Below are 144,179 nucleotides of genomic sequence, written 5' to 3'. Positions count from 1 at the left end.
TTCTACTTCCAATTGTATCTTATATAATTCCTCAGTCACTGACTCTTCATCCTTCTTTGATCATTATTGACATCTTTCTTTCAACCATCTTTTATCTCTTAGTATCCCACTTGAATCCCCCAATCTTCACCCTACAAATCACTCTGCTTCCTCCCCTCATAGACCTGCAAGCCCTGCGAGGGAAATAGCCACGGCCATGTGATTAGGCTCTAGCAAGTGCCTGACAAATGGCTGATTCTTAGTAAATCCTTGTGGAATAAAGGGATGAAAGAAAAAACCAAACAAACAAACTCTAGAAAATACACTTCCCTCCCTACCTTGTCTCCTACCTATCCCTACTTATCTTACCCTTATCTCTATCTATCTTATTTTATTTATAAGTTTAAATTATGCCTTGTTAATTTTTTTATTGCATCTAGGCTAGGTTAAGGCCACAAATTGCTTTATTTAAACCTGGATACTGTAGTGTCTAGCACAGCCATACATAAAATTGTTTGTTTTTCTTATTATAATACTAATTTAGGAATGGCAAATAATTCAAGATGATGCATGTGAGAAGTTGAGAGGAGTGCTTATAACGGTAGAGCAAAGCAGAGAGGTAATGAAAGAAAGAAAAGAAAAGAAAAGAAAGACATTCCAGGCTGAGGAACAATCAGTGAAAAGTTCAGGAGCAAAGAGTGACATGGTGTGTGTGAGATGCTACAAATATTATTATATTGCTGGTACATAAAGCACTCAGTGGGGGTGGTGAGAAATGAGACTATAAGTAGACAAAGGCCATATTGTAGAGGGCCTCATATTCCCAGGTAAGGAGTTTAGACTTACCCAGGAAATAAAAGTAATTCATTCATAGTTCCATACAAGCAAGGCATCCCAAGAACATGTCTAATAACAAGGACATATTATTATTTTAGATAGATTATTTTGGTAACAATGTGGATGATGGATTTAGAAAGATACTTGCGGTAGTAGAAAACTTGAACTAATGCAGAGATGGGCATGAAGTTGGGGAATATATAGCATAAAACCAGTAAGATCTGGTAACTATCTAGAAGTCCAACTTGAGAAAGAGGGAGGAGCAAGGGACAGATTTCTAGATGAGGTGTAGAGGTGTTACCTTAGAGCTAGTGAAAATAGGAATGGTGCAGATTTGATGGAGAAAAAGACGAAACCATTTTTGGTCAAGACTGAGATGTTGTGGCTGTCCAACATGCAGCTGTCTATAACTACCTGAAAAGGAAGGGACCTGGCCCCAGATGTCCCTAATGGGGCCATCTGTGGTCATCAGCTGTCTGCATCCTGTTGTCTTTCCAAGGTGTTCAGTAGTGGGCAAGTATAGCCCTCAGTGGATAAGAATAAAGTGAAGGAGAGGCCAGTTCCCTGCAAGCCATTTTAATGGGATTCAATTCTTGCTCTTTATTCAATTCTTACAAAATGGTAGATCTGTTGGCTAGTTGAGAAAGATTTATTTTTCTTTCATTGATGATCCTGCTGACTTTGTTCCTAGGAAGAGCATGGACTAATAATTTAAAGATCTCTTCACATAACAAACCTATTTCTGATGCTTTTTGTCTCTGGACAACTTGTTTATGTTAATTTATCCAGCCTGTCTGAAGGATGGGTGGAGCGGATTGAAATGAAGGGGATTTTTCCCTTTGATGAGAGAAAGTTGGGGCAGAAGAGGAAGTAGAAAGGGAAATCCAAAGCTAAAACAGTGGAAACTAAAACAGTTGAGCCCATAAATGTAGAGAATAGAGCAGAGGAGCTTCAGGCAAGCCGAAGGTTCTCAATTTGTTTAACTTGATCTTCATTTGGAGGTCATAATTTTTCTTTGGTCTTTTCCTCATTTTTCCCGAGTCATATAAAAATTAAAAAGTGCTGTCATTATAATTTCATTAAACATTCAACTTCACTGGGACTGTACTATATGCCCAGTACTGTTGTATGTGCTTGGAATATAAATGTTACCAAGACATTGCTCTTGTCCTTAAGAAGTTTAGCCAGAATGGTAGTTCTCAATGCTGGCTGCTCTCAAGAAGGCCTGAAACCTTAAAGACATCCCAGTGCCCAGTCCTATTGAATCAAAATTCCTGGGATAGAATTTTGGAATAGAACAAATTGATCATTATTTTAATACCATAAGGAATTAAGATTTTCAGCAGCAGGAAAAAAAGCCATAAACATCAAATCAAAATAGGTGAATAAAGACTTTTTAACCCTAGATATGAATGGAAAATGTCAGAATGAAATATTGATATAGTTCTGTTTTAAAAAGTACTTGCTTCCTGTGCTGAAGAGTTATCTATGCTCCTATGTTTATTGCAGAACTATTCAAAATAGCTATGCTATATAATAACTGAGGTATCCATGTCTATCAATGGATGAATGAATAAAAAATGTGGTACATATACACAAAGGAATACTATATAGCATAAAATGGTATCCTAACATTTATAGTGATATGAATGGAACCAGAGCCTAGTTTGTTAAGTGAAAAAAGGCACAGAAAGACACTGCCCGTTCTTACTTATATGTGGAAGCTAAAACAGTTGAGCCCATAAATGTAGAAAATAGAGCAGTATAGAGATTTCTCAGAAAACTTGGAATGGAACCCCCAATTTGATCCAGTTATCCCATTCCTCAGTTTATATCTAAAGGACTTAAAATCAGCATACTATAGTGACACAGCCACATGGATGTTTATGTGACACAGCCACATCAATGTTTATAGCAGTTCAGTTTACAATAACTAAAATATGGAACCAAATTAAGAGCCCTTCAACGGATGAATGGATAAAGAAAATGTGATGTATATACAAAATAGAATATTACTCAGCCTCAAGGAAGAATAAAATTATGGCATTTGCAGGTAAATGTACAGAGCTAGAGAATATCATGCTAAGTGAAATAAGCCAATCCCAAAGAACCAAAGGCTAAATGTTTTCTCTGATATGCAGATACTAATTCCCAATAAGGAGAGGCTAGGGAAGAATAAAGGTACCTTGGATTAGACAGAAAGGAGTGAAAGGGGGGGAGGGGGTATAGGGGCAGGAAGGACAGTATAATGATTTGAACATTATTACCCTTTGTGCATATATGATTACATGACTAATGTAACTTTACATCATGTACAACCAGAAGAATCAGAAGTTATACTCCATTTATGTGTGATGTGTCAAAATACATTCTACTATTATGTGTAACTAATTTGCACACACACACACACACACACACAAAGTAGAGGATAATATAGTGATTACCAGAGGCTGGGGAGGGAGTAGGGGAAGGAAGATGTAGAGAGGATGGTCAATGGATGCAGGAGTACAGTTAGATAAGAGGAACAACTTCTAATGTTATCTTATCCTAGAGTAGGATAAGATAATGATCCTGTCAGATCATTAATAACAAAAGGATCCTATTCCAGGAGATCTTACCCCTGTCACTGAGCACTCTCTGGGATTACTAGGAGCAATTAGTAATTAGCTACCTTACAACTGGCAGTGCTACCCACAGAGAATTTGTCCCATTCCGTAGTAGGACTTTGATCCTTGTTCTGTTGATTACCTTCCAGGAAGATATGGCAACTGGCCAAATGCCCAGCTCACTCCACCAGTTGAGTGCAAAAGTGGGCAAATGGCCAAATAGCGGGCACATCAGGCTTGTTGGCACAGAATTCACTAGGAGAAACTCATAGACACAGGGTTGATCTTCCATTGTCCCTCCTAGGGAATGAAACAGCAGACTCCCTCTGCTGCACACAGTGAGGCATTTAAGCTGAACACTGAAAAATGGCCCCTCCCCGTGATCAGAATTGGGTGTCCTGGTGATATGGTGTAGTACCTCCTTGTCTCTGGTCCTATGCCGTCAGATTAATTTCCAGCCCCTCTCAGAGTGTGATCAGTCGGTTGGGACCCAAGCCTTGCCGTCCACAGGTATATAAGAAGGCTTCTTGGAGGCAGGATTCTCCACAGAGAATGTTCAGGATACAGCAAGCTCACCTCAGCCTTGGTGTCATAAGGGTGAGGGGACTTCTGGTAAGCATTAGCAGTAATGATTGTCCAGGGAGCTTCAGAGATGGCTCGCTTCTTTTCCGGGGGACTAGCACACAGGGGATCAATCTTGGGCAAATTTTGGTTTCTAGATATTTGGGCTGATGCCAGGCTTTTGCAGGAATGAGTAGCCATGTGTTCACCTCCTTTGGGGAGTTTATGATCACATCTTTGAGACTGAGTCCTGGAAGTAGGATTGCTAAGTCAAAAGCCATGTGTCACTTTTCTGGGTATTGTCCATTCTCTTCTTTGTGGGTTGTATTCTTTTATCAAAACGTTTTTTAAAAGTTCTCTAGTAATTCTAACATGCATCCAGCATTGAGAGAAATGCTGGACTAAAATAGAATTCTGAAAATGTCTTATATCTCTTGAAAATTATTTGGGGGACTGGGGTTGTGGCTCAGTGGTAGAGTGCTTGCCTAGAATGTGTGAGGCACTGGTTAGATTATCAGCACCACATGTAAATAAACATAAAGGTCCATCAACAACTAAAATAATTAAAATTTAAAAAAAGAAAGAAAAGAAAATTATTTGGACTCTTCTGTTTCTTGGTAAATCTCTGACTAGGACTTCATTTAAAAAAAAATCACGATTATGAATCAGCCTCCTTATATTAGAGAAAACATTTGGCATACTCTTTTTAACATCTACCTTATCAAGTGACCTTGTTTGGATATTCAAATGGAGATATAATTTCTTAATATCCTTTTTAAAATTTTTATTTAGGAGATCCAACATGGCGGTGGGTGCGGAGAGATCAAGTCTCTGACCTCTTCAGCTGCGCAGGCATAGGGAGTCCTAAACCATCTAAATGCTGTTTGCTCAGGATCACTAGGCAATGCTGAGCTGACGTGGATCTGGGGCTAACAGTTTGTGCCTCTCAGAACACACACCGAGCTGAATTCAAGCTCCTGTTCACCTGCATCTCGCAGACAAACCGCTGTGACTCAGCCCTAAACGATCCTGCGGAAACAACTGGTCGGCCCTTCTGAACCTGCGGAGGTTAATACCAACCGAGTCTTCATAGGCAGTGGCCACATGATTGAGATGGGGCTTGGGAGAGCCAGTCAGGACCCACCCGTTGCATTGGTCACCCAGCAAAGGGAACGAACTGTCGCCATTTGCATGGGATACCACCATGGCAGAGAACTGTCACCAGAATGCGGCGGAGGAGATAACTTCATTGAAACTGGCGGCGGCAGGTGTGTAACCCCCTAGCCCTCCCTCTCCACACAGCGAGGAAACCTTAAGGGCCCCTCCCAGCTCTCCCATGAGCGCGATAGTCAGACCGAGGGAATCAGGAGTGGCGCGGGACCCCCGGCTACCACTCCTGCCGCAGTCTGGCTGGGCACAATCAGGAGCCACTTGTCAAAAGAAACTAACTTTATTTTTAGAACCACACACGCCAAACAAAACAGCCTCTCAGGAAAAACCCTCAGAGCCTCAACTGCCACCACCAGCTTTCCACAAGCCTCTCTCTCCCACACAAACTTCTCTCCACCTCCCACAATCCTCCTGCTCTTGAGGCCAATTGGCTGGGTCACGTGGGCGGAGCCAAAAAAGTCCCCCAATGAGCAGCTCCGTGGTCTGAAAGGGCAGGGAAACAGCCCAATGAGCATCACCGCAGAGGAGCCAATCAGCTAGATGTTGCTGGGGCCGCTGTGAGCCAATCATCAGCCGGCAGCTGGAAGTTTGCTGGCAGCTGGAAGTTTGCTGGGGCCCCTTCGGCTGTGGCTCTCAACATCTCCCCCTCTGTGTTTAAACAACAAGCATGTGGCTTAGGGACCGTGCCTGCCTTAGGTTGTCCAATAGTACATATGGTCCTTAGGTTGGTACCATTGCAATTGGATCTTACCCGTCACTGACTACTGGTCCAGTATACAGCCACACCTGTGGAGAGGTCTTTGTACCAGCGGGGGGGTGAGGTTCTTTGCCTCACCTCTGTTGGCCCCCAAATTTTAGCTGGACGATCATGACAAGCAGAAGGGAGGAAGATACACCAAGCCAATTGACAGCTCCTTTTGGAAAAATTGTACCACCAATGACATCATCAGCAAAAATACCCCAACACTACCACAAGTCGCTGCACCAACAGATAGTTCACAATGCATACAGGTGAGCTCACAATGTGTCCAGGCAAGTTCTGCAAGCAGTTCAGTGATGGCTATTGCAGAAGCTGTAGATTGGTTTTATCTTTGATTTCACCAGCACTGGGATGAAGATAGGAATTCTGGCAATAATGGCTAAAGAAAAAATTATGTAACATTACAGAAGGCACTAAAAAAAACAATTTTCTTAACAATTTACATTGTCTTCACTGGCACTGGGATGAAGATAGGAATTCTGGCAATAATGGCTAAAGAAAAAATTATGTAACATTACAGAAGGCACTAAAAGAAAACAATTTTTAATATCTATAACTAAAACATACCAGGTTTTTGGCAAAGCAGACAACTGAGGAATCCCTGATTGAGCAGGTCCCATAATAACCATCTCATTATTAATGGCTCTTAAATCTTGCAATAATCTCCATTTACCAGATTTCTTTTTGATGACAAAAATGGGAGTATTATGGGGAGATACAGAAGGTTGTATATGTCCTTCTGCTAATTGTTGTTTGACCAGGTCATGGGCTGCTTGTATCTTTTCTTTAGTCAGGGGCCACTGAGGAACCCATACTGGTCTTTCTGATTTCCAAGTAATTTTTATTGTCTCAGTGGCCCTTTCTGAAAATCCAACCCATGTCTGTCTGTTCCTTGATCTATTTGTATTGGTGCTGCTATACCTTGTTCTTGTTTTTCTAATCTTTTTCCTTTCCTAAAACCTTGTCTAGTCATAATAGTGGGTGCATTTTGGTTGATGTTATTTGTTAATGTCAAACCTAATTGATCTAGGACATCTCGTCCCCATAAATTTATAGGAAGATGATCCAATACATATGGCTGTATAGTTCCTTCACATCCTTCAGGATCCTTCCAATCTAATACCATTGCACTTCTATGGGGATTAGTTGCCACTCCTAGGCCTCGAAGCGTTTGAGTGGCTTGTTGTAATGGCCAATGTTTTGGCCATTCTTGACGAGAGATGATGCTAAGGTCTGCACCTGTATCCAGTAGTCCATTAAATTCATGTCCTTGAATATTTAGTTTTAGCATGGGGCGAGAATCTAAATTTAAAGAAAGCATAGCCCAATCTACACCTGTGGAGCCTAATCCCTTGGAACCTCTTTCTACAGTACGACTGGAAAATTTATCATGTAGGCTGGGTATTATTAGTAACTGTGCTATTCTATCTCCTGGTGAAATTACTGACATACCCTTTGGAGAACTGGCTATAATTTTTATTTCACCTTCATAATCTGGATCAATTACCCCAGGACTTATCATAAGTCCTTTTAGAGTAGAAGAGCTGCATCCCAATAATAAGCCTACTGTTCCTTTGGGAAGAGGTCCTTTCACCCCTGTGGGAATGATTTGAACTCCCATCTCTGGAGTTAGTACTGCTCTGGCGGAGGCGCAGATGTCCAACCCTGTGCTCCCTCTGGTTTGTCTGACACCAGTGCTGACAACTGAGGTCTCTTGCACCAGCTGCCAGGGGCGTGGCTACCGGAGGGCAAGCAAAATACGCTGAGGATTCTCAGCCCCAAGCTCCACAAACTTAGGGTCTGAGGGAATGGCAAACAGGGAGAGTGTGCCCAGTCGTTCAAGAAAATAGGACTCCTGGGAGCAGCAGACCTGGCGTGTAGCCAGTGTTGTGGTGAGGCTTGAGGAAAAGTGGGGAAGTAACTAGACACAAGAAAAGGCCCTAGGCACTCAGGACTGGAGACCCGCCCCGTCTGGGAGGAGGAGCTGCTGCACAGTGATTGGTTCCCGCGTATTGAGAGGAGAAGCTTGGCCCGGTGGGCACAGCTCCACCTACTGGAAGAGAAGTTAATCAAACTCTAAGACTGCATTTATTAATTTTTTTTTAAATTTGGGTTTTCTTTTTCATTTTCATTTTTTTATTGTTTTATTATTTTTTAATTTTTTTGATTATTTTTAAATTTTTTTTCTTTTCCATTTTTTCTTTCTTTTGTCTTTTCATTTCTTTTCAATTTCCTTATTCCCCCTTCCTTGAATTCTACCTGTATACTCTCATTCTCTTTAGTGACTTCTTCCCTTCCCTTCTAATACCTTTCCTCCCAAGCATCAAATAAATTTATAGGAGTAAACAGTAACTCAGCAGTCAGACAGAACAAGAAGTAACATGAGCAGCATGAAAAAGCAAGGAAAAAAAGGAGTACAAACAATGCAGGACAGCCTAAATATTCAAGAGGACCTAGAGGCATCAGAAAAATGGTCAAATAAAGAACTCAAGGAATACCTTAGACAGATGGAATGGAATCTTAAAGAGGATATGAGACAGCAAATTCAAACAATGAAAGAACACGTTGAAAATGAATTACATAAACAGATAAAAGAAGAAAATAAGCATCTTTATCAGGAGATAGAGATTATAAAAAAATCAAACAATAATTCTAGAAATGAAGGAAACTATAAACCAAATTAAAAACTCAAATGAGAGTATCACTAACAGAGTGGAGCAAATAGAAGCCAGAACGTCAGATAATGAAGACAAAATATATCATCTTGAAAAGAGTCTAGCCAACTCAGAAAGGCTGGTAAAAAATCACGAGAAAAACATCCAAGAGATATGGGATAACATAAAAAAACAAACTTAAGAGTCATCGGGATAGAGGAAGGTATAGAGGTTCAAACCAAGGGAATGAGCAACCTGCTGCATGAAATAATTATAGAAAACTTTCTAGAAATAAAAAAGGAAACGGATGTACAAATTGTAGATGCATACAGGACACCGAGCATACAAAATCACAGTAGACCAACGCCAAGACACATTTTTATGAAGATATCCAATATACAGAACAAAGAGAAAATATTAAAAGCTACAAGAGAAAGGAGGCAGATTACATTCAGGGGTAAACCAATAAGGTTAACAACGGATTTTTCATCACAGACGCTGAAAGTGAGAAGATCCTGGAACGTATTTCAAACACTGAAAGACAATGGATGCCAACCAAGAATTTTGTATCCAGCAAAATTAAGCTTCAGGTACGACAACGAAATAAAAATCTTTCATGATAAACAAAAGTTAAAATAATTTGCAGCCAGAAAACCAGCATTACAAAGCATCTTGAGCAAAATACTACACGAGGAAGAAATGAAAAACAATAACCAAAACCAACAGTGGGAAGTACCTCAGTAAAGCCAGAGGGCGGGGGGAAAGCTAATCATGGAGAAACAAACCAAATTAAAAAAAAAAAAGATAAATAATCAAACATGGCTGGAAGTACAAACCATATATCAATAGTAACTCTAAACATTAATGGCTTAAACTCTCCAATAAAGCGACATAGGCTGGTAACATGGATTAAAAAAACAAATCCAACAATATGCTGCCTCCAGGAGACACATCTGATTGGAAAAGACATACACAGGCTGAAGGTGAAAGGTTGGGAAAAAATATACCACGCACACGGTCCTCGTAAGCAAGCAGGGGTGGCCATCCTCATATAGAATAAAATCGACTTCAAGACTAAGTTAATCTAAAGGGATAAGGAAGGACATTATATACTGTTAAAAGGAACCATTCATCAACAAGACATAACAATTATCAATATTTATGCACCAAATAAAGGTGCTGCGACGTTCATAAAACAAACTCTCCTCAAGTTCAAGAATCAAATAGACCACAACACAATAATTATGGGTGACTTCAACACACCTCTCTCACCACTGGACAGATCCTCCAAACAAAAGTTGAATAAAGAAACTATAGAACTCAATATCACAATCAATAACCTAGACTTAACTGACATATATAGAATATATCAACCATCATCAAGTGGATATACTTTTTTCTCAGTAGCACATGGATCCTTCTAAAAAATAGACCATATATTATGCTATAGGGCAACCCTCAGTAAATATAAAGGGGTGGAGATAATACCATGCATTTTATCTGATCATAATGGAATGAAACTGGAAATCAATGATAAAAGAAGGAAGGAAAAATCCTACATCACATAGAAAATGAACAATATGTTACTGAATGATCAATGGATTACAGAAGACATAAAGGAGGAAATCAAAAAATTCTTAGAGATAAATGAAAATACAGACACAACATATCGGAATCTATGGGACACAATGAAAGCAGTTTTAAGAGGGAAATTTATTGCCTGGAGGTCATTCCTCAAAAAAAGAAAAAACCAACAAATAAATGAGCTCACACTTCATCTCAAAGCCCTAGAAAAGGAAGAGCAAAACAACAGCAAATGTAGCAGAAGGCAAGAAATAATTAAAATCAGCAGAAATCAATGAAATTGAAACAAAAGAAACTATTGAAAAAATTGACAAAACTAAAAGTTGGTTCTTCAAAAAAATAAATAAGATCGACAGACCCTTAGCCATACTAACAAAGAGAAGAAGAGAGAGAACTCAAATTACTAACATACGGGATGAAAAAGGCAATATCACAACAGATGCTACAGAAATACAGAAGACAATTAGAAATTATTTTGAAACCCTATATTCCAATAATATAGAAGATAGTGAAGACATCGATAAATTTCTTAAGTCATATGATTTGCCCAGACTGAGTCAGGAGGATACACACAATTTGAACAGACCAATATCAATGGATTAAATAGAAGAAGCCATCAAAAGACTACCAACCAAGAAAATCCCAGGACTGGGTGGGTATACAGCGGAGTTTTACAAAACCTTTAAAGAAGAATTAATACCAATACTTTTCAAGTTATTTCAGGAAATAGAAAAAGAGGGAGCTCTTCCAAATTCATTCTATGAGGCCAACATCACCCTGATTCTGAAACCAGACAAAGACACCTCAAAGAAAGAAAACTACAGACCAATATCTCTAATGAACCTAGATGCAAAAATCCTCAATAAAATTCTGGCAAATCGGATACAAAAATACATCAAAAAAATTGTGCACCATGATCAAGTAGGATTCATCCCTGGGATGCAAGGATAGTTCAATATACAGAAATCAATAAATGTTATTCATCACATCAATAGACTTAAAGATAAGAACCATATGATCATCTCGATAGATGCAGAAAAAGCATTTGACAAAGTACAGCATCCCTTTATGTTCAAAACATTAGAAAAACTAGGGATAACAGGAACTTACTTCAACATTGTAAAAGCTATCTATGCTAAACCTCAGGCTAGCATCATTCTGAATGGAGAAAAATTGAAGGCATTCCCTCTAAAATCTGGAATAAGACAGGGATGCCCTCTATCACCACTTCTATTCAATATAGTTCTCAAAACACTGGCCAGAGCAATTAGACAGATGAAAGAAATTAAAGGCACAAAAATAGGAAAAGAAGAACTTAAATTATCACTATTTCCAGATGACATGATTCTATACCTAGAAGACCCAAAAGGGTCTACAAAGAAACTACTAGAACTAATAAATGAATTCAGCAAAGTGGCAGGATATAAAATCAACATGCATAAATCAAAGGCATTTCTATATATCAGTGACAAAACTTCTGAAATGGAAATGAGGAAAAACACCCCATTCACAATATCCTCAAAAAAAAAATAAAATAAAATACTTGGGAATCAACCTAACAAAAGAGGTGAAAGATTTATACAATGAAAACTACAGAACCCTAAAGAGAGAAATAGAAGAAGATCTTAGAAGATGGAAAAATATACCCTGTTCATGGATAGGCAGAACTAACATCATCAAAATGGCGATATTACCAAAAGTTCTCTATAGGTTTAATGCAATGCCAATCAAAATCCCAACGGCATTTCTTGTAGAAATAGATAAAGCAATCGTGAAATTCATATGGAAAAATAAAAGACCCAGAATAGCAAAAGCAACTCTAAGCAGGAAGTGTGAATCAGGCGGCATAGCAATACCAGATTTCAAACTGTACTACAGAGCAATAGTAACAAAAACAGCATGGTACTGGTACCAAAACAGGCAGGTGGACCAATGGTACAAAATAGAGGACACAGAGACTAATCCACAAAGTTACAACTATCTTATATTTGATAAAGGGGCTAAAAGCATGCAATGGAGGAAGGATAGCATCTTCAACAAATGGTGTTGGGAAAACTGGAAATCCATATGCAACAAAATGAAACTGAATCCCCTTCTCTCGCCATGCACAAAAGTTAACTCAAAATGGATCAAGGAGCTTGATATGAAATCAGAGACTCTGCATCTGATAGAAGAAAAAGTTGGCTCCGATCTACATATTGTGGGGTCGGGCTCCAAATTCCTTAATAGGACACCCATAGCACAAGAGTTAATAACAAGAATCAACAAATGGGACTTACTTAAACTAAAAAGTTTTTTCTCAGCAAGAGAAACAATAAGAGAGGTAAATAGGGAGCCTACATCATGGGAACAAATTTTTACTCCTCACACTTCAGATAGAGCCCTAATAACCAGAGTATACAAAGAACTCAAAAAATTAAACAATAAGATAACAAATAACCCAATCAACAAATGGGCCAAGGACCTGAATAGACACTTCTCAGAGGAGGACATACAATCAATCAACAAGTACATGAAAAAATGCTCACCATCTCTAGCAGTCAGAGAAATGCAAATCAAAACCACCCTAAGATACATCTCACTCCAGTAAGATTGGCAGCCATTAGGAAGTCAAACAACAAGTGCTGGCGAGGCTGTGGGGAAAAGGGTACACTTGTACATTGCTGGTGGGACTGCAAATTGGTGCAGCCAATTTGGAAAGCAGTATGGAGATTCCTGGGAAAGCTGAGAATGGAACCACCATTTGACCCAGCTATTGCCCTTCTCGGACTATTTCCTGAAGACCTTAAAAGAGCGTACTATAGGGATACTGCTACATTGATGTTCATAGCAGCACAATTCACAATAGCTAGACTGTGGAACCAACCTAGATGCCCTTCAATAGATGAATGGATAAAAAAATGTGGCATTTATACACAATGGATTATTGCTCTGCACTAAAAACTGACAAAATCATGTAATTTGCAGGGAAATGGATGGCACTAGAGCAGATTATGCTAAGTGAAGCTAGCCAATCCCTAAAAAACAAATGCCAAATGTCATCTTTGATATAAGGAGAGCAAGCAAGAACAGAATAGGGAGGAAAAGCATGAGAAGAAGATCACCATTAAACAGGGTCGAGAGCGGGGAGGGAAAGAGAGAGAGAAGGGAAATTGCATGGTAAAGGAAGGAGACCCTCATTGTTATACAAAATTACATATAAGAGGAAGTGAGGAAAAAGGGGAAAAAAAAACAAGAGAGAGAAATGAATTACAGTAGATGGGGTAGAGAGAGAAGATGGGAGGAGAGGGGAGGGGAGGGGAGAGGGGATAGTAGAGGATAGGAAGGGCAGCAGAATACAACAGACACAAGTATGGCAGTATGTAAAAAAGTGGATATGGAACCATATGAATCTGCAATATGTATACGGGGTAAAAATGGGAGTTCATAATCTGCTTGAATCAAATATATGAAATATGATATGTCAAGAGCTTTGTAATGTTTTGAACAACTAATAATAATAATAAAAAATCTCCAAAACATCAGCACTGCCATAACAGGCCCTTGAAACCTGGCTGGAGGTAACAGTAGTAGCCTACATCTGTACAGCAATTTCACCAACACCATTGCCTTTGATCCTCACAGTATTTCAACAACATAGAGAAAACTGATGTTTTCATCTGCATGTTACATAGAAGGGAGGAGGGAGCCAATAACCATCTTGAAGACCTCGTTTATCTGGGGTCCATGGACAGACTTTGGAGTGGGACATTCGAGCCCCCTGAAATTATATGCAGTATCCATGTTTGTATATGATAGCGAAACAGCAAAGAATTTGGTCAGTGTTTCCATCAGGTTCTTGAAAGGGTATTGTCCCAAACAGGCTACAGGAAAAAAAAAACATGGGATTTGGATTCAAAGGAAAAATTATCTAAGTATTTTCTGGCTGTGTGATTGGATGTGAGGAAAATTTGGCAGGGATGGCTGTCCCCCAGCTGCTCAGCTGAGTCAATGGGGCTGATCAGGCTTTCCCAGGTCCAGGATTTCTCATGCCTTATGAATGTTGGAGATGGTGTGACCTAAGAACAGGCTGATAGACTCCTGCCCATGGTCAAAAACAACTCAGGTCATCACTGTGTTTAAATATTTTGAATTTGAATGATTTTAGTGGGACACTCTCTAGTTTGCTACAGGCTCCGCAGTCCCCTACTCTTTCACAAGCACAAGATTCATTACTTATATTGGACCAATTTCCCCTATGAACCCTTCTTCCTGGAGACCCCTTCTATCATCTCCTAGATCTTCACACAGTTAAGAGCCTTCTTATCATTCAGGTTTCAGCTCAACTTTCCTTCCTCATTCACCCTAGATCAGTGCCATCCAAAACACATGTGACCTGATTTACAAAGGTGAGCCAAGATGTCAATTTAAACATTCTGGTAGCTACATTTAAAAAAGTAAAAGGAAACAATCTGAAATTGATTTTGCTAATATATTTTACTTAAATCTGTTCAAAATCTCATTTCACTATGTAATCAATATAGAACTTATAATGGGGATTGTCAACATTTGTTTTTGGCACTAAGTTTTTAAAGTCCAATATGTTTTTTATACTTAACATCTTGCCACATTTTATACTTACATCTGGACACAGGTAAGTGAGTGGCCACCTTACAGGACAAAACAGTTCCCCTCTATAATCAAAGGGCCTGTTTGATTGCTTTCATAGCACTTATCACAATCTAAACTCACCTATTTGTTCTTTATGTGCTGTTTGTCTTTCTCCTAAAAGGTAAATTTTTTTAAAAAAATTTTTATTTTATTATTATTATTTTTTTAGTTGTAGATAGACACAGTATCTTTATTTTTATGTGGTGCTGAGGATCGAACCCAGTGCCTCACATGTGGAAGGCAAGTGCTGTACCACTGAGCCACAGTCCCAGGCCCCTAAAATGTAAATTTGATGAGGGCCAGGATTTCTGCATCCTCAGCCATCCATATGCCTTACGTCCTTTTTGAATGGATGGATGAACGAATGCTTAATTGTTAAATAGACTAATGAAGTAGTTGCTGATTGAAAAAAAAATGGATGAAACTGACTGATAGAGATTTGAACATGTTACTGACTTCTGCCATGGGCAAATCACTTGACTTTTCTGAGACCATATGAAATGGAGATAATTTGATCAAATTCATACAGTTGTAATGATTTTAAAAATTGCACAAAGGACTGGGGATATAGCTCAGTTGGCAGAGTGCTTGCCTCATATGTACTAGGCCCTAGGTTCAATCCCCAGAACCACATACACACACACAAAATAAAATTGTGTTAAGTTGTTTCATAAACTATAAAACCATCGGTAAACAGCAGTTCTCATTTTTCAAGTGTATAAATCTAGGCAGCAGTGTAAGATTAGGGTTTGGAATCCCATGAACCTGGCTCTGCACTTACTAGTTATATGACTCAAGCACATTGCTTACCCTCTGTGACCTACTAAAACAGAATCTACAGGAAGGCGCCCAGAAAACTGGATTTTATCAAACACAAGTGATTCTTATTATCAAGCAAGTTTGAGAAATATGAGGCATAAAATTGCTGCCCTATCAGGTTTATTTGTGATTACAGTTAAGACATGGTTACCCTATCAAGCCCTTGCATCTTGATTAACACCCTTTGTGATTGCACAGCTTTGGGTAGGATAATACCTTGTCAGCCAGGTCAGCAATATCAACACTGGTGATCAATGATGTGTCAGAAGCTGCTGCCAAATCGCTTTCCTCTCACCTGAAGGCTAATATCACTACCTGGGTCACCATGTTTTTTTCAGGCCAGAAACCAAAATCAAGATGAAGGTCCTTAGGAAGAGAGGGGCAAGCCTGGTGTGGTGGCACATGCCTGGAATCCCAGTGGCGTGGGAGGCTGAGACAGGAGGATCAAGAGTTCAAAGCTAGCCTCAGCAACTGAGACCCTCAGCAACTTAGCAAGACCTTGTTTCAAAATAAAAAATTAAAAGCGCTGGGGACATGGCTCAGTGGTAAAGTACCCCTTTGTTTAATCCTTATACCAAAACAAACAAACAAAACAAAAAAAGAAAGAGAAGAATGTTGGGGTTTAAGTGTGCAGAGTTTAGCTCCCTCAGGCCTGACATTTTGCAAGAGCTGTGGCTGTGATTTAGGTCAGCTGAGGCAAACCTCAGCTAGGAGGAGGAAAAGTTCTCTTCCCCTTATCGCAAGTCACAAGTTCTGCATGGTTTGGCCAAGAGGAAGAAGCTTCCTGCATACTTATCCTGGGAACAGTACATTCTGAAGAAACAAATGCATCCTCAGAGGACTAGATAATGTCTACAAAGAACTTTAGGAGGGTACTTATCAAACAAACAGGAACAATTTGAATCTAGCTCTGTGTATCTGCTGAGGCATGATATTTGGACAATGTGGGTAAAGTGTTATTGAAGAATTGCTTGCTTTGTTAGAAGAAGTGTATAAAAGGAACTTGCAAATAAACTTCAGCATGCAGTTGCGATTGCTGCCTTGGCTCTGCATCCCCTGTGTCCCGGTTATTTCGTGACCCTTACCCAGGGACCCAAACGCTCTAGACATTCACAATTGGCACCGGAACAGGGACCCTGTTGGATTGTTAGGAAGGGTAAGTTATTTTTCTTTATATTACAGGGTGATAGGACAATCTTCATCTTCTCCTTTTTTACGTATTCTTAGGCATTCACTTGCTGTCTATTGTATTAACATTTCCCATTCTGATATAGAGATGTGTCTTAAGGTGGTCAGGGAATGGAATCCCTGGTTCCCGGAGGAAGGATCTATGGATGTAGATAATTGGAAACGGGTCCGTCACAATGTTGAAAAGGCCATGAGGCAAGGTGAAAAAATTCCAATTCGGTTTTGGTCTATCTGGTCTATTTTATATACAATGTTTAAAGCTATGGAGGAAGAAAGATTAATTGGCAACTTACAAAAGGAGTTAGCTCCCTCTATTTTAGATCTCCCTCTGGATGTTAGTGAAAAAGAAAAGGTAGTAAAAGATACGCAACAATTGACTCATAATTCTTCACAAAATTCTGCTGATTTAATTGGTACTGCTACGGAAAAGAAAACGAAAGTAAAAACAATGATTGATGATCGCTCTGTTTCGGAGCAATTCAAACTTGTTATGGAGGAGGTTTTAGGACGTCTTAATAAATTAGAAGCTAAAATGGACCCTAAGCCTTTATCGGGAACCAGGCCCTCTGCCCCTCCGGCCACCAATCCTTTTTTGGCAGCTTCTTTAAAGGCTGTCCAGGAAATGGACTCAGAACCTTCTGACGATGAGGACGAAACTCCTTTCTTTGCTTTTCCTATAATCAGGCCTGATCCAGTTAATGGAATGGCACATCCACCTCGGTATGAGGGGATTGATATTGATCATATTAGCAGATTAAAAAAGGCAGTAACAATGTACGGACCTCAATCCCATTATGTAAAAGCATTGCTTAATGCTTTTGCTACTCATTATAATAATTTTGCTCCAATACATAGGAATTATATAAAGTGTTAAAGCAACTGTATATATTTAAATTGTGTGTGATAAAGATTAAGAAAAAAGATAATGGTTATTTTTCCTAAATGAAATAACATTCTTCTCTCCACCAAATTTTTTTCTGAAGTTAATGGCATTTGGATCAAAGTTTTATTAAAAGCTACATTTTATAACACTGGCACAAAAAAAGTAGTTTTAAACTTGTTTGCACAGTTCTTTTTTTCCATTGGAAATGGAATTCATTGCCTTAAGTCTTTTTAAATAGTGTATTATCTTTGGGGCTAGCTCTATGCTTGAAAACCAGTTTATTTATAACCTGTTGTAAGTGCTATATTCTGTTTACAGTTAGGAAATGCAAAATTTTAAGTGATCTCCTAGCTTGTAAGCAAACTGAGATGCACTATCCCTTTTCTATATAAAAATGAGTTAATGTGTCAATAAATCAACTCAGCAAGGTGGGTTTAATATTACCCTTTCCTATGTGTTTTATCTAATTCTTTTGGTTGTTAATATGGTGATAAATGAAGTCAAGGTAAATTTTAAATATTAAGATTTCCGATTTATTGAGCTTGAATTATGCCACCATGCTTATGTAAAAATGAAGGTGACACCATGGTAAAACTTAATGAGAAGTAATTTCTCAGTTGTAATAATTTTGATTTCTCTTTCTTGTGATCTCTCCTTCCCTGTTGTCTTGAACCATAGCAAAAGGATACTACATCTCTCATTACTATAGTGATGAGGTTATTGAAGTTATATAAACACATCTCAATCTCTGTTTCTTTGAAAGGTATCTGTTAAGTCCTGCTAGGTGATTGACAAGACTAAGTAGAGAGAATAAAGGTAAATGTGATTCATGTTTTGCACACAAATGCAGAATTTTATAACCACATGACTTCATAGTTGTGATCTCAAAAAAAATTTCTCCTTTAATTTTTCTTGCAGTTAATGTAAAAATACTCTAAATCTCTAAGCTTCTGAAGTATTAAAAGTAAAGATGATCTAATAAAGATGTAGTTTATCCATTTAGCATGTGTTTATTTTTCCTTATGTACTCAAGGTGATTTATTTGTTCAGCTCAAGGATATTACAGCTAAAAAACATTCATTAGCAAAAGGAGAAACAATCTACATCTAACAGAAAAATCAAAAATGTTTCTTATTTTTGTTGAATTGAATGTTTGACTCTAACACTTTTCTTTATACAAAACATAGATTCTCCAAAAATATTATGCCATATGCTGACCAGATCGCATTATTAATTGAACAAGGAAGACAGAGAAGTATAACTTTGACGGGCAATGACATTTCTCACATAATTACCCCATTACCTAAAGACCAATGGACTTACTTGGTACAAATGACTGAAATGCTACAAATAGCGTTGGCTGAATATACCGGAAGTATTTCCTATCATTTCCCCAAGGGCAAATTATGGGACATGTTAAAACGTCAACAATTTGTAATCAATAATATTATTAGTAAATATCCTTTAGACAATGTTGTTACTGTGTTTACTGATGGATCAAAAACTAAAAGTGCTTATTGGACAGAGAATCAATATTGGGTTCAAATAACAAACTATCAATCTGTTCAACAAAATGAATTATTTGCAGTCATTCAAGTTTTAAATGATTTTGATAATCAAGACATTAACATTCTTACTGACTCTGCATACACGATGGGAGTAGTTAAAAATATATTTACTGCAGTAGCTTATTCTAATAAACCTACTCTACAAAATCTTTTTCTTACTTTACAAAAACTTTTACAAGCTCGTAATGCTCGCATATTTATAGATCATATTAGATCATACTCTAAATTACCAGGATTTTTGACATATGGTAATGCTCAGGTAGACAAATTAGTGATGTTCAAAACTCCTCAAGAAGAACATAGTCTGTTTCATTCTAATGCCAGACATTTACACATTAAATATAAGATTCCATATAAACAAACAAAACAAATTATTAAAAATTGCCCAGTTTGTCGACCTTTACATCTTAGGATTGTACCTTCTGGAATAAATCCTAGAGGGATTCAACTTAATAAATTATGGCAAATGGATGTTACACATGTTCCCTTGTTTGGACGTTATTCTTGTGTTCATGTTACTATTGACACATACTCTAAATTTTTGTGGGCTACCGCTCAAATTGGAGAAACCACCCGTCATGTTATTCAACACTTAGTGGAAACATTTGCTATTATGGAAATTCCCGCTATGATTAAAACTGATAATGGTCCAGCTTATACTAGTAAAAATTTTAAAGATTTTTGCAAATTATATGATATTGTTCATCTAACTGGAATAGAATATAATCCACAAGGACAAGCTTTAGTAGAACGTGTACATGCTACGCTTAAAACACAAATTAAAAAAATTAAAAAGGAGGAAAGGGCTATGCTTATGTTTCAACAGAAAATGGACACCGGCAGTGGCTCCCAGGGAGGTGGATCAAGACCCATCACAATCAGAACGGCACCAAGGGGGGCACCCTATCCACTACCCCAGACGAGGAATCAAGCTCCTGAGCTTGATGTTTCGGTGGCAGCAATGGCGCGTCTTCATCTTGGGGCCTGACGTTGTCGACGTCTTAATTTCTCTCCCTTACCTATGTGGGGTCAAATTAAAAAGCTGAGTGGGGAAAGACAAAAGGTGCTACAATGAACAGGGAAGAATTGCACCCCAGAAAATTTATTTCTGGCCATGTGTGCATTATTGACAGTGTCTTCCGCTTCTGAGGTACAAAATAATAATACTCACTATTGGGCCTATATTCCCAATCCACCTTTGCTGGAACCTGTTACTTGGGGTGACATGGATATTACCTTATATACTTCTCCTGCTCTTTTATCTCCCCCTTGGAACAATTTAACATATATGAATATTAATGATGGAACACCATTTAATTTTACTTATAAGAATAATAACAGTAAACCTATATGCTTGGGTGTTCCTCCTTGTTCGCAATTAGATTGGCAACATTGGATACTAGTTGGAAATTGGAGTAATAGTTCTCGAACACGTTTACAACGGTTGTCTGCATGGTCCGTCAATATGACCTGGGATAATATAACTGAACAAAAATACCCTATGTTCCCTGAGTGCCCCGATTTTACTTATCAGGACTTAAGATACTCCCCTTTCATATGGCAGGAATGTTTAGGCAAATTTGGAAAGACATTTCAGAATATTATCATGTGGGGTCCTTATGGGATGTTCTTAAAAAATTGTTCAGAATGGAATATTACTGCTTGTGATTTATCTTCTACATACAGAATCCCGCCGAAAGAGAGATGGAATGAAACCATTCGGAACGACAAATTGATGGCCTGGGGTGATGGCGGAATTGCTGATCCACGCTTGGCTTCAGTGCAGTACCCTCATCATTTACAAACACATTTATGGAAAATTGCTGCTGCAACTAAACCTGTAACTTTGTCTAATGGCTCTTTCTCTGGGACTAGTCAATCAGCTGCTTCTTATAATTTTACTGTATTTAAAGAATATAATATAACCACATGTGTGCCCATGCCATACCTGTTCTTAATTGGAAATGTTACTTTTGATGAGGGAATTTTATGCTTTAATTGTAAATTGTATACCTGTATTAATACATCTGTTTCTATTCCTCCTGGTTATTCCATTATGCTGTTACAACAGCGCTCTCACATTTGGCTTCCTGTAAATTTACAAAGACCATGGTCCCAAGATCCTGTAAATACTTTGGTTTTGGAATTTTTTAGACAATTGTTAAAACGTACTAAACGGTTTGTGGGAGTTGTTGTTGCTGTAATTCTAAGTCTTATTGCAGTGACTACAGTTGCTACAGTTTCAGGGATAGCTTTACATACTTCTTTACAAATAAAACATTTTGTTGAGGAATGGCATAAAGATTCGCATGAGTTATGGCTATTCCAGACTCAAATTGATTCTAGACTTCAAACTCAAATAGATATTTTAAGACAGACAGTTAATTGGTTAGAAAAAAAGATACTCACTTTAGAACAAGAAATTAGATTAAAATGTGACTGGAATTCAACTTCTTTCTGTATAACTAATGTACATTATAATCAAAGCTTACACGAATGGAGTATCATACAAAATTATCTCGATGGTAATGATACAGCTCAATTAATGATTGATTCTTTACAAAAGGATGTATTTGAAATTTTTGGAAAAGGGTTTCAACAGGATGATGCTGCACAAATAACTGAATTGTTTTTAAAACAGTTAGAGGGATTAGATCCCAAAGGAATTGCTGAAAGTCTTACCCATATGGCTGGAGGAGTGGGAATAGTGTTATGCTTAGTTATTATCCTGTTTATAATTACATATTGTATGTGCATAAGACCATCTCAAAACGCTATATTAACTTTGTGGAAAGCTGTTTTAGAAAAGCAAAAGAAAAAAGAAGGAATTGTTGGGGTTTAAGTGTGCAGAGTTTAGCTCCCTCAGGCCTGACATTTTGCAAGAGCTGTGGCTGTGATTTAGGTCAGCTGAGGCAAACCTCAGCTAGGAGGAGGAAAAGTTCTCTTCCCCTTATCGCAAGTCACAAGTTCTGCATGGTTTGGCCAAGAGGAAGAAGCTTCCTGCATACTTATCCTGGGAACAGTACATTCTGAAGAAACAAATGCATCCTCAGAGGACTAGATAATGTCTACAAAGAACTTTAGGAGGGTACTTATCAAACAAACAGGAACAATTTGAATCTAGCTCTGTGTATCTGCTGAGGCATGATATTTGGACAATGTGGGTAAAGTGTTATTGAAGAATTGCTTGCTTTGTTAGAAGAAGTGTATAAAAGGAACTTGCAAATAAACTTCAGCATGCAGTTGCGATTGCTGCCTTGGCTCTGCATCCCCTGTGTCCCGGTTATTTCGTGACCCTTACCCAGGGACCCGAACGCTCTAGACGTTCACAGAAGAGGAGAAGAAACTTTCTCCTTTAGAGGAGGTTGATAGTATAAAAGAGGGATCCTGGTGGTGCCCACAAAAAGCACTGACCTACAGGTCAGATGTCCAAGTAAGAAGTAAGAACCCAAGTGATGGCTTTGTGTTTTGTGCCAGTATTTTTGGGATGGAGTACAGAAATATCAAGACAACCTGCAGAATGAGTGCCAGATGTTTATGGGAAATTAAAAATCTTTATTCTCTAATGATGAATTTGAAAACTATTTTTGAACCTTTTTTATTTAGAATATTTTTAATATTCTATAATATTTAGTATTTGAAAGTTCTCTTCCCCTCTATTTTAAACAGAATCTTAAATCTTAGTCATAGTAAGAGACCTGTGATACAATTTTTTCACCTATCAGATTGTCAAATATCCAAAAGTCAACAGATTGTATTGGCAAGGATGTAGAAGTTAGATATTCTGATACATTGTTGATGTGAGTGTAATTTGGTACAAATCCTTCAGTGGGATGAAGAGTAGACATAAAAATTGCAAATGTATAAAACCCTGAATCCAGTAATCTCATGTTTATTGCACAGTATGTTCATACACATGCAAAATATCCTAAGTACATAACACAATGGAATATCGTTCAGTTTTTAAAAGGAATGAAATTCTGACACATGCTACAATATAGATGAATTTTGGCTGAGTGAGATAAGTGAAATAAGCCATAAATGACTTACAAATAAGTGACTAAGTATATTAAGCCAACAAAATACAGGACAAATGTTATGTTTTTTCACTTATATTAAGTGAAAATAAGTTTTTTCACTTATATTAAGTGAAAATAAGTTTTTTCACTTATATTACCCACAGTAGTAAAATTCAAAGAGACAGAAAGTAGAATTGCCATTACTAGGAGTCAAGAGAGGGGAATGGGGAGATTTTGTTTAATGGGTAAAGAATTTCTTTCTGAGGTGATGGTCACAGGACAATACTGATACCACCCTACTTAAGCATAGTTAAAATGGAAAATTTAATTCCCACCTCACCTCTTCATGGTTATTCATTACAGTATCCATCACAGTATTACTTATCATAACAAGATTAGAAACAATCTTAAGATCCTCCAGCAGAGATCTTGTTACATGTAAATCACAGTATGTTCCTACATGAAAAAGGAAATTCTTTACACATTGACATGTGTGTTAGGTATTATTTTCTTCTCCAAGATCACCATTCATTCTCTGTCTCGCTTTGTTCCCTGGAACACTGCCATGATGGAATATATCAGCTGTGCCCATTGCTCCTAGCTTCTGTTGTGAGGCCAGTGGGATGACTGGCAGGAGCAAATTCCCTGCTTCCTCTCCTAGGCCTCAGATGTTCAGTGGCTACATCTCCCTTCCTAAGACCAAAGCTTCCATTGAGCAGGGTTGTGACAATATCTGCATTCCCACCTCAACTCTTCATTGAGGAGTGAAAGAAGTTCTCCATTATTGCTAGCTCTGGAGCATTTTTCCCTTCTTGTTGGAGTGCTGTGATGATTTATTGTAGTTTGGACTCAATAGTGACATGCAATCACTGAGTAGATATATATATTGGAACTTCCCTGGAATACTGTACAAACAGAAGTTAGAAGGTTTTGGGAAAGAGAAACATTGCAATGGATTGCTTATGTGCAAGTTGCCAAGCCACCAGCTAACCTTATATCCAAAAGGTCTGAAAAAGACTCATTCAGATTTTTCACTGAAAACTGTAGAGGAGAAAAAGTTTATTTGTGGGCTCATGGTTACAGATGTCTCAATCCACAGACAGTAGGTTCCATTCCTCAGGGATTGAGGCAAGGCAGAACATCACGGTAGAAGAGTGGTGGAGGGAAATGGCTCACATGAATGATCAGAGAGTAGAGAGAGAGAGAGACTCCACTCACCAGCTACAAATATATACTCCAAAGTCATGCCCCCAAATATCCACCTCCTCCAGCCACACCCTACTTGCCTTCAGTTACCACTCAGTTAATTTCCATCAGGGGATTAAATCACTGATTGGGTTAAGGCTTTCCTAATCCAATCATTTCTCTTTTAAACCTTCTTGCATTGTCTCACACACAAACTTTTGGGGGACACTTCACATCCAAACCATAACAACTCTTTTCCTAACACATTAGGAAAGATATCAGTGAAAGGAAAGGCGCACCAACATCCTTACAAGGTTATGTGATAGCTGTTTTCTCTTGGCCAGTAGAAATGAGGGTAGGAGATGCTGCAGTAGAGTTAGCTTCCTGATTTCAGTGAAAATAATAGAACCCTGCAGTGATAAAGGTCAAGAGAAAAGAAGGGTACATTATTTTGATAAGTCACGAGGGCTCCTGAATGGAAATTTGAGGATTTGATCTGCAGGGAACTGTGAGGTGGCTAAATGAACAAAAGGTCTGTCTTAGGGTTTTATTTTTGTGTGTGTGTGTGTGTGTGTGTGTGTGTTGCTATAGCAACATACATGAGATTGGATATTATTTAAGAAAAAGAATTTTATTTTGGCTCTCCTCCTGCCTTTATTTTATTTTTTGCAGTGCTAGGGATTTAACCCAGGGTCTTGCACAATCTAGGCAAGAGCTTTACCACTTAACCCCTAACCCTTAGCTCTTGGTTTTGGGGACCAAAACGTTCAAGCTCAAGTGATAGAAGAGTATGTGAAAGTAGTGACCAGTGCTTGCAAAAGATATTAAATACATGGGGTGACTCTGTTTTATAACAACTTGCTATTGTAGTTTCTAGTTCAGCACAAACCTAATGTACTCCCATGGGATGGCCATAAATCTTTTTTGGAGGGTGATACCCCATGACTAATTACTTTGCCCTAGGCTCCACCTCCACATGAACCTTTGGGAGACAGCCCACATCCAAATCATTGCAAGGTCCTTAGGAATCAAGGTTATGGGTAGACATTCAAGATTTTACTTGGCATGATAAGAAAAAAAAAATTTAAAAAGGAAAAAGATTCTAGGAAAGGTAGCAAAAATCCAACAACCTACTCTCTTGACCAATTTAAAAAATCTAAGATGGTACATAGTTTTTTATCCCCTGATTGATGAGGAGGCAGGACTCTGCAGTGTGGCCATAAACCTTTGCACTCAAACCTTGCTGGAGCTTCCAGATACTGGCTCTAAAGAGATACTAATTTTTGGAGATCCAAAATGCCATTGTGGCCTACCTGTTGAGAAGGACCATAAAAGCAGTTTAAATGATAGATGAAGTCTTTTTCCATAGGCCTGGAAAAAATGGTCCAGTAAGATCTTGAATCTATACCTGTGCTTATTTCCCTTTTCTAAGGTTATAGAATGGTAGCGGGTATACTGAGTAAACTGATGAACCCCATGTTGAATCCTGAACCAATAAATAAATGCTGTAGTATAAAAAGGGTCCAAGAGAAGCCCCTGGAACTGCCTACATCCTGATTTCCAACCCAAGAGAGAAAACCAAAAGCAGCACCTTCACCTCAGGAGAGTTCCACAGATTAATGACTCAATCATAGGCTTAAAAAACACAGAATGGTCCATTTCTACCACATACCCACTTAATTCACCCATTTGGATAGTGTAAAAGCTAGAGGGTTTTGGAGAACGATTGCCAATTATTGCAAACTGAATCAGTAGGTGGTGCCACTTCAGCTGAGCTTTTGGACATATCATGTTTACTGGCACAATTTAGCACAGCTGCTCATTATTCACATCTGGCATCCTATTGCTGATTTATCATAGACTCCTTTTGTCATTGCTAATTAGAAGCAGTTTGCCTGTGTGAAGCAGGAAGAGAATAGTACCATTACTGTTCGACCTCAGGGCTATGTTGACTCTACTTTTGTTACAACATAATCCAGAGAGAACTTGACCATCTTGATGTCCCACAGGGCATCACATTGGTCTCCTGTGTTAGTAGGATCATTAACCAGATTGGTGAGTGGAAGGTAGCCAGTATCTGGATGCCACAATAAAACATGTACTTACCAGAGAATGAGAAAAAAGAAAAAAAAAAAAAACCTGCTGCAGTGGGGAAGTTTCTATGGACATCTAGTGGACTGTGGGCATGTTCAGATAGGCTCCCGAAAATGAGAGATGAGCTGCTTAACTTTATACCTTGTACCCTGACAAAAAGAGGTCCAAGGCTTGATGGACCTCTTGATTTTGGAGGCAACATGATCCACATTTGAGTGTGCTACTCTGACCCATGTATTGTGTCAGTTATGAGTAGTGCCTAGTGACAAAACTTTATAGCAAGTCAAGGATGTGATTCAAAATGCCCTGCAACTTGGTGCCTTATAGGCCAGCAGACTTGGAGACTTTGCCAGTGTCTATGTCAGACAGAGATGCTGCATAGAGCCTATGTTAGCAAGTGTTTGGTCACTGTGACAAAATACCTGAGTTAAACAACTTAAAAGAAGGAAAGGTTTATTTTGTATCATGGTTTCAGAGGTTTTAGTCCATGGTTGCTTGGCCTCATCACTTTGGGTTTGTGGTGAGGGAAAACATCAGAGTCAGGAGAATGTAGCAGAATAAAAGTGCTTACCTCATGGTGATTAGACGGCAAAGAGAGAGAGAGAGAGAGAGAGAGAGAGAGAGAGAGAGAGAGAGAGAGAGAGAGAGAGAAAAAAGAAGAAGAAGAAGAAGAAGAAGAAGAAGAAGAGGAGGAGGAGGAGGAGGAGGAGGAGGAGGAGGAGGAGGAGGAGGAGGAGGAGGAGGAAGTAGTAGTAGTAGTAGTAGTAGTGGTCTGGGTTCCAAAATATTCTTCAAGGGCTCACCTCCAATGATGTACTTCTGCCAGCTAGGCACCACTTTCTAATGTTTCAACCACCTCCCAATAGCACTGCCAGCTGCTGCTCAAGTTTTCAACACAGGAGCCCTTGGGGGACTTTCCATGTTCAAACTATAACAAAGCCTCTGCTAAGGTCCAGTAGGAAAATAAAGCCCAGTCCCCAAAGTTCTCAGAGTAAGGCCAGGCTCTTTTAATTGTTTTTTCCTCTTTGGAATGTTTCCTGGCTTACTACTGTCCTTTGGTAAAGACTGAAGGAGTATCTGCTCATGGGATACTAATCAATTCTGTGTCCCAAATTACCTTTCATGAACCAGCTATTATTTGACCCTCAGATTCATAAAATGGATATGTGCAACAGCATTCCAATGTTAAATGAAAATAGAATACCAAGACCAGGCTGAAGGCACAAATAACTGCATGCTCAGGTAACTCAGGATCCCGTGGTGCCTGGCATAAGGAGATGTTATCTCTCCTTCAACTTTTACTTAAGGCCACTTGTGGATTCCCCACGAGCAGTCAACAGGGAGGAAAAGATGCATGCTGGGCCCTCATAGTATACTGGTACCAGCAGATGCAGATGGCCACCATACTTTAGCTTCTCTTGGAGATGGCTTGTGAACTATGGTAAAGGGAAAATTTCCCAGTGGACAGAACTTCGGGTGGCACATTTGGTTGTCTACCTTGCAGGATAAATGCCCCAAATGTATGGATCAATATGAATTTATGGGTAGTGACTAATGCACTGGTCTGCTTATCAGGGAAAGAACAAAACTGAAAGATCAGGGACAAAGAAATCTGGGGGAGAGCTGTTCAGATCAATTGGATATGAAAATAATTTTGACCCATGTGAATGCTCACCAAAGGTCATACGGAAGAATTTCTCAAGAATGAGATGGGTAAGATAATCCACAATGTAATGTCAGTCAGCCTCTCTTCCAAGTTGTTCCGGTGCTTGCTTAATGTCAGAGCATACAACCATGGCACCAGGGGTGTAGGCTGTGGACTCAACCCTTTCCCCCCAAGGCAATCTGGCTGCCACCGCAGCTTGAGCCCTGAACCCATCAATGGCAAAGGCCAAAAGTAAATCTCTCAAGGTGGCATCATTCCATGGAGAGATCATCCCAGCACCTTATGACACCTTGATTATATAAGAGCCCTTTCATTATGAAGGGGGAAGCAATTTTTTCTTAATGAATAAATGCATGTTCAGGTTGTGGAATCACTTTTCCTTCTTACAATGCTTACTCCAGCATTTGTTGACTTTAAAGTTTTTATCCTTTCTCATGATATCCCACTCAACATTTGCCCCAACCAGAGGCACATTTAGTAGAAGAAAAGGACAACAATGGGCTCATGCTATCAGAATTTGTCGGTTTTACCACGTGCCTCATCTCTCAGAAGCAGCTTGAAAGAATGGTAGAAAACTGAGGTGCTATACTAGAGAATGCAGTATGTGCCTTAATCCAGTGACGACTCTATAGAGGTGTCTTCCTTGGAGTCAGAATCCAAGAACAAAAGCAAGATAGAGGCAGGTTTGGGCGGAAATGGCTCTTCTCACTATTATTATTCCTCACCACTCCCAGAATTTTTCCTTTCTATCCCCATGTCATGGATTCATTGGATTCAGGAGCCCAAGGGACAGACGAACACTTTTCCATGCTATATAATCTGACATTTCTGTTAAGTGGAAAATTGGAACTTCTTCTCTGATCATTTTTTAAGCTGATGCTATTAAATCTAGAGATAAATTGGTGGCTGCAGGCCAGAGCAATCACTATCAATTAAATTGAAAAAAATGGGTTCTGTATGCAATTGAACCAAGGTGTTTGAACAGGGGATTTGTTGTAGGAATCAATCAAGATAAACTTTCACAAACTGAGATCTGAGAGTGAAAGATGTTTAGATCACCCTATCAGTTGGAGAATGCCACTCAGCTAAGGCACTAGCAGAGTTAAGGTGGTATGCAGTGGATAATGGAAGAGAGAAGTCATGGTTCTCAAAACAGAGAATTGGGGAATGTAGCAGTTTGTTTGTGTTGTCTACTCCATCCCCTACCCTGCTCACATTTTTCAGCATTTTAATAAAACATAGCACAATAAAACTAAATTATCATTTTCCAGGTTTATTTTTTTAATATTTAGATATTATGCACCCATCATCCCTAATGACAGAACATTTCCATCATCTCAGAAAGATACTTCTGGTAGCAATTCCTTCCAGTTCTATCCTGCCCCTTTCCACTGGCAATCAATCACTAATGTTTCCTTCTAAGAATTTTATAGTTTTTGTTTTTAATTAAGATTTTTGATTCATTTTGAGTTATTTTTGCATATAGTATGAGGTAATGATAAATATTAATTCTTTTCACTTAGATATCAGTTGTTCCTGCATCACAGTTTCGAAAGACTGCTCTTTCCCCAATAAATAAACTTGGCACTGTTGTTGAAAATTAGTTGAATATAAATGTAGGAGTTTAATTCTAGACTTTCAATTCTATTCTTTTAGCCTGCATATCTATTCTATTTTTTTTTTTTTTTTTTGGTACTGAGGATTGAACCCAGGGGCACTTAACCACTGAGATATATCCCCAGCCCTTTATTGTATTTTATTTAAAGCCAGGGTCTCATTGAGTTTCTTAGGGTATTGTTAAGTTCCTGAGGCTGGCTTTGAACTCACAATCCCCCTGCTTCAGCCTCCTGAGCTGGAATTACAGGTGTGCACTACCATGCCTAGCTGTTTATCTATTCTTATGCTGGTATCATGCAGTCCTGATAACTTTTGCTTTGCAGTAAGCTTTAAAAGTCAGGAAATGTGAGTACTCTGACTTTGCTTTTCTTTCTCAGGATTTTTTGGAGGATTATTTGGGGTTCTTTTTATTTTTATATGAATTTTAGGATTAACTTGTCCATTTTTGCAAAAATGGAAACATGTGAAACTTTGATAGGGATTGCATAAATCAGTAGATCCTCCTGCTATTTTAAATAAAAAAATGTACTGGCTAAAATTTAATTCAGTTTTGAAGTGACTGAATGACATAACCCTATGAAGATGTGTTAGCTGATAGGACTTTGTGTGTTCTCTGTGTTAAGAGTACCAATTTCTCATCTAGACCAAGGACGAAAATAGATGCTGAGAAATAATCAGGATGGTGGACATTTCTGCTGGACTTTCTGGATAGTGCTAGATATTTTCTGTTTTTCACTCTATTCATTCTAAAACTTTCTGCTCTGGTCCCCAATGAATCATCCCTAAAGCAAAGGGAAACATTAAATATCATGTCTCTGAATCCCCTCTTTCTGTTCCCCCAAATCTAGCCAACTTAAGGGAACAATGAGGCCAAGCCTTGGCCAGAAAGTCCAGATACATATTATGTTGAAGGTCACTGACTTTCTTTTATGTACACTGTGAACGAGGGCAAGTCAGTGTTATCTGTAGAAAGCTACTTTCTTGCATGTACACCAGGATAGTTGCTCTTTGGTATGCTGCTCAGATAAGCAAGCTAATGCTCATGATGTCACTGCTTCTGCAGCTTAATATATGAAACCCTTCTCTGAGTGAGAATGGGCATGGAACTGAGGGCATTGTGGAAAGTGTATGTGTCACTTATCCAGCCAGTGACACTGGAGTAAACACAGTGAGAGCAAGGAGATACTGCTTGGCAAAGCACCATGAGTTCAGTCAGCCTGTTGCCACTGAACTCTTCTTGGAGAAGTTCTCTTGTAAGCTTTTCCCCATAAACCATGCATTTCCCATGCTGTCTCTAGGCACTTGCTTTGTACTGTCTGCAAACTACCTCACCCTCCTGGCACAACTGGGCTCTGGAGGAGACATTTGGGATGCTGAAGTCTGTGGGTCACATCAATTTACTTTGCCCTCCATGTTTTGGTTGGGTTCAGCCAATAGGAGGCACTGGCAGGAGGCTGGAGAATGGGAAGAGAAGGGTTAAGATATTCCCTGGGCTCCCTTCCTGCTGAGATAACAGTTGGCTGTGGTTGTGTTTTTCCGTCAACTGACCTACTCTTAATGGGTCATCATGTCCTGTAGCAACAGATCCTACCAGGGTTCTGGTAAGCAGTCCTTCTATTTACATCTTCAAGTCCTAGTGCGCTAGTGGCTTTCCATGGTTGCTGGCAGTGGAGTATATCGTGATCTCTCATCAGTTTCTCCTAACCCTGCCTGGATCTTTGTAAATAGTCCTATTGTTAAACTCTCTTTAGCCACTGGCTTGTAGTGTGCCTCTTGCTTCCTTTTCTCCCTAAGAGTACAAAATGGAAGGATCTACAAGCTCTATTAAGTCAAAGATGCAAACGCAGAGCAGTGTAATATTAAAGTACAGAATGTTGTACTATTTGTAAAAGAATGAGTGGGGAGGACATATCTTCTTTTCTTAAATATTTTATTAGTTTGGAATTAGACTTAACTTCAAGTGGTAACATCTGAAAAGAAATTTAAAGTAACGGTGGCTTCAAAAAGACAGATGTTTATTTTTCACTATAAATGTCTGAGGCAGGCAATCCAGGACTGAGATTGTGAAAAGAATTTATTTATTTCACTGTAATTGTTACCTGTTGTTCAGAGAATACTCTCAACTCATAAGAGGGTACTAGTCCCATGGTCCTTTCCCTCTCAGTGATATGTCTTTGTTAAATCTTGCTCATGCTTTGCTTCTCTCTCATTTCTCTTCTGTAGGTAGCCAGAGAAAACTCATGGCTCTCAAAAAATTCAGGTGATCAGGTTAGATATACCTGGATAATCTTGCTTTCTTAAAGTAAACTGTGTCCATATAGACCAATGAAATAGAAAGGAATCCCAGAACTAAGCCTTCATGTGTATGGCCAATGATCTTCAGCAAGTGTCCCAAGACCACTCAATGTAGAAAGGTCAATCTCTTCAACAAATGGTGCTAGGAAAAAGGGATAACCACATGCAAAAAAAAAAAAAAAAAAAAAAAAGAAAGAAAGAAAAAAGAAAAAGAGAAAGAAAAGAAAAAACACAGTTGGATCCTTACTTTATTTCATATGAAAAAATCAAATTGTATCAAAGGCTTAAATATAAGACCTGAGATTACAAAACTCCTAGAAGAAAGTATAGGGGGAAAGTTACATAACATTGAATTTTGCAAGGAGTTTTTGGATATGACAACAAAAGCACAAGCAACAGAAGCAAAATTAGACAAATAAGAATATATCAAGCTGAAAAACTTCTGTGCATCAAAGGATACAATCATTAGAGTGAAAAGGCAACCCATGGAAATGGAAGAAAGTATTTGCAAATCACTTCTTATAAGATATTAATATCCAGAGTATAGAGAATTCCTAAACCAGAATAACAGGAAAAACAAAATAAATACAACAATGAAAACATGGAATAGAACTTGGGACAGATACTTTTTCAAAGATTATATACGAATATCCAATAGCATATGAAAAGATGGTCAACATCACTAATCATTAAAAATATGCAAATAAAAACTAGGAGATACCATCTCACGTCCATTTGTATGGCTACTGTAAAAAATTACTGGTGAAGATGTGGTGAGATTAGAACCCTTATGTGCTGTTTTGTGGGAATGTAGAATGGTACAATCACTGTGACAAACAGCATGGTGGTTCCTCCAAAAATTACAAATAAAACTTCTGTATGGGGCTGGGGATGTGGCTCAAGCGGTAGCACATTTGCCTGGCATGCACGTGGCTCTGGGTTCGATCCTCAGCACCACATACAAATAAAGATGTTGTGTCCGCCGAAAACTAAAAATATATTAAAAATTCTCTCTCTCTCCCTCTTTCTCTCTCTCTCTCTTAAAAAAAAAAAACTTCTGTATGTTCCAGCAAACTAATTTCCAGGTATGTACCCACGTAATTTAAATCAGGGCCTCAAAGATATATTTGCATACCCTTACTCATGGTAGCAATATTCACAGAAGTTAAAAGGAGGAAGCAACCCAAATTTCTATCAATAGATAGATGAACAAAATGTGTTATATATATTCAATGGAATATTATTCAAACTTAAAAAGAAAGGAAATCCTGTCACATGGATGGCAGGGCTCAACACGAAGTTATTGTGCCAAGTGTAATAAGCCAGTCACAAAAAGACAATCACTTTATGATTCCACTTATATGAGGTATCTCGGAGGTCAGATTCATATGACAGAAAGTAGAAAGATGGTTACCAGGGGCTGTGGAGGGGACTCTGGGGGAATTGTTCTTAAATTAGGTATAGATGTTCAGTTTTAAGAGATAAAAAATGTTCTGGAAATCTTTGCACAACATTTTTTACATACTAACATTACTGAACTGGACACTGTAAGATGGTTAAGATGGTACATTTCATGTTATTAAATCACAATTAAAAAACAAATTTCACTGCATCGTATAACATAACCTAATCACAGGACTAATAGTTCATTATGTTCTCAGGTTCCACCCATACTCCAGGGGGAAAGGATTGCACATGAGTGATTGTCATTTGGTGTCATTTTAACATTTTTGCCTCCAATACAGTAGAACTAAAACAAGCCAAAATTTCAGGGACATTTCCTTTCCAGATTTTTCACTTCCCTGCATAAGCTATGGAAGTTCTGGGTACTGCTTTATTTATGAGAGACAGGATTTCCTCCTTTTATAATACCCAGTGATGCCTGAGTGCAACTTCTGTTGGTAGAAACTTGTTTTCCAGAATGGAATGACGTCTTATTCATGGTATGTTCTTCATGTTCAATTGAGTTGTTTGTGGAAACTCTCTGCCTGAGGTGGTCACCAAGGCCTATCTGGGAAAGCCTTATTTTCAGTTCAGAAATATTTTTTTTTAACAGTTAATGATTTGAACGCACACAGGGAATAGAAAGAGGTAAGAGCTTGGAAGTACTGTTTCTAGCTATTTTAACTTTGGCCCAGATATCAAGGATTAAACAATACCCATGGGAAATCTGAAGTGGAATAATATTGTGCTGAAAAAAAATATTCTTAAGGAGTTAGAAGCTTGACAGGTTTGTGAACATAGTTTTTTTTTTTTAAGGATCAAAGACACAAAGGAAGGAAAAGACACATTAGGAGATGGTTTACAGAGAGAACTTAATTCAATCATATTTATCTGAAGCATAATTTAGCTATAAGAGATGTAGACCATAAACCTAGCATTTAAAACTCAATTTGTTTTTAAAATTAATTTATCTTTTACTAGTTTAGCATCTAGCATTCTAAAAGCCAAGGAAAGCAAACTTGTATCACATATATGCACATATGTATGTGCAAGTATTTGTATATATAGCTTGTAGCCAGAGAAAGAAGATTCCTCTATACCTCCTTCCTCTTAAATAGCCAGAACATGAATTTTAGTTTAAGGAACATGCCAGCTTCCCACTGTCTCTCCCATCTCAACTTTTCTTTCCTAGTGTCCTCATTTTTACAAGTCAAATGACTGACATGGTTCTTATGGGAAGGAAGATTAGTGTAGCCCATTTAATGATTTGGATCATTAACCTGTTAGATGACCCTGAATTTCACTCAGCTTACTGTTCCCAAAATATCACAAGAAGTCTGAAGAGCCATTTTTCTCTGCAAATGAAAGTCTGAAGAGACTCTGTCTTGGCTATTTTCCTGCCCAGCTTGTAAACGCCAGAGGAGAGTACCTGAGCTACAAAGCAGAGGTAATGCTTCTTTCCCAGACAAGATCCTTTTGATTTTTCAGGAACTCTCAGTGATCCGTTGCTGACTGCATAACACAATTTCAAAGCTCTTCTTGCCAAATAACCCCCTCAAGTTGTGCATTGATCCATATCTGGGGTGGTTGGCAATGATCTATCCCATTTTACTTCAGTCCTTTTACCTTGAGAAATGGAAATATGCTAATGAAGTGTATTAATTGGTGATAGTTGTGGGGGCTGTTGATGTGTGCTTCTCCTGGAAGAATTGTCTGTCCATGTAATAAGAAACCAGACTATTTGGTCTGTGGTCCTGGACATTACAAAATCAATTCTCATCTGCACTGGATCTATCTCGAATAACACCATTCTCCTTCGGCTTAACCTGAGGACTCTTTGAGCCATCTTCAGACTCTAGGAACTTTGAGTCCATCAGCACCTTAAATGGTTTCTTCTCTGCTTGTCTCCTGTAAGAAAGCAATGTGTCATCCATTTCAGCCTCAGAAGTTCTTTTAAATGGTTGTCTCTTGAGCACCACTTTGAATGCGTAATCTGATTTCTGTCCTGTGGATTTTCTATTTAGATTTTTTTTCTCTTGTCTACTTGGTCTTTTCTGGCTGTCAGTTGATAGTCCAACCAGGTTTTGTGATTTAACTTCACCCTAAGGTGGTGTTAGGATACAAGAAATCAGACTGGAATGCAGCATATCCAGGTGTGGGCTTGTCTAGGAGGGAGGCCTGAGATTTCTGGTTTTTGTTTATGGTAAATTTTTTCCAGAGGCACTTTCTTTATGTTCCTAGTGTTGACTGATAGAAGACAATTTTCCATGGCATTCTTGTTCTTTTTGGATTTTCTGTTCAAGGATGTTTGGAGAACAACTGGCCTTGGAAGCTAGAGATAATAAGTTTAGCGATGTCGCCCTCCTCAGAGATATTAGGGCAATAGAGTCCTCCTTCTCTCTAGAGAGAGTTTATATTCCACATGAAGATAAGTCCTTCCTCTTTCTTGGGAGGAAAGGCAGGTCCCAGTAGCCCTACATAAACCAGGGACTCGAGGGTTCTTTTCCTCTGGTGAACCCTACTGTCTGCCCAGCTAGCATCCAGTTCTCACTGCATCATCCTCTGTGTAGGGACTTTGAGAACTGACACAGGATATTGTTCTGGTTGCTGATTTTGTCATAAATAACAGTCTGTCTCTGATCCCAAGCTCTTCTGTTCTATTGGTATATGTATATAAAACTGTGCAGCAGGTCTCACTTGTTAGCTTTCAAGTACATAAAATATACAACCCTCGAGTTTCTGAGTTAATGGTCTCCTTCAGTATTCCAATGAGATCACAAACTCTGGCATAGGAAAGTACAATAAATGAGATCCCAAATTTTGGAAAAGAGTAAACACTCATGACTCATTCCACATTCTTGTAACATGGATCCTGGCATGTGAGATGATCTAGCTATAATCCAGGCATGTACACTAGAACATTCTTATCATTCACAAGGCCCACACCATTATGTTTCTCATTGTCTATAATAAAAAAGAGTTTAAAAATTTTTTATTTTGAGAAATAACACCTCAAAAATAAATACAATGGATGGAAGAGAACAATATAAAAATATTTCCATTTAAAATATTGACACAACAGCTTATTTTGTCATGGAAATGGGTTAAATGTAACCCTATAATTTAGGGACTGTTGCTCAGAAGATTATGTGTAGCAGAATTCAGTAAGCAAATTAGTGGGAAACAAAACAAACCCAAGCAATACCTAATGCAAAAACATGTCCAATTAATTAAAATACAGCACACAAGCTATGGAAATATTTTGTTTTCTTTGAAATAAAAGATTGTCCATCTCTGAAGGGAGTAAGAAATATTTTCTCTTCAAAGAAATGCCTTGAACACCACTAGGTAAGGTTTGAGAATTGAATTAGGAATAACAAAAAGAAGAAGGAGAAGAAAAAGAAGAAGGAGGAGGAGGAGGAGGAGGAGGAGGAGGAGGAGGAGGAGGAGAAGACGGCTCCTTTCAGATTCTTAAGAAGTCATACGTCTTTTGTAACTTATCTCCTTTCAAAATAAGATTCCTATTTTCCTTGAGGCTTTGCACTTCTTCAGTCCAAAGTAAGCAGCAGGGTATTAAGCAATAGTTGATGACACATACTTTTTAAAGCAATCTACCTACTTGCATTTGTTGCCATATCTGAGTAGAACAAAGGCATATTTAGTAGGTCACAGGATCAGTAACTCAGAATTACAAAAAGACGCTTCACATCAACACAACCCACCATCGTGTTTGGATGTTTTTGGTGTAGTCACCCTAAGTAAGTCCTCTGCATACAGAACAAATACTGAATATAAATTTTAGAGGTGAAAATGACCTTAAAGATATCAAAGAGGAACCAGTCTCAGTGGCTTTGCAAGAGTGCCAGCAGCCTGGCCAAGACTGGAAGGGCATGGGCCTTCTACCCAATGCAGCATCCCTGCCTTTGATTCACTCACACTGAGCAGAGTGTGCAGGAGAGTTTAAAGAAGAATCTCATTACGACTTTTTCTTTGGTCCTCATGGCAACATGTCCAAGCTGATTGATTTCTGTACCTTATATGATAGTGTCAGGGATAGTGTTATAGTTAAAGCTTTGTTCCAAGGTTTCATAAACTGACTTCCAGACCACTCACGTATAATTGAATCAAGCCTTTATTGAAGCACACCAGTGGCAGCTGACCAGAACATAAAGCTGTTCCCCTGATCAGCCCCGAACAATTGCAAGGGCACTCCTTATAAGCTTGAAAAACACAAAAGGGATGTTCAGGGGGTCTAGCCAATGCAAGCAAGCCAGGTTACAGAAGCGGGAGATTGCAGTCTAGCGGAAGGAAGCCTAACCAATCACAGATAGCCCAGTCACCCCAGTTACAGAAACTGAGCCCGGTTACCCTAGTTACAGAAACAATACCCTATTAGGTAGTTTTGTGTTCTTAAAGATTTCTATAGCAAGAGGAAAAGAATATCTTGCCCCAGTCATGACTCTTCTACTTGGCATGGTTGTTTTACAGGATGAAGTCATAAAACAAAACGGAGTCACATTTGCTCCTACTATCACAATAGGAGCTTGGATGCCTTTGCTGAGATGCAGATATATATGAGTTGTTGCTTATGTATATATATTGCTGTATAAAAAAAATCAACTCAAAATTTAGCAGCTTAAGGTGACAACAGCAACATTTATCATCTCACAGTTTCTGAAGGTCGGAAATCTGGCATGGCTGAGGGTGCCTCTGGTTTAGGCTTTCTCATGAGGTTGCCATCAAGGGGTCAGCCAGGCTGCAGTCACCCCAGGTTCAGTTGGAAATGGATCCATTTCCAAGTTCAAGTTCACATACATGGTGGTTGACAGGAGGCTTCCCACAGTGCCTTGCCTTGTGGGCCTCTCCATTCGACAGCTCATAGCATGCACAGGTGTTAACAGAGCAAGCAAGTGAGGAGAGGAGAAAGGAGAGTGGAAAGCCAGCAGAACAGAAGTCACGGAGGTTTATAGTATGGCAATTCCAGAAGCCATAGTCCCATCACTTTTTATGTATTCTGTTTTTTAGGAGTGACTCCATAGATCCAACCCACACTCAAGGGGAAGGACTGTTCAAGCTTATGGATTACGGGTGGCCATTTTAGAAGGGAACACAACAGGAGACAAAGAAAAAGAATTACTTATTTTAATCTGAATTTTTACACTTCAAATTGCATGTCATATCTCTATGCAAAGTAGAGACTGGAAGCTCCTAATTCATGTTTTATCTATTTTTAACCCCTGAGAAAATCCTTGTGGAGGACACTTGTTAGTTGTTCAGAAGGACTTTAAAATTATAGGTTAAATTAAGAAGTGCTAGGGAAAAGAGGATTATAAAAGGAAGGAAGCCTGAATAAACATCCTCTCGCTTATTTGTTTTTTTTTCTTGAATTGGGTTGAACTCAGAGCCTCATGTGTGTTAAGCAATTGCTCTATCATCAGCTATTTTTCTTACTATGAAAATTTTTTGACATAAAAAAATAGAGAAAAGGTATACTCAACTGCCAAGTACCCCTTACCCTAAAGGAACAATTTTAGCATTTATTCAACACCTGGGCACATTATTGTACAAAATATTTTGGAAACACTGTTTTTACTTAATCCTCTCAACAACCTTTTAAAATTAGTGTCATCTTCCTAAAAGATAAGATAAATATTATAATTATGTCATGAGAACATTAAGACTCAAGGTGCGCCAAAAAAAAAAAATTGCTCAAAGTTATACAACTGACAGAGCCAGGATTTATTCTAATTTTATTTACTTATTTTCTCTTTTTCCTTCCTACTCCTTTTTTGCTATTATTGTTCTACAGTTATGTCTTTCTATATTATAAGAACATCAATAGTTTTATGATTTTTGCTTTATGAAGTTATATTTTAAATCAGAAGAAACAAAAATGCATTTTATATTGTCTTTTATATTCACCTATGTATTTACCTATACTGGTGCTCTTGGATTTTTTTGTGAGGATTTGAGTTACTGTCTTGTGCTCTTCATATCACTTGAAGGTTCCCCCTAGGATTTTTTTGTTAGGGTAGTCTGCTAGGTTCAAACCAAGGTCTTCGTATTTGTTAGCTTTCTGTTGCTATGACAAATGTCTGAAACAATCAACTTAAAAAGGAGTAAAGATTCATTTTGGCTCATAGTTGCAGAGTTTTTTCTCCATGGTTTCTTAGCTCCCTGGCTTTTGGACCAGTGGGGAGGCAGAATATCAGATTGCAAGTGATTACAGGTATGGTTTGGGAGAGGGAAATTGACCAGAAGGTACACCCATCATGAATTTCACACTCAGAAAGAACAAAAACTTAGATTTTGAATGTTCTCTTCAAATGAAGGCAAACATACTATAATTGAAGCACATTAACAGGATCAAACACTTAAGATAATTTTCTTTTTAAAATTATACCTGGAGTTTCAAGACATCCATGCTTCTTTCACAACCTAAGAATTCCTTCATACATTATTCAAAATTAAGAAATAATAATTTAACACATGGCCCAGAGGAGGGATCCAGAAGGCTTTCTTCCTCTGCTGAAGTCTTGAACCCCTTAGAGTAACCCATGAGGATTGGAATCAACTTCCAAACTCTTGTTTTTGTCAATATCTTGACTTCCTCCCATAAATTATAAATGTTCTTAATGGCTTCTAGAACAATGACTCCTTTCCCAGAGAGTTTCAATTTACTTTGCCCAGATCCATCAGAGGAATCGCTATCAATGGCAGCTAGAACCTTATAAAATACAAGGTTCTTCTTACCTTGCCTACACAACTCTGTTAAATCTATTGTTATTTTTACATCATCAAGATTCATACATCGGCTCTGTTCTGTATCCATAATTCTCACTGTTCTGCTTTTTCTTTAAACCACAGAATGGATCTAAAGACCAATCTCTGATTTTCAAATTCTTTAATTTCACTTAATTTTTGGCTTGTTGGATTTTGTTATTGGATGACTTTTTTAAAAAAGATCTCTCATAGGCTCTAAATTTTATGAATTGTTGCTCATTTTAAAGTCTGTTTCTTGTCTTTATGCTTAAGATACAATTAGTTGGGTGGGAAAATTACCCTTTCCTTTTCTTAGAACTTTATAACAGAGCTCCATTGTCTCTGGTATTGGAACACTGCTGCAGGGGAATTGGAGACTAGTCTGACTCTGCGTCTCCCTCCCAGCCCCTACATTTGTGGGAGATTTTCTTCTGCATGGATGCCTTAGTTTATTAGTTTATTTTGGCTGGGTGAGATGGGGCATTCCTATAATCCCAGCTACTCGGTAGGTTGAGGCAGGAGGATCATAAGTTTGAGGCCAGCCTCAGCAACTCAATGAGACTCTGTCTCAAGATAAAAAGTAAAAATGACTGGAGGGGTAGCTCAGTGATAAAGCACCCCTGGATTTATGTCATAGTACTGGGGAGAGGTGAGGCTTTTAGTTTATTTTAGGGTTTGTCAAGGCATTAAATGTAGTCTATCAGGTTTCCTGGGAAATTTTTTCTAGTGTTTTAAGCTTTTCTCTCTTTGTTATTAAAAGGAAATTCATTGCCTTTTCTTTTACTATTTGTACCTTTTCTTTAAAAATAGCAAATTGTTAGTAATAGTGAACTGTTATCTTATATTAGACCTCCTTTGTATTTCCTGTTAGTCATTATCTCTCCAACAATTTTCATCATTTTTCCATTTTATATTGTAATGTTTCTTCAAATTTGTCTTATATATATTTAATTAATTTCCATAATATACACTTCACTTTTGATTCCTTCTATGTGGTCTTTATCTATGATAAGATTTGATGATGCCCCCGAATTTGCCTCTTAGGTCCTTAAACATCAGCAGCAGGCACTTGGAGTTGACCTTGTTCATTTTGATTCTTCCTTAGATCAAAGACTCCCTATTCCATTTCTTGAATGGCTCAGCCCATCTCTTACCTCTTTAACAGTAGGAGGAAGTTTGGATAATTGTTTGTAACCTACTATTCATTTCTCAGAAACTTAAAGAAGACAATTGAGAAAAGTTGCAAGACAGCAGATGAGGTAGGGGAGACATTCCAAGAAAAAAAAATGTGAAAGATACTTGGAAAGAAAGAATTTGGAGCTTTTGAAGAAATGAGAGAAGAAGCATGTGGGTCAAGAAATATAAGCACGAGAAATGGTGGTGCTAGAAAAAGTTAGAGAGGTCAGATTGTGTAGGCTTTCTAGGCTCTAGAGTCTGAATATTATTCTTAGTGTATTAGGCGAGGCATGGCGAATGGGAGTGGTAATTACTGAAGGGCTTTAAACAAGGAAGAGCCACAATAGGTTGTTAAATAATGATGCAAATGTATTGACATGCAGATATGTTAAGAGAAAAAGCAGATTATAGAACAGTATGCATTTAGATCTGACTTTCATAAGAACTCATTCTGTGAAAGACCAGTATTAATCCCCTCAATGACCTATTACCTCCTACTAAGTGCAGCTGCCTCTCATGTCACCACACTGGAGACCAAACTTCTAGCACATGAGCCCTTTGAGGACACACAAGCTGAATGAAAACCATAGCTGCACATTTAAGCTTTCATTATTTACACTGAAATTTTTGATCCAGTTGGAGTGCTTGTTGGTGTAGATTGGAAGGTGTTGATACACCTAGTTTTATTTTTAAATGGCTACCTGATCTCCCAAAGTCATTTACCAAATACATCTGTCTTCTTGCCTTTGGCTCTAAGATTCCATCTTTACCTTTCCTGAGTGAAAGAGAAGTATGAACGTTCTAGAATATATTGGGATGCTGACCAGAATCATCCAGCAGAGAGGAAGAGAGTTGAAAATTCAGGAGTGAAATCCCTGAGATCGTGAGATCCCTGAAATCCCTGAGAGAGCCCAGCTCTAGAAAATTTTATTTATAAGCAATAATAGCTAACATTTACAGAGGGCTTATTATTTGTCAGGCAGTGTTCTACATGTTTTATATGGATTAAGTAATTTAATCCTCTGAATAAAGGTACTTTCCAACCTAGTGCTTGGTTAGAAAATTCAGAAAATGAATGCTATGTTTTGCCACAACAGCTCCTAACCATCTGAAGGTGAAAACTGATCATTTTGAGTGCGTCAATGGGGTTTGACCCTCAGTGAATCTACCTGAAGTTTCTTTTCCATTCAGTGAGAAATGACACTGGAGAAATGAAAAACGAGATTTTTAGACCCATGCTTCCCTATTAGAGTGTAAACTTTTAACTAGCATAACCACCATAAACCCCACCAGCTTCTTTATTTATCTGTATAACATCCCTAGCCTCTTCACTCAATGAACTTTTTTACTGGTACTTGTTTCCTTGTCTTATAAGTAAGTAAACTCAGAATTTGCTTTATCCATCATTGCAATGAACATTGACTTTCTTTTATTAGTTTACAACAACCCAATGAGGTAAGTTCAAAATTTTAGTCACATTTTTTACTCTTGAAGCTGAGACCCATGGATGCTAAAAGACTTGCTCAAGACCACATCACTAGGAAGCAGTAGAGCTGGACTTTGAACTTTGGTAATTCATGCTCTTAACTCCAACTCTATGTTGAAATGGTACAAAAGGAGATGATGCATGTTATGGTCTGAATATTTCCCCCTAAAACTCATGTGTTAGAAACATAATTCCAAATGCAACAGTGCTGGGAGGCAAGGTCTTTGGGAGGTATTTAGGTCATGAGGGATGGTACTCATAAACATATTATGCCACATGAAAGGTCCTAGAGAGAGGGTCTTCTTGCCCTTCCATCTTCTACCATGTAAGGACACAACATTCCTCCTGGCAGGAGAACACAGTAGAGCATCACTTTGGAGGCAGAAAGCAGTCCGCCAGATACTGGCACCTTGATCTTGGACTTCCCAGGCTCCAGACTGTGGGAAATATCTGTCTATTGTTTGTATCCTACCCCAGACATGTCATTCTGTAATAACAGCACAAGTGGAGAAGACAATGGAAATGTGTGCAGGTGGGGATAGATTTCAAGGTGTAAAGAGAAATGATAAATTTTTCTGTTGGAGTGCAAGGTTATGATGAATAACAGGAAACTGTCTTCACCCATTTGGGCTGCAGTGACACAAATATCATAGACTGGGTAGCTTAAACAACTATTTCTTACAGTTTGGGAGACTGGAAATCCAAGATCAAGGTGCAAAGGTGTCTGGTAAAGCCTGCACTCTGGTTCATAGATTAAACATCTTCTTACTGTGTCCTCACAGTAAGGAGTTAAGGAATTCTCTGGAGTCTCCTTTATAAAGGCACTAATTCCATTCACAAGGGTTCTGTCCTCAGGATCTAATTACTTTTGAAGGCCCTTACCCCTTAATGCCATCCTCTTGGATATTCGGCTGTCAATATATGAATTGTGAGGGCTGAAGGGACACAAACATTCAGTCTATAGCAGAAAGCAGACTTCCCCGATGCGTGATTTTCTGTAGCAATGATCAGCTTCCTCTGTGTGGGTAAAGTGTCCACCCATAATGGGGAAAGCACATGGCTTGTCTAAAGAAACAGATAATTTGACAGAGCGAGAGCCACTAAAGGAGAAACAAAAATGAGATTAAGTGGATCCTGAAGATAAGAGCCCACTACACAATGTTCTCTGGAGCTGGCCTTACATTTAGAATAGATGTGAAACTGAAGCTCTTCAGGGTTTGGGGCACGGAGGGGAGTACTATTCTCTTTGCCTACACTTAGCTTTCAGCTGCCACAGGCTAGCAGGTCACTGTCCTTGTTTCCTCCAAGAAGTTAGTGTGCCGGTTGCCAGATGACAGTGGTGCTTGGCTGTTTCAAACCATGATCACCCTTTAACCTGCCCTGGCGTGGGGGGTTGCCTGCAGTTCATTTCCTCAACCCACACATCTTGGCTGGGATTTTGGTAGCTGCTCCTTGGTGAACTGCTATTGCTGCTGATGTCTCTGGGTTGTGGGAGCCACTGAGGGAGAAGAATCTCATGAAAGATATAAAAATGTGATGAACTGACAAGAGATAGAGATGAGATTAGCAGATAATATCACTTTTTCTTTGAAGCCAAAGTATCTATTATTTTGTATTTTTATTACTGGTGCAGTCATGGTCTAGAGGCTTATGCCAGCATTATGTGACTGTTCAAGGACACCATCTCATTATCTATCTGTATTTAAGATTGAACTGCCAAGCTTGAGGTTGAAAGAGTACTTGCTCAGTCGTAAAATAATTTATTATTCACATGGAAACTCTGTTGTGGACTAAGTTATCTTTAATATCTTTCTCTGGTCTGAGATTCAAAGTCAACTTATTTTCATAGAACTATAACCCTTCTTGAACATCTTCACCCATTGAAGTCTTACTCTATTCAAATATGACATCATTCATGATTTCTACAACTAGAAGTGATTATTTATTCCTCAGAGAGCTTGTGATTTTTTTTAAATAGAACTTACCACTTTCTTCCTGGAGTTTGAGTTATAGGTATAGGTAACATCTTCCCCAATGAATCAAAAAGCTTTTTAAGAGCAAGGGCAGTGCTTGGTCACATTTGCTCTAACCACAGCACAAAGCATGGTGCTTTGCCAAACATTTGTTAAGTGCTCACCAAGTACTTACTGAACACGTATAAGTCCCTGAAGTATTTCCATGTTGAAATATACACTTGTTCACTGATAATTCATTCATGGAATAGGTGACACTTGGGGGATAGTAGAAGAGTACTAGTTGACAGTAGGGTAGAGACATTTCAGTAGGTAAGACCAAAACATCCTAACTTCTTTTCTTGCCTCCAGGCTTGGGGTCTATAATCCACTGTCTACAACAGCCTGAATAGTATATTTAGAACCTAAATCGGAAAATGCCACTCTCCTCTTGGTAAGATCCAAAGGATTCTCATCATTGTATTAAGGAGTCTTTGTCTTGTCTTACAAAGCCCTACAGGATCTGGCCTCTGCTGACTCTGTCCTCATAATCTACTGAGGACAGAAAGCTTCACTTTCCCACTAATTGTCTAGCCCTTTCCTCTGCCTGCAGTACTCTTCCTCATGAGTTTCTCTTGGCCAGTTTGATATTGAAACAGCAAGTATAAAGGTTTATAGATGACAGTTTGCTTAACCTGCTTAAGAAAAAAGCAGAGTGGCCAGTGTGGCTGGAGTAGAGTGAGCAATGGGGAGAAAGAAGAAAAAAATTCCTTAGCAGTGGTCAAAGGCAAGTGCAGTAGGGTTGTCAGAAATGGCAAGGACTTCAGATTTTAATCTAGATGAGAAGAGAAACCTTTAAAGGATTTGAGTAGAAGAATGACACAATCACTTACATATATAATGACTACTCTGTTGCATGGAGAATGCAATACAGAGACATAGGATAGAGACCTAAAGAAGACCAGGTAAGTAGTCCAAATGAGAGATGAGGGTTTCTGGGACTATGGGGACAGCTTTCTAGTCTTAGTGGGGCTGGAGACTGTCCATAAAAATTCATTCTCCACCTTTTCCATAGTAATGGAATTATAGTCAGGCACATGGCTGCCTACTCCATTTTCTAGAATCCCTTGTAATTAAGTGTGGTTACGCATGGACATATGGGATCAGAGCAGAAGACATGCATGCCCCTTCTGTAGCTGTGCTTCCTCCAGATTCTTCCTCTTCCTCACAGGTCCGTTTTGTACATGCTGATGAGGGCAGTGCACTATGAGATGGTGAAGGAACTGGATTTCTGAATGAACACATGGAGCAGAATTTCCTGCTACCCTGCTGTGCTGATCCCAGACTGTATGTGAGAAATAAGCCACTGAATTATTATTGGGTCTCTGTAACAGCAGCCTTGCTTTATACCTGTTAACACATTTGTCAAGCTATTTAACCTATTTGAGGTTCTTTTTCCTCATCGGTAAGGTGGAAATAGTATTAGTGTATCCCTTGGAAGGCTGTGGTTATAAATACATCAGATAAGGAAAATGCTTGTGCAAATGATCTTCTCAGGGCAATCTTTTAGTAAAAGTTTTCTAATAATATTAATAAAGATAATTTGATTTTTGGTTTGAACAGTAGATATCTGGCTTCTAAGCAGATGGGGTTGATAAACTAATAAAAATACTTGCCATGAAATGCTAGTAGTCATGGCTTTTTAGAGGTCTCTAAATAGGTCTGGTGATTAGCTTGGTTTGGGCAATACATATTTTATATTCACAATGTATGCTTTGTAGTGTTCTGTTAATTAAGTGACTTACTGCCTTCTTTGGGAGGAAAACCAATTTAAAATTCCTGTTATTCCTGTAAGTGCTAGGAAGGGAGGAATAATGGTCAACTCAGCCATATTCAATGACACGTATGTCCTATGAACATTAATGTTAAAAATAAAACCTGTATGAGAGGCTTCCATTTAGGGCAGAATAAAACAATTAGATTCTGCCTAAGACATCTTTTACTGCAATTCTTGACTCCTAAAGTAAGGGAAATCTCCAAAGCCTAATGTATGGTTTGAATCCAAACATGTGTCTCAAAAATTTCATGAGTTAATGTAGGAATGTTCAGAGGTGAAATGATTAGATTATGAGAGCTGTAACCCAAGCCTTAGGCAACAACTAGTTTACTTTCTCTATATATATATTTTCCTATTCTGAACTTTCTTATGAATGGAACCAAACAGTATGTGGTCTTCTGTTATTGGCTTTTTTCATCAGAATAATATTTTCTGTATTAATCCAGGTCATAGCATATATTGTTATTTCATTCCTTTATATACCTGAATAATGTTGCATTATATGAATACACTGTGTTTTGTTTCTTCATTTGTCCGTTGACGAATATTTGAGTGGTTTCCATCTTTTGACTGTCATGGATAATGTTGTTATAAATATTCATGGGAAAGTTTCTGTGTGTACATATGTTTACCTTTTTCTTGAATGTATTCTGGGGTAGAATTGCTGGGTCATATGGTAACTCTATGTTTCATTATTTGAGAAAATGTGAAACCCTTTTCCAAAGTGACTGCACTATTGTACATTTCTACTAGTATAATTTCTCCACATCCTTGTTAACACTTACTATCTTTTAAAAAAAAATTTTATATCTTATAAAGGCATCTCATTGTGGTTTTGATTTATATATCCATCATTAAGTCAATCATTCCTTTGTGAGCTTATTTTCCATCTGAATATCTTCTTTGAAGACATGTCTATTTTGATCCTTTGTCTATTTTTAATTGGGATATTTATCTTTTTTATTATTTAGTTGTGAGAGTTCCTTTATATTATAGACACAAGTCCCTTATCAGATATATGATTTTAAAATACTTTTCCCATTCTGTGGGTTTTCTTTATTTTCTTGATGGTAGCTTATGGAGCAAACTTTTTTTATTTTTATTTTTTGGTATTTTTTAATTGTCAATGGATCTTTTATTTTATTTATTTATTTATATACAGTGCTGAGGACCTCATATGTGCCAGGCAAGTACTCTGTCACTAAGCCACAACTCCAGCCCCTGTTTTTAATTTTTATCCAGTCCAATTTATTTCTTTCCTTTGTTTGCTTGAGTATTTGGTGTCAAATCTAAGAATCTTTTGCCAAGACAAAAGTCATGAAGATTTACTCTTGAGTTTCTTTCTAAGAGTTTTATATTTTTGCTCTTAATTAGATTTTTGATTTGAGTTCATTTTTTGTATATGGTGTGAGTTAAGAGTCCATCTTCATTGCTTTGCATGTGAATCTCCAGTTTTCCCAGCTTCTATTAAAAGGATTTCCTTTCCTAATTAAATGATCTTAGTATCCTCATTGAAAATAAATCAATAATAGAAGTGAGCGTTTAGTTCTAGATTCTCAATTCTATTCATTGAATTATGTATCTGTCTTTTTACCAGTACCACACTGTCTTGATTGCTTTGTAGTAAGTTTTGAAATTAAGATATATGAGTCCTCCTATTTTGTTCTTCCTTTTCAGGAAAGAAAAGGTGGTTTTTATGCATCCACTGTAATTCCATATGAATTTTAGAGTCAGCTTGTCAATATTTACAAACAAGTTAACTGAGATTCTGATAGACCAGTTTGGGGATATTGCTATCTTAATATGAAGTTTTTTGATCCATAAGCATAGAAAGTCTTCCATTTATTTAGAACTTTAATTTCTTTCAACAATGTTTTATAGTTTTCAGTATATAAGACTTTTGCTTCTCTTGTTAAATTAATTTTATTTTTTTTTAAATTGGTTCTTTTAAAATTATACATGACATGTAGGATTCATTTTGATACAATTGTACAAGCACAGGATATTTCAATTTCTGCACCCAGAGCCCATCCCATTTATTGATTATTGATTTTATTTGTAATTTTATTCTTTTTGATGGTTTGGAAATGTAATTGTTAACTTTATTTTTGGATTGTTCCTTTCAAATCAGAAAGCCTTTTATTTCTTTTTCTTGTCTAACTTTTCATGATTAGAACCCACAGACCAATGCTGAAAAGAAGTGCTGTACCTTCTCTTATTGCTGATCTTAAGGAGAAAGTATCCAATTCAGCCTCTCAACATTAAATGTGATGTTAGCTGTGGGTTTCTTGTAGATGCCTTTTATCAAGTTGAGAAAGTTCCTATTATACTACTAGTTTGTTAAATATTTTTATCATGAAAAGGTGATAGATTTTGTTAAATTTTTTTCTGCTTCTATTGATATGACCATATGACTTAAAATTGTTTTATTCTATTGATAGTATGTACTACATAAATTGAATTTGGAATATTAAACCAACCTTGCATCCCTGGGGTAAACCCCACTTAGTCATAGTGGATAATTTCTTCTATATGTTGATGTTTTAGGTTTGATAGTACTTTTTAAAAATCTTTGAAACTATATTCATAAGACATTTGTCTAAAGCTTTCTTTTCTTGCTATGTCATTGTTTGGTCTTGGTATCAATGCAACTCTACTTTTGGCTCTTAGCATGATTTTAAGAGAATTTAAATAGTTAATTAAATTTTTTTTTCACCAGTGTCACTGACAAGGTCATCTGGGGTCTTTACAGTGTTATGCCAGAGTGTATACAGCTTTTAATGCAGAAAAAAAGGTGCAATTACAAAAATTAGAAAGTAGCAAAAGACATAAAAAATGACAAGGAGAACTGCAAAGTAACCAGTTTAGAATGTTTAGAAAAATCTATTTAAATACAGAAAACTCAGTGTATGGACTAAATAGGAGGTTTAATACAGCTGAAGAAAGAACTTGTGAACTACAAGCAGAGAAAAAGTGCAAAATATGAACAAGAAGTTACATTTATGGAGGACAGACTGAAGTAGTCAGTATAAATCCAATTGATGATTCACTATTTGAAGGGATAATAGCTAAGAAAATTTTCCAGAAGTAGTGTAAGACCCTAAATGCAAGGCTATAAAAAGCTCATTCCTAGTCTCTAGGGTATGTTCAGATCACTAAATTTGAAAGGAAAATGTTAAAAGTGGACAAAGAGGAAAGACATATGACCATTGAAGGAAAAATGATTATACTAACAGAGGAATTGTCAGCATTAATAACACAAGCCAGGAGTAAATGAAATATTATCAATGTATTAAGAATTCATGAGAAATTATACCCCATCTGATTCAAATGTATGATATGTCAAGATCAGTGTACTAAAACAAATTAAAACAAATAAAAAAGAAAAAATTGCTAAGAATTCACAATTGTCCAATTAAATATTCTTCTAAGAAAAAGAACAAAATTAAAATTACCAGACAAATAGTTTGCCACCAACAGATATTATCTTAAGGAACTTCAAGAATCTACTTCAGCATGAAGAAAATAGTTTTAAGTACTTAAGACATAAGAATTGTGGAAGAATAAATGGACAAACAACCCAAACAATAAATGGGCTAAGGAGCTGAACAGACACTTCTCAGAAGAAGAAATACAACAAATATATGAACAAATGTTCAACATCTCTAGTAATTAAAGAAATGCAAATCAAAACTACTCTAGGATTTCATCTCACTCCATTCAGAATGGCAGTTATAAGAAAATACAAGCAACAATAAGTGTTAGTGAGAATGTGGGAAAAAAGGTACACTTATACATTGCTGGTGGGACTGCAAATTGGTACAACCAATCTGGGAAGCAGTATGGAGATTCCTTAGAAAACTTGGAATGGAACCACCATTTGACCCAGTTATCCTACTCCTTGACCTATACCCTAAAGACTTAAAAACAGTATACTATAGTAACACAGCCACTTCAATGTTTATAGCAGCACAATTCACAGTTGCTAAACTGTGAAACCAACCTAGATTTCCATCAACAGATAAATGGATAAAGAAACTGTGGTACATATACACAATGGACTATTACTCAGCGATAAAAGAAAATAAAATTATGAAAATTGTGGTATATATGTGTATTAAGAATTGCAATGCAAAAAAATCAAAGTACATGTATAATGGCATAAATTGGCATGAACATACTTTATATACAGAGATACAAAAACTTGTGCTCTATATGTGTAATAAGAATTGTAATGCATTCCACTATTGTCGTGTATTTAAAAAAATAATAATAAAAAATAAAGTACCAAAATATTTCCTTTTTCAAATAAAATAAAATTATGGCATTTGCAGGTAAATGGATAGAGTTGGACAATATCATGCTAAGTGAAGTAAGCCAATCCCAAAAAACCAAAGGTCGAATGTTCTCTCTGATAAGTGGATGGTGACCCATAAAGGGGTGCAGGGGGTACGGGGGAAGAATGGAGGAACTTTGATTGGGCAAAAGGGAAGGAAGAAAGGGGAGGGGACAGGGGAGTAGAAAAGATGGTGGAATGAAACAAACATCATTACCCTAGGTACATGTATGGCTGCACATGTGTTGTGACTCTACATTGTGTACAACCACAGAAATGAAAAGTTGTGCTCCATCTGTGTACAATGAATCAAAATGCATTCTGCTATCATGTATAACTAATTAGAACAAATTAAAAATTTAAAAAATAATTTAAAGGGTTTGTTAGTAGGAAATATTTAGAGCAAGACCAGGCAACCTTGACTGGCTTTGTGGAAACAGACCTGATTTTGGTAGTTTTCACAGCAAAGCTGGAACACTTATATCGTTTCCTCAGAGTTGCTGTGAGAATTATGGGGAATACCCTTTCAATTATTGAGGGTAAACTAATATTATTATGACCTAGTTGTTTGTGGGTATCCATGGGCTTCTCCAGTTTGCACTCCTGGTTTTTATTTTTCTCTTACAGTCACTGTTTAGTTTGTTCTCTTATTAAATAATATATTACCTTCAAAAAAGAAATAAATACTTTTAAAAGAAAAAGCCTTATCACATTGTTTTTATATAATTATAATAATTCTATCTTGAGGGGTCAAAGGACATCTCTAGGCTTTCACTTATATTAAGATGTACAACCTGAGTAGAGAAGAGAGAAGAGTCAAGTGCTCTTAGATTCTGGTGACTGGTATCCTGGTTTTCCTAGGATATATTCAGGCCTGTTCTCAGCACAGTTGTTGATACTATCCCCTCACTCTCAAGACCATCTTGATGTGAATAATAAATTATTTGGAAAACCTTCATAATAGGACTTAGTGACGTGGAGTGCCTGGGGACTAACAGTAGGACAGAAGCAAAGATAAACGCTAAGGTCTCACTTCAGGTTGCCTTGGAATGTGGTGGGGCCACCAACATAAATACTGGGTTTATCTATGAATATTTGTCTTAGATCAGAACTTCTAGGAGGATCTTTCATAAGATTGTGAGGATGGTTGGACCCACCCTCCAATTATTTTTAGGACTTAATTGTTCTGAGGCATTTCAGTTTATTAAATCTGGTATGCAATTCCCTGTTATTCTTTAAGTACTTGAATACATCTAGTAGTCTCCTAGATTGACATCCTAGCTGAACGTTTTCCATTGAGAAACTCAAAAAAGCCCCCTGCTGTCATCCATGATAGGATCTACAAGCTAAGTGGAGGGTATAGACTCCTGTTTACGTTAGTTTACAGAGAAGAGAAGCAACACTTTACTGTTCCATGAATATACTTTTCATTTTTTCTTATTTCTGGTACCAGGGATTGAACTCAGGGGTACTGGATCCCTGAGCCACATCCCCAGTCCTGTTTTGTATTTTATTTAGAGACAGGGTCTCACTGAGTTGTTTAGTGCTTTGCCTTTGCTAAGGCTGGCTTTGAACTTGTGATCCTCCTGTCTCAACCTCCTGAGCCACTGGGATTATAAGTGTGTGCCACCACACCAGGCCTATGAATATACTCTTCTAAAGTATGAATATCCTAGAAGTTGAAAAACAAAGATGGGATTCAAAATGTGCTTACCAAATTAGTTGACCTTAGTAATTATTATTATTTTTATTCTGGAGAAGGGAGTGGAAGAAAGAGTCTATGGGAGAGAGAACAGTGATAAGACAAGAACCAGAAGGCCTAGATTCTGGCTTTGATTGCACCCCATCTGGCTGTGGGACCTTGAGTGTGTCACTTATTTTCTCTAGACTTCAATTTCTTCTGTCAAATGAGAACATTAAGAACATTTATAAGCACTAGCCATTGCCAAGCATTATCCCAAGTATTTTATGAATACTGGAAACAAACCAATGTATTGTTGACATCATTCTCCTTTAAAGAATAAACAAATCAAGTCAAAGAGAGATTAACTTTCCTAATATCACATACCTTCTAAGTGGCATCTCTTCTGTTCAAAACTAGACACAGTAATTGTCCCACTAGGTCACTGGATGTGGTCATCAAGCATTCTCCATCCTGCTCTGTGTCTTGGGAGAATGACCCACATGGGTATCCTTGTCCTCTCACTTCTAGTTGGGTTCAGCAATGATGAGAGTTCAGAGGGTAGAGGGGGAGAGAGGTTGGGTTCTTTGTTCTCCTGGTTACCTCCCCGAAGGGACAATCTCCATGCACTAGATTGATTTCAGTTCTGGAAACTGCTTTTTCCCCTGGTTCCTTTTTTGCTTAGGAGTGGTAAGAGCTCCTCACTCCTGCCAGCCTGGGATACTGCCCCATCCCTTGCTGCAAGGACCTTTATTGATTGCAGATTGCAGTCTATACAGCTGCACAAGAGGTACTGTACCAGAGTGAGGTTCATTGTGTGGTCACACACTGTCTGGCTAGGGTATGGGGTTCTGCTTAGTGATGACTTCTGTGCCTCTTGGAAGAGACAGCTGGACCATGTGGCAGCTGATAACTCCAGGTCTGGGACACCTGAGAAAACAAGGAAATGATAAACAGTTTTGTCCCTGAACTTCCTGGTCAGAAAGCTGTGGACTTCCGGCTCCTCCCAACCTTTCTAAACCTATTTAGTTCCAGTATACTATCTTTTTTTTTTTTTTCATTTGCTTAATGTGTCATGAAATTGACATATATTTTCCCTTATTCTCAGGACATTCCTTCTTCTTTTAGCCTAAAAATCTCCTTTAGATATCAGCATGACTATAACTTGCTTAGAGAATGATGTCAACAATACATTGTTTCCCTGGAACACACCTCCTTCCAGCTGGGATAAATGAGTATCTTTGTTATATACTCTGTTTTGAGGGTTTCCTTCACAACACTTACCATAGTTTATGATTATACATTTGGTGATTGTTTGATTCACATCTTTACACTTGTTAGAAATGAAGTCCCGGAAGGCCTTCATGATTGTTTCTACCTTTGTTTAACATTAAATTTCAGGTACTAGGGATAGTGATAGACTCTAGTAGGCGATGAAAAATGCTTTTGATCCACCCAATGATAGATATGTGACTGAGCATAATATAAAAGGATAAAGAAGGTAGACTGGAAAGGAAAAATATTCAAGAGAACACCTTCTAGTGGTTCTAGGTGCAAATAAGCAAAATGAGACCAGGTTTGACTGGGGATTTTACAGAAGTATTGAAAGGATTGTGGGTAATTTTTTTTTTCCTTCAGGAAGAAAGTAGAATATTCTTAGGAGTGACTAGACTGGCATCAGTAATGACAAGAGGGAGAATATATCACAAAGTTAACATGAAATTAGACTCTCATCATGAGAAGTGAGGACTGGGAAGGACCAAGAAGGTACAGAGAATGTTTCCTTAGTACTGTCACTACTGGGCAGTGGACAGAGTCTGGGAGACAGAGCAGGAGAGAAAAGACCACATGGAGCATGTGTCAAGTGCTCTGGGCTTCAGAGAACTTTAGGTAGTGTAAGAAGAATGTGTGAGAAACTTCAGAATCCACTTAAAGGGAGGATGAGAGAGCACCAATGACTAGTATGGGCTTAAAATAATGACTATTTTCTTTTTTCATAATTTTGTTGTTGCATTATAATCATATGTAATAGTGAAATTCATTGTTACATATTCATACATGCATACAATATAAAAATAAAATTTGACCAATACCATTCCCCAATATTTCCTCTTTCCCTCCTCTCCTCTCCCCCACCCCCGCCCCCATCCCTTTATTCTGCTCTTATAATTTCCCTTTGATTTTCATGAGATCCATCCATCCCCACCTTTCTTTTCCTTTTTCCTTTGCCTATGAGAGAAGACACCTGAGTTTGGCTTATTTCACTTAACATCATGTTCAAGCTCCATTCATTTTCCTGCAAATGAAATAATTTTATTCTTCTTTATGGCTGAATAAAACTCCATTGTGTATACATACCACAATAATGACTATTTTCTTTGCTCTGTGTTTCATATTATTATCCACATGCCCCTTTGATTACATACTTCACTAGGGTTGGGTAAAGTATGTTAAAATATGCTGTCTTTTAACTTATGATTTTAGTAATCATTCATACTCTCCTCTCCACTAAGTGATCTTTCATAGTCGATATGGCATGGTAATTTTCATGCTATTTCTATAGATTTGTACCATATCTGTCATGAATCACTGAGTAATCTATTTCCTAATTCACTTGGATTTAGAATTTGGTAGCAACTTTTTTTTTTAGTGTGTTTTTATTTGGATCTGCATTTTTCCCTTTAGATTGCACACTTGAGCAAAAAATCTTTACTCAAATATAAGAGGTTTAAATTAGCTGATGTACCTTAAATGGAAGAAACCTCTACATTTGAATAATAAAATAGCATTTCTAAGTTTAGCTGCAGGTTTATTATTAAATTCTGCAGGGAACTGATTACATTAACCCCAAATAACATCCTTTTAAGACCGATTTGTATGGACAGTTATAAATAGTGCACTGAACTCTGCCTACAAGGCAACAAGCCAAAAATCTTTGAGTATATGAAAGGACTGTTGTTCTTTGTGAATAGGCAATTATTAAATGGTGTTTCTGAAACTCGAAGCTGAGAAAAGCAGTTTGTCAATAAGAGTCAAATAAAAAATAAATTTATTTGATAAAAATTCCACTCAAAAAATGCTTTATGTACTTTATACATCATGTATGTATTTATTTACACGTATAAGGCTTACTTCCACATTGACATCAATAAGATAGTTATTCATTAGCCTATTGATTAGAATAAATTACATGATGTTGAAAAATTTGGCAACATTTCAGTGTAAAAATTGTGCTCTTCAAAAACTATCTTGTTCGGAAATATAACATATTTGGAAGAGAAAGGGTAAAAAATAAATGTATAATGGTTAAAAGAAGAAAGAAAAATACTCCAAATCTTACCATCTAGAAATAAGCAGAGCTAACTTTCATCTGAAAATACGACTCAGAGCTTTTTCCAACTTATAATAAAAGTGAATACAGATATGTGTCACCATTTTTAATTACTGCAGTTGTCATCATCAGTTCTGACAACCAATTTCAGAACTAGCCTATGACCAGGTTCCTATGAAATATGAAATAATTACTTATGTTTTATTTGAAAGGAGCAATGCTAGGACAGCAAGAGTACAGGGTAAGGTGCATGAACATGTCAAGGACAGGAAGCCAAGCCATGTGATGCATTCTGCTTCCTGATGAAACTCTCGGAGCAAAGCTTGTTGTTTAGCAGGTACAGTCGCTTGGTCAGACAATGCGAGCCCAGAAAGACTGTACAGAGAAGTCGTATCTCAGAGGAGAGAAGGGAAGGAATTTATCTGCTGACTCCTTTTCTTTTCCTTTCTTCTACTTCTTAAATTTTGCCTCAAAGGAAGTTTTTGCTTGCTTACATTAGCCAGCATCTTTGGCAGTCTCTTGCCAGGCTAGATTCCATGTCCTGCAATGAGATTCTGCATTTGAGTTGGAAGGAAAAGACTATGAATGTGTAGCTTACTGCCTCAAGAGATTGACTCCTGTGGGCTATCTATGACCGACACCCCTCTCTGCTTCCCCATTCCCATATTGGAGCTACTTCCCTCTACCATGCCCTTCTACCATGATGACCTCGGACCCAAAACAATGGAGGTGGTCAACCATGGTTCTTTGAAACCGTGAACCTCAATTTTTCCTCCTTAAGTTGTTTTTCTCAAGTATTTGTTGCAGAAAACGAAAAGCTGACCAACAGACTCACTGAGAAAATCTGAGCTTCAGTTTTTTCATCGACAAACTATGAATACTAGTGTCTACTTTATGGGGTCACCACAAGAAATGTCATTAGGAAAACGGGTATCCAAGTGTACAGAAGTAAATGTGTATTATGATTTGAGTTCAGGAAAATTTATTTATTGCAAACAAGCACTCACATACTTGCTCTGTATTTTTTAAGAGATGCGGGGAGTAGAAAGACTATTTTTTAAAAAAATATTTTTATCCTAGTTTATTTTTACCTTAGTTTAAAAATAGGATCTATTTTTACCCTAGTTTAAAAAATAGGATATATTTTTACTGGAATTTATTGTATGCAATAGAGTCACTGCCAAATTAAAAGGGGCCTGATTCAACATTTGGGTTCAGGTTGAAGACTTGATTATGGATGGGTGGGTATTGGAAGGAGAGAGAAAAGATTATACCAGTGACTGCTCCATGCTTTTATGTCATAGGAACATCTAGATGAGATTCTGAACCTTCAGTGATTTGCTGGTGGAGGGGGAACATCTGATGGAGAACCGTTAGCTCTAAGGTTATGTGCCATCTCCAGCAGATGGGAGTAGTCACACTGTGCACTCCCAACTCTGCCAGGAAGCTTGACAGACTTCAAGTTAAGTGACTCTCAGGGTGGTCAGAAGTGTCAGGAGATCTTCTTCCCGTCCTCAGTTCTTGGAACTGATATGACTCAAATTCAGCTTGAGGCTGAGAAGGAAGATGTGTTGCAGACCAACATTCCCAGAAACATATTCATGGAAATACAGGTCCCGAGGGGCTGTATTTCAATGAAAAAAGGTCTAAGGAGAAACTACATTAAAATAGAGTTGACTACACATGATTCTGCACTCAGGTTCCACCTATGAAAGTATAGGGGGTAACAATGTCCATCTCTGTTTCTATCTCTATCTCTCACTCATCTATAGATACCTCCACAGAGTGTCAGAAATCAAAAATGCACCAGCAACAGACTCACAATTCTAGAGTATTATCAGATGTGTTAACCACATGAAAGTGACTTCCATTTAGGTGGTAGGTTAAGCACATTTATCTACATTTATATACTTTAAGGAGGCCCCATTAAAATAAAAAGTTTTGAAAAAGTACAAACCCACAACAATGCAGGGGGTATCAATAAGACAAATATTCGATAATAAATCAGACTCAAGCAAATTAAACACTAATGATCTACCCAGCAGTTCATACAGAACTTTCAGATTGAAAATCTGGAGAGACGTGTGGGGTGGATATCAATGGGTGGAAATCAAGATTCAGATTATATGGCTCCACAAGCCCACTGCTTCTCCCTCATCAACTTCAAAGGCAGCTACGTATTCCCTTCCTGATCAAGAATTGGCTGGAGGGTATTTTCCCCTTTAAGAAATATAACAAACGGACAAGGATGAGCTAAGGTAGCTAATGTGGATTTGGTGTCCCCATGTAAAATCCTCATACCCAAGTTCTTGTTCACCTACTCTAAAGTAAAGCCAATGGGAATAGCTTGTTTTACTCCTGCCTACTCCATAGGTTAATGGAACCTGGAACAGTCACTCACATCTCAGAAGAGAAAGTGGAGCCCAGATATTCTAACAAATGAACAAAGCTGGCAGTTGTCCTTCCTTACCCCAGCCACCATTGCTTAGATGGAAAGTGTGATAATTAGCTGTCACTATATAGATTCATGGATGCAAAACACTTAAATACAGTGAAAAGCAAATTTTACTTCCCTGTGGGTCTTGGTGGAGACAGAAGTGCAGGGATTATGAGCTAACATGGCTAGGAGAGAGAGGGAGAGGGAGGGAGGGGGGGGGAGAGAGAGAGAGAGAGAGAGAGAGAGAGAGAGAGAGAGAGAGAGAATGTATGTGCTGGGCAGAAGGCAGTGTGCACTTCTGAGTTCCTGTGGGTTTCTAAGTGGACACAGTGAATTGAGGTCCATAGAGCCTCTATAAGCAGAGTGAGGTGACCCTGAACCAGACCCTAAGTGCTGATCACCTGTGCCAGAGGTCAGCATAAAATATGTGGCAGATGTTTGGGGAGTTTGAATCTCAGCAAGAATTAGAGGCAGCCAAGGAAGTGGGATTGTGGAGGCTGCCAAGGCTCTTACCAAGGTAAGAAAAAAAAATACACCTTGGCATCAGAGCTGCAGTTGGCAGTGGGAGATGCTTACAGAGCACATGGGACTGCCACCCAGCCATTCTGCAGATGGCATTGGTGAGGGTCTAGAGCACTCTGCCCATTCCTTGAGGATCCTTTCACTCCATCTCCTGTGAATTAGTCCTCCTTCTCAGAAATGGGGACAGGAGTGACAGTGGAGCTGTTCTGTGGTGGGTGTGTGTGTGTGTGTGTGTGTGTGTGTGTGTGTGCTAACAATGGGACTAACTAGGCAGTTATCTCTGAAAAGTGCGCATTACCTAAGGGGACTGTTTAAATGGTAAGAACAGACCAAGGGGTAAATTAATTTGACATTTAGCTCATTTCTACTCCTTTTATTAATAGGTGGGGCTCATGAAGATGATAGACATTAGTCAAAATAAAGAAACTACATTCTTTCTGGGCATCAAAGATTTTAACCCATTTATAATAGTAATAGACTAGGAAGAAATGGGCTTTCCAGAAATATACAATGAACTAATGTTATTTCTTTTTTAAATATTTTTTTTGGTTGTAGATGGACACAATATCTTTATTTATTTATTTTTATGTGGTGCTGAGGATCGAGCCCAGGGCCTCACACCTGCAAGGCCAACAGCTCTACCACTGAGCTAGTCCCAGCCCTGAACTAATGTTCTTAATAAGAAAAAGACATCAGTGGAAAAACAGCCAAAGATTGGAATAGGCAACTCACAGAACATAATAAAATGGTTCATAACTGAAGAAGAAGATGCTTAATGTCAAAGTAAAACAACAATAATTTTTTCCCCAGTTTATTGGCAATCAAACAAAAGGCTGGTAATCCTTCAGCATGTTCTAATATATGTGTTTGCTGAGGTTTTTAAAAATCTGGTTTACCGGATGTGTCTTGGTTGAAAATCCAGATGAATTCTTTTAGTTAAGATCATCTGTAAAACCTAACAGAGAGACCCCCCTACCCCCAGCTGGGGAAGAGATCTCAGAGGCACAGAATCTAGTGGCAGCTGTGAAGTAGATTTTTTCAGTGGCCTTGAGTGTAAACTTTCAGTGTCTTGTCTTCCATCTAGAACTTAAGAAGGACGAGACCTACTTTTTCCATGTCTTACTGAAATATGAACAAGATTAATGGCCTAACACAGCAAATGCTTTCAGCACCCTGGAAGACCAGGCTCATTATTCAATGCCTGAATCAATAAATCTGGTAAAAATCAGTCTCATTCTCTTAATTCAGAAAAAGTGCTCACTTAAAACCATAGTTTTAGAAATAAGTGTATAAAAGTTATCTTAAAATGATATAACTCGGTGTTTTTAAAAAATGTCCCTCAGACTGATGGTGATAACTCAGACTTAGGGAGCTGGTTTGATCTTAGGGTATGAAGATCTAGAAGCTACAATAATAACTAGATCACACAGCTGTGGAATTTGTCTCACAGGAATACGTGCTTTCTCCCTCTCTCCAAGTCTACACTGTAATTATGGAATTTGTTAAGTTGGCATTAAAACATTACAAAAAATGCTTCCTTGCTCCAATTTGTAAGCTTTTATAGTACAACACATGTTATTTTTCTAACATAAACTAAGGGCAAAATTTTGAGGACTCTTATTGCCTGCTTTAGTAGCATTTAAGGGAGGATTTTTTATATATTTATAATAAATGCAAAATAATCTAGATTCTAAATCTTTTTCTCTTTTCCTCCTTAAAATTTAAACCACATACAACTTTTTGCTTTAAATTGTGTTGGATAAGTTAAATTAAATTCCACTATACTAACCAATATGAGAATAATTCTTTAAATATAGTTATGTTGAAATAAATGTGTGTGTGTGTGTGTGTGTGTGAGAGAGAGAGAGAGAGAGAGAGAGAGAGAGAGAAGGAACGTGTGAGAGCAGACCTAGAATTCATCCTGGAGATTGAAGCTTCTGGTCTATGCTTTCCCTAAATACTACTAAACATTAAAAAAAACATCTTACAGGTAACAGGTGCTTACCATGTGAAAATTGTTACACTTTGTTTGGCTTATTGCACCCTCACAGTCTATTTCTACTTTATAAATGAAATAAATGAGTCTTGGAATTCACCCAAACCTCACACATGCTGAGCCCACTCATATCTGTCACTTCCTTCTTCAAACAGAAGCACTACACTTTTATCTATTTTAGAAATTGAGTTTTGCTCCTGATATTGTTGAATGCCTTCCACATAGTCTTTAGATAACATACTAAAATGCAGTTCAAGCAGTGTTATTCCTCTGCTTGAACCTCCTGAATAGGTTCTCATCACCTGAAACACTGGTTCTCAAAGTGTGATCCTCAGACCAGCGGCATCAGCATCACTTGGGGTTGTTAGAAGTGCAAAGTCTTAGGTCCCAATTCAGGTTTACTGAATCCAAAACTTAGGGTGGGACTCAGCAATGGGGGGTAGTGAACAAACCTCTGGGTGCATGCTGCATGCTCACACTTGATCTTTATGTGACAGTTGAGACCCCATGATCTGTCTCCTACTTTCCTCTCTAGCTTTACTTTGCACTGCACTGTTTGAGTCATCAAACTGCAGGTGTGTCCTCTCCACGTCCTACAGTTGTTTCGGCCCAAGGGCAGTGTTACTGCCTACTTTTGTGGTGAAGGAAATGTCTCCTTTGTTTATTGTTGTAAGCATGAGTTAATATTCATGGAGCACTTAAAATAGAGTCTGGGGTGCAGTAGGTATTATAGGAATACATTATTGCTTGTGTGTGTGTGTGTGTTTGTGTGTGTGTGTGTGTGTGTGTGTGGTGCTGGGGACTGAACCCATGGCCTTGTGCATGTGACTACCAACTGAGCTATATCCCCAGCCCCATTATTGCTTTTTGTATTGGTTTCCTGTGACTGTCATAACAAATTGCCAAAAAATGGGTATCTTATAAATAATAGGCATCTGTGTTCGTGAAGCCAGAAGTTCAATATCAGTTTCATTAGGCTGAAATGCAGGTGTGAACAGACTTCTGGTGGAAGCCAGTGTTTCCAAACCGATCTGGATCTGCCTCCAGTTTCACATTGCCTTGTTCCCTGCTTGTGTGCCATGGTTTAATATGGTTTGTCCTTTTAAATGCATGCAAGAATTTAATCCTCATGGTCATATGTTCATGGTATTAATAGGGTGGAAACTTAATCCAACTATGGTGTTTGGAAGAGGGGCCTTGGGGAAATGATTAGGATTATATAAAGTCATTGAGGTAGAGCCCCATGATTGAATCCTGGTGGATTTATAAGGAGAGGGCAGGGACCAGGAACACAGATTCCTACATGTGATGTTCTGAGTCACCTCAGGACTCTGCCAGTCAAAAGGCCATCATCAGATTTGGTCCCTTCATTTTGTACCTTTGGAACGGTGAGCCCAAATAAACTTCTTGTCTTTATAAAGTTAGCCTTTATCAGGTATTTTGTTATAGTAATGAAACACACACAAAAACAGTATGTCTAATATTCTGCTTCTCTCTTAGGAGAACACTTGTAATTGGATTTAAGGCACACCTGGACACTCCAGGATTATCTCTTTATCTCAAAATCCTTAGCTTAATCACATTTTCAAAGATCATTTTCCTTATGTAATAACATTGGCAGGTTCTAGAAGTTAAGAGGTGGTATCTTTGGGAAGCTGTTATTCAGCCTACTCTACCTATATTATTCTGTCTGCCTGTTTTCCTTTCTCTCTCTGTTTCCTCCTCCTCTTCCAGACCCAGGGCAATTTGCCTGCTCTAGGATGTCTTTCTAGATTGTTCATCTCCTCTGTGCTCATATAATGTCCTGAATATAACCCAGTCACACTCTTTTTCGTAATCAACTTGATTTTTAGAACAGTTTTAGGTTTACAGAAAAATTGTCTAGAAAAGTACAGAGTTTCATATACTTCTTCTCTCCTGTCCTTTATAATTAATCCTATTATTAACTTCTTGCAAAAGTGTGGTGCATTTGTTATAACCAATGGAATGATACCAATTTATTGTTATTAATGAAAAGTCCACAGTTTGCATTAGGGTTCATTCTATTGTACAGTTCCATCGGTTCTAACAATTGCATAACGTCCCATACCCACCATTACCTTATCACACAGTTTCACTGTTTAAAAAAAAATCCTGTTTTCTGTCTAGTCATCCCTTCCATCCCCCTGAGCCCTTGGCAACCACTAATCTTAATGTCTTCACCATTTTGCCTTTTCCAGAAAGGCTGATAATTGTAATAATACAGCATGTAGCCTGTCAGATTGACTTCTATTACTTAGCAATACACTTTAACTTTGTTACACCTATTTTTATGGATTGATAGCTCATCTCTTTTTAATGCTAAGTAATATTCTATTATCTGGATAGACTACAGTTCATCTCTTTATCATTGGAAGGACATCTTGATTGCTCAGTTTGGGCAGTAATGAATAAAGCTTCTGTAAACAACAGTGTTTAAATTTTGGAGTGGTTGCAAGTTTTCAGTTCATTTGGTTAAAGATCAAGGGATGTGATTGCTGTATCCTATGGTAAGACTGTGTTTAGCTTGGTAAGAAACTACCAAAATATATTCCAAAAGTGCCTGCTCCATTTTGCATTCCCATCAACAATGAATGAGAGCTCTTTTTGCTCCATATCCTCCTCTGCACTTGGTGTGGTCAGTGTTTTGGGGTTTACCTTTAAATAGGTGCCCAGTGCCATCTCATTATTATTCTAATTTGCAGTGCCTTAATGACATGGAACATTGGGCACTTTTTTTAATGTGCTCACTTGCCATCTGCACATCTTTTTGGTGAGGAGTCTGTTCAGATCTTTGGCCCACTTTCTCATTGAATTCTTTTCTCATAGTTGAGTTTTAATAGTTCGTGGATATTTTAAATACAAGTCCTTCATCAGATATAGATTTTACAAATATTTTCCCCTGGTCTATGGCTTGTCATTTCAACCTTTTAACAGTATCTTTTCCAGAGACGTTTTTAATTTTAATAAAGCCCAACTTATCAACTTTTTCTTCTGTGGATCACGTTTTTGGTGCTGTAAGAAATCATTGAAAAACCAAATGTAACCCAGATTTGTCTAAACTTATTTAGATAAGTAAAGAAACATTTATTTAGATAAAATAGATTTATCCAGGTTTTCTACCTATGTTATGCTTTGGAGTTTTGTGTTTCACATTTAGGCCTGTGATCCATTCTGAATTATGTCACCATCTTTTTGTTTTCCTGTTTCCTGCACAACTGGGTCTGTCTGAGTTTTCCTGGAGATTTTGGATTACATCTTACCTGAACTATTACTCTACGAAGAACTCAAAAATTTCCAGACACACGCACACCTGTTTTCCCAGCAGCTGAGGAGCCTGAGGCAGGAGGATTGAGAATTCAAAGCCAGCCTCAGCAACTCAGCAAGGCCCTAAGCAACTCGGAGAGACCTTGTCTCTAAATAAAATGTGAAAAGGAGCTGGGGATATTTCTCACTGGTGGAGCACCCCTGGGTTCAATATCTGGTACCAAAAACAAAACCCCCAAACTCAACTCAACAACTGAAGGAGTAACCTTGATCCTGCTCAGGGACTAGGCCACCCTCATAGCATCAGAGCTGCTTGAGGCTTACCAGCCTGAAGAAAAGATGTCATTCTTTGGTTTGGACCTCTGCTTGCATGCTCTCGTAAACGTGGAGCAGCTGTTTCCTCAGCCCTCTTAGGACTTGCACAGTGGTGCAGGAAGGTCTCTGAGTGTCAACAATGCTGTCCTCTTAACAGGCTAAGAATAAGTAAAGTTTTATTTTCCTTGGAACTGGATTTACTTCCAGTAGCATCCTACAAACGAATGCCCCCATGGCAAGGGATCGAGGTGGGGTGGAGAGTCAAAAGTTAAAGGATTATGTGGCCTTTCTTCCATAAATTTAATGACTCATACTTTCCAGGTTGTTCCTTTTTTCCCTATATATATGCTTGTGGATTTAGAAATCAAAGCAAGCTGCTTAGGGGGATAATTCAGAATTTTTTTTCTATGTCTAAAGCAGAGAAATATGTATATTAACGCTACCTGCCATTTTTATGAAGAAATACATATAAGGACAAAATGTTCAGATTTCATTGGTATGGTGATCTACAAGTATTGTTTTTCTGTGACAACTTTAAGTTCAAATAAGTGATTTAACTTACATCTTTCAGATGTTTTTCATATAAATAAATTCATAAATCAGGAAAACTTTTTGTTTGTCTGTCTTAGAAGGTGTCTCTGGGAATTCTCCTTTTGGAACCTGAGGCAATGCAAATGACATTTTGGTTAGAGACCTCTCTCTAGAATATTAGAGCTTAGATCTTCATTGTAACTTGGCCACTACAACTTTTTTTCCCCTTTTTCCTTTGTTCTTTTGAGTTATACATGACTGTAGGATGTATTTTGACATATTATACATACGTGGAGTTTTACTTCCCATTCTTGTGGTTGTACATGAGGTGGAGTTACGCTAGTCATATATTCATATATGAACATAAGAAAATTAATTAATCTGATTAATTCCACTGTCTTTCCCTTCTCACCTCCCTTCCCTTCATTCCCCTTTGTCTAATCCAATGAACTTCTATTTTTCCCTCCTGTCCCTTACTGTGTGTTATCATCCGCATATCAGAAAGAACATTCGGCCTTTGGTTTTGGGGGATTGGCTTACTTCACAGTAGCATGATAGGGCCACTACAACTTAATTATAGGATAGCAGTTTTTGTTTAGTAACAATGTGATATTTGCAATGAACACATGTGGTTGTTTTTTAGATACACGGTTTTAAAATATTGGGGATTATTTGTGGTTGGTGAGTCCATCGCCATCTTGTAAAAGTCAAAACTACCCCAGTAGGCTCTGAATAGGGAAGGCCCAGTGGTCAGCTCCTTCCACAGTCCTGCTTGGGACCAGGAATGCGAAGCAGGTCAAAGCAGCTCTGATGAACACAGCTGCCCGGCCTTCAGGATGCCTAGAACTCAACACCATTTTGTTTGTTTATTGTTTTTTTATAGCTTTGGGCCTGAGGTGAGGAGGACTTCAGGGTAGAGGGCATGGCAGCAGCAAGCACAAAGCCAGTTCTCTAATACAACTGACACTTTCTTAACCAGCTCCTCCCTCCATCCCTTCCTTTCTCTTTCTCTTCCCCCTTCTTCTTCTTCTAAAGCAGAGAAATTTTTATATCGTTATTTTTTGTCTTAAAGATGATTTTATTTGAATTCAAATATTAATGGTAATTATCATCTCTGAATATTGAACACTCAGCTCAAAAGCAACACGAAGTAGGTTTCCTCATTTTACAAATGGGAACAATGAGACAAAGTGATTAAATGATTCACCCAAGATCACAATAAAGTGTAGCAAAGTAAAATTTGAATCCAGGTTTTGCTGCGTCTAAAGTACTTATTCTTTTCATTAGACCATGCTACCAAGAGACTGAAAAGAATAAGCATAATCAAGGTGAGAAGGAATTGAAGATGGATGGTAAATTCCTTCCTCCATTCAACCATGTGATAGGTGCTAGATAGATCCACCTTCCCAGGGGATCCTGTTTAGTTTGGATTGAATGGATTTATCTTTGGTACCTAAACCTGATGACTCCTGCCTCCTTTCTTATGTGTGTTGGCATCTTCTTTTTAACTATTCTTTTTAAAAAATATTTATTTATTTTTTAGTTGTAGTTGGACACAATACCTTTATTTATTTTTATGTGATGTGGAGGATCAAACCCAGTGCCTCACATGTGGTAGGTGAGCACTCTACCCCTAAGCCACAACACCAGCCCCTCTTTTTAACGATCCTTGACCTCATGATTTTTCCTGGCTGCTTGACTCTTTGATATTGCCATTTAAGTTTTTTTTTTTTTGGCTTGATTTTTGGTTGTTGTTCTTTTCCTCTGATTTTTACTTCTACCCTATTATTAAAATTGTGGTACCTAAACAACAATTCATGATGCAAATAGAGTCTAAGGAGCGAAATAAGGCAGTTACCTTTTCCTCTATCTGCTCTGATCAAGCAGGATTCTTTTGATTTTTTTTTCATCATTCCTCTTTTTTTTCCCCCTCTAACACATCCAATATTCTCTTCCTGGGCAGGAATTTTTCTTCATTATATTGAAATTTTGAGACTTGTTCAGCCTCCTTACTAGACTGATGAATTCCAGCTCTGGTGACAACATTCAGAAACTTCTGCCCCTCCCCTCCCCCTTTTGAAATATTAGGAAGCTAAGCAAACACCTGTGACTTATTAATTAGCTTTCCTGTAACTCTTAGTGAGTCTTTGTAGTCCAAATCATGGCAACTTGCTAGGTAAGTCAAGAAGCTTTGACAACATTGCTTGATTGACTTAACTGACCCTATATCTGTGTTCTTTTCTTTTCTTGTAAGGGCATATATTAGGATGGGTCTTAAGGCAAGCACTAATAATTTCTAGTAGCTTAGATTAGAATGAGGTAGTATTACTTATCTTTGGATATAGGAGGAAGTGGAATTAAAAGCACAGTACTCACCAGGTCCTCAAGCAAAGAACTTAAATTTTAAAAAAGTCACCCACTATGTACTATAAACAAAGTGACTATTATTTCTATCAATAGAAGATTTTATGGAGGAGGAGATAGGACAAAAATACCAGTAGATGTAGAATTCTCTTTGTCATAGATGATTTTACATATTCTCACATTATCCACCTTGCCCTATCCCCAACACACACACACACACACACACACACACACACAAACACACACACACACACACACACACACCCCTTCCTGTGCAGGTTGATGATTTATTTAGGAACATTAATTCTGGCCTGAAGTGGATGGCAGCTTCATTGTCTGGGGTAATGTGATAAAACGTCCTTGTGGATTTTCCATTCTCAAGGTCTTTGTGAATAAGCTTGAGCACCATGATTAGTTCTCCCTGTTTACCAAATCCAGCAACTGTTCAATGACTTTGGGACACATTTGATTATGGGTTAAGGTCTTAAGACTTCTGTAAGCCTAACCCCAGAGTCAGGGTTATCACAAGTGAAATGACATAGTCGGCAGTTAAGCATGGAGATCACAGGGTTAACAACCATTGCTATTTCTCTCCCCAGAGCATTGGACCAAACCCAGAATGCTCTGGGAGCCAAGTTCAACACTGGACTTACTGAAGGTGGAGGAGAGTGTGAGGTGAGGTGGAATAAACAGAAACAGCTTCCCCATTGCTCGATTGTTTTTGGACTTCACAGATCTGTCTTGGTGAAAATCATCTGCGCTGCTTTCCCTCAAGGGTCGGGGTGGTGAAAGGTGTGGGGTTGGGATTCCCTAAGAGTTGGTAGCACAAAGGGAGATGATTCAGACAGAGAGTTTGACCATGGTGTTTCTGTTCAATCTTAGTTTTTTAAGAATGGTGTAAAAAAAAATCACCTGAAAGGATATCTTTAGATCACTTATGGATCTCAACTTTTACAAATTCTAGTCATGTTTCTTATTACTCGGAATAATCAAGAACCAGCTAGCCTCCAGAGTACTGAGGCAATGTCAGTAATCTAATGATTGAAGGTAATTTGTAACAAAAAGCAAGGTGAACAATTATCCAAGAAGCACTTATGTGCTCTGAAGCTCCCCCAAATGCTAGATTCTTCAGACAAATAATTTTATCAAATGGAAAATGATGTTGAAACATATTGCTTTGTCAAAATGGCAAAAAAGGCATAGGCTTTCAAACATTTTTGTTCGAAATGCACAATGAGAAGTACATTTTATACAGTGACCAGTGTATACACCTGCTGTCCAACTCCACAAAAAAAAAAATGTAAGGGTAACAAGAGTTTTAGGTACAATATCTCTTAGGAATAATATACTGAGATATTTTTCTTTTCCCTGCTGCTCTATTTCATTAAAAATGAAAAGCTGATTGCAATCCACTGAATTGCTTGACTAATGAATCATAATTTGCAATTTGGAATTTAGAAATGGTGAAAGGTTGGAGATAATGACAATAACTTTGCAGAGGGGCAGGTAACCCCAAGATTGGCTGCAGCTACAGTTTTTTTCTGTCTGAAGAGTTAGGGAAAACTGTGTAGTTGGGTCATGTTGGTAAAATATATGTGAATAAATGGATCAAGGCATCTTAGTTTGTCCAACCTGTGGGAGATGTATTCTGTTTTGGATTAATATCCTACCTACCTGTTTTTGGGACTCAAATAGGTGCAAGATTTTCTACAGTGGTTTTCAAATTCATATAATTGTATTTAAAAAAATAAATATCAGGGCTATGGTTGTAGCTCAGTGGTAGAGCACTTGCCTAGCATGTGCGAGGCACTAAGTTCAATCCTTAGCAGTATTTATTAAAAAAATAAATAAATAACATAAAGATATTGTAAACAAATAAATATTAATTTATAAATATAAAGAGGCTGTCAAGGTCTGGGTAGATTCTAAATGTGATGTAATGGATGATAAGGTTCAAGTTCTAGTAAGGAATTGTAGTGCAATATAGATCCCATAACGAGATCCTGTAATTTGAACTGGACCATCAAGGTAGGGCCTAAGACTGTTGGAATACAGACACCTTTGGGAATCTAATGCTGTGGTGTACAGAGAGTGGTCTCTGACCAGTAGCATTAGCATTACCCAGGAACTTGTCAGAAAATGCTGGACTCTATCCAGGCCTACTGAGTCAGAAATTCTGGAGTTGGACCCAGCATTCTAGACTTCAAATCCCTTGCTAGTTGTGATACAAGCTAAATTTAGGAACCATTGACTTAATGAAAATGAGTGGACCCTTTTCCAGAAAAACATCTAATTTCAAATCTTTATAAAGTTAGTGGGGATTTAGATCCTAAATTGATGCTGAATAGGGAAGTCTAGACAGTTCAGTGAATTCAACAGGTGTATACTTGGACAGTACCTGAAAGATTGGCACTCACAGGTAGGCAAAACAGATTCCAGGTATCCTACAAATGGTGTATATGGCTTCTACTATGCTGGCTGGTTGGTAAAGAACTGGGTCCAGAGTCACTGGGGAATAAGTTGGCAGGTGTTGGACCTCGGTTATTTGTGCCAGTCTAGAGGGATGGGGAGAGCACAATGAAGCTTTAGGGATGGGCATAATGAGGCTGAGCACAGACCTTTGGAAGAGTGAAGATTATGAACACCTTCTTAAGGACACACTACACAAATGCATGTTCCAGGATTTCCAGAATGATCTGACTTCACCTACTTTCTTCATTTTCAATAAAAATCAATCTTTTAATGTGTATGTAAAGATGATTTCATTTTTATACCTCATAGCAATAAATTTGCAAATCAGGAAAAAAAAGTCCTTTATTGGGTCATGTGCCTTGGTATCTGTTTCAGAATAAGTGGTCACTCAATTTATATGGCCAACTAGCTGCAGTTTAAAGGGGTATTGGCCCTACCATCATGGGTTTAGAAGTAGAGAAGAAGGTAAGGGAAGTAGAGTCACTTGGCATTAATGTCTACTGTAATTTTCCTGGCAAATAACTTCTTTTTATTGGGTGCAATTATAAAATTAATTGGCTCTTTGGTGATGTTCCAAGTTTCCTGACATTCAATCTTCTTCTCACAACTAGAGTTATGTCAACCCGCTGTAGCTTTCTGCCTCTTGACCCACTCCATATAAAATCATGAGTCAATCTTTCATTCATGAATAATTGGGTGGTATCAGTTTATTCATAGTTTTTGTACAACCACCACATCTGTCTAGCTTCAAAACATTTTCACAACTCCAAAATAGACCCCATATCCCAAATGCTGTACTTTTATTTCTAATTGTCTCCTCCCCTAGTCCCTGAAGACTATCAGTCTGCTTTCTCTTCACCTCTTTTGGATATTTCATATGAGCAGAATCACTTGATAGGTGACCTTTTGCCTTTTGCATAATTTTTAAAGTTTCATTTATGTTATATATAGCATTATCAGTATTTGATTCACTTTTATGGCTGAATATTATTCCATAATATAGGTGTACCACATTTTTTTTTCTCCATCCATCCACTGATAGTTGTTTCTCCAAGAAAGTCATCAAGGCAGGATCTTGCACTACAGTTATCTTTGTACCTCTGTCTAGATTCTGAGTTGCGTTCCCTGAGGTCAGAGATTGTATTATCCCATCTTCAAATAACCCTCTGCAACCCTAATGAACTTTCTCAACAGGAGCTAAAATGTCTATTGAACTTATTTCCCATTATTTTTAGAGGAAGCTTAAAGAAGGAACGGTATTCACACTATTGTCACATAAAACACAAGATACCCATTCAATATGAATTTCAGATAAACAGTGAGTCACTTTTAGTATAAATATATTCCAAATATTGCATGGGATATACTTGTGCTAAACATTTATTTTTATTCTTCTAATTAAAAATTATTTTAGCTGATAGGTTAAAAACACAAAAATCTTGGACATTAGTAGGGTACCATGTAAGCTACTGCATAAAGATTACATAACATATTAAGCAATAAAATAAAAATTAAAAGTCACTGCAATGCTTTTGTGATTTCTCTGATCTCCGCCTTCTTACTGGAGCCTGCTTGCCTTCTAAACTGTCTGGCAGCAGGAGGAGGGCAGTCAACACTCCCACAGCTAGGTCAGTCGGATTCTATACAAACATTTAACAAAGTAGCCAGCAGGGTAGCAGGAAGACACACTGCACTTATTCTCAGGCAATTATAAGGGCAGATGGTTTCTTTGCTTTTTACACACTTCCAATCAGCAGACAGATGAGCCGTGGAGGACAGGACTCTGCCTCTACCTTTTCATCTTTCTCCTTAACTGATTGAGGTTTGGCTTTTGCTTCCAACCATTCAACTGAAACTATTTCTTTCAAAGGTCACCAGTAAGTCCCTACTTATTGTCATCAATAACCAGGACACTTCTGAGAGTGAAAAGGGATGATGCTAGGACAATAGGCATCAACAGAGATTGTTTGGTCAAGAACCTCCCATCTGATAGATCCAGACCCGACTCCCAGCATCTTTCTAGACCCCCCATTGACATGACTCCAGTCTCTTCTCTCTGGAACCTTTGCTTCTACTGATCCCCTTTAAAATCACAATTTTCTTTTTCTCAAAGGCCATCTTCTTGGCTGTCCCCCCCACCCAATTGATTGGAAAAGTTCCCAGACTGATTGTTTGACTTCCATGTGTTTCTAGACCCATCTCAGAGACCTCCCTCATCCCATGACTTCAGCTCTGCCTATGTCATGAGTCTGTTCCTGACAAGTCATTTGAAGTCTGGTCTTCATCAAATTCCTACTGGATGTTGCATTTGAATATTCGGAGTCTCCCCAATTCTAGAAGTCACCATTCACAGTGTATTCTACATGAACGAATCTCCCTGGGTTTGTGCAATGAGGTGCTACTAACCTACGGGGCAATTCTAAAATAGGTATCACCACCCAAAGATGATCCTCCTACCTGCCCACTCCTTCTTTCCCTTGCCACAAACCAGTTTATTCTAATGTTTCCAAGAGCCTCAGTGGCTCATCATTCATCCTGCTACTCAGACTTGAGATTCAGTATGCTCTTCATGTTTTTTTCCTTTTCAGTTATCTCCCATGTCTGATTTTATCAATTATTTCTTCATAATATCCTTGAATCTCTCCGTTCTCTTTAATTCCTATGGCCTCCCTCATAACTTAGATTTAGAGGTGAAAGAATTTCAAAGCTAAGTATGTGGGTTTCAACAATGCCTCTGCTAGAGAGAGGGATATGAAGACCTGGAATGTCCATGGTCATTGGCGTTCATTGGCAATCTCCTGATGTGCTACCTCAATAGTGAGATAGATGTTGATGTACACCACAGGTCTGTGACAGTGTCCTCAAACACTGAGATTCCCAACAGTTCCCTGTTGCTATCTCCTGTTCTTTAAGATGTACAGCTCAAATTCCTCAGGCCTGGCCGTACTGCAATATCTCTTGTCTAAGCTCTTAACTAGCTATCACCTGCCATTGGCTCTTTTATTTGAGTGTATTTGGTCTCCCCCAAAATCACATAGTGAGTTCCTCTTTGGGAATGGTGGTAGGATTTATCTCCTCCAGTCACATTCTACCTGCCTTCAGTTATCACCCAGTTAATCCCTATCAGTGGATTAACCCATTGATTGGGTTTGACTCTCATAATCTAATTATTTCACCTCTGAACTTTATTGCATTGTCACATGTGAGCTTTTGGGGGACATCTCCTATCTAAACCATTACAGGCTCCTTGTACAAAACTTGGGATAATTTTTTTTCTCTTTCTTCCAAAGTCTTTCTTGATCTGTCATGGTGGGTTTTTTATTGTTGTTTTTGTTTTTTGAAAAGAAGTTTTAATTTAAATCATGCTCCTTTGAGCAGAGGGATGTTCATTGGGTGAGTGCAGACTCGCACAGTTGCTGGAATCCTGCCCTGAGATATGGTCAGAAGGAAAAGTGTGTCTGACCCCCAAGACCCCCAGATTTAGACCCCAGAGCTCTTCTGAGGGTGGATGGGGAAGAAGTCACTGAGTGGTAGAAGGGAGGATTCTTAGCAAGGTGTGGGCTCCCTGGTGGGAGTAGGCAGCTGGTAACTCGTGGGGAGGCAGGGAGACAGCAGACGTGGAGCATGTGAGCCAAGGCTCCAAGCATATGGTGTCCACCAGGAAAATCCAAAGATAAAATTATTAAGAATTTTATGGGGGTATCAGTCTTATCTCCAAGCCTGGGGCCTTCTGACCACAGAGCCTCATGTGACTGACTGCACTGGCCATAGGCCCAGGTAGCCAGCTCTGCTGTAAAATGAGTCAAAGAGTGTGGTGAAGGATAGATTGGCTATTCTTTCAAAAATCTGTAAAAGGGAAAATGGAATGGGGATGGGGGGAGAAAGAAGAAGGAGGAGGTAGAAGAGGAGGAGCAACAGCAGAAGTAATGGTGGTGAATGAAGCAAAGGGGTTTCAGAGTCTGCGATTATAGAGGGAGAGATCTTGGGAGGAAGGAAAGTTGAATAGGCTGGTCATGGAGGTAGTATGCTGGCCTGCAGCAAGCACACAGTGTTTAGTGTTGGAGAGGATGAGCTCCATTTCTTCCTAAGGCTGACGATGGGAGAGAATGAGTCTAGAAGCAAAATGATCAGAGCTATGAAACTTAATCATGGATACTGGAGAAAAATCAGCAAAAGTAAGACTCAATGAGATGGTACTTTGTCTCTTTATTTATAGATTAGCAACTACTATGAATTAGCAACTACGACTTTATCATGAATTAGCAATTATGTTATAGCAAGACACTGAATTAGTTACTGTGGTGCACAATGAATCAGACCCTTTCAATGTCTCCAAAGAGCTTATAGTTACTGAGAAGACAAGACATACGTATGTAATTTAGAACAGAATGTGATGGATGATTTGGGAAACTCCTTCTAGTTAAACCAAGCTTCCTAGAAATATATTCTGACTAAAGATTTGTTAGCAAAGCTTGATAGAGAAGGAAAACATGAAAGAGAATCAACAGCACAGCAAAGTCAAGAAAGATGGCTTCAACAACAAACACCTGAGAAAATGCTCAGCATTGTTAGCCATCAGGGAAATGCAAATCAAAACTACAAAGAGCTATCATCTCACCCCAGTTAGAATGACTTTTACCAAAATACCAAAAAATAGCAAATGCTGGTAAGGTTGTAGAAAAGAAGGGACTCATACATTTTTGGTGGGAATGTGAATTGGTATAGTCACTATGGAAAACAGTAGAAGATTCCTCAAAAACTAAAAATAGATCTTCCATAGGATCCAGCTTTCCAACTTCTAGGTATAGATTCAAAGGAAATGAAATCAGCATACTGAAGAAATACCTTCATGTCCAGGTTTTTTACTGTGTGTTACTATTCACAATAGCTAAGGTATGGGAATCAACCTGCACACCCTCAACAGATGAATGGATAAAGAAAATGTGGCATTTGTAGGCAACAGAGGATTATTCAGTCATTAAGAAGAATCCTGTCATTTTCAGAAAAATTGGTGGAACTAGAGAATGTTAGGTTAAGTGAAATTATCCAGACACAGAAAGACAAGTTCTGCATGATCTCTCTCATATGTGGAAGTAAAGCAAATGGACCTGAATGTATGATCATGATTGCTAGAGTTTGGGAAGAGTGGTGTGGGGCAGGGAAGGTGATTAAAAGGAGGCTGGATTTGATCAGTGCATGGTGTTTGCATGTGTTGAAATATCACACTGAACCCCTTTAATAGGTACAATTTAATAGATACATTAATATATGTTAATCAACAATAAAAATAAAACAATAATAAAAAGGTAAGATGGTCTCAGGCTACTCCTTTATTGTCCTTTCAGATAAATCCATATATTCTTTCAATGGCTATTTGTTGAGAGCTTCCTATGTGCCAGGCACTGTGCCCTATTATAATAGTCAGCTGGAATTCATAAATAATGAATGATAGGGAAGTGGTTTATGAGATTCCAGGTTGCCATGGGAGAATCTTCAACTTTAGATTTCCACAAAAAGAAAAGGTTTCCTGACTCCCAAAGTCCTGTTATCCAGAAATTTAGCAGGCAAGACAGAGCAATGTCCTTCCTCCTCTAGGCAATTAACTGGCTGATGCCAGGGCTGATTGTAAAGCAGCCTCAAAACTCAAATCTCTGCAGAACAGCCCAAGGGACAGACTCAGAAAGTATCTTCAAAGTTGCTCCTTGATGTGATCCTGAGTCCTTAAAGAGAGAGAAATACAGGGCATCCCACAAGGAGAGAGCTGGGACCTGTACATGGTGATACTTAGCAATGGTTGGGAAAGAGGGTGAGAGCAGAATGGGTGGGCTATTTGGGGAAGGGAGCAAATTTCATTTCTCTTGGACTTCATAGAGCCCAGAGAGATGTGCGATTGAGACACACTGGTCGAGAGTCCTCAGGAAAGTGATGAGTTTTGAGTAAGGATCTGTTTTAATCAGGACCAGCTATATTTGGTAGGCCCAGTACAAAATGCAAAAGAGGGGCTTCTTGTTCAGATGTTATTAAGAAAGTCAAGACAACCACAGCAGAGCATTTAAAACAAGTGTGGGAACTTTCTTAACTGAGCCCTGTGTGGCCACACTGGTCACACACCCATGAAGCTGGCTTTGATTTCAAAGTGTAAAGTTTGAGTAAAAGGACAGCTTGAACTGGCATCCCTGCTTGCTTAGAAGGAAGGAATGCAACCTGCTTTCAGAGCAGTGTGCCCCAAATAGAATCATATAATGCTCTTCAGAGAGAAAATGGGACATTGTTATTCTGAACCAGTTGTGCAAACAGAGAGCAAAGTTTTAAGAACTGTGTATGTATACACAGCTATAGCCACAATATACATATACATGCATGTGTGAATGCTCACACATGATATATGTGACTTGAATCAGATCCACATGAACCTTACCTAAAGTCCACTCTTTATTTAAGAGAGCTGCCTTGAGGCACCAGAATATCAAGTTGGAAATCAACTTGAAACAACATTTATTTAGCATCTTTTTACTGGGATGTGCCGCATGCCTGGTGTGGTTTTGGGTGGTAACACAAAGTCTCCTGCAGCCACAGGACTTAACCCTATAGAACATAAATATGGAACATAAAATCACTTTGTGGAAGGGGCCATGAGTGGTAGGGACTGATGTGTATTCAGAGCAGGCACACGCTTTTAGGCTGGAATCAGCAGTGGCCTCCCTAGAGGTCTCCATTTCTGTTGGAAGAGGAATGAAATCAGAGGTAAATTGTGTGAATAGTGGGGAGAAAAGTGTTCCAGGAGGAGGGAGCACCAAGTGTAAAGGCCATTGCAGAGCATGCCCAGAAGGTTCTGGGGGCAGCAAGGAGCCCAGTGCATCCTGAGCCCAGTGAGAGGAGTGAGGGTTAGGAAAGGAGATCAGAGAGGCAGCCAGAGCTGCATCTGTGATATTTGAAGGCCACAGTAAGGAATTTGGACTTTAGAAGACACTGACCTCACTTTTGAAAAACGAGAAGAGTGCCCAACAGATAAGAAAATAATTAAAATTCCAGGCCAAGGAAACAGCGTGTGCAATAGAAACAGTAGGTGCTGGCCTTGCGACTTTGGGAGAGTTCTTGAGAGTTGGTTTTGGAGGACCGCAGGGTGAGAGAAGTGATCCTGCAAGGGACACAGTGTGCTTCTGTGTACTCTGCCACCAGGCTAGCCCTATACCCAGGTTCTCCTGGGTGGGAGGTGAACTGGGTGTGTTTTGGGTTCCTATAGGACGGGTCAGTCCTGTAAGAACTGCAACTGCCAGAGAGAACTGTTCAGACAGGCCCAGGAAGTTTGATGCAGCCCCCAGGTAATCTTTTCTGGGCTCAAAGCAGAAGGCCTGCGAAGCTGCTACTGCCTGAGATGGAATCAGTTTCATATGGGGTGGGGCCTGTGCTCCTGGAGAAGGCAGGCTAAAGGAAGAGAAGAAGGTTTATGAACAAATGAGCTGTTTTCATAAGAAAATAAGGACCAAAGTGAGGAAAGGTCACAAAGTACCAGGAGCAAGGCTGGAAACAATGAGTCAGAGTCTCTGACAAATATTGCTGTCTCTTCTCTGAAGAGGGCCTATTCCCACAGGTCGGCTGCAGCTGTGTCTCTGTGGAAGCCTCTGATCACTGCTTTCCCATCAGCATTCTGTGAACAACACTGGTCAGGCATCCCAGAGCCATCTCCTGAGCACTTATCAAGGAATTCCTTTGTTCCAAACTGAGATGGAAATGGTCTGGGCAAGAGTCAAGGCTGACCCCATGTCCGCCTGCTGTCCAGGCTCTTACTGTGGTTTCAGCAAGCGTGACCATGGATGTCACTGCCACTCAGGGTATTTGGAGGATTCTGCTTTAGGCACCTTGATCCTCCTTTCTGAGGCACGGTGTGGGGTGGAATAGGCAAAAATCTGCCTCACTTCTAAGAGAGGAGCCTGGAAACTGTGCCTCAGTTCTCTTGGAGAAAGAGCTTTTAGAAGATTGATTGGACGAAAGAGGATTTTTGGAGTAATAGGAAATACAGGGGTGTGACGCCTGACACTGTGGGAATTGCCTTCATTCATTTCTTTGACCAAAATTTCCCAAGTGCCTCTTATGTGCCAGACACCATTCAAGAGTGTTTCAGGAGGAGGGAGCACCAAGTTATAGCTGTTGCTTCATATTTTAACTATTATGTGGAGCAAGAATAGAATTAAAAGACATTGGGAAAGATCTTTCCACTCTCTTGGGATATCTTATTAATGAGTCAGCATAGAATATTCTAGAACAATAGAAGGGTCTGGTAGTCTAGTCTGTCTAGACATTTCATGACTTTTAGTAGATATCACTCAATTCTAACTAACTCATCACTGGGCTCACACTAGAAGGAATGGATAAGGAATTAGTATCCCAAAATATGGACAAATTTTGAAATAGGAAGAGAGCTGTTTAAACCAGTGATCAATAATTTTCAGTCTGTCTAGATTGTGTTAGTGTTTTAGATCTGGTGTAACAAAGCACAACAAGCTGGGCAGCTTCAAACAGCAGAAATGTATTCTCTTACAGTTTTGGAGACTAGCCCTCCAAAATCAAGGTGTTAGCAGGACCATGTTCCTTCTGAGGGTTCTAGGGAACAGTCTCTCCTTGCCCCTATGTTTTCTGGCAATCTTTGGCATTTCATGGCTCTTTTATTAAGCAGTAGCTTTTAACATTCAGTGAAATCGTGCTGCCTAGTAACCCATTCACAAAGGAGTCCTTCTTTTTCATGGAATTCCTTTCTCCTTGGTTTACTTGTTTACACCTTCCAGAAAGGCACACTGTCAAATAAAATTGAAAATTTTTTGTGGCAAATTTAAGAATGTAAAAATAGTAGTGATTGTTAGAAGTACAAGTATTAGCTCTTTGAAAAATAAACAAGAACACCATTAGTCATTAAATACTGTAACTCTTTTGTATGTGTTTTACTACCCTAGAATGACAGCAACAAGAACATAAAAATACAATAATAAGACTACATTCTATGACAAGTTTAGGAGACAAACAAGCATGAACTTGAAAAAGAAGATCTCACTGATGTTAGCTCCAGTGCCCCTGATGGAGAACCAGTGGCTAACACACCTGGTATGAGGTAAAAAGTAAGTAAAGGTGGTATCTTCTGTGGAGATCTTGGATGTACTCTAACAGATGAAGACAACTGAAAAGTGCAAAGAAGCAAAAAACACCCTAAATTCAACCCACAGAGGAAATGGTGGTGCATATCTCAATGGCTTTCACTTCATTTTACTCTGTTCACCTAGGTTTGCTGCATACACATTAGTTGTTATTGTATTGCATACTAAGTTCTTTGTCCTGTGTTATGGTTTGGATGTGAGGTGTCCCCCAAAAGCTCATGTGTAAGACAATGCAAGGTTCAGAGGGGAAATTATTGGGTTGTAGGAGCCTTGACCTAATCAGTGCATTAACCCCCTGATAAGATTAACTGGATGGTAACTAGAGGTAGGTAGGGTGTGGAGGAGGTGGGTCATTGGGGGTGTGCCTTTGGGATATATATTTTGTATCTGGTGGGTGGAGTCTCTTTATCTCTGCTTTCTGATCATCATATGAGCTGCTTCCCCCTGCCACACTCTTCCACCATGATGTTCAGCCTTACCTCAAGCCCTGATGATTGGAGCCTGCTCTCTACGGATTAAGACCTCTGAATCTATGAGTCCCCAAACAAACATTTCCTCTTCTACATTTGTGCTGGTTGGGTCTTTTAGTCAGAGCAGCAAGAAAGCCAACTAATACATTCTGTTTCATATACTAAAATTATTCCATAACAATTTTCTCATGTCATTAAAAACTGTTCATAAATATAGTTTATCTGACAGTTACAAAATGATCCATACCATTCATTATATAGGATAACATTTGTAATAATTTCTTTATTAGTAAGCTTTGGGTTGTCTAATTTTCCTTATCATAAATAACAATGTGAGGAGTCATCTTTACATTAATATACAGAAGTATACATATATTAGATACTCCACATTTCTGATCACACTGTCATGATAGATTCCTAGAAATAGAATACCTGGACAGGGCTATTACTTTAAGTCTCTTAGGCTTAGTGCTTTTGAAGTGTGAAAAAATTCTCATTTTAATTTTAATTTCCTTCACTATACATGAGTTTGTATTTTTCCCATATGTTCATTAGGTTGCCCTTTTAAAAGTATTCTATGTTTAGTAATATTTTTAGGTGTGGTAAAATACATAAGTTTTAATGCCTTTCCACTGTATGTATAGACAATTCTTTTGCCTATCCACTAATCTGTTGATGTTACTTATATTGCTTCCAATTTTGGCTAATAATGCTGCTTTGACCAAGTGTATACAAATTCCTCTTAGAGACTGTGCTTTCAATTCTTTGGAATTGGTCATGTAATATTTCCATTTTTAATTTTTTGATGTACCTACATTTTGTTTTCTATAAAGAGTGCACCACTTTACATCTGCACCAACAATACATAAGGGTTTCAATTTCTATACAGCCTTGCTAACATTTGTTTTCTGTTCTTTTAGTAGTAACTATTCTATGAGGTAATACCTCATAATATGAATATGAGGTAATATCTCCTTGAGGTTTTGATTTGCATTTCTTGAGCACCTTTTCATATGTCCATCATTTATATATATCTTCTTTGGAGAATTTTCAGTTCAAGTCCTTTGCCCTTTTTTTATGTTGTCCAGGCTTGTCTTGAACATCTCAGCCTCTTGAATGCTGGAACTTCAGTCATGTGCTACCATACCTGGTTTCTTGCCCGTATTTAAATTAGGTTATTTATTTTTGTTTTTGTTGTTGTTCATTATAGGAATTCCTTACATTTTCTGGCTATCAACCCCTTATTAGATATGTGATTTGCAAATATTTTCTCCTGTTCTGTTCTGTAGGTTGTTTCTTCATTTTGTTGACTGTTTCCTTTGATATATGGGAGAGTTTAAGTTTGCCGAAGTCCCATTTGTCTATTTTTGCTTTTGTTGCCTATGCTTTGGGTGTCACATCCAAGAAATCATGGCCAAGTCCAATGTTATAAAACTTTTCCCTTATTTCTTTTATAGAAGTATATAGTTTTAGGTGCTAGTTTCAGGTGTTGAATCTAGTTTGAATTGATATTTAATATAGTGTAAGGTAAGGATCCAGTTTTTGTTTTCCTCACATGGATAACTAGTTTCCCCAACACTACTTGTTGAAAGGATAATCCTTTCCCTAGTAAACAACACCCTTGTCAAAATCCTTTGGAGGCGAATGTGAGGGTTTATTTCTGGGTACTCTTTTCTATTCCCTGGTCTCTATATCTATCATTATATTGGGTATTACACTCTTTTGATGACTGTAGCTTTGTAATAAATTTTGAGATCAGAAAGTGGGGAGCTTTCAACTTTATTTTTCAAGATGATTTTAGATCTTTGGGGTCCCTTGAGATTTCATGTGTAGTTCAAGATATGTCTTTCTGTTTGTTTCTGAAAACATGTCATTGGGATTTTGATAGGGATTACATTAAATCTATAGATTTCTTTGAGAGGCAATGACATCTTAGCAATATTAAGTCTTCTAATCCATGAGCATGAGAAATCTGTCCAGTTATTACCTATTTTATGAATAGTTTTTTTTCATATCTTTGCTTTTTCTAGGCAGCTTTAGTATCTTTAATTTTCAATGTTTATGAACTTTTTACCCACTATGGATATTAAACTTTTGTTATATTGTATTAAATCTTTTTTCAAGCTAGTTATTCATTTTTAAATTTTTTTCTCTCTTCCTCTTTTTTTTTCCCATTATTTAAGACAGGTCTCAGTAAGTTTCCTAAGCTGTTCTCAGACTTGCAATTTTTCTGCCTTAGCCTCCCCAAAGTTTGGGGTTATAGGCATGTGTGACCAAGCCCAGTCAGTCATCTTTCCATTTTCTTGGTGATGTTTTGCTATAAATTTTGTATCAAGTTAAAATTCATAGTCATCTGTTGATCTTTTTCTCATATAAATTTTTAAAACTCCACTCAGCTAGAATAGCTAACATTTGTTAAGTCCTTCCTATTCTATAGACACTACCATAAGTATTTGATATGTACTAGTTCTCCCAACCTCACAAGTTTTCCAATCCATGAACATGGGATGTCTGTCCAATCTTTCCCTTTTTTAGAAGTAGTGCCTAACTCTATGAGATAGGCACTATAATTATCAACCCACTTTATGTAAAAGAAAACCGAAGTATAAAAATTTACATACTGGGCTGGGGACTTAGCTCAGTGGTAGAGAATTTCCTAGTATGCACGAGGCCCTGTGTTCAATCCCCAGTACTGCAAGAAAAGAAGGGGGAAAAAAAGAAGCTCTGTACCTTTCCCAAGGTCACAAAGTTAAAGCCAATCAGTCAGATGTCAGAGACTCCATTCTTTGATCTCTCTGTTCTTGTTGCCTCCTCCCCTTGCTTATGCCTTTTTCTCTCCCTTCATGATCAGTCAAACTTCTTGTCGAATTATCAACAAAAATGCACAAGATGCAAGGACTCTTTGCAAGCTGCAGGTAGGATCTCTGCCAACCAGGAAAGATTGTATTAGGCATCATGAAGACAAGGCCACCCTTATATTAGGGGAGCAAGGCCAGGGAGTTTGATAAAACTAAGCCTGTCAATAGCGCAAGAGCCTCTTGAAGCTCAGTAACCAAGAGGGAAAAACATACTGGGAAAAATAAGAACATTACGCTATTTATTTAAGATTTGGTGTGGAACTGTTTCAATAACTACCAGGTCAGTGACTTCTTAGGGTGGGTGTGTTCAGAAGTGCTCAAGACATCTTGAAATTCACATGAGATACTGTTCATGAGTAATGTTGATAATAGCAAACATTCACGTTGCTAATAGCAACTTTTTCTTACAAGTGGCTTTTTTGAGCCAGAAAAGAAGGTGTTTTTCCTGAGTTTTGATTTTGTTTTTGTTTTTAAGTTTAGCAGTGTGCTAAACTTGTTTCTTCTCCATCATCAAAGAGAATGTACCGGAGGCTCTCTAGACCAAATTCAGACATGCTATATTCAAAGGAGAAAATAGTTAAAAGACTTTGAATACCATCGCGGTAAACACAGTTACCAAAACAAACCTGGATCTTATCTCATATCTTGCTTATTTTTCAGAAAGAATCTTATTTACACATAGTCCTTTAATTTTGAAAAAAGGCCGCTCCTCTTTGTTCTTTGATTGTGTAAGGGATGCCTTTTTAGCCTTTACTTCATAGCAAGTCCCTGTAATACTTGGGTATGTTCCCTGAGGCTGTTACGCATACTCACAAGCAAGTCTGTCACCTTTCATATTTGTCTGTCTTTGGCAGCCAAACTGTGGAGCCCAAGGAAGAATTTACCTGAAAAGTGACAGTAATGGCAATTGGATCCGGAACCCTTGAAGAGGAAAGCTAGTCGAGATTCAGCTTCAAATGGATAAGGTCATCCTTTACTAGTGTGTTTCCTTTTTAAAAAGTAATAGAGATACTGGTACCCCCCTATTCTAAAGGGCTTGGAGGAAAGAGCTCTCCTACATTCTCCATAGAACTTGGACATGAATTCAGGGGGACTGGACTGTGAAAGACATTTGAGTTATAAGCTCTTTAGGACATTTGGTGGATACTCACAAGAATGCAGGATTTAAAAAAAAATTTTTTTGGTTGTTCTTAAAAACTAATGCAGCAGTCGAAAAACCTGGAGGATAATACTCTCCTTCCCTAGATGAGGGAGCTGAAAACCCGTACCACTTCATAGCCACTTCAATATCCTTCACAAGACAGCAGACAAAGACAATTACCAGGATGTTTATGAAACAATGCCCAGGGCTGCTGCAGCCTCTGCGGTCACATTCTTTCTCAGCTAGACCTGATCTTCTCCACACTCCTTGGTGTAGATTGCCTTCAGATGGAAATCAGTTGTCCATAGTGTTGTGCAGCAGGAGTCAGGAACTCCACCCATGGCTAAGGTAGGACTGTTCTCCATTCTATGGAGTTAGCCATCCACAGCAGTTAAAATCTTCCTGCATCCTCTCCAATAGTGGCAGTATCTCCACTCGCATGATAAGAGACAGGAAGATGGAAAACGTGATCATAAGAGTAGTTATTCTTGCAGGTCCCACAGCAGCCCATGAAGGCCACCAGAAAGTGGAAAGTACCCACTGCAGTGACGAACATAGATAACAGGGGACCCAGAGTTGCCCTGTGGATTATGGTCTGACAATCTGGGCCCTTATACTCATGCTGATCAGTACCACTGCACAGGCGCCAAAGGCCAACAGAAGAATGCAGAACAAGAACCTGACACATTTTATTTCTCTTTCTACTGTCATTGCAGCCAGGCCTGAGACAGAGAAAAGGGTGGCCAATTAGAATGGGCCAAGGATGACTTTATTTCTGGGCTCTAGGCTGGCTCAGATATAGAATAATTGAGTGCAGAAACTGTCTTGGTCACCCTGCATTTGCAGTTCAATGTCCTTAGTAATGAGTGGACTCTCAGGGGACATTTGTTTGCTACCAGATACAACATGTCATTATCTTGTCTATGTTTTCTCAGTACTAGGGCAGTGAGGACTTCAGTAGCCTCCCAATATTTCCAATGAAGCTTCTCTAAGTCAGAGCAGGCAGTTTAATACCCCATTTATAATGAGGTGATTTAGACACTCCAAAGGCCACTCTAAAAAAAAAAAAAAAAAAAATGCTCACTTTGGGTGGATAGAACTCCATGAACAGAGTTTTTTTTTTTTTTTCTTTCTGTCAATCATCCTGAATTCTTTGAAAATGCTGAGAGAAGGAGTATCCACAGAGGGCCCTCATGCCCTTCATGAGGATGAGTGGATCTGTGAATATTTTCTCCACAAGTAAGACCACTAGGGAGAGGGGACAGCTGACCAGTTATTGTTGCCCTGCCCCAATATTTCCAAGAAAGTGGGCTCAATGGTCCCTGTAGACTTTCCCACTAAACCCTCACCACTGCCTTAAAATATAGGGGTTGCATTCCTTCTTTGAGGAAATGGGCCTTGGTCTTGTAGTTCACAAGCCTGTTCTCTAGGAGCAGCGATCCACAGTATCCCATCACCCCCACAGGCTCCAAACAGAACTCATTCCCTTCTAAACAGCCATTATTATTATTATGGCTGTCTCTTTTTCTTTATAGTAATGATGTATCTTCTATTTTGAAAGATTCCCACGATCTCTATATGACTTATATTTGAGAGCAGCCAAAGAGCCTGCTCATAAGGCATTGCGGAAGCTGACGTTTATTGAGCATCTGCCATGCTCTGGGCACCCAGCCAGATGGACACTTCCTGTGCAAAGTGACTTCGTTAGGCAGATGTTATCATTTCCATGTTTACTGAGAACAAAGCTGAGGCTCTGAGAGGAAAAATAAGAACGTTCATGGGGTCACAAACCTGGACCGAATTCCAGGGATCCTGTTCTCTTTCTATTGCAAGGAAGATTCCATGGGTGGTGGGAACAGTCAAAAACTTTTTTTTTATACCTCTACTGAACTTTGCACAGGAGTCTGAAGTCTGTGACATGAAATGCATGTAACAGAATGGGCACAAAATAAGCTTAAACAAAAATGTGATTTTGGGGGGAGGGATACTGGTCCTCCCCCACCGTATGAGAAAAGGTGAACCATCAAGTCCCAGCAGAAGGAGTCTGCAGGCTTTCTCTCTAGTGCTCTACCCTCGCCTGAACACAGTGGCCTGCATGCACTCTGTCTCTTAGTTGGAGTCCTGGAGGGAGAGAACCTCACTGGCTTCTAGTTGGCCAATGGATTACCTCCTTCCATATGAGGTGTTCACTTTTAGTCCAATCAGCTGCGACCAAGAATCAAGAGGTTACAACCAGACCCCTTTAGGCTAATTCTGTGGATGGATTGGACAGTTCTCCGTTATGAATAAACAAACAAACAAACCAATCCGGTGCTGAGTGTCTATTGTACTTGGACCAAAGGTATTTACTATAGTTGGATGTAGCTCAAGAAGTGCTTATTGCCTGGTGTTTTTATTAGTTTCCACCAAGCACTTGAGAACATGGTTGAATCATCTGTTTTTCATTCCATTCCTAGGCAGGGGTTCATAAGGCCATAAGTGTTCAAGGAAAATATGTGATATTTCTATATGCCAGTTGTCCCTTTGTTTACCCCCATTGGAGCAAGTCAAGAAAAGAGAAATGAACTGTTTATTCTCAAATGCCTGGTTTCAAGGGGACAGAGGAAATGGCAAAAACACTAGTGGATAGGGCTATTGTGTTTGCGCTGGACGACTACCAAGGACAGTTAGTAGATGGGTGGGCAGCAACAAGTAGGTGCTTTGTTTTCCCCTGTAGGAAGTTGTTTCCTCTGTTTTGCAAGTTTGTTGAATTTCTTTTGTTCCTGGGCTCAGTGAACTAAATGCCCAACTCTTGTTCTCCCTTCAGAGTTCCCTCATTTTTCATTTTTACCTAACTCCAGAGCTGACTGAAAGCTGATTCCTTGAGAAGCTTGCTGCTTGCAGGTTAGCTGGTTGGCTCTGAGGACTGCAAGGACATGGATTAGTCTTACATCGCCACCATGAGGAGGCTGCTGGAATTCCAAGGTGCTTTTAGCTAAATGGCTTGTTATGTCAATTTTCAGAAAAGGAAGTGGACAAGTTAACTCCATACTATTTTACTTTAGATTAAATTATTATTTTTATAAATTTATAAAAACTTATAACGGAAAGTCCACCTCCTAAAATGTGACCTTCTAGAAGGCTTAAATGGATAGACAACATTGCCAGGTTTCTGAGTCAGTTAGTAAAACTTTTGAGACCTGCCTCCACCTATGACTACTAGTGATTATCTTTGACTCAGTGTTTAAGTCTGCTAAGCCACAAGTATAAAGAAAGAGAACCCATGTCGTAGGGTTTTGTATTGATTAATGAAGAGTCTGTGTCACTCATTAACACTTGGAAAACATTCAATAAATGACTATAATGGTTATTACCTGAAATTGGCCTTGCCTGAAGACCTTAGAGGAGTCTTCTGGTGAGGGTCTGGGGGTTGGGGAAGAAGGCACCAGTAACCTAATGAAACTGAATTTACTGGAGTGGATGCTCAATGAACACCTGAATGGTTCAGGAAAAGGATGATGTCACCAGAGATAGCTCTTCCAAGATGGAGATGAAAAACATTCTTTTTTTCACTGATCATTTTAGAGATTAGGAATCATAAAAGTATAAAGTGGATTCTAGAAATGTAGTCCATTCTCTTTTCAACTGGATCAACCAAGTGATTGAATCACTTCTCAAGTGAAAATGGAAATTAGTAGTAGAGTGGGGCTAGAACATAAAACTTTTGATAAATAATCCAGTGTTTTTTATACAGTACTGAAATATCACTCAAGTGGCCAAATCAGGATTACCCTAGATTTAAAAAAAAAAAAACCTGGGGATGTGGCTCAGTGGTAGAGTGCTTGCCTAGCATGATCAAGGTCCTGGGTTCAATCCCCAGCACCAGAAGAAGGGGAAAAAGACAGGTGATTTATTTAACTTGATTATCTTGATTGTGCTTGTTTCTTCACTGGAAAAATGGCAATGATAATAATGTCCTCCTGCAGAAGGTTATAGTAAAGATCAAATGAGATGTTATGTGTACAGATGTTATGTGTTATGTGTGTTAATTAGTGTGATTATATAACAATACAGTTCATCTGTTATCTGTTAAACTGTTTCCTGGATGTGATCAGTGGGCTTTGCTGTCTCTAAAGCCAGACTTCTGTCTCCATGATAGTAAGCTCTTTAATGGTGGGAAAATTGTCACCTCTTTATTCCTTCTGGCATCTGTACAATTACATTTTTTAAAAACTTAAACTTTAATTTTGAGGCAATTATAGATTCATACGAAGTTATAAGAAGTAATACAGTGAAAATCCCATGTACCATTTATCCAGTTTTCTTTCAGGAAACAGTTTTCAGAACTATAATACAGTATCACAACCCCAATCTACCAATCCTGTTCAGATTTCCCCAGTTTTACCCTTACTCAAGTGAGTTTGTGTGCTTAATTCTATCAATTTTGTCACATCTACAGGTTCATGTCTCTACTATCACAATCAAGACACTAAACAGTTCCATCATCCTCTAGGATCCCCTACACTGACAGGTCTTAACCACAGTAACCTCCTCCTTCCGCCGACCTCTTGTCCCTGAACTCTAGAAGCCCAATTGATATGGGACTTTTCCCACTCAGCATAATTCGCTAGACTTTCATCCAGATTGTTGCTTGTATCACTAGTCTGTTTCTTTTTATTGCTGAGCAGTTGTGGATGATGCAGAAGTAGCACTGTTTGCTCAACCATTCACTGCTTGAAGGGCTTGTGGGTTGTTTCTTGTGTTTAGCTACTACAAATAAAACTGCTCTGAGAATTTATGTACAGTTTTTTTTTTTTTTTGCATAAACATAAGTTTTTATTTCCCTGGGATATATTTCCAGGAGTACAACTGTTGTATCCAATGGTAATTACATCCTTAGTTTTATAAAATGCCAAATCATTTCCCAGAGTGGCTATACTATTTTACATCCCACAAACAATGTATGAATGATACAGTTTCTCTGTGTCCTTGCCAACATTTGGGATTATCACTGTTTTCTATTTTAGATTTTCAAATAGGTATGTGGTAATATTCATTGTGGTTTTAATTTGTACTTTTCTAATGGCTACTGATGTTCAACATCTTTTCATACTCTGCCCCACTTCTTTGATAAAGCACCTTTTCATGTCTTTGCCCATTTGATAGTTGAATTGCTTGCTTTACACTGTTGGGTTTTGAAAGTTCTTTACATATTTTAGACACAAAGCTAACCATAATGTTTGGAGTAGTAAAATATATGACAACACTGTCACAAAGAAAGTGAAGTGGCCAATGATTGTACTGTGGCATGGTTCTTCATTCATATATGAACGGATATGGTGAGTCCATGCTTAACTGTGACACATTAGAGATGTGTATCATGTATCATACTAATTTGGAAAATACACAAAGAAGAACCATTAAGAAAACACCAGAGAGATATAACTGAGTCAAAAGAGGAGTTAAAATGGAATACCAAAAGGTGGGGAAAATGTGAATTAAAGAAACAGAGAATAGCAGAAACAAAGACGAAAGAAGAGGAAGGACTTAAACCTAACCATACCAAATATTACAGTAAATGTTAATGACTAAGTACTCCAACTAAAAAGGATTTAAAATTGGGACCCAACTATGAGCTGTTTGTTATGATACATTTTAATTATAAAATAAGATTGCAAGTAAAAGAATGGAAAATATTTATTATATAAGCACTAATTGTAAATTAGTGTGGCTATACTAATATCAGATAAAATAAAGTTCAAAGCAGTACTGCCAGAGAGAAAAAGGATGCTTTCTTATGACAACTTATAGCATACTTTATCAAGAAGATATACCAGGGCTTGGATTGTGGCTCAGTGGTAGAGTGCTTGCCTAGCATGTGTGAGGCACTGGGTTTGATTCTCAGCACCATAAATAAATAAATAAATAAATTAATTAATTAATGTCCTCAACCACTTAAAATTTAAAAAAAGAAGAAGATATACCAATCATATTGTGAATTGTGCTGCTTTAAACATTGATGTGGCTGTGTCCCTGTAGTATGTTGTGTTTAAGTCCTTTGGGCATAGACCAAGGAGAGGGACAGCTGGGTCAAATGGTGGTTCCATTCCCAATTTTCCAAGAAATCTCCAGACTGCTTTCCATATTGGCTGCATCAATTTGCAGTCCCACCAGCAGAGTATGAGCATTCCTTTTTTCCCACATCCTCGCCAACACTTATTGTTTGTATGCATAATAGCTACCATTCTGACTGGAGTGAGATGAAATCTTAGAGTAGTTTTGATTTGCATTTCTCTAATTGCTAGAGATGATAAACATTTTTTCATATGTTTGTTGATTAATTGTATATCATCTTCTTAGAAGTGTCTGTTCAGGTCCGTGGCCCATTTATTGATTAGGTTATTATATTTTTTTTGGTGTGTGTGTGCTTAGCTTTTTGAATTCTTTATATACCCTAGATATTAGTGCTCTATCTGATGTGCTAGGGGTAAGATTTGCTCCCAAGATGTAGGCTCTCTATTCACCTCACAGATTGTTTCTTTTACTGAGGAAAACCTTTTTAGTTTGAATATATCCCATTTATTGATTCTTGATTTTAATTCTTGTGCTATAGGAGTCATTAAGGAAGTTGTAAAGATTCCTATCCATGCAACTTCAAATTATATGAGGCAAAAACAGACAAGACTAAATGGAGAAATAAACAGATCCATAATCACATTTTGGGGTTTTAACACTCTACTCTCAGTAATTGAAAGAAGAGTAAGGAGAAGTAGTAAGAATACAGAAGATTTGAACAACACAGTAAAAAATTCACACTAGTAAAGAAAGATACTAAAGATGCCAAATGCATGTTATTTTGCAGTGCTTACAAAATATTCATCAAGACGGGCCACGTATTGGGCTATTAAAATGTCACAAATTTAAAGCACTGAAGTCATAGAGAATATTTGTGCTAGATAGAAATTAAAATTGTGCTAGATATCCATAATACAAAAGATATCTAGAAAATCCCCGAAGATTTTGAAATGAAGCCCCACACTACAAAATAACCCCTGGCCAAACAGGAAACCACAGGGACTATTAGGAAATACTTATGACTGAATAACAGTAACAAAATGATGGGGATGCAGCTAGGACAGTAAAGAAAATGAAACCGATAGTTTTAACAGCTTATGTTAGAGAAAAGCCCCTTTATATGCAAAAATGAGAATAGAAATAAAACATTTTGGTATGGAATTTTATTTTACAGCAAATTTTTCTTGGAATATGTCTCCGAATTAGGGGATATTTGTACAACAAATCCTAAATAAATAACAAGGTACCAAACCAAAATAAATAACAAGGTACCAACTGACGAGAACACTAGAGGGCACTAATATCTCACTTCCAGAGGAAAAGCATTTAGTGTGGAAACTTCAGAAATATTAGCTGTGGCACAGAACCAAGGTAGCAGAGACTTTATCCATTTTGCAAATGAGATGATTGAAGTCCAGAGGGAGCAAATGACTTGCTGAGTGTTACAGAAAGACTAGTCATAGTCAGAACTATAATTCAGTCTCCTGACTCTAACACATGTTTTTTTGCAGATTCACTGACTGACTTTGCTATGCACTTAGGGCCAATGACCCTCTTATCCAGTGGGGTTGCCCAGCTATTGTGATGAACAACTGGAGTTGCTAGAGCTGTTGAGGGGTTGGAAGACACAGGATCAGGAAGAATGTTCCATGGATGTTCCAAAGATGGAGAGTCAAGGACTTGGCATTTGGGCTACAATAACTTATACTTGCAGCTAGTGCCACCTTTTGGACATTTTGGTTATGCAAGCAGATAGATTTCTTTTGTATTTAAAATGGGTTGGTATGGGAGTTTTCTGTCATTTGTATCCAAGTGTCCTGAATTTGCCAGGTATCTCTAATCTCTCTTCATCAGAAGGTTAATAGTATTCAAAACACATTTTGGACTAAATCAATTTTATTTTTTTTAGGAAACTCATCAGGACCAGGTTTGAGAGGTCATGTGACTAAAAAAAAAAAAAAAAAAAAAAAAAACACACACACATAAGAAGCTTCTCAAGTTTCATGTTTGCTTCCAGATATCTTAAGTTCTCAAATTATCAGTATAATTGATTTTCTCTGACTATCTCTCTTGCATGGTTGGAAGGGTAAATTATTTTAAAGAAAACTGTTAAGACAATGCTATGTTGGGGGACTGATGTTATAGCTCAGCGGTAGAGTGCTCACCTAACACGTGTGAGGCCCTGGGTTCGATCCTCGGCACCACATAAAAATAAATAAATAAAATAAAGGTATTGTGTCCAACTACAACTAAAAGGTAAATATTAAAAAAAAAAGTTCTGTTGATAGAAAGTTGATGCAGGTTGTGTCATCATTAATACCAGTGTCCTCTGACTCTTAGAGGTAAAAATAAGCTTGCCTGAGATAGTCTATGTACTTGACTTTGACGTGGTCACTCATTCCCTCCTCATTGCAACTCTGCACGGTATTCTCAGATCTTTTACAGATGAAATGGAGACAGAGGTTAGTTCTGTAAATTGTATGAACTCACACAGCTACTACATGAAAATATTAGGATTTGAACTACATTTTGGTTCTCTATTCTTACTTACTTGCCAGAAATACTTTTGTCCTATCTGAACCCAGTCCTGAAAAGCTTCCTGTGAACTTCAGAACCCAACAATTTTGATGGAGATGCTAGCTCTTCAACTGCTTTCACCAAAGATACTATAATAAATGCATAATATATTCAAGGAGTGTAAAAAAAAATGCAGTTATTCAACACACAACCCACAGGCAGAGAACAAGTTTTCTCTCATTTTTTTTTTTGCTTTTCTCCTTTTTGGGGGGTTGGGATAACTGGGGATTGAACTCAGGGGTACTTGACTACTGAGCCACATCCCCAGCCCTATTTTGTATTTTATTTAGAGACAGAGTCTCAGTGAGTTGCTTAGCACTTGCTTTTGCTGAGGCTGGCTTTGAACTTGCAATCCTCCTGTCTCAGCCTCCCGAGCCGAGCCACTGGGATTACAGGCATGAGCCACTGAGCCTGGCTTTCACATCCTTTCTTTTGACTCACTTTTTTTGTTTGAGGTGTAGTGAACTTATAAAAATATGTCAAATGCTCCATCTTAAATGTACAGCTCAGTGATTTTGAAGCCTACCATGACTCATCACTGAGATTAAGACATAAAACATGTCTAGCAGCCCAGTTTCTGCCTCCAGTCAGTACTTGCTCACTGTTGTTCAGAGGTGATCACTAGTAGGACTTCAACATCACTTGGCATTCTCTCTTCATGAACTTGTAAATGCAGCACACAGCACACATTCCTCTGCCTCTGGCTTCTTTCACTCAACACATTTGTGGTTCATCCCTGCCTGGCAGTTCCTTTTGTATCACTGTTCTGTCCTTCATTGTTCTTTTTCAATCTATCTTGCGTAGTTAGCTTTGTTTCATTTCACGGACTGTTTAGTGTTAAAAGAGGGCCTGGGGATTATCCAGTCTATTTTAGCCTCTGCTTACTGAGAAAGCAACAATCCAAGGAGTGTATCTTTTCCAGCCAAAGGTCACCCACCAAAGTCTCAATTTTAGCTCACTTCTTACCAATTCGTTTGGTTTGTGTATCCCTAAAGTTCCTAGGTTGAAGCCTGCTTTAGTCAGCTTTTGCATTGCTGTGATCAAAAAGACCTGAGGAAAAGCTTATTTAGGTTTATAGTTTTGGAGATCTCAGTCCATAGATGGCTGACTCCACTGCTCTGGGCCCAAAGTGAGGCAGCACATCATGGGGGAAGGCCCCCGACAGAGGGAAGCTGCTCAGCTCATGGCAGGGCCAGGAAGCAGAAAAGGGGAAAGAACAAACCACAGGGAAGATGCATCTTTCCAGAGCATGCCCCCAGTTATGCATCTCCTCCAGCCACGCCTCGCCTATCCTCAGTTGCCACCCAGTCAGCCCAATCAAACTAGAATGGACTAATTAGGTTACTGCTCCCATAATCTAACCAATTTGCCTTGGAATATTCCTGCATTAACATGTTCAAAAGACAATAAAGCCTAACTTCAATGTGAAGGCATCTGGAGTGGGGGAGGGCCTTTGGGAGGTGATTACTTCATGAGGTGGAGCCCTGAAGAATGGGATTAGTTCCCTTATCAGAGACAGAGATGACCAGGATACTGTACAAAGGTAGCAATCTGCAAATCAGGAAGAGTCCTTACCAGGAACAAATTTGGTCATTACTGATCTTGGACTTCCAGCCTCCAAAACCATGGGAAATATATATCTGTTATTTAAGTCACTCAGTCCACAGAATTCTGTTTGAGTAGTCTAACTGAGGTATTCTTCCCACTTGCACTTTTCCAAGTATTACTTGGCATATATTCCCAAGTGTTTATAGGGAAAATTAAATATTTACATAAAAGCAATTTAGAGAGAGCAATTGGTAGAACTCATGGCTCATCTTCATGGAGTGTCAGAGTCTTAACCTCAATGGAAAAACTCATCAGGATCTCTGAAAACAGGCAACTAAGGGTCTCTCATCTAACTGTACCTTGAAAGGCTCTTAACATCATAGACCCACTTCCCTCCTGCTTCCTTCCCTCATGTCATTGCCACAAGAAGCTTGAAAGCTAATTCTACCTTTTCTGTTTGCAAGGTTTCAGGTCCTAGAGAAAGCTCCCAAATCCTCAGAGACATGGCCTAACCTGCACCATGTTCCAGACTTCTTCATCTCTTGATTTTTATATCAGCTCCATTTATGAACAGAAGGGCTTACAAGCAGTCTCAGAGATGGGGCTGGATGACAAAAGCATCGAGGACCAGGGGGAACCTCTTACTAATGCAGGAGAGTGAGCAGCAGGAAGCCAGATTTTGGGTTGTTAGAAGCAGTCTTATGTAACAGTGTGTTCAAAGTGAGGGTCTGAGAGTCTGGGCTCAACAACAGGTATTTCTACCAAGGGGAAAATACCTTTTATTTCAACATTCATAATTCTGAGTCCTCAGCTATGCTCATATGGCAAAGTTCATAAAAGTTGGAGGGCTTGGTTGACTTTCTCTTGGGGAAAGAGCAGTATTCCGTGGTTTAAAATTTAGCAAGAAAGAAAAATCTAGACATATCCCATTAGAATTAAAGGCAATTATAGGAGATTTTAAATACATCTGTCTATGAACTTTGGTACAAAAAGTACCAAATCCTTGTTATTCTTGAGGCCCACAGACAGACCAGCAGCTGTCAGTATTACCAGAAGCTTGTTAGAGATGAGAAACACAGGCCCCTCCCTAGACTCATTGAGCAGAGTAAGACCCCCAAGAGCTTCATAGGCAGATTAATTTGATAAGCACTGCCCTAGGATCCTTCAGATAAAGAAGTTCAGAGCTCTGGGAAGTGTACTGCTTAGGGGAAGCACATTATTCCATGAACTGTGTGTGTGAATGGTGGCAGGATGGCTGGAGATATTGATTCAAAGACATGGGCTGGGAACAGCTCTCTGTAGCACTTGCTGATTCTCAGTCTGTCTCCAGTTTCAATTAGCAAGTGCATACAACATCCTGGGCACTCAATGTTCCCCATGTCACCATGGACCCAGTGCAGCGGTGAAAGAAAAATTCACTTCAGTGTATCAGCCACACTTCAAGGCGTTTTCCTCTCAGCAGCGGTGGGCATCTGCTTGTCTTTATTACTATGTTTCCTTCTAAATCATCTGAAGATTGCTACGACGAAAAAACAATTTCATGGAATCTGGGCTAATTAAAGAAAACAAAAATCTCTACTGCTATCTATAGTTGTATAACTCACATACATTCAAGAGTTCTTCTGAATGCTAATTCCATTCTTTTATTTCCTCATACCACAAACATTTTAGTTTATCAGCCTTTTTACAACTTGATTTATACAAGCGAATAGTAAAGGAAAAACATTCTTTCATCCTCTGAAATACATGTATGAAATATATAACAGACCCTAGTATTTAAACATAAACAGTTTTAGCTGAAGCAGCTTTATTGCAATCTCTTAAAATTAGCTTTACACTTTAAATATCTGTGCCTGTAAGGTTTTGCATAATCTATAATTTAACACAGTTATTTCTGAAGCAGTTCAGACTTTTAACAAACTGGGTGAAAAATGCCAACAAAACTTCAACAAAAAGCTATAACAAAAATTATCAGAAACTTAAATTATTTACAATTAAACATTTAGGGTCCTGATTCACAAAACTTAGTGCATTTCATGATTTATTTATGAGTTTTATAAAGATAAGCAATATGTATTTACCCTAACCCCAGGTAAATTCTGGAGCAATCAGCTTTTAGAAGAAAATTCATCACTATGCTTACTGAAAACCAGAGAAAGAATAACAAAACCAAACTTCACCAACTGCAATTGATTTGAAATTTAAGCAAAGAGCAGCTATCAGAACATCAGGCCAACAAACAGAAGAGCTGATGCTGCTTTTGACAGACTGCCTGTGTACAGGATGACAAATGAGCCGCTCCCCTTTTTAGTTCAAAAACAAACAAACAAAACACCTCCCAAAATCTACAGAGGAACTCTGGGCAACAGTCTCCCTTTCTCCAACAGCATTGTCTCTTAACTTAATGCCTGAGTCAGCAAATTTAAAACAACTAAGAAGGAAAGTTTCTTTAAATAGCCTCCAGAGTTCAATGGGTTCTATCAGTGGGGAAAGCCTGGGGTAAGGTGGTCAGCTGCATCATAAATGAGGTGCCAGGAATCCAAGATCACCACTGAGTGCCTCAATGGATTCCAGCAATTTTATGTACATACAAAGAAGACTTTAAAAAAAGAAAAGTGTTTGTAAAGTAAAGTTATGAATCTTGGTGAATCAGGTCCCAGGTAGTCTTTAAAGGAACATTTACAGTAAACATTTTAAACTCTGGAATGCTAGGTATTGTACAATTATCAGCACATTACATTTAGAAAACTGCTTAGACAGTATTTGCTCCAGAGTAAGAATTCAAAAATGTACAAGCCAATTCACAATGACTTTAGATACAATGTTATTAAAATACATTGTTAATCATAAAAATACTTTACTATGTACATGTACACTGTATAAACTCTATATTTACCTACTAAAGGAAGTCTCTAAATCAATTTCTGGCCCAGGCAACACTGCAGTTTTATCATTTGGTCTTCATACCATACACATAGGCTGAGAGTCAGTGTCCCTGCAGTCAGTCCTTCAATCAAACAGTAATGCATTTCTCTTTCTGCAGGAAGTTTAGTTGGAAGAGTCAGTTTTACTTCCACTGTATTTTACTTTCCTAAATGCTGGTCCTAGTAACTCTGGGCATTCACATAATTCATTTGCAATTTGGTTACACTTCAAAATAAGGCTATAGTTCATTTCATCAGTTATTACGCTATCTTGCTTGTAGTCAGGATGGTGTGCTATAAACTCTCTCATCCATCTAGCAACCGTCATCAGTTCACCTGGAAAAAAATTTAGGACAACATAAAACACATATTTTTAAAAATATGTTGATATTTAGTGGCCAGCATAAACATGATTCTGTAAAAATAGGACCTGTCAGTATAGCCACCTGGCAGGGGCTGGGAAGAACATGTCTGTCATAGTGTTTAAAGAATTCCTCCAGGGGAAGAATTTTAGGGTGCAGACGGGCAATGAGAACATCTACATCAAGTTTCTATGGTACCTGTTAGATGTTACCCACATGCCGACATTGCCAGCTATTAAGGGACAGGAGCCAGCACAAGACCATGTGTCCTCCCACTTAGCCAGAGGGTTAAGACTACATATGCCGCTGTCATGAGATGCCTCAGAGGACTGAAGGGTCCCTAGAGTAAACTTTGATCAAAGAGGTGGAGAGAACAAAAGACTAGTAAGCACAGTGAATGAAGAGGGAAACTGACAGATACACCATTTTGGGGAGGGCTGATACCGGCTTCTACAGATGATCCTTTCTTATGACCACAGAAGTAAAACACACATGCCATTATAAGTATTACTGTTACTTTCATGAACAGCTGGAGGTTCTCCAGTATCAGGCATTGCAAATGTGATCTCCTTGAAGCTAACCAGGAAAGAGCATCCTGAGGATGCTTATTGTACAGAAGAAGGCTGAAGAACATCTTAGCTGTGCAGCTCATTTAACCTACAAAGTTACTTAGTCCTATAGAAGAGCCCGAGACGATACACACACAGTTGGACATAAATGACAAACAGGCAGTCCAGATAATGTATCTTCAGATACTCTGCAGAGTATCTGAAGATACATTATCTGGGGGGAAAAAAACGCCCCAAAACCAAAAAACAACAACCAACTCTGCTCATTTAAACTATTAATTGCCAGAGATTATATGGCATATCCAATTGCAGAGTTGTTAAAATGTGAAAAAGTGTGCATGGATAAGATGTAGTCTACTTTAAAGGGTACTTTCAGGAATCTAATAATGTAAGAGTCTGTTCTGTCTACATTATGAGATTAAGAAAAAGAAAAGGAAGTTACTATACCAGACGCTCTCTTCTTAATTAGCTTTAAGTAGTTCAGAATACTACATCTGGTATCCACATCCACTTCCATGTTTTCAAGATAAGAGTTCAGAATCGGTATGAGTCCAGGAAACACACCTTCCTATAAGAAGCAGGACACATTATGAATGCCCAGCCAGCTGGTAACATAGCAAGGGGCACTGAAGGAACCTTACCTTCCCATTGATGATGGTGTCTATGCTCATGAGGGTATACTCCTCTGCAGCCGGCTCCGAGCTGCTCTGGGCTTTGCCACACCCGTCCACCACAGCATTACCACCTGTGGAGGACAGGGCAGAGGAGCTTTAGTGGCTTGAAACAGCATTAACTGACCTCAGAAATCTGAGAAAACGTTAATACCTTTGCAAATATCTTTCCTGAAATAAAACATTCCCTGCAGGACAGCATCTCGTTTCTGTGCTACTTTCATGTTTTCATCAACCTAAGGGAGAAAAGAATCATGACTAAGTCAAGACACTCTTGACCAAACCTAGAGGTTGTAGAGCCTTGCTCCTCCCCATGAGAACTCTACTCTCTAGCCCTTCCTGGTTGAGAACACATCTCTCATCTATATGGGGCATGTCACTTACCATCATGCAACAGGTTTGTGCTTTTTAATACAATGGGAGATAACATACTCACACAGGAAACCTGCATTTCAAAACATCTTTGTGAATGATCATGTATAAATCTACAGTGCTGAAAGGGCAGGTGGTTGGTTCCCTTTACAGAGCACAGCAGCTCTCCTAAGGTCCAGGGCAACGAAGGCAGGACAGGGCTTGAGTCCAGTTCCCCTGACTTCCAGCGCTCTCCATTCTCTGCCCTGGGGTTTTGTTGCTTCACTTGAGTAAGGAGAGTGAAAGGGTGAACAGGCTATCAGACCTGGGATAAGTTTATGGCCCTCCAAGGGCAGAGGGTCACTGGGCTATTTGCCAACCTAGTGGCTCTGACCACATAGACTCATTCATGAGCCTGAAAATATCCTATTTATTTGTGAATTCTAAATTTCTCCAGTGACTTTTTAAGACCCTTTAATATTTATTTATTTTTTAGTTTTCGGTGGACACAACATCTTTCTTTGTATGTGGTGCTGAGGATCGAATCTGGGCCACATGCTTGCCAGGCGAGCACACTAATTTTTAAGACCCTTCAAGCAGACCTTTTAAAGCTTCTTAGTGTTTTCCTTATTTTCTATAATGCTATCTTATGTGAAACCTCAATATAAAAATACACACAAGTTAGAGGGTCAGGCTGAAGCAGGATGGTTGGTACAGTCTGTCTTGATTCTTTGCATTCTCCCATGTTAACTATGGGAGAGGGGACCTGTTACTGTTTTGTTATTTTTAAGTCACACAGCACCTTCTGAATAAACTAGACACTTCTAGGAGCATGTTCACATATGTCTCAAATTCCACCATGGCTCCCTCTTAGGTTTTCATTTCTAATGATATTTGGTTTTTTTCCCTTAATCTTGACAAAAGTTCACATGGACCACTGGTTTTAGTTTGTTTTCATAAATTCCTGTTTAAAAGTATATTTTGCAATTGCTCGGCAAGCTAGTCCCGTCCATCAGTGAGGACACAATGACAAGGTGCAACCTAAGAAGCAGAGTGTACTCTCACCAGACACTGAATCTCCTGGTGATCTTAAACTTCCTGGCCCTGAGAACAGTGAGAAATAAATTTCTGTCTTTTATGGTTGTAGTAGCCCCAACAGACTAAGACTCAATAAGACTTCTGGTATGCTTTTAGCCTTAAATTAACCTATGAAGTTTTGCTAAAATCACCTGGAATACAAAGAAGATTTGGGTGGGAAGAGAATTCTACAGTCATAATTCTTTACTGCTCAGGATTCTGGACTTCTTTCCATTTCTTCTAGCATTTAATGCTAAAAGGAAGTCATATCTGTTATTTTTCCTCCTTGGCAGGTATCCTAATTTTCTCCTTGAGGTCCAGAAATTCCCATATTTGGGTTCTTCTTTAAATATTTCTGTCTCACTGATACAGTGGTGCATATGTCTATAATCCAAGCTACTTAGGAGACCAAGGAAGGAGGATCTCAAGTTTGAGGCCAGCATGGAAATTTAGCAAGACCCCGTCTCGAAATAGATAAAAAAGGGCTAGGGCTAGGGCTATACCTCAGAGGTAGAATGCTCCTGGGTTCAACTTCAAGTACCACCCTCCATCCCCAAATCTTTTATCCATTCTATGGACTCCTATATTAAAGGAAAGCTCTGTCCATTATTTCCTTGATTACTGTTACCTCACATCTCTTCTATATAAACCATTCTCTTCTTCTATATTATTAGGCAAAACACTGATACTTTCTAGTGCAATTCTCCATGATTCAGTTATTCCACAATTTCAAGAATTTGGTCTCTGAAGTCATTAACGGACCCTAGCAACCTACCTGCTTTACTGGAGAGCACACTGAGTTTTAAAAGTGTTTGTGTGGAACTTTTATGGTTCAAATACTCTTTGGTCCATAGAGCTTATTTATTTTTATGGATAAAACCCTTTCCATAGAATTTTATGAATACAATAATCAGAATTTCCTTATGAACTCTTTCCAGTTTCTTAAATTAACTCTTTCCAATTTCTTAAAGTCATTGAGGACAGTATCACTGCAGGCCTGGCTGGACCTTCTCATTAGGATGCTGATGGTTCTTAACTTTCTGTTGGCTTTCAGACATCTACTCATATTAATAAACAGCTTAGGCTAGTAGCTGACATGGACTCTCCCTTGGAGGACTCTTGATTTCCCCAACACATACATCATTAAGGGCAACATGGGCACACAGAACTCTATAGGGTACCTCTTGCCTGGTATGATGCACAGGCACAGACAGGCTGACAGCCAGAGTGTATGTGAGAGGGGACAGGTGTAAACTGGCAAGCCCCTTATGGGAGGACCAGAGAGCAAGGTTTTCCTGGAGCAAAGGCTGGAGCTGAATAGCTTCATGCTTTCCTCTATGTCTGTGGTGACAGGCAGCATTGCTGCTTCTCTGCCCTTCTCGTGCCAAGAGGCATGGGCCCAGAAACACAAGACCTCAACTTCCTCAGCAGCTGTCCCCGGACACATGGCTTTCCTGCCTCACAGCCTCCAAGGCTCTGCTAGAAAACTTCCCCCAAGAAGCTCCCTCTTTGGTCATTGCTGTGTTGTTTATTTTTCTGATAGTCCAATGCCATCTACATACTCCAGACAAGTTTGATTCAATTGAGGAAAACCTTTCCTGCATTCTAACAGCTACTCTTTCCCTTCCTATCCTAATTTTAACATTGTCATACAAATGGGGTTCTTGGGTAGATGAAACCAATTTCTAGAGCTGCCTCCAGCCATTGTCATGAATGGAAACCTCTAGAAATAAGGCTTAAGAATTGTAATGCAAAAAAAAAAAAAAAAAAAGAGCTCATGTATAATGGCATAATTTGGCTTGAACACACTTTATATACAGAGGTACGAAAAACTGTGCTGTGAATGCATAATTATGAATGTAATGCATTCCACTATTGTCATGTGTGTAAGGAAAAAAAAAAGAAATAAGGCTTAAGTTTAAAAGGAAATGAATAAAAAGGGCATTTTATCCTGAAGAGTAAGGCTGGAAATACATGGTATAAATAAATGAGTAAATACAAGTGCAGGTATCTACATCCAGGACTATAATAAACTACATCCTTACCTTTGACAGTGGAATTAGAAAATCCAATTTGTATGATAGGATCACCCTGGTGAGCAGGACCACAAACACCACATAGGCAGAGTTCTCAAAGTCTGTTAACTGCACCTAGACAAGCAGAAGCCCAGAGATGTTAAGAGACCAACAACCCAGCCCTAGTCTTCCTTCTCCCTAGTACCTCTTCAGACTACAGTATTCCCAAGCCACCCATTCTTCCCCATCTAGGGCTAGAAACTCCTTGCCCACATCTATGCTCAGAAATCAACCTTCCTTAGCTTTTGGACTCACTTTTAACAGACACATTCTCAATTTCTATTGCCTTATAAGAAACTTAAGAGCCTATGGCAAGAGTACCAGAAGAGTGACAAGCAGTCAGAAGAGAGCTTAGGGTCAGTTCCTGCCGATGCATGTGTCTCACCTCCATGGGTCGGAATTCTACTCTCCATCCAATGTCTGAGTTTGGAGGAGGGGGCTTAAATCTCATTGTCTGCCAATTTGTGGACTGAATATTCTAAAATAAAGAAAGTAGAGGATAAAATCAACTTTCTGCAGTCAGGGGAACATTATAATGATTTGGTATTTAAGTAGGGAAGAAAACTATTCATTGTCTATGTCAAATACTTTCAATTTACAAATACAAAAATGACAATTTAAGATTTTATTGAGTGTGACCTGTTAGGAAACCAAACAGCAGGTGTTTAGTAAAAGTCAGTGATGTCTGCAGCACTGAAGTAATGGACCAGGTTACTTTTTGTGGAGTATGTTTGAATTTTTTTTATCACTAGGCAAAAAAGAGAAAATACCAAACAAAAATGTATGATCACAGGATAACTGTGATTGATTTTATTTTCATAAAGTAAGAATACTTAAAACCAATTAATTTTTCTTGGTTGTTCACTATGCTAGGTAACAAAAGACATATGAGATTTCTATTGTCACCAATTTCTCATAGCTAAGAAAACTGCCTCTTGAAGGGAAATACACTTAAAAAAGAGGTGATACCTCAAAATGGTCAGACTCATTGGCATCATCCAGATGTATTTTCTCCTCAAACAGAGTCAGTGGGTCTCTAATAAAGAGATGGGCAACATGTTGGGCCAGGAGATGATCAATGCCTGCAAAGACAGAGCACACAGGGCTAACTGCAAAGTATGAGACACCACTTGTTCTAAGTCCACAGTATGAAGAAGGGGTGTCTAGAAGTTTAGGAAATGGCTGGATTGTTCAGAATTCTCACCTGGCCCAGGATTTTATCCTATGGACACTGGGGAAGAGTCAGAGATTTATTCATTACTTACACAATGCCTGCTGGGGCACTGGTGTGGACCTAGATACAGAGCTCCAAAGTAAGTTCCTTTTGCTAAAAGTCAAGAAGATCTCACAAGTATTTGGAACTTGAAACTTTAGGAACAAGCAGCCTCATAAGAAAAGTTAGAGACTTCACACTAAAAATAGAAACCAGACCACGAGTCAGAAAAGAAATTTAAAAGTGCTTTGAAGACAAAAGGCGTACAATCAAACCTAGAAAAACAGAAGAACACTCACCTTCCTGAAGAAGTTGCTGGTAGATTTCTTTATCTATGGTCAAGTCGATGTCATTGTACTTCTCACCACACTTAGATAAGTAGCTGTCTATTGAATCATATCGGGATTTACTAATCCTATAATTATTCTTCTTCAGTGGCTAAAATATAAAAAGTATGAATGAATGCCACAAAAAATTAACATCAACTAATTATATAAAAATATATTTTATACATAACAAAATATAAAATGTTTACTTCTATTTAGACAGCATATTTAATAATTTGTGATAATTATATAAAGACCACAGCAGAACAGCCTGGTTGAAAACATCAAAATCATTGGGGCAGGGCAAGGGGGTGGGGGGTGTTCTTTGAAAATACCCTTGTTCCCATCCCAGGTCCCAGTCCTGGAGATTCCCATTTACTCAGTCGAAGAGGGACCTGAGTACCTATTTTTAAAGATCTTCATAGGTGTTTGTGAAACACACTCTTGTTTGGAGTGATGCAGTGTTATAGTTCAACATGCAAACAAGAGGTACTAACCTATGTTTACCAGGAAATGTCTGACCCTGTACATGGAAAAACCATCTCTGACAGCAAACTATACTTCCACAGAGGAGAGCATCTTATATGAAGCACTCCAAAGCCTTTTGGTAAAAGTAGTCGCTGATCAGCAATGACTTCCAAAATGTACTATTTTTTTTTTTTAAGCCAAAACAAACCCAGATTTCAACAAATGATAAAAGCTGACTCCCCAAACCAAATCACTTCCCCATATATTTACCCCAAAACAAAGATGGTATATTTCTTCCTATGTGTGACCCTAATCCACTCAAGATAAAAATGTAAGAGATTTCAAAATTGCAAGTGGTTACAATAACCCATTTTACCTGCTTGATTTAAAAGAGCTATTAAGGAAAAATCATTCCCACCTCCAGTCCTCTCTCCTCTCGAGTTCTATCATCTACAGATGCAGAAATCACTCCCCAGCGACAATCAATGTCTGACACATAGCCTCGGTAAAAAGGAGATGCAGCACTCAAAGCCATCTAAAAACAAACAGAAGTCAGCTCCTGCAGGTTCAATGTATCATTTACATTGAAAAAAGCCCCATGCACTCATTTTCTGATCAAAAAGACCAGTTTATGTAATCCACAGTGAGTTCTACCATATGCATCTAAGCCTGCTTTTTCATAAGTGAAAACACCAGGAACAACCCAAGTCTTTGGATTCATTTAAATTATCCTCTCTATAATATGAGGACACAATGGGAGAGGGAGAATGGCCACTCTCAAACTTGACAGTTATTTAACAAACACATGTTTTACTAGGAACAGAAAGAGTCTACAATTTAGACTATCCATTAGCTTTACATCTACATACTATTTATTTATTTATTTAATATTTATTTATTTTTTAGTATTTGGCAGACACAACATCTTTGTTTGTATGTGGTGCTGAGGATTGAACCCGGGCCGCACGCATGCCAGGTGAGCGCGCTACCACTTGAGCCACATCCCCAGCCCCTACATACTATTTAAATTAGTTCATTTCTCAATGAAGTCTTAACTGGACTTAAATAGTATGCTATCAGCAAATTCTGCACATGTGGTCTTATTTTATACAAAGTTATATTTAAAATAAGATATACTTTCTACTTACAACAATTGGACAGATAGTGGCCAACTGATCATAAAGGTATCTTGCCTCAGATATGCTGCAGGCTTGGAATGTCACCTGTGAAGAATGCAAGTTATTAACAACAATTAAAAAATCCCCAGCGTTCTTCCCAAGCAGTAAAGTCTGAGAAGGAAGATGGCTAGAGAAAATGACAATGTTTAATGCAGGAGTTTTGTTTCAATGCTGTCTTGGGTGAATTTAACTAGAAAATGGTATTTAATCATCTTCTGTTGTATATGGACAACTCATAAACAACCATGTTCCTAAGTGAAACAGACTAACAAGTTAGGAAGAGAAATCAGACACAGGCAGCATGGTAAAGTTCAGCAAGGCATTTCCTCTTCTGGATTGTTTCCTTCTATAGGTTTCCCATCACTGCAGTTAGCAGAGGGCTTATTGAAATTTTGATATAAAAGGGATTTGAAGATGCTAAAGAATACCTTCAAAAGTACACAGGTAGCAGGAAAAGGAAGGTTTGAAAGTGGGCAAGACTTGAAAGAAGGGAAAGCAGTTAAAACCCTAGAGCTGACACTGAAGAATCAGTAGGGCTGGGGGAAGGTTGGCAAAGGAGTGGCAAATCAAAGCAGCAGGCTCTGGTGACCATGGTACAGTGATGGGAAGACTCAGGTTTTCGTTGAGAAAAGTTTATAGAGAAGGGAGTGCGTAATGACATGATTAGCTTATAGAGGCCCTGTGAGGGGCTAGGTCTCCAGGGATGTTGTCCAGGGGAGAAATCAGAGCTGAAGAAATACTTGGGGAGCAGGGGTCAGACCATGTCCTGAAGATAGGGAGACCCATGTGAAGGATAAGCAGGACACTGAAAAGTTAAGAGAAAAAGATCACACAATTGGTGAGCACAAATCCTCTAAAATAATCACCCAAAGGAAGCCAAAACATGTCCTGCCTTCTTCCATGGGGAAGGGTGGTGGTCATGGAAGAAGGGGCAGGAACACGAATTGTGTTTCTATTAACATATTTTTCACTGCAAATTTGGAACTGCTTTATTTTTTTTCCACTACTGTTATTAAGTAATGACAGCTTAAGTTCAGTGTTGGTGCAGAAAATAATTTAGATGCTTAAGAGCTGAAATACAGCAGCTAAATGGTTTATGTTTTCAATCTCAACCCATTAATTCCAACAATTTCATCTATGTCCCAACTTTGCATTATAAGAGCAGAAAACTTTTGTGGGAGACTCACAAGTATACCTGCTAAATTATAACTGAATTTTATGTCAGTATGGTAACTACAAAAATAATTTAAAACAATTTATATGTCTTGACTTTCCTATAATTCCTATGTCAATGCTCAAATTGGTACATTAGTTCCATTAAAAGGCAATGATAATTAACCAGCCATTACAGATTAATTCAACATAGAGAAGTGCTGTGTTAATGACATCAAGGAGTTTCAAAGGTTAAAATAAAGATAAAGGGGGACTGGCAGTTGGGTCACTGACAACCAGAGCAAGGAAAGTTTCTGCAAAGTAGAAACTGAGAAATTAACTTGTGTGTGGTGAGCATTAAACATGAAGAAAATGATGATAAAGTATTCGTGTATTTGTTTGCTGTGACCCCATCACTTAAATATAAGCACCAGGTGGGATCTATCTTGCCCTAATAGTCCAAGTTTGTTGGGATACCAAGTATGTTGGGACAGTATCTGACACCTACTTACTGCTTTAAAAATATTTATTAAATTAACAAGAGTACCGAGAAGGAAAGAGCTGCTAAAGAGAAGACAGGGGCAAAGATAATGTTGAGATACTGGAAAACCATGATCGTAAAGGGATTGAGATTTTTCCATACCTAAATCTTGAAGTATTTTGGCTAAAGAATTCTGTTGAATATACATCTTTTAGTTTACTTAGGTCCTTTTCATGATATTTTAGAATGTGTTAGTTACTCTTCTTGATTTTTCAAAGACACTATGATAAACACTTTTCCTTTCCTATGTTTTGATTGATTACTCTGAGATGGCCTAGGACACATTAGTAAATCCCTAGGCAAATCTTGAAAAAGCCAACCCTAGAAAAGTCTACTTAAGAAAAGCATCAAATGGAATTTGATAGTTCAGTTTACAACTGTGACTAAGTTATTTTGGTCACTTTAAATACATTTAGTAATGACCTTTCTTACTCTAGAACTGATATAACAAGTTTATCAAATTAAACAGAGCATCATCATAATGATGGTTTTAATGGGGAAAGAAAAAAGTTCTTATAACTTAAAAAGGTATGAATATATGAACAGTTTTGGCTTCTGGTGTCTTTTTTTTTTTTTTTTTTTTGGTACCAGGGGTGCTTAATTACTGAACCAAATCCTTTTTATATTTTATTTAAAGATATGATCTCACTAATTGCTTAGGACCTCACTATGTTCCTGAGGCTGGCTTTTAAATTTGTGATCTTCCTGTCTCTTTCTTCCTGAGACTACAGGTATGTGCACTACAATTGGCCTTTTGGTGTCCTTGCATCATATAAAGAAGAAACACAATGTCACTAGGAAACTGACAAGAGGGGTGACTAAGGAAGAACTGTGAAAAGTGGATGTCAGAAACCTTTTCTAAAATTTTTGAAGCCACATGATTTTCTGAGGCAGGAAAAAAAAAAACTATTATAACATGTCAGGAACTTATTAAATGTTTCATAAAAAGCCCAGAAAGTATTAAAAATTTTGTAGTTAAAATGCTTTTTTGTCTTGTACAGTAAAAGTCTTCCATTAACCTTAAAAAATAATGGGCTGGGTGTGGTGCCGCATGCCTGCATTCCCAGTGACTTAGGAGGCTGAGGCAAGAAGACTGCAAGTTTGAGGCCAGCCTCAGCAACTTACTGAGGCTCTTCCCAAAATAAAAAAAATAAATAGCATGAGTTCAATCCCTAGTTTAAAAAAAAAAAAAAAAAAAGAATTAACTTTGAAATTATTTTTTTTGCTGCTTTACTATAATAAACAATTTTTCTTGTTTCACTTAAGATACAAAAGCAGCAATTTCTGTGGCTATTTGTGGAATCCACCTCACTTGGCACATACTAAACATTATCTGTGTTAATCATTTTTTTGAATGGAGTATTGAAACTGGACATGTCACTAGGAAAAAGGAAAGCTTAATACTAAACTCATGACAAAGCTTAAATTGGATAGAGAGCTATATCTTCACACAATGAAAATGTTTATCACCTACCATTAAAGCACATTTATTTGTACAAATACAGTGTTTCAAGGGAAAGAATACACCTTTGGAACTATATCAGAGCAACTGTGCTGTCCTTGGTGGAACACCCTGGTTTATTATTAAACCAAGAAAACGTAATGGTACTTGGAGAGCACTCACACAATTTTAAAGCCACACACTATAAGTGCCTGAGCTTAATGGCTCGCTTTAGAAATATTTGTAATTAAGATAGGAAAGCAGATATGCAGTTAAAAGTCAAAGGGTCTCTTTTTAAATTAGGTATAACCATTTGTAAGGAAACTTACTGGCCCTTGTTTGTTTAAAAGCTTATGCCACAAATCCTATGCCTTATATGTCAGGAAAAGAGAGAAGGAAAAAAGAAAAAGAAAAAACCTTATGCTTGTCCATGTTAACCATAATCAGTCTGGAGAAAAATGACCTGCACATTCAAGTTGTGTTATACAGTTTTAAAAATAAACAAGCTGGAGGTATTTGGGCAAGAAGACACGAGATGTGCTGAGATAAGAAGAAAGCTGGGTTTCTTGGCCTCTGTGCTGATAGCCATTAGGTTCTGCACTACTGCAGACCCCTAAAGACTCTCTCTAATCAGCTGAAGTAATTACAAATGGAGAAAAATCTGCTTGGGCAACAAACACTGAATGAAATTTGAAATTCTCAATTTGAAAATTCATGCTTTATACAACTTTTTACTCCTGCTATAATATGATTTTAATCAAATTACTGCTAAAATCAAGTATTTATTAATAAAACAATGAAATAAAACAGAGTGGGACCAAAAGGGCCTTAACATAAACCCTTCTTTCAACTGAAAACAAAAAAAGAGGAGAAATGAAGGGAGTCACCCAGATACCTGCACAGTAAGAGGCAACAAGTGACTGCAAACCCATGTGTGACAGGCCCTGTGCTCTCCCTCCCTGGGTCCAGAGTGACTTGAGCACAATCACTGCCAGGGGCATCAGTGACTCAATCAGATCCAGGAAAATTTTTAAATGAGTAAACGAAGAAGGGCTATTTTACCTCCTGTGTAACTTAGCTAGGGCAAGGCAAACACAGGCTGATAAACAGTTATTCATTTATACTACTGGGTGGTTTTGTATGAATACAAAAATTTCAAGTTCAAACAGTCTTTCCCTTGGATCACAAATTCACTGGAGTACTTACATCCCAGCTCATTTTCAGAAATAATAGATTTGAGGTTAACAACTTCACTCTGCCATTAGGTGGCAGTAAAAATCAGACATATAAAGAGAATGCAGACAATGATCAGAGATGCTCTGCGTTTTAACACTATATACCTTTGTGGTGAACTGTAGACTCTGGAATTCTTGGTCAAAAATTTAAATGAATTTACTAAAACAATCTCAATAGAGATTTCTCAATTTCTCAATTCTAGAAAGGCATACCAGCTGCTATTTCAATCTAGTTAAAATGTGATTTTTAAAACAGGAAACATGCATATATAAAGAAAATAAGTAAATAAGTAATGGGTGAGGACACTTTGCCTCTCCATAGATTTGAAACAATACCTGAAGACAGCAATTTCCCATCCCAAATCCCATGGCATCCATGTAAATATGATCTGGCTTGGAAGCCTTTGTTGCCTCATCGTCTGGAAATGTTTCTATGAATGGAGATGGTGTGTTCTTGTCCTTAAATACTGTATTATTAATTAGAGGAGAAAAAAAAAGGAAATGGTGAGAATCAAGGATTAAAGAGGTCTCTTTCCCACACCACCTCCTCTCTGTAGACTTACTTGGTACATTGATGACAACCTTTTCTCCTCTCCTATGCCGGATATTTCTTGTTAAGGTACTAAAACAGACAACCAAATGTCATAAATTGGTTACGTAAGCTCCATCATATATAAGAAGAATTTGACCACGAACAACTTGAAAATGGAATAAAATCCTACTTCAAACTAATATTCTAAGATAATCCTACAGAAAATGCATGTGTCAAGATAGTCTAAGGGGACTTTCTGAAAGAAGGTTTTTGCATTATATTAACTCCTTGGTTCTTACTTGAGAATGCCATTTTTCTCCCCTGCTCAACCCTGTACTTTTTCAAGGCTTCCTGTTATTCACCAAATCAAGATCAGATGTTCAAGGTCTACATGGGCTGATTCACTCTGTTTCTAACACTTACCACATTAACTACAAAGATTATAGTCAAATTTAAATATTCATTTCCCAAGACATGTCTGGAGCCCCAATGCCTACTCTTTCTCTACCCCAACCTTGAGGCCCATGCTGGCTGTCTAATCCAGAAGCCACCAGAAGCATTAGGGCCACTGAGTACTTAAAATATGACCAGACCTAATTGAACTCACTATGAGAGTAATACACACCAGAGTCTGAACATCTGGTTAAAAAAAAAAAAAAAAAAGTAAAAACTCTTCTTAATAATTGAAAAATACCCAATACATGTTGAAATAAGTTTGGATACACTGGTTTAAATATTTTATAAAATCATGTTCAGCTCTTTTTAATTTTAACATAACTATTAGAAAATCTACAATTACATTTGCAGCTCACAGTATATGCTTCTACTGGAGGTGTTGACTGACTCAGCTAAACACCACCTCTTCCATGAACCTTGCTTGAATCCCCTCAGTCAGAAGCACCCTCTTTTCTCCAAGGAGAATCTCTGGTGCTGCCATCTTTCAACATCTGTCATAATCTATTTTTTTTTTTGCAGATTAATATTTTTATGTTCCTTTAAACACATGACAACACTTGAAATTGGAAACTATGTTTATAAAATCTGTCTCCCACAAAAGATTCTTAATGTAGCAGATATGGATGCCTGTTAACGGAATGAGCACAGCATCCATGACTCTGGATCAGTAAACTTTCCTCAGTATACTATCAAGTACTCAAGATACAAAGCCAAGCTGGTGTGGTCCCTGAAGCAATTTAAAAACCTAAGAATTAAACTCCAAAGGCAGGATGCTGCTCAATGGTAGAATATGTGCTCAACATGTGTGAGGCCCTAGGTTCAATTCCCAGTACCACCCCCCCACGCCCACCCCCACACAGAGTGAAAAATTCAACTACAATATAACAGAGCTAGAAGTCAGCAGAACCCAAGGAGAAGTGTGACTCATATATGCCAGGTGCTGTACAGGTTTTGCCTTATTGCCATGGGATACAGAATGAGATAAGTAGATCACAGCTCCTGGTGATCACTTAGAGATGGGAAAGATAGGAATAACTGAAGGAAATATGTCTCCAAATCAGTTTGTTTATAGAACTAGGACTGGAAACAATCTGCTCACTAAAAGAGGACAGAAGCTGAACTTATGCATTTTAAGATGACTTGGAAAATGAACAAATCAAACCTGGATGCAAGAAGCAACACTTATTGGCTTCTGAGGTGTGAGCAGAAGCATGTCTGCTGCCTTCTGTGTGACTCAGGAAACAGCTCAAAGCAGATTACCAGGCTAATACTCAGAGGGGCATTTCAACACAGACATACTCACCTGAAGCGGGGGTGCTTGTTTATCGCTTCATCTGGAAAGAAGAGGGACTTGGAAGCTCCTCCTTCGACTGGGTTGGGTTTGTACTCAGGCAGGGTGAACCCCAGACAGCCTAATCTACAACAAATTGAAAACTAATCAGATGAGAATTAACTGCCTGTAGTCTTGCTATAATTTGCATCTGTTAAAAATATTCATTTCTATTATTTTCCTTTATAGGGTCTAGCACAGGTTTTGTGATCCCCAGAGCAATGCCTGTACTACCACTCCCTGTTCTTCATCACCTTGCTTCAGAATCTGCTTTTGTGATTCCAGCCCGTCAGTGACTTTGAGTCTCTACTCACTCAACATCTATATAATATTTATTTAGGTTTTTCTGAGAACTGACAGCATGGAAGTTACTCTCCTTGGTGATGTTGTTTCTGGTTACAGGTACCCATACCCACCTTCCTTGGTGTCCTTCATCAGCTAAACTCACGTTATCTTTTGAGCCTGTACAACACCTGTCCCCACCTCCTGATAGGCTTCATCTGAATCTGGAGGTGATCTCCAGGTTTTCGCTTCTACAGTCTACTCAGGAACCTTCTGGGTTAGCCAGTGTCTCTGGTGTCCCCATCTACCATCAAGAGTTCACTCTGAAGTCCAAACCCAACCTATTATCTTACTTGACCTTAAGAACAACTCTAATTTCAATGTAGAAAAATGAGGCTCCAAATTTGTACCTAAATGTAAAGCTCAAATTCCACCTCACTTGTATTAAGGCTACCAGTTCTTCCCAGTTTGGAACTATAAGGTCAATGTTAAGTGCTATGAGGAAAAAGACTAACAAGATTAGTGAAAGCAAAACAAGGCAGGCTCTTGTCTGGGTTTTAGACCAGTGTAGGAAACTTTGAGCTTGAGGGCCAAGACTAGCCCTCACCGTATCTTTAACTCCTACCTTTCCTAAGGTACCTGCTGGCTGCCTACATGCAACATATAAGCAACTACTGAAGTGGCTGATCTTATCTGGAAAACAGTTTCCAATTGTAAGGGATCCTGAGAATTCTGTGTATCACTTGCTGTGAGCCTGCAACTTTAGGAAAAGTCCTTTAGAAGAATAAAATGACAATCTGGAGGATTTCTTACTAAGAAAATCAGGCAGGGGAAGGCAGAATTGCAATAGGATCCTCAGACACCAATAGTATTGCCTTCTAGACCAGAGTCTGCCAACAGAATTGTCTGCAGTGATAGAAATGTTTAATGCCTGTGCTGTCCAAACCACGGTGGAGATTGCTAGCCACGAGTGTTACAGAGCATTTGAAATGAGGCCAGCATGACATGCCAGTCAGAATTTCATTTTATTTAATTCATTTAAATAGTCACATGTCTGTTGTTTTGGATTACTGTTCCACACTACAGAGCTTTGCTTCTTTACAGAGAAAATCACATTGCTTACATTTAAACAAAGCATCCTTTCTCTTTTGCGGCTGTAACTTTATCATTCACTATCAATATGAAGTGAGGTTTCTAAGAACTAAATGATTAATAATTTTTCTTATTTTGTTTACAAATCCCCAAATAACCTCCATTCTAATGGCTAATTTTTTAATTACAAATTTTTACAACAAAATCTATTCCTGTCTCAATTCTCCCTTCACAATGGCTCAAGAAGCCAAAACCTTTTTTAAAAGAACATCAATGAGCTACTCTCAGTTAAGCTAATAGATACAGTGGGACTTAACCAAATATTTTATGGCCCAGAAAGAACCACCTATCAATACTATACCTATTAAAAGCATCACCTATCAATACTACACATTCTGGCTGGTGTGGTAAAAGCATTCTGGTAATCTCAGCTACTCAGGAGGCTGAGGCAGGAGGATTGCAAGTTGAAGCCAGCCTGGGCAACTTAGCAAGACCCTGTCTCAAAATAAAAAAAAAAGGATTGGGGAAGTAGCTCAGTGGCAGAGCAGAGCACCACTGGGTTCAATCCCCAGTGCTATGAAACAAATAAAAAACTATATATTCTTAAATTTTAAAATATAAAACATTTCTGGATTGTGTTACCCCTTGTTGCTATTAATTTTAGCAGGGAAAAAGAAAAAATGTAAGATCCTGAATTTTCAAATTCACAAAGTTGTCAAATAACATCCAGCCTGCTTCTAGGCCACAACTCTATTATTCTAAGGCTTTCACAATAATTATCTGCAACAATAGCCCTGACATCTCTTCTCTCTTCCAGTCAATTGGCTGACTTTGCCAAGTTTTGATCCATCCACTGTTTTCATCTCCTCCAGCCACACTTATCCAAGCCACCAGGGTGTTCCCTCAGCCCTCTTAGACGCCTCTTCGTAAGCCCAGGCGCCTGTCCATAGCCATTCTCGTGCTATAGTCCACAGGAGGGTGAGAAGCAAAAATGTGATACTGTACACCCAATCCCACCTTCCTGGGCCTCCTACTGCTTTCAGGATAATAACTAAAATTCTTAGTTAATCTGATCTGGCCACGAACTACCTACCCACCCAGCCTAACCCTACCACACTTGCACTTCATTCTCAGCTTCCTGGTCACAACCAGCTCACTTGCTTTCTTCTAGTTTCCAGCTTGCCTGGCTTCTCCCAGGACTTGTGTGTATGTCATTCCCCTTCCCCAGGACACTCCTCTGCTCTCCACTCCAGTGAAACTCCTCTTAGGGCTTTGGACATCACTTCAATCATCTTTCCTCAGAGAAACATTCTCCTATCCCAGAGTTCATCAGCAGCCATGTCACACTTTCTGGGGTTCGCATCTCTCTCTCACAGCCCTCCCTAATTTATACTCATCAAATGTGTGGGTATTCATTAATCTTTGTCTTCCCCCAATTCCACAGAGCAAAGCCTGTCTGATGTGTTCATGGTGGTGTGTCCACACAGCTTGGATCTGATGTGGAGCAGGCACTCAGGGCCTAGGATGTTGCATTAGGATGAAGGAATGTGCCAACTGCTATCAAAACAAACCTATCTACCCTTGCTAAACTCAGGGCTTTTTTTTGGGGGGACGGGGGTGTGGGGGGCAGGAAAACATCAGTTGCAAGTAGAATGAAGGAATCACATAAAATAAGAGATACTTCTTGAGGTGTTACTTGCTGAAAGAGTTTTGCTAGGTTGCTCCGGCTGGCCTTGAACTTCGGCTGGCCTTGAACTTCAGAGCCTTCCAAGTAGTGGGATTACAGGTGTTTTGCTGATTTACTTATGGTTTCACTACTGTATTTAGATCTTAAAAAAATTCCCATTTAAATGTCTCTCTAAAATCAATTGTATGACTCTGAAGGTCTGTGTTCATTACAGACATTTGTCAGAAGAAAGAGGTATTAAAATAGCTCAAAGTGTTCTTGGCCATGGAAACCACGTCCCAAAGCTCTTCCGAACTCTGAGTAGGTGAGTGTACTCTCATAATCTGACATATCTCTAGCACAAACGCATCAGGTTTATGTTCAGTTACAACTGCATTCTTACACAGAGGTACTGTGTTTAATAGACAGGATATTCATGCACCTCATTCTAGGATGAAAACATGATTTCACTACTATATTTCCTTTCAGGTACTTTCAGTTATAACTAGATCTGATCACAAATCCTGATTCAGTTGACTTCTCAAAAGCGATTCATCTTGCTCACAGTGAAGACACACCCACAGTACACTGAGGGCACAGGTGACCCTCTGATGTCCTCCAGTACCGCTCTGGCATGTTCTCAGCTTAGAATGAGGTGCATGAATAGTCTACTTATTAAACACAGCACCTCTGTGTAAGAATGCAGTTCTGCCCGATCGTAAATCTGATCTGAGCTAGAGATCTATCAGATTGTGAAAGAATGCTCACCTCCTCAAAGTTCAGATGAGCTTTGAGAGGTTGGTTTCCATGGCCAAGAATGCTCTGATACATAATAGAGGGCAAATGATCCTTTTTGAATGTGCCCGAGGGGCTGACCGCTATAGTCCAGTGAGAAAAGTACCTGACAGTCACCCAGAGACTTAGCTCGTCTTACTGGGTCAGAAGCGCTCAGCAGACATGCGCTCCCTCCACTCTGCCAGTTGGTCACCATAGTCACACCACCTCTCCCACTGGTCCAGATAGCGCTCTCATCACAGCATCCTGTGAGGCTGCCACCCAGTGACCAAAACTGATGTAACTTTTGCTGCAGCTCTAATGTGACAGCCTATCCCCAAAGGGTGGTATATAAAGTCTTAACTGTCTATAAAGAATGAGAATTGAAGGGTGACAGGTTTTAGGGTCACAATTTGCTTTCCTAATAACCTACAGTTTTAATACACGTGCTCGGACATGTTAAAATGGGAAATAACCTGGGAAATGAAGTTATAGTGCAAAGAGCCTGATTTTCTTCTAGTACAGAAGTAGCCTCCTTCCGGCGTTTTCTCATGTTGTCCTCAACAGTGTTGAACTCAGACATCGTTCCTCCATAGGGCTGCCCAGGTGTTCCTTCAATCATGTAACTCCCATACTCTGGTCTCCAAAGGGTAGGATGGCTACGGAGGAGAAACAGTTTTAATTTCATCTTATCCTTTTGCTGAAGTCAAGTTAATTTTTATAAGTTTTTAAAGATGCTTTAAAAATTTGAAAGCTGTTAGGTACAAACAAAGCCAAGAACTCCTTTATAAGGCTATTAATTTTTCTATAGCTTTTCAAAAGGGGTTCAAAGTATTTATAAGTAACTGAAAACACATTCAGGGTACTCATTCACTACATAGGACAAAGCTAATCTATTCTGCAGGAATAAAACTGTGGCCTTAAGGGCTTTCAATTTTAAACTTGGGAGTCTAAACTTTTTTTTTTTTTTTTTTTAACAGCTTCTCAAAAACTATGGAGAAGAAAATGAACTAGAGAGTATACACTTTCTCACCTTCTTTATGCTTTTAAATAAATGTCTTAAAAACACCATGCCACAAAATCCATTGGCAAGTTTTATCTGGCACTATGGTGTGTGATCCCAATTATGTCTCAGCAATGCATTTCTTAAAAAGCATTTAATAGTAGTGAATAGAATGTTTAGCTTAATGTATAAGTATTTTGAAATATTCATGAATTTAATCTCAACATTTCAGATGTAGGAATTATTTCTACAGATGAGGAAACTAAGGCACAGAGAGGTTAAATAACTCTCTGGTAAAAGGTCATTCAGCTATTGAGCAGAGGAACCAGTATTTGAAACCCAGGCAACGTAGAAATAGGGCCTGTGCTCTTAACTCCTGTGCCATCTGCCTTTTATAAATCTGAGAAGATGCTAAGTCTTAGTAGTTCTACAGCCCAGAAACACTAAGCCTTCAGCACATCAACTTACTTTGGGTTTGTTCTTTCCCCCTTCTCTTGTAAAGTTTCAAGAACATCTTCTCCAGACAGGACCAACTGGACTTTTTTATTTTCATGATCAAAAGACACCAACATGTATTCCACCTATTGAAAATAATAAAGGTGAGAAAGACATTTTTCCAGACTCAAGCTCAGATGATCTATAAAAATAAGGGCAGGGAAATATGAAGGTTGGAAAGGATTCACAACAACGTGAGATAGTCACATTTGCTTTACACACAGCGTATAATAAGTCTAATTTGCATAATATGAAAACCTGCAAAAGATGGTAAGTCAATAGAGGCTTTGTCTGAGGACAAAGACTCATTCTTTGAGCCCTGCTTTTCCCTATTCCTTTCTTCTATTCCCTATAACATCTCATAGAAAGTTCAAGATGTTCCCTTTTGACAAATTTTACTTTAAAACATATGTTTTTAAGCTAAGATGCTGTAAACTGAGGTTATAAAGAAGTTGAATTTTAAAATTTGAGGGAGATGTCACTTACCAGCAAATTCTTTAATAACCCTGATACAAATCCCACTTCTAGACCTTTACTCCAAGAGGACTCCACCAAATGGACTCCAAAAAATTGAACTCGAAAAAGTGGACTCCATCAATGTGGATATTTCAGGGATTCTAACAATTTGGTCTTGGCATATAACAAATAAGACAACTTTTCTACTCTGAAATGGTAAAAAAATTCCAATGTAGGACATGCTATTATATTTACAACAATGCCTGGTGGAATTCTGATAAAAACTGAGAGTTACATATCAGTGGAAAACTTCTGGACAGAGTACAACTATCACTTGTTTTTGTTTTCCCTGAAATAGTGTGCTTTAAACCATGATAGCCGACATGAACAGTGATGATTATGAATTCCTACCCGGGATGTAGATAAAACATCCATTATCTACAAGGAAGTAAAAAAGAATAGAGCTGGGATACTCAGGCAAACACTTGAAAGTACCCTTTGTACAAGGCACCAAGACAGTGACTATAGAGGAGAGATGGCAAAGTGGGACCCCACAGGCACACCAGCTCTAGATTCATAAGACAATAGGAAGTAGTATATACACTATTTTCCTGACACATCTCATGTAAACCCAGATTCCTGCCATAAAGACATGGACCTGGAGGACAGCACTCAGCTGCGGGCTGGGACTGGTTGCTCTCTTCTGGGGATGCACACTGCAGTGTGCAGTGCCTGTTCCCTTACTTATGTATACTTGCCAAGTCTTGAAGGCATCTTGAAGCCATCCCCATCAGAAGAATGGTAATGTTTAATGGTTAAGAGACTGTTCTGGCTTGCAGCTAAGAGGGAGAAATACTGGTGACCACAGGAAATAACGAGGCAGGTTTAAACAGCAGCCAAACCACAACAAAATAAAATTTACATTTACTCGTCATCTTATTGATGAGTTTAGGTTCCTGATAGAATTTTTTAATTCAAAAAACGAGTAAGAATGTTTGATTCCAGTATGTGAAGCAGAAAGGAGATCTGCGCCAGCACAAATGTTGTCAACTGCTGAAAACTGCAAGTTGAGGCCTCTGTAAGGGCTTCCTATAGCACATAGAGCCAACAGAGAGCATCTAGAGATGGACCACTCCTGGACAACTAAAACCTGACAGAAAAGGAAGCTTTGTTAAGGCTCAGGATGGGTACATGAAAAGATCCTATGTAAGGAAATGAGTTTGTCTTTAAATGAGCATAATGGGAAAGGGTGTGCCTTGAACTCAGAAATGGATACTAATCTTTAAAGGTATCATGCAAAAGTAGATTTGATTACAGATTAGAACCTGCCCCAGTCTGACTTCAAGATCCACTAGATCTTACTGCTAAGACTACAGAGGACGCCAATCTTGATAAATGACAACAGGCTTTCTATGAAATTATTGTAAGCAATGAGGCAGCAAAGAGTTATCGCACTGGCTAAAATCTCTCAAATGGATCATGCCCATTTTATCAACTGGGTCTAACATTATGTCAGAGAAGCAGACATGTAACTAATAGTTACACTCATAGATTTAAATGGATGCACCAGTCCATCTTGTTAGGTCAAGAATGGAGCCTGCTTGCCCATTCCCCCCAATCCTTATTTCAGTGATCTTTCAGTCTACCCCCAGTACTAGGGATAGAACCCAGGGTTCTTGCCTGCTTGTTCTTTCTATGGATCATTCCTAACTCTCCCAGTTGCAATGAACCTTCCTCCCATAGTATCTCCTTCTTCACCCACTGTCTGCAACACATCTCCTGTCATCAACTGTTTACAGAAGTTATCTTCTTAGCCAGATAACATGCTTCCTGAAAGAAAGATAAAGAGATATCTACTCCTAACTTCTAGGTTTCTATCTCTGGAAATTATCCATTTCCAAAATGAGCAAAAACTTTCTCGTATTCATTACAAATAGGCTAACTTACAATAACTTTGATTAATTTCCTAGTTTAAAAAAAATAAAATTCTTAGCTTTCAAAATCATTCTTAGTCCAAGTTTAAAGCATGAGTAGGGCAAAAGCACGAGAGGACAAAAGCTCAAGCTCTAAGCCTTAGTTAGTATCAGCTGAGTGGATGACATTTAAAATGTTAACAAGCCAGACTCTCCTTAATTAAACAATAATCATCCCATGAACTTGGCAAGAAAGTGAAACAGAAAACATCAGTGTATTTACTAAAGGAGAAAGAAATAGACGTACTTTTTGATAAGGTCTAAGTTCTGATGGAAGCCTCAAGAATTTCCTGAACATTTTTCAGACACAAATTTAAGGCCTTCTGATTCTCTGCATCTGTCCTCAAAATGGCTCTTTAATCTCTTACTTTTTGTTATTTTATCCCATTTGCCTCTCCAACACATTGTTTATTTCTAACTCAACATTATACAAGCACTTAAATAATTAACTGGATCTTCTTTTTTGGTACCAGGGATTGAATTTGGGGTGGGGAGGGGGGTACTTAACCACTGAGCCACATCCCCAGCCCTTTTAAAAATTTATTAAAATATTTTCTTTGAGATGGAAGGAGCTCACTAAATTGCTAAGGCTGGCGCTGAACTTGTGATCCTTCTGGTTCAGCTTCCCAAATTGCTGAGATTACAGTTGTGTGCTGCCATACCCGGCTAACTTCTTTTTAAAAAGATAAATGAGAACTGAAATGGAGTTTGGTTCAATAATATAGGTAATGAGTGATAACAAAAAGTGACACAGTCAGATAAGACAATGCTTTCCACATATAAAACACCTAAAGCAAAAAACAAAACAGAAACACCTAAAGCCACAATGATTTATTTTATATTCGGATTTTGGTCCTGTCCTAAAGTTCATTTTTGTATCCAACAGAGAGGAACAGACAAAATCAAAGAGAAAATAATGAAAAAGGATATAGAGACCCTTCTGTATACCACACATAATGGTATAGAAATGGATTAAAACAAAAAGTAGTTCTTCTTAGAGGTTTTGCTTTCTGTGGTTTCAGTTTCTCAAAGTCCCCAAATATTAATATTTTTGTCTTGACTCTTTTGAGACAGACAAGCCACATTCTGACTTTTATTTCAGAATATTATAATGTATTTTATTATTATTAGTTGTTGTCAATTTCTTATTGTGCCCAATTTATAAATTAAACTTTCTTATAGATATGTCTGTATAAAAAAAAAAAAAACAGCATAGGTAGGGTTTGGCACTATCCATGGTTTCAGGCCTCCATGTGGGGTCTTGGCATGTTTTCCCCAAAGATAAGGGGGTACTACTACATCAGCTTCCTAACTCTGAACAGATTCATAATTCCAGCAACATCTCTTATGTACATTGTACACATACATAATTTTGAAAGCAAATACCTAAAGAGCAATATAAATGGGGTAGACAGCACCTATCTCAACTTCACATAATTAAACCATTAAGTTCTAAGTTTTCAATTCTGTGAACATTTCAATGAAAATGCCAAAGGTGAATTAAAATAAGTTGGAAATCATAATCTAGAGCTTATGTATCCTTTATTACTACTAACAATGAAAATATTATATTGTCCCAGTGTCCTATTTTTTGAACAACCTTGTATTTTTACATTATAAGCCATTCTATAACATACTACATTGAGAACTAAAATTCCTTATATTTCTGTTTCTAAAAGGTGATTCCTAGAATAAAAGTCATTAACATTAATCTGAGCTGTTGAATCAAGGACAAAAACATGTATAAAACTACCATTTCTTTGCCTTATGTGCTACACAATGTTGTTAGGAACAGCCTCAACACAATAATCCTCAAGTCATTTAATGTAGGAGTTAACTTATGTTTATCTGAAATTAGGCCAATAAAAACAAAACATCTTAACTGAGGGTGATGTAAGTATGCAGAACAATAGTGAATACACAGAATAGACACACAGCAAAATATTTGTGGTATTAAAGTTTAAAATAATAGTTAAATAAATATTCAAATTTTTAGGATTTATAAAGTCTTTTAGTGACATTCACCACTAGGGCAAAGTAAGAATTTTCCTTTCTCCTTAGTTTTATACATTTTGATTATCTTCCCTGAAGGTAGGAACTTCTAGGACTTTAGAATTTTAGGTATGGCTAGACATTTTATATAAAATACTAATTTCTGCTTCATTTTTTTTTTTTTTTCCTGTTTGAAGTAGTAGGAACTACATTCAAGGCCTTGCACATGTTAGATTAGCACTCTACAACTGAGGTACATTCCCAACCCTTTCTTGAGCTGGGTCTCACTAAGTTGTCCAGGCTGGTCTCCATCTTTTAATTCTCTTGCTTTGGTCTCCCAGGTACCTGGTATTATAGGCATGCACCACCACAAATTTTTTATGGGTGCATCATAATTAAACATAATAGTGCATTGTTACATATCCATGCATGCACATAATATAATTTGGTTAATTTCACTCCCTAGTATTTTCCCTCCTCTCCTCCTTCCCTGATCCTCTTCCTCTATTCTATTGGTCTTCCTTCTATTTAATTTCTTAATTTCTACTCCCTAGAGATGAAAACATTGCTTAATTAGGAAATAATAAAATTTCATTAAGGTCAATTAAAGTCAGCTCCCCATTTAGGAAAATTATCTTTGAGAAAGTTCCTTTGTCAGTCTGCATATAAATTAGAACTAAGGCTCAAAAGTATTTAACCCATCACATACCTGACCTCTAAAGAGAAGGAATTTACCACCAAATCCTTGCTGGTCAATGAATCACAAGGCACTACATTCTTTGGGAACAGTGGGGCGAGATTCCTCACAACCCTGGGGCGGGAGTGTGTGGGATGATCAGGTCTAGGAGGGCAAGATAGTGAAAATGGCTCCACAAACTTAGCTAGGAAGAGTAGGTAGGCATGGATGGCAGGGTCTCCAGCCATTCTACTGAAGTTGAGGGCTCAGGGGCATCTCCTCCATTCCCCTGTTGGCTCTCTTCCACTGGTCTATGCAAAAAGACCTAGTTTTCTCCTATACTAATTCCTAAAAAAACCAACTCACTTTGATGGTAAAGTCTCTACAGGTAGCAGATGACTCATCAGTGCCAAAGTACATCTTGCTGCCCTTCTTTCAATACTGTGTCTTTTCATCCTTCAGCAAAGTCCTGTGCTGGGCAGGTGCTGGGAATATTGTGAAAAACCAGGTAGATGTAGTTCCTGCTCTGAAAATTCTTAAGTAGGTGAAAAGACAACCAATAACACGAGATAGCTTAATTACCTGAGTGAGGATTCAAAATGTCAAACAGTTGTGCACTTGTAATAGCAGAGTCCAATTTGGTTTAGAAAATCAGAAGGCTTCCCAAAGGAGATGGCATTTAAATTTAAGCTGATTCCTGGGGTGGGGACTAACCAGGCAAGGTGAGGGCCTACAGATCCTTTAACATAAATACAACTTCCCACAGCAGGCCCAGCATACCCATTCCCCTGGGGAGCTGCTGTTGGGCGTGTCAGGGATGCAGATAAAGTGAGCCCATCCTTGAGAGATCATACCACAACAGTTCACCACCACATAACAAGTTCTTTTAAAGTCCAGAACCACGCCTTTGGTCCAGGAGACTGTTTCCTCACCCAGCAAATAGTAACAATCACATTTTTAAAATTAATTAATTTATTTTAATTAGGTATATATGACAACAGAATGCATTTTGATTCATTGTACAAATGCAGCAGAACTTTTCATTTCTCTGGTTGTACATGATGTAGCGTCGCACCGTATGTGCAGTCAGTCATACATGTACCTAGGGTAATGATGTCCATCTCATTCCACCATCTTTCCTACCCCCATGCTGTCCTCCTCTTTGCCCAAAGTTCCTCCATTTTTCCCATGACACCCCTCCCCCAGGCAAATTATGGATCAGCATCCACTTATCAGAAAGAACATTTGACCTTTTTTTTGAGCACTCTCAACCAGTAAGTTGGATGGCTCCATTTCCTGATGTAGCATGACACCCAAACTTGTAACACCCAAAGGTACTAACCAAAAGGATACTACTTAATTTTTAATCAATCATAGGAAAGACTTAGATGGCAAGACCAAAAGAAAAACTGTTTGGCCAGGTACAGTGGCACACGCCTATAATCCCAACAGCACAGAAGGCTGAGGCAGGAGGATGACAATTTCAAAGCTAGCTTCAGCAACAGTGAGGTGCTAAGCAACTCAGTGAGACTCTGTCTCTAAATAAAATACAAAATAGGACTGGGGATGTGGCTCAATGGCTGAGGGCCCCCAGTACAATCCCTAGTAGCCGCCACCCTTCCCGCCCCCCCCCAAACTGTTTAAAATAGCACAAAAAATAATGCTAAGTGAAGTTAGCCAATCCCCAAAAAACAAATGCCAAGTGTTTTCTCTGATATAAGGAGGCTGATTCATATTGGGATGGGAAGGGGGAACATGGGAGGAATAGACGAACTCCAGATAGGGCAGATGGGTGGGAGGGAAAGGGAAGGGGCAGGGGTTAGAAATGATGGTGGAATGTGATAGACATCATTATCCAAAGTACATGTATGAAGACACAAATTGGTATCAACATACTTTATATACAACCAGAGATATTAAAAATTGTGGTATATATGTGTAATAAGAATTGTAATGCATTCTACTGTCATTTATTTTTTTAAAAAATCAATACAAAATAGCACAAAAATGAGTAAAAAATTCTAATACAGGCGTAATAAAATCTGACATGGCAAAAAAAATCTAATATGGCTCAGAATGTGGTTTAAGGTGTACTCCCATGTTAGGCATATCTATCTAGTAATAACATTACAAATATCATAACCATTGTTTCCATGGTCATGTTTGAGCAGTTTTGAGGTACCAAATGGTGACAGTACAGAGTAGAAACTATAATTTATTTTGTCTGTGATATTCAGTATATGGGGTAATATCTTAAACTGGTAACTGTTGAGATGTTGTATTAAACTGCCTAATGTCCCAAAAAGACAATGTTTCAGCAATAAAATTTATATTAAGTTCTCAAAACATTTTATGTATTTTAAGAAGATAGGTTTTGCTTTAAAAATGACAATTTATACCACAGAACTGCACATGATACACTTCAGGGGAAGTTTAAATTTCTAGAAACCAAAATAAACATGGCCTCACCCTGACCTGGGCTTCTGCTGGCATGCTAGACTAAAACTTTAGCTTACAGAGTAGGCTGCTTTTTATTTACAACATATTAATCTCAATTTTAACACTGCATAAAAATCAATGATTTTCTCATATGATTAGCATATATGATATGGTATAACTTCCTTGAAGCAGTATGTTGGCCCACACAGAGAAGACATTCTTCACATGCCTAGATTAGTAATATAAGGCTGATGTGAAAAATGTCAAAACTTTCAAAAGAGTCAAAGAAAATAGTTGCAAGGAAGATTGTGGTGAATCTCACAGAGAGCAGAAAACAGCACCCTTCACTAACGAAACAAATTGTGCTGTCCATTATGTTAGCCACTAGGCACATGTGGTGAGATTTTAGAATAATTAACATAAACCAAAAGTAAGAATTCAATTCTCTAGTTCCTATTGGACAGTGCAGAGTAAAACATTTCTATTGCTGCAGAAAACTGTACTGGACAGCACTGGACTAAAACTCAAGAGAAACCACAGCTCTGGGATTAATTTTATCTGGACACACTAATGCAATTGGCTTGGACATACTGATGTTGGCACAGAGGAAATACTTGAATGTAGATCTGCCTTTTCATGCTTTACAGATGGCACGAGACATTTATTTTCTGTGCTTCTTTGGATAATTTAATTGTTAAGACTATACCTCTAACATATGTTATGTTTTGATTTTCTGATACATAAAACTGCAGTATTCCTACCTTATTTTGAACCTAACCAGTCTTCTCACAGAAACCGACCTCAGAAAAGGCAGGACATTGAATTAACAATGTGATAAGATGCTTGTTGTGGTCACCAGCATGATGCAGGCACTCTGCAATTTAGAAACTTAATTAAAACCTTCTATCACATCTTACAAAGGCAGCATCAGGGCCCCATTCAGGAACTGTATCTGGAGTTTATAGCAGATTCTACCAACAGAGTAATTATAACTTGCTTCAAACAGGATTTAGAAGATTTAGCTTTGTTAATTAAACTCCTTCCCCACCATATATGTATGGAATCATGCTATGGGATGAAAAATCTTGAAGAGGTAGTCAGGGCTCCTGGCTTGGGGCTGATTTTGACCGGCTACCTGCTGCCTGGGAAGAGGTCAGCACAGGCTACATAGCTTTCAAGTGAGGTCAGCCTGATTTTCTTATAAAGGGCTCATCCTGCATCTGCCTTTTCACAGGGCTCGCCTGCCAGCAGAAGATTAGCTGAGAAGGCTGCAGTCACATTACTAAACTTGTTAGCATTTGTCCTGTGGACCGAGAAATTTACCAAGTACATTCAATAGTCTCATTTTGAGAGTGCTGGCATTTCACTGAGAATCACTAACCATCTGGTAATGAAAAATGCTGAGGTCTGCATCTATGGTTCCAAGACACATTCACAGTATCATTAAAAAAAAAAAAATGGAAAGAAAAAGGTCACTTCCTGCATTACCACCATCGCTTCCTCTATACTTTCCACCCTCAACCTCATCTCTGGTTGGAGCCTATTAAAACAGTCACAGAGCTCTTTTCCTTACTATCTGGGTAGCCATGTGTGAGGGAGCAGTAAAGGTGCAGCAATCCATTTGAACCCTGGTACCTTCTAAGTGCTTCAGTTTTTTCTTTTATAAAATAAAAACAATACCTCCCCTGGAGAGTAATACATAAAACACGCATTTGCCAGTGGTTATTATTTACTAGCTCTAGTGCAGTGACACTAACGGAGGCAAAATACTGTCTTGGAAGTGTTTTTAAAAGGCTAGTTATAATGCCTTAGTCGACCACAATGGATTGTGATCAATATTGGGAAAAAAATTGAGTAGAATAGAAATATCAGAATATGTCACTCATGGCAAAGGAAGTACTATTTCAAAAAAAAAAAATCTGTTTCACACAGCATTTGTTTTAGGTGCACTGACTGGTCTTAGTAAAAAAAAATGAAAGTTACTAGAGTGAAATACTGAAAGTTACTTAACTTGGAAACTAACTGCAGTCAGCCAGTCTCAGGGTCCTTCACTGCAGATAAGTCATGCCCCTCCTGACACTCTTAAATGGCTAACAGTAGACCAAAATAAACCCCAGCAATCCTTTCTGACAGCATAGGGCCAACCTCCTCAGCCTCCTTTTCAACCCCTCCTCACCCAGCTGCAGCACATTGGCCTTTTTGTTTCTCTAGCAAACACTGCAGGGCCTCTGAAGCACTGCTGTTCCCTCTGCCAGAAAGATTTTACCTTAGCCCTTCAGAGAGCTGGCTGCTCAAATGCCACTTCTTCAGAGAGACTTTTGCTGACTTCACAACACTGATTCCTACCCCTGAGGAGAGCCACCAACACTAGTACCAAATGGATTACCTACTCTGAATTGCCAGGAAGGTCATTTTATTCAAGTGCACTGTCTTGTCACCCAAGGTTAATCTCAGGAGTATGATCTTCTAAAAAAACACCCATATAGGTGGAAAACTTTCTAAAATTGATTACATTCCCTTCTGCTATCAATAAGAAGATACTAAACATACTTTCACTTTTTATTAGGACTTCAGACTTCATTGGCAATTTCATTTCTTTTTTTTTTTTAGTTGTAGACAATACCCTTATTTATTTATTTTTATGTGGTGCTGAGGATCAAAGCCAGGGCCTTGCACTGCACATGCTAGGCGAGCATGCTCCCGCTGAGCCACAACCCCAGCCTTATTTCTTTAACTATAGAGTTTAAACACCACAAAACCCTTGCAGCAGCCACAGCTACTGTTTTTTGCAGCTGCTCTCAGAATTGGTTCCTTTCATTTTTGTCTCAATCTTGAGCTGAGGAACTAGATGACCAAGGCTGCAAGAACTGTGTATAAAGTATCCGGGTAAGGGCTGTAGATATGCAGGAACCTTAGGCTTACAGGACTTATGTTTACTTCCTAATTCTTGCTTTATTGGAGTAGAAGAGTCAACAGATCATAACCCCTACACCTAACACCACCATGGCAGGCCAGAGTGTTCCCATGCTCGGCATGGGGAGAATGGTTAAAAAGTGTACTGGATAACAATACAGCTTCTAAGCACCTGATTTGGGTGAACACATGAATATTTAGAGAGGGATATGAATGAAGCTCATCCATAGAACCACTTTAGCTTACAGTTCTCAGAGAACACACTTACTGAGATTTTTTTTTTTAATGTTAACTTTCTAGTGTTTAAGGCAAGCTGCAATCCCTAACTCTTTCAAACACTTCAGAGAGGTACTAACCAGCTTTCACAGGTATTCCAAAGACCTTTCCTATCTTTGTGAAATCCAAGCTCCTGACACCTGTGGTTAATCCAAATGGGGCAGAATCACTTCCCAGATTCTTAATAATTTCGAGGAAAGACCATGGAGTCTCGCACCTTACGGTTTTGCTTTAATTCTGCTAAATCAGCATTGGTTCAGAATCTAAGGAATTAACTGAATCCAAAGAACAACAAAGATCTGGCAGGATTCAGTCTCTATGAACAGTTATGTAATCAGGAACATCTGGTTGGGGGGATTGGGGTTGTAATCTTATTGTGGAAATCAGTTCAACGACTAAATCCTGACCATAACAGTCACAAATACCTAAGAACATAGAAAGTTCTCTGAAGAACACACAACATGAACTCTCTACGAATAGACCAATCCAGATGACCAATTTTCTGGTTACCTATGAAAATATATCAAAAACAAACACTTAGGGCTGAGGATATAGCTCCATGGTAGAGGGCAATCCCCAGCACCACAAAACACACACACACACACAACCAAAAATAATTAAATAACCCCCCCCCCAAAAAAAAAAAAAAACAAAAAACTCCAGAACAAACCCCTCTTAACTAGAGGGTTAAGGCTTAATATCTTCTTAATGTCTGGGAAATAACCTTTAAGTGGAGATTCAGGAGTATCATTCTAACTAAGTTTTGCTCCATCCCAAGTCATTAATAACTGGCAACTGGCAACTCCAGGGGCTACATTTTAGTTCTCATTCTACCCATCCTCTTGAAAATGCCACCATTCTTCCAGTACACGGCGTCCTCAAGATCCCATGCTATATTCCTGTTCCTTAAGTGTATAGTCACTAGGGTTCTGAGGCACTTTGTATGGGTTACCTCACCCTCACCCTCCTTCTTGCTATTTATTTATTTATTCACTACTAGGAATTGAACCCAGAGGCACTTTTTAACCACCACCTTCAAGTTTGTGGCTGCCAAACCCACACAGTTAACTCAGATGTGCTCTAGCTCCCTTTCCTCATTGTGCACCTGGTATTTCTACTGCATAAAAAAGACAGGCTCCAAGGGCTTTAAACCAGCATGTGCACTCTAGTTCCCCCAGGAACTATTCCTACAGGTATTCCTGTGATCATCTACACTAGAAACCTGGATGAGAGGACCCACTCCAGTGCTGGGTCCTCCCGAGTAGTTTTTTTAACATGCAAAATTCTTTCTCTGGAGCCTTAGGCCAGACTCTTTTTTTCTCTGCTAGCAAAGATTACAACCTGCATTGTGGGCTTCTTATCTCTGTGTCTCCTAAACCATTTTTTACTACCAAAATGAACTACAAGAAACATCTTTCTACCATTTGGGGATTTAGAATACTGTGTCTCCCAATATGGCCTATTATAAAGTACCTTAACTAGCCTGGATTCAATGTGCCTTTCTTGCCTCAACCTCTAGCCATTTCCTATTCTCTGCTTTGGCCCTATATCAAAGCAATACTAATTGACACTCCATCAACTCCAGGCACCTTCACAGTCACACATTTGGTAGGTCCTTTCCTGACCTTCTTAACCTTCCTTTCAGATTCCAACAGAAGGGCCTCTCCATGTACAAGTCTTAGGATCTCTACCTACTGAGCAAATTCCTCCTTTCCTCCCTCCCTTTTGTCCCCATTTGTCTTCCCCCCACCCCAGCCACTGAATTCTTCAAGGGCAGAGAGCTTCTCTCTTCAATCTTATGATCTAGCACAGGAAGTATTCAATATATAGGAAGTACTCAATAAATACTTCTTAATTTAAAAGTTATCCATCATAAGAATAAACCCTTTAGTATTTTGCCATACATGAATAAAGTTTAAGTATCAGCTTCTGGAGGAAACAGTTTACACCATTTTGCTTGTTACAAAAAAACTGTGAGAATCAAATAGGTTTATTTAGAAAGACAAAGAAAAAAATTTCTAGAAATTTAACCTCTATAGCTTTATATTTAAGATTACTTTTTCAATTGTCATTAAAGCATATTACTTCAAGAGAAATACTAACATCCAATAGGTGATGTGCAAAAAAAATGTATTCTACCAGTTCACATATGCATTTCCTGATATTTTATAATTTATATGGAGTTTAGGGCATTCTGAAGCAGCTACAATGCTAAAAGCATTTGCCTAGCATGTGCAAGGCTCTGAGTTCAATTCCCAGCATTGGAAAAAAAAAAATTTTTTTTAAAGAACTATAAAATTGTCAAAAGACAAAAATGTATGTGTAAGCATGCAATTCAAAATCAAATGATAGGCATTTTAAAAATCAGTCTTACAGATGAGGAAATTGTAGCCCAAAGAATTTTAGTTTTAGCCAAGCACAGTGGTGTATGCCTGTAATCCCAGTGACTCAGAAGGCTGAGGCAGGAGGATTGCAAGTTCAAGGTCAGCCTTAGCAACCTCACCCTCCTCCTTGTTTTTTATTCATTTATTTATTTACTACTAGGGATTGAACCCAGAGGCACTTTTTAACCACCACCTTCAAGTTTGTGGCTGCCAAACCCACATAGGCAACTCAGATGTTGCTCTAGTCCCTCTCCTCACTTGGTGAGACCCTGTCTCAAAACAACACAAAACAAAAGGGTTGGGGATATGGCTCAGTGGTAAAGTGAAAAAAAATTAGTTTTGTATCTAAGATCTCACAGTTATTTGGGAACTATTTGGGGGAGACCCAGGATTTTGACTCTCATTTCAGACTAAAGCCATTCAAAAAATATATACAAACTTATAAGTAATTATGCTCTTACCAAATAGTCATACAACAAATGATAACAGTAATACTAAATATCAAACATTAATAGCACAAAAGCAAATAAAATCTGACTAGGAAAACTTGACTAAACCTTGGTTGTTGGCAGGTGTCTTATAACAACAGGACTAATAGCTTTTGGGCAAAGACAAAGGAGAACAGAGATGAAAAGATAATAGAAAAAGTGAGAAAAACATCCTCTTCCAATCAAGATGGAATAAGGGGAACCAAAATTTACTCTCCCACCTGAAACAACAATAAAAGAAAGAAGAGGGAGAAAGAGATAAAATTTAAAATAATTGTTTTAAAGACACTGAAAATCAGATAACAAAGGACAGAGATCCTTGGGTTAGGGTGAAAAAAATTAAGTGAGCCCTACAAATGCCCCAAACTCACTGCTTGAAAAGAGACTCTAGGTCATGGACAGGGAAGTAGGCAGAGTCTAGTGGACTCCCTAAAATTGAAAAGATAAAGCTGGAAGTATGGGGAAATTGAGTCGACTATAGTTCATGGGAAAGGCTACTGGAAAGAAGAGAATGATACAGAGAACTCCAGAGATAAGCAGAATTTCTCCTGAAGTATTCAGTAGTAAATCAACTACTGAAATGGGACCTTAGTACCCCATATCAGGGCAAGGTATGTCCTCACCAGCAATATAAATCATAATTCAGGCATTCTGAGTAGAGTACTCAGAAACAGCCCTAAACCTAGACTTCTCTGAATCTGCATAATAAACTGTAAATGCAACTCCTGAAAGGAACAAAGTTTAAGAATACTTACAGAATAAACAAATATCAAGTATACAACAAGGTAAAATTCACAATGTCTAGCATCCAATCAGTGATTGAATGCATGTATACCATTGTTCAAAGATGCAGAGAAACATCCTTGAAATGAAGAGAAAAAAATCAACCAATTGCACCTGACCTGAAATGACAAAGATGATAGAATGAGCAGCCAATGCCATTAAACACAGTTGAGAACTGTACATGTTTAAATAAGTGAATTTAGGGTCACTGGGTAGAAGACAAATACACAAAGTCAATATTATTCTAACAGACCAGCAAAGAAATTAATGAGAAATTGAAATTTTTAAAAAATAATTTACAAACATTTATGATAGAATCAAAACACATGAAACACTCAAGGAGAAATATGACAAAAAAGATGTTAAAAGACCTACCCCTGAAAACTACAAATCACTGCTGAGAGAAATTAAAGGAGATAGGTGGAAAGACTTACTTGTTAATAGGAAGACTCAATATTATTAAGATATTAATCTATAAATTCAAGGCAATCCCATCAAGGTTTGTGGATTTTTTGTTGTTGTTGCTGTTTTTGGTAGAAGTAGTCAATTTGGTTCTAAAATTCATGTAGAAATGCTCAAAGTGTCTAAAAAAATCAAACCAGTTGGAAAAAGAACAAAGTTGGAGAGTTGACCCTCTCTGATCTCATGACTTCTTATAAAGCCATAGTGATTAAAAGAGTGTGCCTACTGGCATAAAGACAGACAATTAGGTCAATGGAATAGTACAGAGTCCCAAAATAAATCCATACATACACAGACAACCAATATTGAACAAAGGTGTAAAGATAATACACCTTGAAAGTGAGGAAAGGATAGACTTTTAAACAGAAAATTCTGGAGCAACATGCAAACAAAACCTTTAGCACACCATTTTGCACCAGGAACCAATATATACATATATAAAATATACATATACATACATAGAGTTTATATATATATATATATATATATATAATATATATATATATATATATATATATATATATATATATATATATATATATAAATATATATATATATATATATATATATATATATATATATATATATATATAAACTATATCTTAAAATGGACTAGAGAACTAATGTAAAACCTAAAGTTATAATACTTCTTGAAGAAAGCACAGGAGAACATCTTTGCAAACTTAGATTAGGCAAAGATTAATCTTTAGATACCATACCAACAGTATAACCCCACAAAGAACAAATGGGTGAACTGGAATTCAACAAAATAAACTTCTATTCTTCAAAATATACTATTAAGAGAATGAAAACGGACTGGCAAAAAAAATTTGCAAAGCATGTATCTGAAACGGCATCCAGAACATACACAGAACTCTTAAAATGGAATAGTTTGAAAAGAACTCAAAGAGACAAATGTTTTTAACATGCTCCACAAGACAGAAGGCATTAACTACATGAAAAGATAATCAACATCATTGGTCTTTAGGGAAATGCATATTCAAAATACAAGGGGCTGGGGTTGTGGCTCAGTGGTAGAGTGCTCACTTCGCACCGGTGCGGCCCTGGATTCAATCCTCAGCACTATATAAAAATAAATAAATAAAAATATTATGTCCAACTACAACTAAAAAATAAATATTTAAAAAAATACAATGAAATACCACACACAACTAATGGAATGTCTAAAATTAATGAGACTGCCTATACCAAGGATGTAAATGAACTGGAACTGGCATACCTTGCTGTTAAGAATGCAAAATGGTACAACCACTTTAGAGAAGTTTAGTAATTTCCTTAAAAAGTTAAAATACACATCTTGTAGGTAATAAAACAAGGAAAGAATACGTCCATACAAAGACTTATAAGCTAATGTTCTTTTATTCGTAATAGCTAAAAATTAGACCCAACACAAATGGCAAATAAACAAATGGTGGTATATCCATAGAATAGAATATTACTCAGCAATTAAAAGGAATAAACTACTGAACGATACAACATGGATAAATTTCAAAATATTCAGAGTTAAAAGCCAGACCATTCAGGCTGTCATATGCCTGTAGTCCTAGCTACTTGGGAAACTCGAAACAGGAAGATTGCTTAATCCCAGAAATTTGGAGCTGGCCTGGGCAATATAGTAAGACTGTTTCGAAAAAAGAAAAAGTAAAGAAAAGTCAGATTGAAAGTATACTGTAAGAGTTCCTAGATAAAAAATTCTAGGAAATGCAAACCAAGCTACAGTGATTGAGAGCAGATATGAGGTTGCCAGAGAGTAGGGAGAGGGAAGAATTAAAAAGGGGCAAAGACATTTTTGAAGATAATGGATATGTTCATCTTGACACATACACACTTGTGTATCAAAACTTACTGATGCTGGTGATATGGTTCAGTGGTAGAGCACATGTTTAGCATGTGTAAGGCCCTGGGTTCAATCCCCCAGGCACCAAAAACCAGAAACTTATCAGATAGTTCATTTAAATAAAGGTAGTTTATTTTCTGTTAATTATACCTTAATAAAGCTGTTAAGATTTAAAAAAAAAAATGGTTATATTAAATGTCAAACAGAGTACTAATTAGCAAACTCATTAGGATGCCAGCAATATCAGTAATGGCCATATAGTTTTCTATCTTTAATAATACTTTCAGATGCCTTATATATACAAATTCTGATATTAGAGGTTCAGTTAATATTGTGACATCTTTTCTAAAAATATACGGTCTTAATGAAGCAAGTTTATGTTTCAAAATGGTGAGTCAGAGTACTGATAAATGAATACAGTGCTAAAACTTCTTCCTTCTTTTTCCTTTCTTTCTTTCCTTCCTTTCTTCCTTTGTGGTGGTGCTGCAAACAAACCCAAAGCCTTCTACATGCTAGGCAGGCAGGCACTCTGCACTGAGCTACACTCTGTTCTTACCTCTTCTAGAGAGTAGGGACTTCACATGGAGAAATTCAACAGGGATATGGTGGAGAAGGAACCCCCTACTTATCCTGGGAATTGAACATAAGGCCTCCAGAACACAAGGCAAGTGCTCTACCACTGAGCTACATCACCTCTACAAACTGGCCACACCTGTTCATCACATTTACACCACCAAAATGCACAGAGAGATTCACACAATTAATGAATACAAGTTTTTCAAGGCACTTTCTAAAAGTGGCACTGAAAGAAGACTCACAGGGCTGGGATTGTGACTCAGTGGTAGAGCGCTTACCTGACACATGTGAGGCCCTGGGTTCGATCCTCAGCATCACATATAAATAAATAAAATAAAGGTATAGTGTCCACCTACAACTAAAAAAAAAAGGCTCACAAACACCTGAAATGAGTTCCTTTAGCCTTTCTGTCTCTCAAGCACCACCTACATGCACACATTTGCCATGGACATAGGAATTTCTGGGATGCTATGGAAAAGCTTAGTGCCTCAGAGACTTAGTGAAGGACTAAGTAACTCAGTGAGACCATGTCTCTAAATAAAATATAAAACCCCTGGGTTCAACCGCAGTACCAAAAAAAAAAATGAACTGTATGTTTTAAATGGATGTACATTAATTTCATACTCAATAAAGTTGGGTTTAAAAAGAAAATACAAAATTTATAAAACACAAAAAGAATACTAAAGCAACAACAAAATTGAGATGAATACCAAAACTCACAGTCAAGGTCACATTTAAGGCAAGTTTAAAATTTCAACCTTAGGGGTGGATGTAGTTCAGTGGGACAGCACTTGCCTAGTGTTCTAGAGGCCCTGAGTTTGATCCCCAGCATGGGGGTAGGGGCAAGGAAGGAACAGGGGATCTGTTATGGCTTATATATGAGGTGTCTCCCAAATGCTCTTGCGTGAGACAATGCAAGAAAGTTCAGAAGCGAAATGATTGTTTTATGAAAGCCTTAATCTAACCTAATCTAATCAGTGGATTGATCCTCTTCAATGTATGTATTAACTGGGTGGTAACTATAGGCAGGTAGGGTGTGACTGGAGGAGGTAGGTCATTGAGAACATGCCTTTGGGGTATATACTTTGTTCAAGGTGAGCAGAACACTCTGCTTCTTGATTGGCATGTCCAGAGTGGCTTTCCTCTACCATATCCTTCTGCCATGGTGTTCTGCCTCACCTTGGGCCCACAGCAATGGAGACAGAGGTCTATAGACTGAGACCTCTGAAATTTTAAGTGCCAAATAAACTTTTCCTCCTCTAAAATTGTTCTTATCCAGTTTTTTGGTCACAGAGACAAAAACAGCCAACTAAAAAAGACCTTAGCTTCAATTCCTTATATATACACAAAGGATCAGTTATATGGTTTTCTAACTTTAAAAAAGGAACCTCTTGTTGCTGGTTGCTATGGCAATTTAGCGAGACCCAGTCTCAAAATAAAAAAGGGCTAAGGATATAGCTCAGTGATAGAGCACTCCTGGGTTCAATCCCCAATACCACCACCACCAATAAAAAAAAAAAAAAAAAAAAAACACCAGAAGGCTCCAAACAATGTCTGACTTTTTTTCCCCCTAGATTTCACCACTGTTTGGATGAGGTCAATAAAGGCTGTTGAATCCAGGTCCTGTGATGGCCAAAGGAGACATAAAGATGAAACAATTTTCTTTTTGTAATACAGAATATACAATGAAAATACAGAAGAAACCTAAATCTTTGTGATGCTTATTAACAAATAATTCATATCCAATATCTTATTCTAAGAAGTCAATCTAGGGGGTTGGGGCTGTAGCTCAGTGGCAGAGTGCCTGCCTAGCACATATAAAGCACTGGGTTTGATCTTTTAGAGCACCACATAAAAATGAAATAAATAAAGTAAATATATACATAAAAAGTCACTCTAGATTTTGAAATGCAATTTAGAAATTCCATAAAAAATTACTAATGAAAAAATAATTAGGGTTGGGATTGTAAATGCTTGCCTGGCACATGTGGGGCACTGGGTTCAATCCTTAGCACCACATAAAAATCAAATAAATAAAATAAAGGTATTGTGTCTATCTACAACTAAAAATATTTTTTAAAAAATATTATATCTGCTGTGCAAAAATTCAGTTAATTGGGAAAAAAAGCCCATAAACATGAAAAGCTTCATTCCCCAATGACCATGGCTATTTAAGTGAGATACACTAGGGCTGGGAATATAGCCCTGAATGAACAAGTTTCTGGGTTCAATCCCCAGCACCACAAAAAAGAAAAAAAAAAGAAGAAGAAGCAAATGAGATACACAGGTTATACTTAAATTCCCAAGTAACTATACACTGTATTTTCCTCTCCAGATTCATATGGACTTTCCTGTCAACTAGAAGACAGTTTACCTTCTTGCCTTTGAGAACCATTACATTTGGCTTAAAAACTAGAAAAATAACATTCATTTGTACATGCCGTCTTCTGATACCTTTACAACGTTATACTTTATAAACTCTGTAAAAGATTTGATAAAAATCTCATATATTCTAAAACCTGATATAAAGTGTTTAAGAAATGGACGTGGAATCAGACAATTTCAATTCTGATGTCTCTTCTACTAGGTAGTTGAAAAGGCCTGGGAGACAGCTAACACCTACTACCAGTGTGATTAGGAACAATAGAGAGGCAGATTTATTACCATATTTATATCACAGATCTCTTAGATCAGTCTTTCAATGTGCCCATACCAAGTTATGAATAAAATATCTGAAAATTGTGTGTGAGCTATGCAAAAACAAGTGTTTATCCTTACTGATTGATTGATTTTTTGCATTAAAAAAAAAAAAGAAAAATCAGTGGCCTAAATACCCTTTCCATCATCAGCTATCCTGGAGTAATACAAGGTATCTTGTATTGGAGTTAGGACTTTTATTTCCCACTGTAAGAGCATAATACATAATAAGGTTCGGACCTATAATATTAAAGGTAAAACAGGCATCTGTATGCTGATTTGGGAATCTATGGACTTATAAGGTTCCCCTAGGAAAATACTTTTGAGTTCCCATAAGCCAGCATATATGGGTCTTCACAACACTATCCACTTTACCAGTGACTGGTTGTTGGCACCTTCAGGTGAATCTCAGAGTTAACATATTAGGGCTTAAAATATGTACATTATTAAAAACCTTCTTCAGAATGTAATTAATTAAACTATAAAAGCTGGAAGGGGTAAGAGAGTCCAACCCTCTCCTTTTCCAAATAAGGAAACTGAAGCTCTAGATTACACAGGGCATTTGGCAGACCTTGGACTAGAACACAAATGAACCCTAAATCCAGGGTTCTTTGTGGTATGAAGAAGTAAATAATGCTCTGGTAGGTAGGGCTCAGCATTTCTAAAGCTGAAGGCGCTCTTCCAACCATACCTACATTAAGTTTTAAGAGTTTTTGTTTGATTCTTTCCTTAAAAAAAAAAAAAAGCAAGCATGGCCCTATAAATGCAACAACAAACCATGAAAAGCAGCATTTGGTGTCAAGCCCATACACTACAACTTATCACATCCAAAACACTACTTTCTGTCTAGCAGGACCATCCCTCATCTCCAGGGGCCACACCACTCACCACACCTTTCTCTACTTTTATCTGCTCAGCCTATTTCTCAGGAACTTCCCAAGGCTTCTAACCCAGTCTTCAGAATTGTAGTCAGTACAGGCAATAGTGAGTTCCTGCTCTGTGCAAGGACTCATGCCAACCTCCAGCTTTTCCCATAGTGCTCACTTCAACAAGAAAGGCTTTCAAACTCCTTCACCTGTGAACCACAGTAAGAATTTACCTGCAATCTACCCTGTTTACACACTCTCAAAAAAGCAACTCAAAAGTTTGACATAATCTTACAATATATGATAAATTATTTTGTGTGTGTGGGTTTGGGTTTTTTCATTTTGTTTTTTTGGCAGTACTGGAGACTAAACTCCAGGATTGTTCTACCACACTGTACTATATTCCCAGCCCTTTTTATTTTTGAGACAGGACCTAGCTAAGTCTGTGATCCTCTTGAGATAGCCTTGAGCCTGTGATCCTCTTCCCTTAGCCTCCCCAGTAACTTGTAATTGCAGGCATGGGCAGCAATATTCTTCATACTATTCAATTTCATTTTCAAAATGTTTTGGTTGACAGAGATATTAGCGCTTCAGGGTTCACTGCAGCACTGTTCACAATGGCCAAGATGTGGGAACAATCTAAATATTCATCCTCAGAAGAATGGATAAAGAAAATGCAGTATATACGAACAACGGAATGTTATTTAGCCTTAAAAAAGGAACTCCTTCATTATGAGACAACTTGGATGACTGACCATTGAGAATATTATGCTAAGTAAAATAAATCTGTCACAGGACAAATAATGTATTATTTCACTTATATAAGATAGCTAAAATATCTAAACTCCTAGAATCAGAGAGTAGAATAGTGGTTGCCAAGGGCTAAGATGAGGGGAAAATGAAGAGTTGCTAATCCACAAGCATGATGTCTCCATTATGCAAGATAAACAAATTCTGCAGATCTGTAGGACATTGTTCCTGTAGTTAACAACACTTTACTGCATACTTAAAAATTGTTAAGAAGGTAGATTGCATGATAAGTGTTCCTATACAAAAATAAACAGTCTTGATTTTTTGAAGTTTTCAAAATTTCTCAACCCACTATGGATCATGGCCTCAGTGTGAAAAATAATCCTCTAACTCATAAGAGGTGATTACTTTGGTAAGAAGACGGAGGAATAGTTACAGGTATCGACAAATCCTTAGACATGAGATCCCCTAGGGAATGTCACACTTTCTCCCTGTCCATAAGATGGGAGTTGAAGGATATGGGGCATCACTAAAGTGACATTTCAGAAATAAAAAGTAGAGTGGAGCATTTTTTCTAACCATCCAGGCAAATTTCACAACTGTAATCCTTTCCCTGTGACAGGCTACCCATTTCCAACAGACGGGAACACTAGTCTTGAAAAATTTTATACTCCAACCAGAGAGGTGACAGAAAAATCTAATATAATAATAAGTGAGCAGATTTTTTTTTTTTTTTCATTTAAGATAACTTTTCAACCTCAAGTTTCTGTTAAACAGTCAACTCTCCACTCTGAAGGATGCAGATTTGTTAGTGGGGAGGGGTCAAAGGATTTTTTTTTAGGAAAAAATCTAAGGGATAGAAAAGATCATGAAATAAACAGAAAAATACTAGTTAAAGGAGAAGCAGTTCAAGTTTTTAAAAAGCAATCTGTAGCTTTGTATTTCATTTATTATATATAACAGATATCTGGAACATGAAATTTGAAGATCAAGTTTCAACAGTCACTAATGAAAGTTTTCATAGATCTTTGGCACATTCTAATGTAAGAGCAGGGCTATTCGGTCAGCTTATTAATCATGACAAACCATAAGTCTTAATTATTCAATATATGTGCACATCATCATCTTTTCAAGAAGTTTATTACCTGGCTGAAATGCTGTGCCCAATTTTCTCCCCTTTATAAAAGCAAAATACAAGTACACATTACTGCCACTCTTTTTCCCTTCTCTTCATCTTTTGGGGTAGGAAGGAGAAGCAAATCTCTCTCCATGAGTCTGCTGAAGTAGAGACATATGTATGTATCACATGTCAAGGCCCACACTTCACTCTTCTCACACCAGTTCATTCAACCACTACAAGTCACTTACAGTAGGTAGTTCTAAATGTTCTTTCTGCCAACAGGAGAAATACATCTCAAAACTTCTCCATGAATGGAGATAAGTAGGGAAGAGGGTTCTCCAGAGTGAGCTCCTGTGCTCCAACTGTGTTGAAAGTCTGTTGATACAGTTTTATCTGGGACAGTCACTACAAAGGTAGTCCTAATTTGATGTGAAACAGGCACAAGTAAAATTCTAACGTTTTATTGTTCAAAAATGACTAGTTGCACAAGTACCTGATACCAACCATACCAGGCACAAGGTTAAGTCCTAGAAAAACAGGTAAGCAAGAAGCATGGTGTCCCTCCTAAATAGCAGTCCCTCCTCCCAGGGCTGATATTTTCCTGTGATATGGAATACACAAATAAATGTATAAATGCAGATGTTGTAAAGAAATACTGAATTTTAGATTAAAACTGAAGAACTACCAAACACATTTTTTGTATCCTTTTTCTGTCCAAAGTGTGAGAGAACATTTTGTAGAAACAGGAATTACTAGTCATTATTACTTTTCTAATTTAAATCAGCAGAGTTATCTACCAATCTTAGAAACACGAAAAACTAACTTTTTGCAGTTAGGTACTCTGCATTGTTACGGCAGCACTTCCACACTGGGGCCAAGAGTGATAACAACACTGACCAGAAGATAAATTACAGGAGTAGCAAAACATCTACAGCAAGTGCCCAAACCATGATGCAAAACAGACACAGACTTCTCAAAAAGTCTTTTAATAATATGTACTGCATAGTAATGTTTTTTAAAAACAGGAAAGGCACAAAAAACTTTGGCAGAAAAGACTAAATGTAACAATTTTTAACATTGCTGCTTTCCAGATCATTCCAATAAATAATCTTTCAACACTGAAAATCTAAAGATTTTATCTCCAGGCAGAACACATGCTAAAGCGATGAATGGTGAAGTTTAGGTGCAGGACTCAGATCATCCTAGGAAAGCACTGAAGAATCATAACTTTGAAGACTTAAAACAATCCCACTTATGCTTAAACAGGAACCGAAGGTTCCTTCCTCCTTTAGGAAAACTGAGCTGTAACTTGTTCCAATTTATAGCTATAAAGTTGGCGGTTAAAGACAGATAAGTTTAACAAAAACACCTAGATGAGGTAGGGCTGTATGATGTAAGGATGTACATCCTTTAGACCTGACTTCTAAAAGCAAGAGGCCTCCTAGAACAATTTAGTCCCGTTCACATTAATCGCAAAGATGAATTTTGAGATGGAACAGTGGGTGGCGGTAGCCTTCAGTCAGCAGCTACACAAAACTTTTTTGTATACGTATATACACACACACACATGTATATACATACTTTTTCATGCTCACGTCTTCCCAGTACCCAATCCGCATTTCTTGAATGAAGGGGAAGGCTTAAATGAATGAATGAATGAATGAATGAATAAACGAACAAATGAGAGCTGGGGAGAGATGGGAGTCTGGCTAAGGGGCTCAGGCAGGGCCCCCAGGGCCCAGTGGCCCTGCACACCGGTCCGCAAGGGCAGAGGCAGCGCCGGGGCGCAGGACAGGGGACCGACAGAGATGGGCCGGGGATGAGGGTGCGGGTCCGGCCTGGCGGAACAAAGGAGCGCGGTGACCTGGCAGGGGCACCGGTCGCTGCACTCACCTCGTCGCCCCACTTGAGCACGTCCTTGTGCCGGTCCTTGACGGCGTGGTAGATGTGCAGGAACTGGAGGATCCCGTGCCGCCGCACGTGGTCGGCGTAGCGCTTGGTCTCCTCCCAGCTCAGAGGCGAGCCCTGGGACAGCAGCCCCATGGCCGCCCCCTCCTCCTCGAGCTGACGGTGGCAGTCGCTTGCTCCGGGCGCCGGGCGTGAGCCGGACACTCAGCGGTCCGCAGAAGGCGGCGGCTGCTCCACTCAGGGGGCGCCCTCCGGCCGCAGCAGACAGAAGGAGGGTCCTATCCGTTCTGGCTCCCGGCGCGGGGATCCCTGCCGCCCAGGTGACAGAGCCCGGGTCCGGTGCACCGCGCAGACAGAGGCAAAAGGCGGCAGGGCAGTCTCGGCGGCTCTCAGCCCGCTCCGACGATCGCCTGCTTCGGCTTTAAGTCGCCGGTGGCGGCTCCCGATTCTCGGTGCCGGTGTCCTGCACTGGCTTCTTCCTACTTGTGTCCAAAACCTGCGCCGCTGCGGAGCATGCCCAGTCTCCGCGTCCGCTGGCTCGCCGCTCCGGGACGTGATCCGACGTTCCGGATTTTATAGACTGCGGGCGAAGGCGGAGAAAGGAGGCGGTGCGATAAAGGGAGGCGTGGCTGAGAACCCGAGGGGTCGCTATGGGCTGCGGAGGAGGCGTGGCAGGCGTGGCTGGGACGGAGTCTAAGGCGGTGCTCTCGGGAGGCGGGGCGGGGAGAAGGGGAGGAGTTCAGAGAAGGGGAGGGGAGAGGGCGGAGTGACCCAGGCCTCAATTAAGCAAAACTTGATAGTTGAAGAAGATTGATTAAATGAATTAATGAAGAATACACCAGATTACTTTTTAGGTGGAAAAAGTCTCACACCTGTAAGAAGAGGGTGAGAGCGGCAGATATGTTGTGAAAAATATTAATTTGGGGAAGTCAGATGAAATACAAATACAAGTCTAGGTTCCACCACTTACTGACAAAAAACTTTTACCTGTTTAAGATTAAATTAATCATAACTTTTATGGAATCTTTAAGGATTTACATAGTGTAGATATGAATAGAGTTGATTGTCAATAAATCCACCTGGTTATCAGGAGGAATCAATTTGTCTACAAGGTTTTTGACACATGTATATATTTTCATTATTTGTGTATCCTCTATTTGATAACATATTTTCTAGATGGCACAGACACTATTCACTGCATCAAAAGGGGTTTTGTGAACATCTCCAGATAGACCATATGAAGGAACCATTTCCAGATTTATTCTCCATCCAAACCTAATATTTGTCCACCAAGTGATCACAGTGATGTTTACATGAGCTTATCACAGATATGGAAACTACTAGGAACAATTGAAGTTGCCACCTTGCCCCTAAGTAATTGTTCAATAAGTAGTGTTGACAGAAATTATATGACAGGTCAGGGGGAAAGTGTCAGCAACTAGATCATACATGTACTGAGGCCAGAAAGTGTGTATTTATTAGGCCCCCTTCTCTTAAACTATAGAATTAACATTTAATAAGCACTCAATTGCTGAATAACTGTATAACAGGAGTCTTCTTGCAGAGGTGGGAGACAAAGATACTGAAGGTCTGGCTGTGATTTTCACAGTGGGATAGGTGTATGTATGTGGGGGACCGTGTGCATAGGAAAGGTGATGTTTGAAATTAGGAGATGATATTTCAATTCCTAGAGTACAACTGGAATAAAAACCAAGGCTCTTTCTAAGTTTTCCTCAATCCATTCAACAACTACAGCTACTGTCCCAACTCCTTGTAATGCCCTCTCCACCAACCTCACCAGACCTGTGGATGGTCTTGGCTTTCTTTCTGCTCAGAATTTTCCAACCTCACGTATTTCTGCTCACCCGTTGATCCCAGTTACCTCTCTCTTTATTTTAGTTGAATTGTGCATGCCTATATTTGTAATAATGATGAATAATTTTAAAAATATTTAAAAAGAATTTTTAAAATGTCTACACTAGGTAGTGACTTCCTTTGGGATAAAGATGACTTATGCTTGGACATTTAATTCTAGGAAAGTGTCTAGTATACAGCAGGTGCCTAATAAGTGTTAATTTTTTGTGGAATGTTGAAAGTTGGGCTGGAAGAGAAACATGTTTCACCCATAGATTGAGGCATCTAAAAGACTATCTGATCATTCTCATAATCTCATCCTTTCATAGACCTACCTTTATCAACATGACAGCCATGGGCCATAGGTGGTAACTGAGCATCTAATATGTGGATAACATGACTGAAAACTTAACTTTTAGTTAATTTAAGTGATCTAAACATACTTTGAAAATTGGTATTTCATTTGGTAATTGGAAAACTTCAAATTTGGAACAAGCTAGGAATGTGAGTTCACTGAATTTTCAGTGTAAATTTTATGAAATTTAAATGCAAATCAAGTATTTCCAAGGTAAATGTATGGCCCGGCAGATGCACTGAATGTAATACACACAGATTGAAAGACTTAATACAAAAACATGTA

The 144,179-nt window shown here is 38.4% G+C and overlaps 1 protein-coding gene and 1 long non-coding RNA gene across 3 annotated transcripts; one reads left to right on the top strand and one right to left on the bottom strand.

The window, feature by feature from the left end:
• The first annotated feature begins 16,239 nt into the window (after window positions 1-16,239).
• LOC139706028 (uncharacterized) lies at window positions 16,240-22,527 on the top strand. Its single transcript, XR_011707724.1, has 2 exons — window positions 16,240-18,507; window positions 20,086-22,527. It is a non-coding gene; the product is annotated as an uncharacterized lncRNA (long non-coding RNA).
• A 72,955-nt stretch (window positions 22,528-95,482) lies between these two features.
• Gclc (glutamate-cysteine ligase catalytic subunit) lies at window positions 95,483-142,219 on the bottom strand. Of its 2 annotated transcripts, XM_027938284.2 has the most exons (16): window positions 141,671-142,219; window positions 117,042-117,154; window positions 116,047-116,229; window positions 111,730-111,843; window positions 110,002-110,060; window positions 109,775-109,905; window positions 105,040-105,114; window positions 104,310-104,426; window positions 103,397-103,535; window positions 102,854-102,966; window positions 102,270-102,362; window positions 101,855-101,959; window positions 98,536-98,617; window positions 98,352-98,455; window positions 98,158-98,278; window positions 95,483-97,115 (listed from the first exon to the last, which is right to left on the bottom strand). In XM_027938284.2, exons 1-16 carry the CDS (start codon window positions 141,818-141,820, stop codon window positions 96,904-96,906), a joined length of 1,911 nt encoding a protein of 636 aa, XP_027794085.1. In that variant the 5' UTR covers window positions 141,821-142,219; the 3' UTR covers window positions 95,483-96,903. The 2 variants fall into 2 exon arrangements, with proteins under 2 accessions (XP_027794085.1, XP_071469409.1); XM_071613308.1 differs by lacking the exon at window positions 104,310-104,426.
• Between the last annotated feature and the right edge of the window lie 1,960 nt (window positions 142,220-144,179).

The sequence above is a fragment of the Marmota flaviventris genome, chromosome 6 (assembly GCF_047511675.1).
Source record: "Marmota flaviventris isolate mMarFla1 chromosome 6, mMarFla1.hap1, whole genome shotgun sequence".
NCBI classification, from domain to species: domain Eukaryota; kingdom Metazoa; phylum Chordata; class Mammalia; order Rodentia; family Sciuridae; genus Marmota; species Marmota flaviventris.
Note: the sequence above shows the minus strand (reverse complement) of the source record. Positions and strands in the feature narration are given on the sequence as shown.

What these genes read in the sequence shown, in the direction of transcription:
- Gclc (XM_027938284.2), bottom strand. Translation starts at nt 141,820, where the DNA reads ATGGGGCTGCTGTCCCAGGGCTCGCCTCTGAGCTGGGAGGAGACCAAG. An exon ending in GGGGAAAGAACAAACCCAAA is followed by an intron (nt 116,230 to 117,041) that starts GTAAGTTGATGT and finishes TCTCCTCCGTAG; the next exon opens with CCATCCTACCCTTTGGAGAC. An exon ending in CCACTATCTGTCCAATTGTT is followed by an intron (nt 104,427 to 105,039) that starts GTAAGTAGAAAG and finishes GTTTGTTTTTAG; the next exon opens with ATGGCTTTGAGTGCTGCATC.